Source organism: Gavia stellata, chromosome 10 (assembly GCF_030936135.1).
Source record: "Gavia stellata isolate bGavSte3 chromosome 10, bGavSte3.hap2, whole genome shotgun sequence".
Classification (NCBI taxonomy): domain Eukaryota; kingdom Metazoa; phylum Chordata; class Aves; order Gaviiformes; family Gaviidae; genus Gavia; species Gavia stellata.
Genome location: NC_082603.1, coordinates 14,456,858 through 14,601,036, shown reverse-complemented (window position 1 = coordinate 14,601,036; position 144,179 = coordinate 14,456,858). Strand labels below are relative to the sequence as shown.

General features: G+C 37.2%; 1 protein-coding gene across 5 annotated transcripts; it reads right to left on the bottom strand.

The window, feature by feature from the left end:
• Positions 1-54,988: 54,988 nt before the first annotated feature.
• On the bottom strand, positions 54,989-125,286 carry OLFM3 (olfactomedin 3). Of its 5 annotated transcripts, XM_059821744.1 has the most exons (7): positions 80,121-80,253; positions 75,661-75,670; positions 75,350-75,485; positions 72,275-72,430; positions 68,159-68,378; positions 58,047-58,153; positions 54,989-56,329 (listed from the first exon to the last, which is right to left on the bottom strand). In XM_059821744.1, the coding sequence occupies exons 1-7, from the start codon at positions 80,251-80,253 to the stop codon at positions 55,652-55,654; spliced, it is 1,440 nt and encodes a 479-aa protein (XP_059677727.1). In that variant the 3' UTR covers positions 54,989-55,651. The 5 variants fall into 5 exon arrangements, with proteins under 5 accessions (XP_059677727.1, XP_059677728.1, XP_059677724.1 ...); XM_059821745.1 differs by lacking the exons at positions 75,661-75,670; positions 80,121-80,253 and adding an exon at positions 125,213-125,286 and having other exon boundaries at positions 75,350-75,496; XM_059821741.1 differs by lacking the exon at positions 75,661-75,670 and having other exon boundaries at positions 80,084-80,253.
• Between the last annotated feature and the right edge of the window lie 18,893 nt (positions 125,287-144,179).

Sequence of the window (144,179 nt, the reverse complement as noted above, 5' to 3'; positions counted from 1 at the left end):
TTCCCAATACTTGACTGAGACCTGCTCAGCAAACAGGAAGCAAAATCCCATCTCTTACTAAATTAATTATACTTTTGCAGTAGCGGGAATCGCAGTCAAAACAACATCAGGACTTTCTTGCAGAACAAGTGGGTATAAATAATGTATTCATTAATATGCTTAAGTAGGAAACAGGATGAATGTTTCTAACAATCAGAGAAATTACGTCCTGGAACAACCTTGTAGTCAGAGTAGTATGGGCAGAATCCTTCCTGGCAATGAGGTAAAATTTCTTTGCTTTACGAATGGGACTATGACTTTTGCAAACTGTAGCATGAGACAGAACATAATGCTTCATTTGGCCCTACATGGGAATAGTTTTGGGGCAGGGCATAACACATGTGCAAAGACATGATAATGAATAGTGTTGCTTAAATACTCTAACCGTTGCTTATGTGAAAATTGGGAACAAGCAAAATTCTGTAGTCTCAAGGCTACAGTAGTTGTCACGCAACATTTTTTGCCACTGCTGTATGCTATGTCAGAAGAACGTGATGAAATCTCCTTGGGGGTGCTGAAATCGGTGCTGGGGAGTGCTCCCCATGCAATGGACGACTGAATGTACCTGAAACTCAGTAAACAGCTATTGCTCATTTTACTGACATTTATTCTTTTTTAGGGAGGCATGGAGGGTAAGCAAATGAAAGCCTTTAGTGCAGATAAAAAAAGGAGAGTTTTGAAGGCTCAGCAGTTTTGCTCCAGGATATTATTCTATTAGATTTTATTATTTATTAGTTTACCATCAAGTTCTTCAACTAAAGAGGTTTCTCTGCTTGCAAGGTTGAACATTAATAAAGGGGAATTCAGGGACAGTCACAGGATAATAAAGTAGGCTCTTGAGCATACAGAAATGGGTCAGTGCATGTTCCAGATGTTGGGTCTTATTCTTTTACTTGCATTAGCTTTAAATTAGTGCAATTCTGCTGGCTTTGTTGGCACTGCCTGTGATTTCGATCAGTGTGAATACTAGAGTTGGACCAAATGATGTGTAGTTTCATGTGCAAAATGGAATGCTAATTACTTATCAAACTGTAATGCTTTTCCTCATATTTTTGAGCAAGTTTTTTTCCTCACAGCTACTGGAATAAGTCTGCAGTGCCATAGCTGGACTGTTATTACTATAGACTATAAAAATTACTTGGCTCCAGACCACTGTTCAGTAGTAGACAGTAAATTCTAGAATAAATTTCTGAAATGCAGATTTGTGGAAGCAAAAATCTTATTTGTGCAGATGATGTTTATATGCAGATACATGCTCACTGGAGGCCACATTTATATCTATGAAACAGGCGTGCTGTGAATATTTAAGTGGCTTTTCTGTGAATATGTAAGTGGCTCTCCATTTGTAGTTTCCTTAATGAACTGATAAGACCTTAGTGACCAATTTTTATCATGCATTATCTTTCATAAAGAAAGGTTCATCTCCACACATGGCCATAAAAGAATTAAGTATTTGGAGGAAGGGGGGTAAGGAGTAGAGTGCACCAGATAAAATAGCTTCTGTGGCCTTAGAGAATTTAAGATGAGCAAGCTAACCATGTGTGGAAGTATGGTCCCTTGGTATCTGGATTATGAGGAGGATGTGAAAGTTGAGGGCTTATCTTTTGATAAGAACAACTTAATTGTATCTATAAAATTATGTTTCCTTATCACTTGCCTTTATGTGATGATACTTATGTGATGATATGTGTATGCTAACCATGAAAAAAGGCAAATGAAGTGTTCCATAGTCTCTAGCAGGTGCTTTTTTCCCTTGCTGAAAAGGGAAAGTTGAAAAGCTGCTGTTCAGAAGTCCAGGATAACAAAGTTCTGTATTTTGTCCTGCAAACAAATGTGGTGTCCTGCTATGTGTCCTTCTCAGCACATCAGCCTTCTACTGTTTTAGAAGAAAAGTAATCTCACTGTCAGCCAGGGTAGCAAGAAATGCTGTAGCACTCGCATTTCTTAGGGAGCTCTGAAAAATGGTGCTTTATGTTCATAGGCCCATTCTGTCATGGGCAGCATCTCCATTCTGCTGAGTCGAGCAATGTAACTGCAGATGCCAGATATGGTGCCCTGGCTCTTCTTCCTTTTTTCACTCTTTTCAGAAAATTCATCCTGGTGTGGGAGAAAGGCAGGAGAACCTACTCACACCTGAATGTAGGAGCGAGATTTTGAGTGTGCAAGGCAACTATAAAAAGAAGAGATCTTTTATGTAGGTATGAGAGAGTAGCAGAAAAGCAGGGTACAACCTAGTTGACACTAAATAGTTAGTCAATAAGATCAGTGCTGTGTTGTGAAATGTAGGTAATGAGGAAATGTACAGGAAAAGAATCATCAGATGGTATCCCTTTCCTCTGTCGTAAGTTGTTTTGGTTTTCCTCATTCAATGCATTTTGCCTTTTCAGTATGCTCAGGCACATTTTGTGAAAGTATAGTGGCAAATTCACCACTTTATAGCCATTTACTTTTAATGTAAGGCTGGTTGAATGGTTCGTAAAGAATAATAAATGTATTTCCCCTGAGGAGAGTAGGAATCCAGTGATTTACTGTGCATGAGCTGTTTTTTTTGTGCATGGTCAAGTTTAACACGCCCTGCATTTGCTGAATATGGCTATACTACTGCTCTGTGGTATTTGCTGCATTACTGGTCTGCTCACATGTAGCAGATGTGGCATGTATTGGATGCATTGAGCTTACTGTGCAAAGCTGACAGAGCAGAATTTTTGCATATGCAGTTAGTCTGAGGTCTCTGGGACACTGTGTGTATCAGTTCTTATGCATATGCATGTAACTATTGGGAAGGCACTGCTTGTATTCACTGGCCTTGAAACAGAATTTCTTACAGGTGGCAGAAAGGAAGTAGTGATGCTCTGACAGCTTAACTGATGCATCTTTATGTTAGAAAAAATATTTTTTTTTTTTTGTGTCTGAGGTTGATTATTTGTTCCAAAGTAACTGTAACCTTGACCTTCACTCTGTGGAGGAATGAGTGGTTACTTTAATAGCCAAAACGCAAAGCATGGGCTCAATATTTTGGGGGTGGTGAGGTGGTGTTATCTGTGTTGGATGTTTCTTGTTTTCTGATCAGACCACTGTAATTGTTAGAAACAGGGCTTTTTCAATACAAGGCTTGCTTGCTCTAAGTATTCTCCAACAAGGGCAAAGGCCACTGGGTAATGTCAGCGGCATGCATCTGACCATGAAGCACAGCAAAACCTGTACCAATGGCACAAGCTTTCCTCTGCCTTTTGCCTCCCTGGCTTTGCTATTAGTTTAAAGCAAAACAAGTCATGTGAAATTGGTGTAAGGTCATCTAGAAACAAGAACAATTGTTAACAATTTTTTTCACAGATACTTATTACAGTGCTTTGATCTGTATGCAATCTAATGTAAAGGAATTGCTTTAGAACAGGAATGTCTGCAATTCTGTATGAGGATCCGATGATGATCTAAAGTTCCGTTTGGTTAAAAAAAATCCTGTTAAAGATTGTTTTATTGTGGAATTCTAAGGGAGTTTTTCAAACCTAGCTGCTGTTGAAATCAAAAGGCGTTTTAGTACCAATTTCCATGGGATTGAAAAACAACTTGAATGCTTTTGAAAAATCTCAACTGTAATGCTAAATATGTTAAGCATATTAAATATATTCTGTCTTTCTGTGTATTTTGAAGTTGTATGCTTGACAAATTACTGATTAATATTTTAATTCAATTATCTATAACCACTGAGAAAAAACAGGCTGGCATTACTTTATGCAATTCAGTAAGTGTATCTGCTCATTGCTTATTGTTGTTTACAGTCTCAGAAGGTGTTATGTTTTATTAATAAAAAGCTGCAAGTTAACCCTGAAAATACAGGGCTGTTATATAAATCAGTGGTATCTTGTCACCTTGAATATTGTATACAGGTGGCTCATTCTATCTCAGAAGAGATATTGTAGAATCTGTGAAGGTTTAGATTTACAGCAAGTTCAGTGCTTAGATTGGAGATGTAAACTAAGATGAAATGACAGTAATTTTTACCTGGGGCTGAAAAGTCATCTGAGTATTTCTAATTATTCCAATTCATAAAATACAAGAGAAAAGGCTTGCTAAATGAGATTTAAATGCAACAATCTGAAATGTGGTGGAAATACTTTGTGGCACATATTTAAGTCATATGATAAAGAGCAGGCTCAAAAAGATGTAGATTTTCATAAGGGTTGATATGTTTGTGATTAGATGGGATAGAAGTGCAAGAAACTAAGTTAAGATTCCAGTATGTGGGCATAAAATTGAGGTTGCATTTAATAATTTGTGGTGAGGTACATGATTCCTTGCATAGATTTCAAATGCAGTAATTAGATACCAGAACAGTTGTAAATGCAAGGAATTAAGTTCATAGTGTTTCCTTTGGTTTGTTCTCTTTAATCGAACTTGTATGAGATGAGGCATGTATCTTCTGGTTCAAGTTTAAAGTTGGATGGCAACTATCTGAAATGAATAAGAAACTGAGGTTGTAGAACAGCTGTTACATCGTTATTCTTTGAATATTCAAAGTTCTTCCTTCTCTCCTTTTTTACAACTGTTCTGAGATTGGTTAAAGTCAGAAATGGACTGGACTTAAACAACCTCGGTACAATTTGTATGTTGTCAGGTATTTATTATGTTTGTAGACTTTTTTGAACAGAATTCTCCAGTTTCCTACCAAAAGAGAAGACTTCAAAAATTCTTAAAGGCTATTTAAAGACTTTCTTCAAAGAGACTTTGAAAATGATGTGCCTATTTTCGTCTGTTTTGATATCCTTTCTTAGGCAGACCACACAGATGCTAGTTGTTGCATCTCCATGTGTATTACTCTGAGGAGGAAATATTACACTGGAGCAAAATCTTTCCAACTGGTTAGCGAGTTACTTTTGTAGAGCCATCCTTATATTTGCTTATGGATACTGGCAGAGTGAAGTTGCAGCAGGAGTGTTGTTTACATGTTTGTGTTAACAGCTAACTTCATTATATTTAAACTTAAAAAAACTTAGTTTCTGTTTTCTTGCAGCTAACATTCTTTAAATGATTCCCTAATGTTAATGCAATCAATCAGTAATGGACTTCTTTCTAGGAATTAACTGTCGTCAGGAGATTTGTTTAAGGTGATATCATGTTCATTGGATTAAGCAACTGAATAAGCTTCTAAAGAAAAAGTACTATTGATCAATGTTAGTCTGGGGTTCTGATGGGTAACAAGCTTTAATCCCAGCTTCCTCACATCTGCTTTATACTAGTGTCACTACTGAGGTCAATGGATTAAAAAATAAAAATGTAGGAACTATGAACTCTGCAGACTTTTGTCTCAATGGATTGCTTGTTGCTGGTGTATGAGGCCATATTCATTCTTTAGTCATGTTTATGGAATTTACTGAATTTCATGGGGTAGTACTGGATATATTTCAAACAGGAATTAAAACCATGTCTAACTCTTCTCCCATTTGAGTAGATAGTAAATCTGTTACTGAATTTAATGAGGGTCACTTGGGACAAAACAATGCCTGAAAAAATAATTATTTTAGGCAATTTACAGAATCACAGAATCACTACGGTTGGAAAAGATCTGTAAGATCATCAAGTCCAACCATTAACCCAACACCACCATGTCCACTAAACCATGTCCCACAATGCTATGTCCACATGTTCCTTGAACACCTCCAGGGATGGTCACTCCACCACTTCCCTTGGCAGCTTATTCCAGTGTCTCACCACTCTCTCAGCAAAGAAATTTTTCCTAATAAGAAACTGTAATAACGCATTGAAACAAAGCAATTATTTTGGTGGCCACAAATGGAAGTTACTGCTTATACATGCAGGTTTTAAGAATGGGTTTATCCCACTTAAACCATGTAAAATTAGGCATCTAATATCTGGACCTTCCTTTTGATGCTAAGGAACGTGAACACCCTGAATGGGTCTAGGCTAATTCCCTTCTCTTCACACCAAGAAAATTCCCTTGCAAAAGTGATGACACTCCTCTGTTGAGCTGCAATCCTAATTTGTAAGTATGAAGAACTTACTTGTAGTCAATGCAGTCATGATGTTACAAAGATCTGCAAGAATATTTAGAGTGGGACCAATATTTGTAGCCATTTAGTACTGTAGATTGGGGGGTAATATTTTACAAATAGTATGCGTTGCAGTTTTCTTTTGTAAATCCATTAATTTATTTGCAAATATTTCCATTACTTAATAATCAGTCTAGGCAAAAATAATTGAGGTGTCTGAGAGAGTAAAAAAATGGGCAGTTGAAGATGGTGTTTGTCCTGGTAGTGTCCAGAAATGGTACAGATTTGTGTGATAAGCACAGTAAATTATGCTGAAAAGAAAAAAGGTGATAATCTTATGCAAGTGTCAGGAATAAACTCTTATGTATATATGTGGTTGACTATAGTAGATTACAGTAAGAACGGTAATTTGAGATGTGTGATACATCAAGCCAGGCACTGTTGCAAAGCAGAAGTAGGAAAGGATGATTCACTTTTTCTGACAAGTGAAGTCAATTGGCTATGAATGCCCTAAGCATTGACGATACAATCTGTCTAGTAGGCTGTAAGAAATAATTGTTAGATGAAAATGATGTCACACAACTTTGAAAATGTAATGATTATGTACAGAAAATATTATGATTATGTACAGTCACGCTCAGGATGAAGTGGTTGACAATGACTGTTATACTAGCTGGGAAACTACAGTGGTTAATATTTAAGCTCATGCGGCAAGCTTAGTTATCCTTCCCAATGCTGCTTCTATCTGTGTATTTAAAGGTTCTTTCTTTACTGCTGTTTATTACAGGACCCTATAAACATGAAGAAAGAAAGAACAGTAAGGAAAATACATTGTGTTGTATTTATAATGTCCTTATTTCTTCAACAGTTTTGTATGTTTTTTTATTAGGTCCTTTATCTCTGTTTCCAGGATCCTGTGATAAATGGCAGTGAGGAAATATAAATAAGGGCATTATTAAAAACTACACAATGATTTTTTCTTTAGAATTTCTTTTTCTCCATGTTTAAAAGATCCTGTGATTAAACTCTGTTCAGGGAAACAATACAACGTTATGGATACAGAATATGAGTCATGTCGTCAACTTGTATCAATCCGTATCTGTCCATCTGTCATTCATACTTGTATGTGATTTGTATCATGCTGGGAACTGCAGTGGTAGCTGATTATAAACAGAATGAAAACCAGCCCCTTTTGTAAGGAGTACAGCATTCAACAGCAATGAAATGGCATGTTCAGCCTTTTCTGGAAACAGAAGGATTGTCTGATTCATTGCCATTTCTTGCACACCTGTTTGGATTTACACTGATTACTCCAGTTAGGGCTCTCAGTATGTGGTGTGTGATTTTTCTGGTGTAAAATTTGGTTTTTCTTGTGATTTTTCGTCACACTGAAGAGCTTTCTTTTTTCTTCCCAGTGGCTGTTTTGGAGCTTTGTCATTCTCTGCAGCTTTCTACAATGTTCACATTTATTTTCTTCTGCATCCTTCTCCGACCTTCATGTTCTTAATTTCACTCTCTTGTTTGACAGTTAATTTAATTTCTATTCTTTGACTCACATCTAGACAGATTTTTTCAATTATGCAAATATCTTACCTCAGCTTCAAAAGGTAGTAGAAAAAGTAGGATTTTTTTTTTTCTTTCCTGCTGTTAAATCCCACTGACGTCTTTCACAGAATTGCGGCTGTCTCTTGTTGCCCTAGCAGATTCTTCTTTTTTGGGTCTGTTACACAGGAATTCTTTTAATGATCATCAGTGCCCCTGTGTTGATGTCTTACTGGTTTTCAATAAATATTAATTCAAAATTATTTGGATTCTCTGAATAGGAGTTTAATATGTGACATTGATTTCATTTGCAAAGTGAGTGTCAATAGAAGTTCTTATTAAACCAGTACTACTGGTTACTTTCAAGTAACTCTTTAATCACCTCTGACTTTGAGTACATCTCCTGTGGACTACTTCTCTGAACTATTTGTAGAGTGCCTCGTCAAGATACTGTTTGAATGCAACAATGTATTTGGATTGCAGATATTCCTGGAATTCAGTTCCAGATGTTCCTTTTCTATCCTTCTTAGGAAACACTGATGTTCTCCAATTGATACTGTGGCCACAGCATGGATATTGGGACCACGCTTCCTTAGACATAGTATCTGAAAGAAGGTAGCAAGGAGTTTTCAAAGATGTTTAATTCTAAAGTTTTGCTCTCTGATGCTGGCTCAGCTTAAGCAGAATCTTCAGAAAATGCAGTTTTATTAAACTGAAACAGGTCACAGGATTGCATAAAAAGTCAAAATAGGTGCTGCAAACTTGTTTCATTTTGATATTGTTGAAACATTTAAATATGTTTTTCCATCTTGACCCCTTTTGCTTAGGCTTTTATTCTAAAGTATTTGTTATTAATATACTAGTCATTTCACGTTGTACATGTTTGATATCACAGGTATAGCCTATATATGAAGTTCAGTAGTTTTTTCAGTGTTAGAGGTACAATGCCACAGCATGAGATAAAACTAATTTATTTTAAAATGTGTGTTTTTAAAACTTGAATTCCAATTCTAATTCAAAGTAAAATTAAACCATGCCAGTATTTTCTGGAAAATGTAAATGTCTGCTTATGAGCTTTATTATTGAATGTTATGGTATAAGGCCAGGACTGTATTTCTGACTTATATGTTTATTCTGCTAGTTTGACATTGTGCCTGGTCTTAGTGAGCTTGTGACCAAGGTTTTCAAATGGGGTTATATAATAGTAGAAAGATGACCTATATTTAAGGAGATAAAGCAAAATGTTGAACACATCCCCTTTCTCTCACTATTTTCATAGGCAATTGCTGCTTCTTAGAACTTCAAAGACATGTAACAACATGTTAATGCATGGGTTGCTGCAAATTCTTGGGCAAACTTGAAATATTTGTGTTGGGTTTTACTTCAATTTTGCATATATGCCTCATTTAGTAAAGTATGCCTTTTAGTCCAGCTGTCATGTAATTGGAGAAACAGTCACCATAAATGCTATTTCCATGTAGAATTAGTCTTACATTTAAGAATACCTTGGGAGAAACAAAGAGTATCATCACATTTTTTCAACTGATGCCTACTGTGGTTCAGTTAAGTTTATTTTTATCAAGCAGATAAAGATAGAATTTTTCTTTTCTTTTTTCAATCACAGGCATAGATTGCTGCATACTCAAAAGAAGTCTTGTGTAGTGAGATTCTTCCAGTTCATCCTTTCAAATGAATTTTAGCATTTAATTTTAAGGAGAAATGTGTAGTTGCTCTCTGACTCCTAGTCAAATACAGGTCCCACTGAAGACAATGAACTGACCTTCTGTATTCTGCCCATAGTTTGGGCAGAATTTAATTCTCCTTTTTCAGCACTGTGTTAATCTATAGCAGATCAAGACCTAGTCCCAGTGTTTATCCCGTGTATGTATAAGCTAAATAAATTCTCCAAATCAGCTCAATAGAGCTGTTATTAATCATCAAATATGAAGAATTAAGGCAATAAGGTGTAGGACACACAAAAAGATCAGATTTTTTAGCTTGTTTAGGTGCCCAGTGATGTAAAAAAAGCATCAAAATGGGCTTTTCGAAAACATCTTCAAGTCAAGGGATTCATATGCATGTGTAAATACTTTCTTGACCTTGTTTTAATCCTTGGATATGTAAGCACCTTTGAAAATACAACTTCAAGACCATTAACAAGTCAGAGGTAAAGAAGGGAACAGACATAAAAATACCAAATGACTCCCAAGTGAGGCAGTGATTAAATTTAAACATATCAGTGTTCCACTCTTACACTTATGCCTTAAATACTTGCTTGAATTTTTTTGTTCAAAAATCTGCGCTGGTCCTTCATTATTTGCTATTCAGTGTTCATTGTTTGTTATTCTCTTGTTTAAACCATTTTAGTCATCCAATCAGAGCACTAGAAACATTGTTATATAATTAAATTGTCCAAACGTTCCAGAAATAACAAAGTAGTATGGTACTGAGGTGAAGATTTTACCAGCATCCCAAGGATTGAAATCTGTTGACATAAAGTATTCAGCAAATACTTGCAGGTAATGAATATTTGAATAAAATTATGGTCAATTCCCGAAGAATTTGTGATAAGAGAGGGGACTAAATTCATAAAGATATGGTTCACAATGAATAATTCTGTTGGAGCAGAACTAACGTTTGAAACTTTGGTTTGCTTCATATTTCACAAGTTTCACATCCTATTATTGATTTACCAAGAGTTAACCTCTTTTAATTAGTTTTTTAGAAATCTGAGGACTTACCAATTACACAAACTTAAAAGAAAAATTCCTTTACATGGCCGTTGTTTTTCTTTGAAGTTGGTTCTGTGTTCTCACAGGTATGAAAACATGGTTTAATTGGTCCTAATGAGGTACAAAAAATGGTATTTACACTTCTGCTGAATGAATCTCTGAATATGTTAAACAGTAAATTCTAGAAATTCTGGAACCTAGGTGTCTTGTTAAACTTAGTTTGGTGCCTTTTGACATTTCCTATTTTGTTGAAAACGGACACTTTGTATCTTTTTTAGGAACAGGAGGTTACACTTGGGTTGATGTGAAAATTATATCTTTGGTTTTTGGTGGTCATGAATTATTTGATAACAACTAGAGACACTGGTGTTTTATGGTGAACACAATATATTTTGTGTATTTTTCCTCTTTTTCAGTTTACAAATTACCCATGAACAGGTTAATTAATTTGTATTTTTAATTATTTTCAGAATAGTTCTTGGTCTGCAGAGAGATGAGGATTTATTGTTCTCAGACTTCCTAATAATATGTTTGATTGATACCAGTAACATTTATGGAATGGGAGTTTGCTTCATAAAAGCAGGATTCTGGTACAAATTCTTTCATGACACATTCAAAATTAACTTTCAAAAATAGGTTGCATTAGTTCATTTATAATTCATTGTCAAGGTTGCTTTTGCCTCTTTTCCAATTTACTCAGAAAATCATCACTGAAAGAACATGGACATAGTTGGTGAGAATTCCAGGCTGCGCGGGAAATTTTGATGTAAACTTCAGGTTAGGCTGTTGGACTTAAACTAGCTTTAGATAAAAAGATATGAGTTTATTTTAAGTATGATGCTGGTTTATCAGCAGAAAAACGTTGAACTGCTTTCTGTAACACATATTTAATAAGACTGGTAACGAAAAAATGGAGAAAATGACATTATTGTATTATGAAGCATATAAGCCAGAGGCAGCTTTTAAAAAAGTTTTGCTGTAATTAGTTTAACCATAAATGTTATAAAGCCTTGTCGTCTATGTGCTGTATGACAGTCTGTACAAATAAAATTGTAGAAATAGTGGTTTAGCAGCTATCAGCTACAGCTTCTGTGCAATACCAGATTTTACTTAGTACGAATTATGCAACTGCTTCCCAAAACTGGCAGAATTATATTATTTCTTTGGCTTCTTTTCTATAAACACAGAATTGCTTAAGTTTTTCCCTCCAAACCGACAACTGCAGTGTTGGCAAAATAGGCATGTGGCTCAGAGATACCTTACATTTCTCTAGCATTTGTCAGACATGTAGGACTGCATCTTCACATAAAAAACAAAGTGCTGGTAAGGGCATCAGTTCTGAAGATGCAACAACAGTAATAACAAGGAATATTGTAATTGTGTATTAGAAGAAAGCAGAATGGACTAGAACTTATTAGTTCAACAAAGATGTGAGACTTGCTTCCTGGGAGCTTTTCCAAGTTTGGAAATAGCTATTTTTGCTGCTTTTTCCCCCCTGTCTTTTTCAGCTGAATTTTGTGGGGTTTTTGGAACAGGAGAACACTTGGGCTGATGGGGAGATGGAGCAGCTGAGCAAACACTGATTTCAGGAACACCCAATTTTTCATAGCGGTAACTTTGGCCTAATGCATTGCCGTGTATTATTAGCTCTATTTCTCTTGTATAACCATGCAAAAGTAGGAAACTGGGCAGAAATTGAGTGGCCTTAAATTTAAGGACTAAGGGATAGATTTCAGCTAGAGCTGGTCCTCATTCTCTAATTTGTCCAGTAATGATGAGTCACTGTTACCCAGATAAATCAATACAAAGCATATTATATAGGGGTAAGAAACAATTACTTGCTTCAGAACATTTGTCTGGTAGTAATTTCTACAGCCCTCCTCTGTATGCTTTTTAGGTTTTTTGCCTCTAGTTCTGATCTTTTTCTAATTGCATATCAAGAAAATTCGTCAATTTAGCCAAAGGTCTAAAATAACATTTTGTAGAACCAATTTCAGTTGAACTGACTGAACATCAAAAATCTACTGAGCTGTCCATGAGAGTTCAAGTTGTTCTGCAAGACAGAGTCTGATTTGAAAGCCGGTGATAGTATAGGGAAACTTTCTATTTGCTGCAGCAGGTTTTGGATTAAGCATTTTTTATGTAGACATTTTAATGAAGAAATAGTATTTTTTTTCTGTACCTTGTATGTATCAGTGAGTAGTGGATAATTGAGCCGCACGACGTATTAGAATTCATCACTGTTTGGGTAAATTACTTGTTACATATTAGTAAAGTTTTATTCAAACTTAAGAATTCCCAAGAAATAGTTCAGAAGAAGGTATCAAAGCAATACATGCTTGATAACACAAATTTTAATTTCTCCAGATACATAATATCTAATCATTAAACAATTTCTGTTTTATGAAGCTTTGCTTTTGGAGAAGATAGGGACTAGTGGATATATCAGAATGGTTTCTGAACTTTGAAGTAAAAACTGTAAAATCTGTACTGCCTGATGGTTTAGAAAAAAACAGGGAGCGATATTTTGGAATCTTCATAATTTCTAGCATCCTCAGATAAGGTGAAGTAAATGCCTAGATCCTCAAGGTAGGTAATTACTAATTCTCTATAATCCCCTAAAAGAAGTCTCCTTATTATAATGCTAGATCACATACCAGTTTCCCCCTTTTCTAATGTGACTGGCTAATTATTAAAATACTCTATTTTTCTCCAGCTGTTGTCTTTCTGGGTAAACAAATTGCGAAGTTCAATGGGCTTCCATTTGCACTTCATTGCTTCTTGACAGCAAACATGCTGTAAAAATGAGCTGCCTCAGGGTATTTATAATCTCTAAGGGAAGAAGAAACAAATGTATGCATAATTTCTAATTTTTTAATATTGGTTTCCACAAAACATAGCACTTAGTTTTGAGTGCAAAACTTTTTTCAATAAGCGAATATCAAGGTTACAATACTATCCTTTTTGTAGGCAGGAAGGCAGAAAGAGTCCTTCATCAGTGTTTCAAATCAATTTCTGTTACAGTGAAAATTCTCTTCTGAGAAGTGCAAGGTAATTAAAAGGTGAAAACAAGGGCAAGAAGTACATGGTTTTACTTGCAGTATGACATTTAGAAATGGCTCAAACCAAGTTAAACAGTGAACAAACTCTGAAATGTGTACCAATAAAGTATTTGGTTTCTTTCCTTCATATTAGGGGGCACAAATCCATCAGCACATCTGTATCGATACCCTTCATGCAGGGATTGGTATTGTGGGCGTTCTCAGTCACATTTCTGCTACAAAATACTAATCTGCTACAAGCTTTTCACAGAATCACTACAGTTGGAAAAGACCTGTAAGATCATCAAGTCCAACCATCAACTAACACCACCATGCCCATTAAACCATGTCCCACAATGCCACATCCACGTGTTCCTTAAACACCTCCACTTCCCTGGGCAGCTTATTCCAGTGTCTCGCCACTCTCTCAGTAAAAACATTTTTCCTAATATCCAGCCTAAGCCTCCCCTGGCACAACTTGAGGCCATTTCCTCTTGTCCTGTCACTAGTCACTTGGGAGAAGAGACCAACACCCACCTCTCTGCAACCCCCTTTCAGATATTTGTAGAGAGCGATGAGGTCTCCCCTCAGCCTCCTCTTCTCCAGACTGAACAACCCCAGTTCCCTCAGCTGCTCCTCATAAGACTTGTGCTCCAGACCCCTCACCAGCTTTATTGCCCTTCTCTGGACATGCTCCAGCACCTTAATGTCCTTTTTGTAGCAAGGGGCCCGAGGTGAGCTCATTTTCTTTACATATCAGGTCAGGGGTAGATAATTACTAAGTAATGGGTGTCAAGGAATCAAATTCTTTAAGATAGTTCCAGAAGCTCAGGCAAGAAATAGCTACAGGCTAATAGTTCACTGGAGCAGTTTTTAAAGCTTCCTTAAAAAAAGGCCAAAAAAAAAAACCCCAAACCAAAAGCCTGAATAAGCTTAACTGTTGAATTATTATATATTATTTTGCTCTGTGCTCCTTTTCCCTTTCATGACGCTTTTCATGTGAAAGATTTTGCGAAGTAGCAAGAAGTAACTTAAGAAAACCATGATGCTGGAATTCCACTTTTTCTGTATGTGCAGGCAGCATGAAAATGAGTGGCAATAAGAGAAGCAGTTAATATCCAGGGTGCATGATATTTTGTGCCTTGTGAAATCTACTGAAGTAAAAAGGGTATGCACATGAATTTTATGACTGTATAGTGCCTGTAGGATTGGGGGGGCGGGCGGGTGGCAACAGGTCATCCTCCAGTTTGGATGTACTAACTCTATCCTGCAGGAAGATCAGGGTTGTGCAGATGTTCTGGTTATTATATTCTGCTATGTTCTGTAGCACAAAAATTTTGATGAAATAGAAAATTTTCTTGTTTCAATAAAATGCTTACAGTGGTAAGAATACCTTAGAAATAATGAGTTTGTTTAGTGAATTTTCTTATTTTAATGAAATAATAATCAAAAGCTCTAGAGAAGTACATTTATCTGTATTAAAAAAATGTGAATTAAAGAAAATTCTTTTGCAAAAGCTGTCTTTCCTACTAATAATTTGAAGTTATGATCACAAATATAAGAGATCTTAGTCTCGTATAATACTAATGCTAAAATTAGTACACCCAGAGCTAATGACAAAGCAAATGGCAATTTCCAGAAGCATAATGTTCAATCATACAGGCACTTGTCAGAAATTCATACATGTGTTCTCTTTATTCCTTCTCGGTATAGTGCCTTCATGCTTGGTCTCTCAACCCCCCCCTTCTGATCATAAGCCAAGACTTCCCCCTTATTGACTAGTGTATACTGACTAGTGTATATCTATATACACGTGAGTTCATGTGCATATATTGAAAGATATATGTAAATACATGTGCATATATGGTTCTTCACTCACATACGGGGAATACTTTTGCTGTAAATGAAGTCTGGAGCCAGTGGTGGTGAATTTAATTTTTGGTGGTAGATGTTAGCATCTGTTTTATGACAAGGATGGCACAGGTGTGGCTCTGGATGCATGATTTTGAATTGTTTCACCTGGGTTTTCTGTGCAATCATACCACTTTTTTTGGAAGGAAAGTAGTGTTTCATGAAGATATGCCAGCATATGTTAAAAAAGCTCTATTAGTAAGAATTGATTAATACCATAAAACCACAACACAAATACTTCAGCATCTTCAATACTGGAGTAATGTGGAAGGAGAGAGTAGGAAAATGTCCTCAAATTAAACTTCTCAAAGTGGAAGATAATTCAAAAAAAAACCAACACAACTTGAGCAAGATGGTTATGTGCTACAAGTATAACCCATGTCATTCAAGAAGAAAAGAGTATCTTTTATTGAGGAACCAAATTGGCTGAAGTAGTATGTGAACATCTATAGGTATTTGGCTCAGTCTGTTCTTGTGGTTCCTTCAACACACCAAGCCTCTTCCCAGGTTCTTGGTGTTTTTTTTTTTTCCTTCTGTAAAGCTTATGAATATTATAGTCTGTTGGCAATCTATAAGATAAAGGGAAAAAAGAAGAAAGCAAATAATATTACCAGTCTGATGTATTCTTTTTGCAGAGATCCCTTTTGGCATCTGGCTGTACTCTTTCTGCCATTTGATCACTATATTACTACTAGATTCATAAACAAACACCAAAAAATGACAATGTAGTATAATGTTTTAGACTCAACCTTTTTGCAGTGTCTGAAATTTCTTTTTTGGAACTGGTTTTGATTTACGTGTAAGCTAACTGGAAGACTCTCATTAAGTAAAATATATTCAGATCTAGCTATTGTCCTTGACATTTCTTTCTGAGCAGAACCAAAAACATTTGTGCCAAGGACACAAAAGAGAGAAAGATAGTGATCACAAAATAAATGCTAGCATGAGGGGTAGGGACCTGCCAAAGGGACAGCCATCTCCATGACCTGCCTGGATTCCTGTGGGGAAAGGACCTGGCCTTCTCTCACACCTATGCCAGGTGCCCTAATGAGAGCACAAGGGGCTTTCTGGCTGCCCTGTCTTTAAGACTAGCTCTGCTCTTCTGACTAGGCACTCTATTCTAAACTAGGGAAATCCTTGCATTTAAGTTATTTATAAACAAGGTACAAACAAATGTTGCTTTTTGGCAAATGGTAGAGAAATGGCAGGTTGACCCAACCAGGTCAAATGTATGCATCAACTCAGTTTTAAAAATGCTATCAATACGAAAGGTAGAAGATAAATGTGAGTGTTGATAGGAGAGAAACACTATGCTTTTACCATTCTTGGTTTCATTGACTCACAGAATGGAAGACATGGGGGTTCTCCAGTTTAATTATGTAAGAGGTAGAAAGAAAATTAAAAATTAATCTCTTTGGGGCAGGGGGAATACCAGAGACTAATGAGATTACTGTAGTGTTGAGAAAGGAGGATAGAATAGCTGTGATAGGAACTGGCAACGTGAGAGCAGAAAGAGTTCTTGGGTATTTCAAGGCTGCAGTGGGCACTCCGGGAAAAATACTCAAGAAGCTAATGGAAACAATAATTCATTAATATTTTATTTAAAATATTTATGAAAGTCATGTGTTTTCAAATATTTCCAGGCTAATTCTATGAGGTGGGAATATAATGAAGCAGAAGAGTTAAGGAGAAATAACATAACTAAATGGTATGGCAAGGTTTGCTAATTGTGTTTGATCCAGATTGGCCCCTTCAAGCAATATAAAGTGAATGGATTCTTGGTGTAGTTTACTGTTTCTTGCAATACAGGAAATCTTTGCAAGTTGTATGCAAATGATCCCACAGTTCAGAGGAGGGGAAGAGCTGAGAGATTCTTGTGTCACGCGAGGCATTTCTGTGACATGTATTTTGACTGAAGTTATTGATTCAGAAGCCTGTGCAGATGTTTGTGCTAATTGTCAGTGATAAAAATGGGCAAAACTGGCTACAGCAAACTAAATTGCTGAAGTGCTCTGTGCTTTGTCAGTTGTCTGCATTCTAGATCATAGTAAGCTTAATATTTAGGAATGAACAGTAGACATATGTGGTAGAAACAAGAGCTGTGCACTTTCCCCACTTCTGCTTGTCTCTTTTGTTTTAGAGCAAGCTGTCACAATAATGGCATGGTACATGCTCAGCCTTATGTTAACAACTTTCCAGAGATGATATACTATTCCCTTTGGGCAGCCTGCATGCCGGCATTTGGCATATGCACAAAGGGAGGAACTGAGAAAGGGAGAGTGGATATTTCTGTGTTCAGCAAGTATCTGGGAAAATACAAGACAGCAGACTATATTTCGTATGTTGATAGTCTGATATTTTTTTCACTCTTCTCCTTAAAAAGATAGAGAACTGATTAGACTTCAAATACATTTTTCATACCATTTAAAAAAAAAAGAAACAAAAAACCCAAGCAACCCACAAAACCCACCTGAAACTGTATCCTACCTGCTTTGTTTTGGGATTGTTCTAGCACAATGGAGGTTAGCTGAGGCTTGGAAAAGACCTCTGTGGAGTAAAGACTGATACCCTGAGAATGTTATCAGAGTGCCTAATAGAGAAAGGCAAGGTTGTCTAAACTGCACTGCAGTACATGTGGGAGTGGTGCTGGCCCACTGAGCAGTCTGCAGAACGTGAATTGCTCAGCGGTCTGAGCCAGCCTCCCTGAAAGCTGTAAACACTGGTGAGCTCATGTACACCCTAACCTAGTAATATAATTCAGTATAATTGTTCTTCATTTATGGATATGGGATCTGAAGTATATAGGTCATCACAGATTTAATCTGATTTTTAGCTTTTGGGTAAAGAACAATGGTTTTCCAAGAATCTGCACTTTATACCATAGTTGTCATCCTGCCCTGTTTAGAGATTGTTTTATTTTAAGGGTGTGTGTGTGTTATTGAAGAGGTGGTTCCTAGCATAGCTTTGCATTGTAAATATCTTATACAGATTTGGAAATAGATAGTCTCTGCCTCTCTGACAAGAAAGTGGAGATTACTTGTTCCACATACTCTAGGAATGGCTGACCCTTCAATTCCTTTTAGTCAAAGTTTTCCATTTCTAGATGTAATAGTCAGAGTTCTACTAGCTTGCTGTTGTCCAAAATACTTGGTCTTTTTCCACACAAGTATTTGAATAATAATGAAATGTTCAGTTTTGTACCAAATGTCCTTCTGAAATGTTCTCCTGACAGTGACTCATGCACCACTGACCACACTCACAAACAGTCCATAAACCCAGTTTATTAAAAACATTCCCATTTCTGATGTGTCCTTTTTTCAGTGGGAGCTGTATACCTTTACATACCTTTACAGCTCTGACCCCTGGTTTATTTCAGTGTGTTAAAATACGGGTTTTTAACTCAGTAAGGCAGAAGCTATAGCATTATAGCTATGTTTAAATGCTATTTGTCGGGATGTTAGGTGGATCCTAATATCTTTTTTTAATTTCTTTTTTTTTTCTGTTTGTTTTTGTTGAACAAGATTTCAGCAGTTGCAACTGTTCTTTGGCTCAGGACAAACTATTAGCTCAGGGTTACACTGTCTAACCAAATTTAAGAGATACGGTGGAATTGTGTGAGGATTTATTCTACTCATGCTTAAATTCAGAAGGAAGTGTATTATTTCAGAATAAATTTGGAAAAAAAAAAAAAAGAGCAATCCCAGTGTATTTAGTTCAGGTTTCTTAGGTAATCTGTAATATGCACAGTACAGTTTTTTTTGAGGGCTTAAAATCAAGTATTTTCTTTCCTTTTGGCTCACTCTTTTATTAAGAATTTCTTTTACCAACAGACATCTAGAAACCAGAATAAACTTTTTTCTTTGTTGTCTTTGATTTTGAGGAATTTAACATTTCCAGAATAGTAACTCTTGAAATAATAGGTATGAAAAAAAAAATTCATCCATCACCAGGTAGCAACAGATTATTCTTACAAAAATGGTATGTAAAAAGTTCTATGTATTGCTGTGTTATATGTTTCACTGAGATTTGAACTGCCGTGGTTTTACTGTTTCAGTCTTGATTCATACTGACTTTCAAGATAAAACATAACTCACGACAGAGTACAAAAATAACTTTAAAAGTTCAGAGTATAGTAGCACACTGTAGATCAGAGTTTAAAATGTAGTAAAAGCAATGTCCCAGTAGAGTCTTAAGACTGCCAAACTCTCCATTTGTTATCTTGTAAGAAAAGGCAATAATGCATATGTGAAGGTAGTTATAACTGCAGTTGCTATGGGAACCTACCTTGGGTTAGGAAGTTCCCTGAGATATGTGGATTAAAATTTCTGTCTCAGCAATGCGTCAATATAATATTTTGAATAACATCTCTTTAAATTATCTCCCTGAAGATGTTGACTGCCATAGACAGTATTCAACATAATCTCCTCTGATATAATTCTTATTAACATACAGTTGTATGCATTGTCAGTTGATCTGCCTAAAAGCGAAAAATTCCCCTGAGCCTTTTATATGAATGTTTTTGGTTTTATTTTTTTATAAATTTGTAATGAGTGTTAAATTCTAAGAAAGTCCAGGTTACAAGTCAGCTTCCTGACTTGGTGCTTTTTTGCAGAGCAGCTTAAGCTGTTGTTGTTTTTCAAGACTTCAGACAAGATGAACTATTTTCCCCAAATAAATCAAATCAACTAAAATGTTTTAAAAACAATTCAGAGGAAGTTTTTCCAAGTGCTGGTTCCTAAAAGCAATGATATATTTTTGAAAGCTTTTGGTTTCTGAGATTTTCATTAACATTTGAAGTTCAGATTCTTAAAGTAGCTCCCATTTTTAGGTTCTGCTTACCCACAACTTGGATGAAATATTCAAAACTAAATCTGTGTTTCATGGATGCTTCTTAGTGGTTATCATATAAGAAATAAAATGCCAGCACACAGGAATTCCCATCACAATTCTTACAGGCAGTTTTTTTAAAACAAGCCCTTTTGAAGAGTCACTTGTGATTTCTCTCCTTTTCCCCAAATCTAGTCCTTAGAGGCTTGTGTTGATATGTGGTGAGTCTGTGGTATTGGCAGAAACATGCCGTGCATAGAAATATGACTGTTTGCTAGGTGAGACTTCCATCCAAGAACTGCAGATTTCATTAGCTGTGGTTCCACTCTATATTAACAAGGGGTGGCAGCTGGTCCTGTCATATTCTGTGTTTCTGCATGAACAAAGTGACCTTCACAAAAGCATTCCTAATTTATTATTTTAGAAAGAAGTAATGTAAATATAATCCATTAAAAGTAATTATGTGCATGCTTTCTCCATTACTTTGCATCATGGAAGCTATACATAACATAAAGTAATAGAACAATGTAGATAAAAATGAGTAAGTTATGTAGTGGTTAAGCATCTTGCTTTTTCTGATTGCCACTCTGCATTGCCTTCCCCAAGGCTACTACATTATTTCTTCATTGTTATTGCAAAATGAAGTTAAAAACATCAGGAGATAATCACCAGGGGAAAAAGGTGGAGAAATAAATGTCAAACAGCACGTAGCAGAAAATGTGATCCTGGGGAGCGGGGGGAAGTGAGAGTGTGATGGCAACTCTATTTTCCTGACTAGCACAACATGTGATATTTCACACTATGTACCAGCAGTCCACTGAGTATAGCTCATGCCATTGTTCTGAAGGCAAAGACAACTACTAGGCTTGCTCTCTTCCTTCCTAGTGAAAAATCTGTGGTAAAGATGAGCAGTAGTCTGTATTTTGCCACCAACTGTAGTTTGAAAATAAGCAGCAAGGGTTTTGTGACATCTAGTGCTTATAAATTCAGCAAACTGTCAAAACAATGGCAATAACTTTTGTCCTTTGACATATTTGAAGGATTTAATTTGCTAGCAGGAAATACATACAGACAGTCATATCCAGTAGTAGCAGCTGTAACATAGCCTTTCTTCAACAGTTAGGCTTCTTGTCCAGATATGACATCAAAACCTAATGATATAATAAACTGTATTTATTTTAATGGCAAAAAAGCTTGGCTAAACATATTTTTCATCTGTTCCTAGCAGCGATATATAGCACAGATGCAGTAGCAAGTACATGGGGATAAATGCTACATGTTAAAATACAGCAGACTTTTGTTGAACTGTACAGCTACTTCCATTTCAACATGATCATTTGAGGAACAAGATACTGCTCAACTCGAGTAAATTAATCAGAATGTGGTCCAAAATGAATGTTCGTAAGCCTGTAGCTTGAGTTTTCTGATTGCTGTTATAGACTAGTCTCAGGATGCAGCTTGCCACTTTGTGCTTGGAATTTTGTTTTTTCATTTAGGCTTATGCATCTGAGATGTGGCAAGCAGCACTTGTGCATATTTTACAGCAAGTGCTGTGTGGACACTTCAAAGACTGCATTTTGAAAAGATCAGCATTCTTCTGTAGAAATAATCAAGCTTGCCACAGTTTTCTGAACTCAAACTTTTTCCCCATAGAGCGTGATTAAAAAAGCTACAACGCTAACTTTTCTGGTAGATGTGGTGAAGTGAACTGTTTGTGAAAAAGGATATTTCCCATGTGAATTAAGAAAGAACAACCCTGAGTGATAAGTCTGATACTGCTCTCAGTTCATCCCGTTTGGAGGCTTACCCCTGCCAGCTTCCTTGGGGCTGTATTGGGTCCTATCAGAAACCGAGAAGGGTGAAGCTCCTAGGTCCTTCTTCATAACTTGATAGCTAAATCCCTACTGTGGGAATTCAGCCAGGCAGAATCCCTAGAAGCTGTACTCTATTCATTGCTCAGTTACTACTTTTGTATTCGTGGAGCTGGGACAACCTGGAAGCATAAACTGCAGTCTCTACAAAGGATTATTTAATCCTTTACAAAGGATTATCAAGATAAATCTTCATTTTTGGTGTTGCTATGAAACACTGTAGAAATGGTCCAAACCTGTGTAACCAAATGTTTGTGGCATTCTCTGTGTAGGTGCTTTTCCACCCAGGAATGTTTTTGAAACATTTCTTTTGGCTTATTATAGTGTCTCTTCAGGAGTCTGAAATGAACTATGGACTATTGCACACAGCCACAACTGCTAGGCAGAGTTTTCATAAAGAAGTTAGTGCAGTTGAGACTAGGGTGAAGCGATTCCTTTCCACTGTGATCTGGTATCTTTTAAACAACCTCGGTTCTATAGATCAGTGTAAGAAAACACTCACTATATAGTGTTTTATCATGCTGTTGTTAAAAACCAAATTTGCATGTACAGGACTACTAAATTCCATATTTTCAATGTATTAAAAATGAGAGTCTAGTAATTGCTCTAATTGGGCAGCTAAGGTTGCCTACTGGTAAGATAAATCCCTATGCAGAAAAAAGGCAGCAGGTTAGCTGTCTGCTCTATTCTTCATCCTCAGAGTATATGGTATTGCAGCAGCCTCTGGCAGGCATAATTTCCCTGGCTTTTGCAGACAAAGTGGAATTTAGAGTAGCTTTGAAGCTGCTCTAATTTACATCAGAGAACAAGTATGTTCAATGTGTCCCTTAAAGGCTTTTTGTTAGTGGGTCAAAATAATCTAGTTTTTCTGACCTCTGGGCAAAACCTTTTTAAAAATACAATAATTTGAATCCTTTGGGCTTGGTCATAATGAATATGTCTCAGAAACTGTAAAATTTCTTATAAAAATAAAATATGAAGTAATCCTCAAACATTATTCTTTTGCTTCCATTTTTCAAAACAAAATACTGCAAGGTCTCTGCATGAATAGCCTATGTAGAAGAGTTGGAAAATGGATATATTACCATGGTCATCCTTACTGCAAGATACAGGTGGGACCAACCCAGTTTATGGTTTTACAGTTCAGATTCTGTGCGTGTGTCTTTAATAAGCATCAGAGAGGGAGTGAGACTTTGGCCTGAATTGTTCAGCTTGTGTGCGCACTTAGAAACATCGGAGAGGGGATGAAACTGTCCCCTGAATTATTTTCTTTTGCTATGCAAATGACAGTTCATTTATATTTCTGTTTTTGTCTATATCCTCAAGCTAAGACTTCTTTGATTTTTCAATACACTATGGGTTTTGGAAAGGTCTTTGAATGAACTTTGCCTATCAATATTTCTTTTAAGGTCTCCCACTTTTTGGCAAGATACCTTATCCCTTAGGTATATTTTATCTGTAGTAAAGTACAACTTTAGCTGTGCCTGTGATTTCAGAAGGTGAGATTTCCAAATATACTTTAGTGAGAGAAGATTTAGTAACAGAGGAGAGCCGGCTGAGTCATGATTATAGTCCTATTAATTTTGGATGGGCTATTGCATATAGCACATGGATTGCTGGGTGATTCTCTGTTCCAGCGAGAGAAAGGGTGAAAGGAGAAAAAGGTAACAGACAGGATATCTAATCATATCTGCAATCCCTATTTTAACTTGTTTTTAAAATATTATAGCTAAAAACATCTTGCAGATTTTTATACCAGGTGGTTTCTATTTTTGCCAGCATGACACTTTCTTTAGCACATTTTAAAATTTTCTAATCTGTATATCATTCTGAAGGGTGCTGAATGTCACATTAGAAACCAGTTATTTACATGTTTCTGCTGAGAGTGTGAGAAAGTGTTTTGTCAACTTCTTTAATTTGCTTGTAAACAAGTATTTTTATCAACATTAGAGTGTTGTTATTCATGTCAAGTTGCACCTGCCTTTCATTTTCATGCCTGCAATATTCATGGACAATTAACTATCCAGCAAGCAATTACAGTCTCGGGTGTATTCTGGGTCTCCACTGAAAATTGAGCCATTGAATCTAATGAAGCCAATATTTCAGACTTATCTTTTTAGATACTAAGGGCCAGAATGTGGTCTCTGCTCACTCTTGATTTGTCCCTTCCTCTACTTGTAATGCTCCAAAGAGACATATATTGTGCAACAGTATAGTTGCTAAAAGTATAACTAGAGAAATTGCTGTTTCTATTTAACTTCGTTCCCTCCGCTTGTGCAGGGCATCCAGAGAAACAAAAAAAAGTGCAGAACTTGCAAATTGTTGAGTGTTTAAGAGGTGAGATATGCTCTCTTCTTCCTTTGCCTGGGATGAGACATAAGAATGACCAGAGTCTCCAAGGAAGAATTCTGTACAGGTACAGTGGAAACAATAGGCACAGAACATTATGCCTAAAAACTGAATCCATTTTTCCTTGACATATGCTATTGCAAAGCATAACGTATCATCATCTTTTATGAAATTTTTGTACCATTTAATAGGTAGAACTCAGCATTATTTGGTTAGCTGTATGAATTGTGGTATAAAGGCCCCTAAATAAAGAAATTTGGGGGCAAACTGTAGAGGATTTTAAATCATGTTTTAGTGCCATATTACTACATTCCATTGGGAAGTATTGATAACAGTCAAATTTTGCTGAAGTTAAAGGTAGCTGCAAGCAGTGAGTATCTGGAGAACATACAGAATCTGATTCTTTACACCTGCTTATAGCTCTAGCTGTTATGCTGGGAGGAATCTAAAAGACCAAAGAGGCCCTGCCAATGTTTTAAAATCTATAATTTCTTTTAGCATATCTGTGGTTATGGTGTTGTCTACTTAATTGAGTGCAGAATTAGGAGTTTCTCATCATCCTTATTCTCGGTTTCTTGGCTGAGATCTGCCTTTGTAAAAATCACATAGCAACCTGCTCCTTTACTTTCAGCGTTTGCGCAGTAAGGATGAACTTGGATATACTCTATAGACAGCAATGGAAGTTTTGTGTTTCCTTCATACTTTCCTCCTTTCAGCTTGAACTGTATTAAAATAGAGAGTGGGTAGATTATAGCATCATGCCTTCTCGCTAGTTATCTACCAATTCTTATCCTGCCTGCAAGGGAATATGTAAGTAGTAGCACAGCTGATAACTCCAAGGCATCTCATCTTGGATCCGGCTTCTGCCAACTGCAGCCTCCTAGCTGGTCTGCACACAGGTCTGGTACAGGCCTTTTGCTCTGCTGTCAGGTCACTTCATCACAAAGGGAAAGCATTGTTACCTTAAATAGACAATCTTTCTCTATTATGGGGAACTCTCGGTCCTTGGAGATAAATAAGCAGAACGTGGTGCCAGTATAATACTAACTCACAAAACGTTTTCCTAAGAGAACAAACATAGCTCTGACACCTTGGAATTTATCTGTATTGCTTGGGTGTGCAATACATCCTGGCAGGTACTTCAGTTTATTTGTGGAATCATTTAATTTATGGTTTATCTAAATGCTATTTTAAAGTCCCATGGTCAGGACTACAAGTTAGGGATGTCTTTTCATGGTCTGAAACAATTGCTACATAAACATTTCAGGATGAGAAGCAAGGATATTTTCTGGCCCATTGTTTGACCCTGTGCTTGCGTTACATTCAGTATTACTTTCCTCAGCTATCGTATCAAATATATTTTGATTAAACACCTCATTAGAAATAAATGAATTATGTTCTTAGTAGTCAAACTGACTCTTATTCTTCAGCTAAATTCAGACTAAAACTGTCAGATCATGTAGAGAGATATCCAAAAGCAAACAAAACAAATCCATTAGTGTCAAGTATGTGTGTGTTGCCATAACATTATTGCAGCATTAATTATTTCTAACACACAGTAACAAAATGGCACTTCAGTAAGAAGATAGATAGAATATAGACTACATATAAACTGGATGAGTAATATACAACTATAGAAAATCAAATATCTTTGAATCAAAAGGATCTCAAGTTTAAATAAATTGAATAGATTGGCCACATGTCTTCATAATTTATTGATTAAAGAAGCAGGCAAAATGCATTGAAGACCTAATGAAATGCTTAGTGTTGTAAACAAATTTTTTCTTTATTGCCTAAATTACAGAGAATTATAAAATCATTATTTTAGCAATATTCACCAAAATATTTTTTCAGAGGAGTATCTCCTCTAAATGATAAACTTTGTTATTGTCTTTGCCAAAATATTGTAACAAGTGTAATCAGCATACAGTTGATAGCGTACTGAAATCAATGACAGAGGTGATGCTTCCTGGAGAAATATTGAAGATGCAGTATTTATGTTCTCAAAATGAAGAGGCCTGTCCAGTAAAACTCTGTAAATTCACATCATTTCAGACAGGCAGAAGGAGTTTAAGATTTACAAAAGGGTGGAAACAGAAATTATTCTGTACCCATTTTACAGGTGAAAAGCAGTGGCAGAGGGAACAAAATCCCTAAGAGAATTTTAAAACCTAACTTTCAATTGGTCATGCCAGGGGAGGTTTAAGCTGGATATTAGGAAAAATTTCTTTACTGAGAGAGTGGTGAAACACTGGAACAAGCTGCCCAGGGAAGTGGTGAAATCACCATCACTGGAGGTGTTCAAGGAACGTGTAGATGTGGCATTGCAGGACATGGTTTAATGGGCATGATGGTGTTGAGTTGATGGTTGGACTTGATGATCCTACAGGTCTTTTCCAACCTTAATAATTCTGTGTGATTTTGTAATTGCAAGCAATGGGAAGCAGGTGTGACAATGTACTTATAGAGACTGTGTTATGTATAACCAGACAGAAGCATATGTTAACCTGAAATTTGATAAGGGCTAGTTCTTAGCAGTTAATTAACAAAATATCCAGAAGATCTAAATGAAAACCTGGGAGATGTTTGTAATGCTTATGTAACATCTGCAAGCATCATTCTTTTGTGCTGTTTTAGCATTCAAAAGTGCTCTTTGTAATGCTCATACATAATACAGAATCATCACTTGTTCACCAGTAAAATATCAGTATAGAGCAGCATAACATAAAGGTGGTCTAAGGACATGATAATTGGGGTGGAGAGGCAAGCTTAAAACTGTGACCGCAATGTTGCAGAGGCTTGTATGTGTATTTGTTTGAACTCTAGAATCTGCTAATTGCTTTGAATGTTACACTTTCAGAGTAAGTTCGGTGTACATAAAGTCTATGTAGGGTTATGGCTAGGTGGCCTCAATACAGTGCCAATCCTCAACACAATGTCACTTCTCACAGCAATTGATATAAATGAACACATGTTCTCAGAGAGAGTGAGGAGAGTCAGATAACGTGATCGGTTAGAAAATGTAATGGAAACAATTATCTGTTGCCAGCTGCCTCAGGGCAGTAGACCTGGAGGCAGTCTTGGATATTGTCTCCCTGCAGCCCACCCTTCAGAACAGGTCGATGTGATGTCTCCGCAGCCACCACAATGCCATTGTGTTATGAACTTTAAGGAGGAATGGATGAGTCAGAATCCAATTTTGTCTTGGTTTTACTAGGATGTCTGCTTTGTGAATAGCTACAGCAGATGAAATACAGAAATACAACCTGTTCAACCTAGTTCAAACTAATATAATAAAATAGGTATAAATGGAAAGCATTGCACTCATGAAGGTTCATTATGTAGTCACAAGGTTTCAGGACGTTGCTAATTTATTTTGAGTGTTTGATGAAATATTTATCTGTGAAATATTCTATACTAAATTGCTAATGTTCATATTTACATATCCTTTGTTATTGGTTTTTTGAAAGGCTCCCACCCTAAGGTTAGTCAATTTATTATCTAAAAATTCTTTGTACTTTCTAAATAAAAATAAAATATAATTCAACTTACGGAACTATAGTTGGCAATGTGCCTTTAAATCTGCTCCCAAAATGGAGGTATTTTTTCCCTTTATAAATTCAGAAAGACAAGTAATTGAAAACCTTTTGTTACAAAAATCCCATCAGTTTTGAACTGATAGCCCACGTACAAACTTTCAGCCTGATTTGATCTGAAATTGCCTGATAGTAAATGTACAAAATTGGGGGTAAAATTGTTAAAAGCTCGCAGAGCATGGTTTGAGCTCTTGTCCAAGTAGTGCTGAAAAATACTGGTGGTTTTTCACCCTGTATTTTTTGCCTTTTTCTGTAAAATATTGCTCTTGGTGTAACTGCAAAGTGAAGACAATTATTCTGTAATGCCATGTATTTGCTAGACAAACACAGGGCTAGGATTCATAGCTGATTCACTCAATTACTGTTTTCAACATTGTTCTTACCAGGATATTGCTTTTTGGGCACTTAAGAAAACTGAGCAAGATTGGATTTTATGCAAGATGAACCATAAAGGAAAAAAACCATACCACCAGCACATGGTTATTGGCCTTAAAAAAACAGAAATTGTCAATTTAACACTTCATGTTTCTTGAATGTTCCGATTTTTTTTTTTTTTTTTTTAGTATCAGGAAACAAAGGTGTCTGAAAATGGTAGCACAATCAACATGAAATCTACTAAACAGCATAGTAATTGCCTTTTATGTGTTTCAAAATACAACTGTGGTTCTAATTTTAGGAAAAATTAATCCCATTTGTTCCAAGCACTACAAAATCCCTCTTGATGTACCACTGGCTCAAAAAAAAAAAATCAGTTCTGCAGCTACTGCTGATAAAATTAATTTCTGTTGTGGAGATTATGCACTCAGTAAAATATTTCTTACTCTGTCTCTTTTACATATATTCAACTAGGAAAGAAAATGCAAGTAAAGCCATATCAGCCTTGCATCTTCTTATGAGACAATATCCTCAACCTGCAAAAGATGATGGGATTTTTTGCTGCTGTCTTTAGTGAACTAGGGACCTTTTTCATGTCTGATATTTCTTCCTTTTTTTTGACTCATAAACTTCACAATATGTAAGGGTTGACCACATATTAAACATATTCAACTAACAGAAAAATAGATTAGGCTTGAGACAGTAGTTTGAGCATCTTATCTATTTAGTGAGAATATTTTACATAACTTAAATCTCCTTCTGCAATTTAAGCTTGGTACTTGTCCTGCCCACAATGAACATGAAGTACAGTTTACTTCTGTTTTCTTCACAGGAGTCTCTTATAATCACCTACCACCATGTGAATCCTGAATGTTTTTTCCCCCCATACAGTAAAGACATTTAACTCTTTCAAGCAGAGGTCATATTTTCCAGACTTCAGATGACCTGATGTTCTTCTCTGGGCTTTGTCCAGTTGTTTCTCACCTTTCTTTAATGTGATGCTGTAAATCAGCTACAACATTATAGCATATGTGATGAATTTCCAGAGCTTGTAATATTTAGTTCATGTATTTATGTCCAACATCTCTACTTGTATGTGACATGTACCAACGTGCGTATTAGTACAGTTGATTTTTTTTTTCTGCAGCAGGAGAGTTTTAATTTTGCCTTCAGCTGGAGGTCAAGAATAGCTCGATATTCTTTTTTTTTTTTTCAGAACAACTATCATTGGTATCCTGTATTTTTGTAGTAGACTGAAAATAGCATTTTCTACTCACACTTATTGCACTATATTGCATATATTTCAGACAATTTCTTTGTTTTTTTCCAAGACTTCCCATACTATTTCATCAGAAGAGAGCTTTACAATTCCCAACATTACGCCAACCTTTTTTTGGATCTGCAGTGCTATCAACAATAGTAAAAAATTTAGCAAGTCTTTAGTTTGTGGCTGTAGGCAAAATAAAAGTTGACTTGGCATTGAGAAGATAACATTGATTCCAGCTGAATTTTTCTTTTCAACTGTACAGAAAATCTGCCAAACAAATGGAAGCCCTCAAAATGGAGCATGGAAGAAAACTTTCTTTAATTTTCAAATCCATCCTGGCTAAATAGTAAGACTAGTGGCAGGGAGTTAGTTGTCCAGCGCTTGCTGGGAGACTGTCAAGGAACTGTTAAATTAGATGATGACTACATTAGGTTATCTAGAAAAGCTACTGATTCCCCATGACACTGTGTGCATTCAGTACCTGAGCTGCTAGAGGAAGAAATGGTACAGCTATGCAACTAACACAGATACACAGCTGCTGTGTTTACCAGTTCAGGGACTTTTAACTTTTGGCATCTAAAGAGGCTGTAGATAAGGGAATTAAGTAAATTGATGGCTCCTTCTAGAGGTGCAGTATAAATGCCTGGTACTTAACGGAATAGAACTGAAAGCAGAATAGAAGAAGCATTTCACAATGAAGATAGGGGCTAGAGCCGAGGCATCTAAATGGGCCATCTCTTAATTAGAAATGTTTTGTTCCTCAGGCATAATAGGTGTGGGTGCTGTGTGCCCAGACTGGTGCTGGGACCACATGAATGGAAAGCAGTGGAGGAAAGTTTAGTGGCTCTTAGTAATTGATAGATAATGCCAGGAAACTGTCGAATAGTTCCTGTATATACGTTATTTTGTAGGAATAATACAAATTATATTATGACATATTATATACTTATATCTTCTCCTTAGCCAAATGTTAGGGGTAAATTTTCCCTTTATTCTTTGATAATTGTATTATTTTCATGAGTAGCAAAATATACAGTGTCCCGAGTTGAATGGGAACAGTTCTCACCATCACAGTTTCTTTGTGCTTTAAATAATTCCATAATTCCTTTCAAGGGGGCTAGCCACAAAACATGGACACCAGCAGACACCTTGACTGAATATACATTGTACTGATGCAGATGGGAGATCAGTTAAGCCCACCTATCCCTAGGCAGGTAACTGCAGCAGCAAAGTTAGGATTAGAGCTCCCTGAAGTTGTTGTCCTGAGGGGTTAGATGAGTTGAGATATATATACACACACACACAGAGTTTAGGATCAGCACATTTCTAGATTAATAATTTCGGTTAGGTGCTTAAAGAGGTGGAATGGATCTAGGCAGAACTGGCTAAAATAATTTTGCTTTAATGAGGTGCTATCAGGCTGCATTTGGATTTGGCAATGTTTAGTGGTTTCACATCTTTGAATTAATTTGTATGCATGGAGTCTAGAATCAGGAATATTTTTATATCTATCCGTTATGCTTGACCCAAAGGCAGAAAGTCAGATACAGATGCCATACATATGTAGGAAGATTTCTCAGCAATAATGTTTGATATAAATAAAAAGTGCTATACAAAAGTTATTTTCAGTGCAATGCATGATTTGGTAGTATTAAGAAGAATGGGAAGTACATGTCCAATTCACTTCAGACATTGCTAAGATGTCTTGGTAGTACGGTTTGCTGATACTACTAGTTTCATTCATTTAAAAATTTTCTACAAGGAAATGTCAATTGAGACTGGCTTCTATAGGTATTTGAAAACATTAAGTTCAAAAAATTTTGCTTGTAAATTATTTCCATTGACTCTGTGGGAGATCAGTGGTAGGACAGATTTTAATGGAACATCACACATGATAGCTAATACTCTGTGTATGAACATATAAAACTTTAGAGTTTTTACTTGCTCTAAATATATATTTTTTGTATGTATGTCGTTAACTCAAGTAACAGTATATGCTGCAACATTGATTATATCCCAGTCTTTGATTTGGACCTTTGATTTACTGTTCTAATTATTTTCTCACTCATTGTCAGCCTGTGATTTTTCAGACTTGGAAAACCGAACAGAGTTGTAGAGAAGCACAACTGTGCTTCTGTATGCTCCTGCATTCTGAGGGAGCCTATGCTTGTATGCTTGTGGTCTAGTCAATGGGACTGCCCTTACAAGCTCAGAATCAGTTTGGCCTCTTAAAGGTCAATACCTCTGTGATAAACAAAGAACATGAACAATGAAATATATGATGCCTGCGTACACGGTAAATGAGCAGATTTAAGAAGCAGGGTAGTTTCATGGGCAATACACTGGAGATGAGGTGTCTCTGAAGTACGTTGTTAAAGATTCTCCTTTACTTTGTACTTAAGGCAATGTGTTTGTCCGGAGGTTTGGAACAATTCTTATTATGCATGGAACTAACATTTCACTCAACTATATAAAATGAGAGGAAATGAATAAACATTGACTAAGAACGAGATGGGTATTTTGTGTTATGTCAGGCACACATGAGATGCTGTATGTTGCTGAAATAATTACTGTTGGCATATATGCATATTTGAGGATCAAATGGGAAAAACTGAAAAAGCCCTAACTATAGAGGTTTCAGCTGTTTGCTAACAGTGTGGCTGCAGATGTCACTCACCCTTGAAAATGTTCTTTACATTCTTAATGCTAATGGATTTCTTTCTCCTATGGAAAAGCTAATGAAGTCTTTAAATTACTGAAACCATGAGGCTGTTTTGTTTCTTCAAATAGCTATGTTATTCTTATAAAATACCTTAGCACTTTCCTTGGAGCCTTGTATTCACACTGTTGAATTATTATTTGTTAGATATTCTTGAAGGCTTGTAAGCTACTTTGGCATGGTTCAATTAAGAGAACTGGAATCCTTAATAGTTATTCTGTACAGTCTGAACTGTTGTATAGTTGGTGAACCAGCTGAATACATGAATGTGGTCTTTTCATCTACTGAGGGATGAAGTTGAAAGGATTGCTATAGAAATGTGAATGTTTCTGTCTTAAGTTGAAAAATATTCTAATGAAAAATGAATAGTAGACCAACTTTTGTACTCTCATAAACTTTAGAAAGTCATAGTACATTCAGTGGGCAGTATTTTTGATTAGAATTTGCAATTTGGAAGCAGATATTTAGCAACTTTTTTTTGTGCGTTTGATTACATACTGTGAATTAAAGGCTCAGGAACTTGGGGGGGAGGTAAATTGACACTATCATGATATTGCTCCTTTGACATCTATAGACTTGTGCTAATTCCCACCAATTAAGCATTTGATGTAATGTGCCCCATGGAGTCCAGCCCCCATCATCAAAAATTAGATGTAACACTGGATGCAGTTTCCAGAAGTCAGATTTGAAAGCCTTGTTTGTGCTATTTGAGGTTTAGTTCCTGATGGAGTGCAATTTATTATTTCAACAGTAAGGGAGTCAATACCTCCTAGACAGGTATTAGGATAAATGCTAGATTTAAATAATTAAGTGAATAGTAAAATCCAAAATTTATCACATCTCTGCTTTCATTCTTGTGTTCAGCCATGGGAGGATAGCCAGAGAACATTCAAACTAGTTCCAAAATTGTTATAATGTTGCTTCTCAGTGTCACCCAAAAGTGAGTATTTACATGTGGTACTTTTCCACTACAAAAATTGTTACAACTATTGTAAGAATATTAATGATATTGCTTGGCATGCTCTTGATTTGAACAATTAGAAAAATAGCATGAGTATGCACAGATATGTGCAGCAACAGAGGGTGCTTTTCCAGAGGTACCAAAGCAGTGCTTTTTATATAGCTGTTATGGATCCGATTCTTTTGCAGGGTAACCAGGCCAGCTGTATTGTTTCTCTAAGTATCTGACAATTATTTTACAAAGTAATATGTAACTGACTATTTTCTTTGTGGAAAAAAATTTCCAATATACAGTATTTGAGTTCAAGAAATAAGGTTTGCCAAGTGAAAAAACCCTCCGATACCTATGCAGAGTGAGGGATTTAAGAGATTTCACATGGAATACTTCTCTCCAAGCATCTCTGCTCTTTTGTGTTCTGTAGCTTTTGGCCAGTGTATCTGTTAGCCACTCTTGTAATGCTGTAGCTTGAGCATACATCTGAACATAAAGTTTATGATCTAATAGGAAAAACTCATGGTCTACTGCGGTTGCATAGCAAAAGACATGCTTGTCTTGAAATTATGCAGATATTGCAACATATATGTACAGTGCTGCTAGAAAGGAAAAAGCAGAAGTCCTCAAGGACTTGCTGTTATGCAAGCATATGAAGAAGGATCTTATAGAAAATATCTTGCTTTTGGGTCTGTCAACAGACTTACAGGTATTGTTCTTAATGGCTTTGAATTTTCAAAACACTTCATATGCCTGTGTTGATTGACAGATGGCTGAATATGAGCCAGCAGTGTGGCCAAGAAGGCCGAAGGCATCCTGGCCTGTATCAGAAATAGTGTGGCCAGCAGGAGCAGGGAGGTGATCGTGCCCCTGTACTCGGCGCTGGTGAGGCCACACCTCTAATACTGTGTTCAGTTTTGGGCCCCTCACTACAAGAAGGACATTGAGGTGCTGGAGCATGTCCAGAGAAGGGCAACAAAGCTGGTGAGGGGTCTGGAGCACAAACCTTGTGAGGAGCGGTTGAGAGAGCTGGGGTTGTTTAGTCTGGAGAAGAGGAGGCTGAGGGGAGACCTCATTGCTCTCTACAATTACCTGAGAGGAGGTTGTAGCAAGGTGGGTGCTGGTCTCTTCTCCCAAGTGACAAGTGATAGGACAGGAGGAAATGGCCACAAGTTGCACCACGGGAGGTTCAGGCTGGATATTAGGAAGAACTTCTTCACTGAGAGTTGTCGGACACTGGAACAGGCTGCCCAGGGAGGTGGTTGAGTCACCATCCCTGGAGGTATTTAAAAGACATGTGGATGAGGTGCTTAGGGACCTGGTTTAGTGGTGGACTTGGCAGTGTTATGTTTACGATTGGACTTGATGATCTTAAAGGTCTTTCCCAACCTAAATGATTCTATGATTCTATGAAAACAGACAATAGATATCAGTCAAGACTATCAATCCAAATGTTTCAATCTCTCCCTCTTCTAAATGTTGGTGGGGAAGGAACAGAATTGAAACTTTTGTTAATTTTCTATGGATGACTTTTCTGTTATCTTTCAAATATGAACTGGATGAGTATTGAGCTTCTGTAATAATTAATTACTTTGGAAAACCTGGATATTAATTTCAATTTATATCTTAGTGAGCATATGTATAAACAAAAAAACACATTTGCAATTTACATTTGAAATGTCATCATTTAGTAAGTGAATTTGAAATACAAGTCTATGAAATTTAACAGGTAAATTGCCAGTAAGAATGAAGTCTATTCTCCTTCCTCGGTTAGGAAATCAGAACATCAGATGTTCATTTATTTATTTTATTAGAAAACTATCAGTGGAATGTTTTCCCACAGTCCACTCAGGGGAAGCATTTCCATTGACTTATTATGGGATATAACTTTAATAATTCCCATCTGCTGCAAGAAAACTTCTGTAAGAGTTATATAATTACAGTAAACTGTTACTATTTCCACAGGTCTGTTTCTGTAGACGAAAGATGATCTGTGTAGTACATCCTAAAAGTTAGTAAGTGTACACATGCTGTACAGCCACAGCTATGAAATGTAAATATAATTTCAATTCCCAGAAAACAGGTAGGCATTTTTGAAATTTGCCACATATTTATTTTTAATCCATGCTTAACAACATGTTATGTTTCACAGAGACTTACAACATCTTCATGCTATTTGATGGGGCATAAAAAAATCTTTCACCATCTACAAAAAGTGCCTTTATCAGGTAGAACCAGAGATGTGCACAGAGACTGACAGACCTGCTCTAGTGACTGTAAATCAATGTCTAGCTGTAGGAAAGTAGGGAACAAAGAGTTTTTTAGAGTCTTTATTGATCTACTGAAATATGAGTGAAGAGATAATGATACAAAGCTGCATATCACCCACTGTCTTCACGGGACAGGAGGAGTAAGAGGCAGAGTCTCTGGGAGGAGGTATGGCATGGCACATGTATGCGGATGGCTGCTCTTCATTAATTTATTTGATCTGTTTTGCTTTTTGTATCCCTCAGGTTCTAGGTATAAATGGGAATTAAACTGAAGTGAAGGCAGCATTTATTTTCTCCTCTTATTCCTTTCTTCTCTACAATGACATGGAAATTCCAGGTTGTAATGTTTAGCATACGTGTATACTACTTCTCACTGCATGTAAGGAAACCTGCCCTGGAGAGGCTAACCATGGGTTAGGGAAAAACAGCAGGACTCGGAGTATACTGGAGGTCATGAAGGGAGAGAGAACAGAGGGCAAGCTGCCTGATGTCTTCAGTTTGATGTATGAGGACATGATTGCAAAGCACTCTGTGTTCCATAGCTAAGGCAGATACTCATCCTCCTCTTCGTTATTTTGCAGAAGTGAATTTTAAACTGCCTAAGTCTCTGTCGGGCACTCTATATCAAAGCACAAAAATGCAGGAGAGGCACTATGCAGTTGCAAAAAACCCCAACAAATTAGTGCTGGCAGTCTAGAGTGCAGGAAAATCTGGTTAATTAGAAATGGATTTTGTTAGAGAAAACATTGATTGAGTTTGGATTTATTCTGTCTTTTGTTTGACATACAACACAGTAACTACTAGCTAGGTTAAAAGGAATCAAAGTAAACACTGCTAAATATTCCTCCTTGCAACTTGATCAATACAAAAGCTTTATTGTCTATCACCAGCTATTATATAGTTAAATAACACTTATTTTTCAATCATATTTGGTATTTCATGGAGGGAAAAATAAAGAATACAGCTTGTCTCTCTCTCTACTTACATAGATATTGTAAATTTCCCTTTTGTTTTTCCATATATGAAAAATGATTGTGACACATCCAAAATTGTGACTTGTCAAAATAATTTGCATGTAATCGTCTAAAGAAAGCCAGGTATTTTAAGTACATACAGCTACTGACTGTTCTAGTTCAAAGAAGGGAAGAAGAAAGCAAGAAGGGAAAAGAATAGATACAGTAGGTGGCAGTTTTTTCTGACTACTCTTAATACATTATTTTTTCTTCATGCTGTGACAGTTTAAATTTATGTATGGTTGTACTGTCAATGCGCTGTTTATCCATCATAAATGATGTATAAAGGTCAGAATAGAAAAACGTTATCGCTTTAGGAGGGGAGGATTATAAACATTTATCTGAGCCTAAATACTGGTGAAAAAAATCTAGATTTGCTGTAGTCACAGTCAAAAATACTGTCAATTACAGTTTAACTATATATTTTGATAAAGTAATTTCATTTAACCAGACACCTTGTAGATTAAATTAGCTATGTTAATGGAATAGATAAAGTAATCACAGCTGATGATTTTACAGTGTGCTGAAGTGAATGAACGGACTTCACTATTAGTTAACCTTCACTGGACTTCTTGCTGTTGAATGAGACAGGTGCCATGGTGACAGATGATGCAGAGAAGGCAAAGTTACTGAATGCATTTTTGCTTCAGTCTTTACTGCTCTGGCCAGCCCTCAGGAGTCCCAGACTTTGGAGGTAACAGAGGAAGTCTGGAGGAAGGAAGACTTTCCCTTGGTTGAGGAGGATCAACTTAGAGACCAATTAAGTAAACTGGACATCCACAAGTCCATGGGTCCTGATGGGGTGCACCCACGAGTGCTGAGGGAGGTGGCAGAAGTCATTGCTGGGCCACTCTCCATCATCTTTGAAAGGTCCTGGAGAACAAGGTGAGGTGCCTGAGGACTGGAGGAAAGCCAATGTCACTCCAGTCTTCAGAAAGGGCAACAAGGAAGACCCTGGAAACTACAGGCCAGTCAGCGTCACCTCCATCCTTGGAAAGATGATGGAACAGCTCGTTCTGGGTGTCATCTCAAAGCATCTGGAGGAAGAGAAGGTTATCAGAAGTAGTCAACATGGATTCACCAAGGGGAAGTCAGGTCTGACCAATCTGATAGCCTTCTGTGATGGCATGACTGGATGGATAGATGAGGGGGAGGGCAGTGGATGTTGTCTACCTTGACTTCAGCAACGTGACACCGTTTCCCACATCATCCTCATAGGCAAGCTTAGGAAGTGTGGGTTAGATGAATGGACAGTGGGGTGGATTGAAAACTGGCTGATAGATAGAGCTCAGAGGGTTGTGATTAGTGGCACAGAGTCTAGTTGGAGGTCTGTAACAAGTGGTGTTCCTCAGGGGTCAGTACTGGGTCCAGTCCTGTTCAATATATTCATCAATGACATGGATGAAGGGATAGAGTGTGCCCTCAGCAAGTTTGCCGATGACACAAAACTGGGAGGAGTGGCGGACCTGGGAGTCCTGGGGGACAACAGGATGACCATGAGCCAGCAATGTGCCCTTGTGGCCACGAAGGCCACTGGCATCCTGGGGTGCATCAAGAAGAGTGTGGCTAGCAGCTCGAGGGAGGTTATCCTCCCCCTCTACTCTGCCCTGGTGAGGCCGCATCTGGAGTACTGTGTCCAGTGCTGGGCTCCCCGGTTCAAGAAGGACAGGGAACTGCTGGAGAAGGTACAGCAAAGGGCTACAAAGATGATTAGGGGACTGGAACACCTTTCTTGTGAGGAAAGGCTGAGGGACTTGGGTCTTTTTAGTCTGAAGAGGAGAAAACTGAGGGGGGATTATTTATATATTAATGCTTATTTATTATTAATGATTATTATATATTTATGCTTATAAATACTTAAGGGGTGGGTGCCAGGAGGATGGGGCCAGTCTTTTTGTAGTGGTGCCCAGTGACAGGACGAGAGGTAACGGGCACAAACTTGGTCATAGGAAGTTCCATCTAAACATGAGGAGGAACTTCCTTGATTTGAGGGTGGTAGAGCACTGGAACAGTCTGCCCAGAGAAGTTGTGGAGTCTCCTTCTCTGGAGATATTCAAAACTTGCCTGGATGCATTCCTGTGTGCAACTTGATCTAGGTGAACCTGCTGTGGCGGGGGGGTTGGACTAGATGATCTCCAGAGGTCCCTTCCAACCCTTATCATTCTGTGATTTTGTGATTTTATGAATATAATTGGCATTACAGTGCACATTTAATCTATTTGTCTTATTTATCCCCATGATCAATGCTGTTCAAGGTATGGAACTTCAGGTTCTTATGTTTCTACCTATACTATGATGCATTCTGTAGCTATCAGACATATTTCTCTGCTTCTCCAGTACTTGAAAAAGGCTTGAATAGGTGTTAAGACATATTTATCCTGCATATCCAACATTTATCTTATAGTTGTAAGATTCTGACAGAAACTAGAATAGGTAGAAGGAGGGAGACAATTGTTTTAATTCAGAAAAAGATGGTAGGCATTAAATGTTGGTAGTTTTTAACTTTAATATATCTCTGTGGGTGTTCTGTTCAGGTAGTGATTCCCCCCAACGTTGTATCCTATGTTGTGTTACTTCTGGCTGTTGGGTATGGCAAGAAAACAACTTATCCACAGCCAACATGGGGTCCCTTCAGGTCTAAATCAAACGTGTTTGTGGTGCTATTTTGCAACATGTATGATGCGCAGGAATCGTAAGGTATTAATTCCCTGCAGTTTTCCAGTTGAGGGCAATGTAACTTGTTCCATTACGAACTAGGTACGGGTGTGGGGCTAGGAAGTACAGCTTACATTGGACTTGGCAAAAGCAAATTCTGTTCTTTGCTGCATCCTAGTTTTCACTGATTTGCTCCGAAATAGCCTGTAAACTATATAGTTTGCTGTATCTTATCACTTAATCATCTTATCAGCTGCTGCACTTTTTTTTTAGTAGTATTATGAATTTGGAAACTGTTGAAGGAAATGGTCTAAAAGCAGGTCCATCTAGAACAGTATGAGGTAAACTGAGGAAGGGGGAGGGGGCTGCTCTTGAAATCATACACCCTGGCACATCTCTGTTTCATTTCTCATTTAGTATTTTAGAGACTAAAGCTCCATTTCCTTCAGAGGTTTAGCTCCAACAGTACATATTATTGTATTATATTTTCTAGGCTAAACAAATAATGTAGGTTTAAATTCAGATCTGATACTTTCATGCTGCTTGAATAATCTGATTTATTTCTGTACGTGGTGTTCCTGTGTGGTATGATGTGCTCTCTTTCATTGTAATTTTCAGTCATGTGTAATCTGAATTCCATAAAAGCGCAAAAATACACCATTTCTGTCTTATCAATATGGTCTTAAAAACGAACTAACAATCCCCCAAACATTAATTGAAAATACTTGTTCTGGCAAATGTGAAGAAACTGGGAAAGTTTGTCTGAACCTAAATATAGCCACATAGAAAGACAGAGCATTTGAAATTGCTGTAGTATGTAGGAAAAGACTGTTAAAGTCAGCTATCAAAATGAAATTGCAAAGGCACATTAAAAATATAAAATATGAAACTTTTAACTATGGGAAAGTCAACATAGAAAATGCCATAAGGAAATTCCTCAGAAAGCTGAAGACTTACACTAGAGTTTTTATACGTACATCCACAGAGATTTTTTTAACTGGCAGGCTCTGTGAACAAGAAGTATATTTGGCTCTAAATGTTTGTCTTTATTCATGCAGCAACGGTAGACTGCTTGTGCAGCCACCATCACTGCATTATTGGAAACAAAATGCTCTTTCATTATTGGTACTGAATTGAATATTTTCTAAGACCACTGAGATGAGCAAATATCCTTAGAGAGAAGAAAGAATAGCATGAAACCCAATATTTTCATTCCAGAACCCCCGAAGTCATCAGTGTGTGTAGCATGCAGTTAGCACAAGTTCTGAAGCTTGTATCAGAATGGAAAATGGCTAAATCAGAAAGAAATTGCTCTATGTGAGATGAATTAACTTTCTCAGAATTTTCTGGTGTTCTGATAGGCAATTTCCATGAAAGTATATTAAAGATCTCAAATCTTAGTGAAACAAATGCAATATTTCAATATATATAAAAAAAATAAAAATTTAGTGACATCTGAATATTGAGTCTGCCCCCTCTGATTCTGAGACGTGATGAGTAAATCTTGATCTGTTCTCTTTCTTCTACAGCCAACAGGGAATGTTTTCGTGGTTCAGGATCTATCCTGAGTGAGTACAGGTTTGGATGGCTAAAGACAGAGAAGTGTGCCAGGATTAGGCACACTCTTCCCTTTGGCTTTTGAGGGAAGCTATGGAAATAGTAATTAAGGTTGAAGTATTAAAGTAGAATGTGTAGGCTCAGAGGCAGGACCTATGGGAAGATAATTTTAAGGCACTCGTGCCTTAAAGGCACTCTCAAGGGCTTCTCTTTCTCTTAGTGTGAGCTATCACGAGGTTTGATTGTTGAGGAGCAGGGACAGAGGGTGAGTTAATCAGTGTCTGGTCCCTGAAGTGGCATGCGAGTGACTTGAATAGGCTAAGACCTCCTGGAAGAAAGTGCTGACAAACGGGTTATAAGAATGGACGCCAACAGTTTGTTGCTGGTAGTCCAGAAATGGGCTCTTCCACTTGCCTTGATGGAAGAATCCCCATGGACATTTAAGTCAGTGACTTTTGCAGTTGGAAAGATAGCACACTGCTGCTTGTCAATATGCATCTACCAGTTCCTATGCAATTCCCAATATGGTGTTTGTGTTACATCTAATTTCTGCTAAGCAACGCAGTTGTTGGTTGAATAACATTCTTCATAAGGTTAAGAACTCCCTTTTATTTGTAATGGCAAAACAAATCTCTCTCCCTTATTTACATGAAGTGAAATATGTTAGCTTTGCACTATTAGTTCAGAAGCAAGATATTATTCAGAAGTATTGTATTATCCTACAAATTAAATCTGTGTGCAAGAATATTTGGGGTGAAAATGTCTTTTCATGTTTGACCTGGATTTGTTTTAAAGCTATCGAAATATTTTACATCTTACGTGTGCTTTCTTCTCCTTCAAAAAAGGGTTTCAGGAAAAAAAATCTCTCTCCCTGTTGGATAAGTTCATACAATCTAACAAAAAAAAATACACAAGTTCTTCTCATGCATCTTTCTATATGTTTATTGACATCTTTCATTTTCCACCAATGTTCTGAGTATTTTGGGGCAAATCTGATATAATCCCTCATTCTGTATTCCTGATCATTATGCTACTAACAGAGCAAGTTACAGTAAGAAAAGCGCTCATCTCCAGGAGTTTTTCTCATGGTTTGATCTTGCTAAAGTTCTTAAAGGTACATATGTGATTTGAAATAGTATTGTCAGTAACCTCTTGATTTAGGGAGATTAAAACTAATTTTTTAAGAATCATCATTATTTTGTTGCTAAAGAATGAGCCAAGAATGATAGCTGATAGTTCTTTCACAAACATAATCCTTTATAGCATTCTTTTTATCTATTTATGCACAGAGCTGCTGATGACTGAATGGAAATAGGGATTTAGTGGGTTTTAATAATATTCTCGGTAGAAAGGCTTAATTTAATATGCATGTTCTAGTGGGAATTTTCTTTCCCAAAGACGTTTTTATTAGCATTTAGATACTTTAAAGCGTACAAAATAGAGCTCCAGCTCTCAAGCAGAGGAAGCAAGTCCCATCAAAGTATTTTATTTAAATGTAGACCTTTATAGAATCACAGAATCACTAAGGTTGGAAAAGACCTGTAAGATCATCAAGTCCAACCATCAACCAAAAAACACCACCATGCCCACTAAACCATGTCCCGCAATGCCTTGTCCACACGTGCCTGGAATAAAAGCAAGAAGCTGCATACTAAACTCATGAAGATAAAATGTGGGCTTATTTCTGTTAAGGCTTTGAAGTGTCTGTTTTCTCTCTTGTTATTGGCTGCATTTAATACAGTCTTTGAATTTATGCTTGCCATAGTCCCAGTAAAATAGAATGAGATTATCCATAACTGGTCAATGATAAAGAACGATGAAGTAACAATCAGCTACCGAGCACTCATCCTCATACAGTCTGAGCCTCCTCCATATGATGTGTATTTGTTACCAGCAGTGATCCTGAGAATGTCTTCCACTTCCCATAAGCGACAGATTTGATACTGCTACTGCACCCTGGTGTGAAAATGTGGATAGAAATTTAGCTGTAAAACTGCCTAGTTATACAGGTTTATACTACCACAATGTAGCTGTGAAGCTGGTGCACCATCTTTTCCCCCCCAAAAAGCCTCAATGGTTGTGAACAAGACAACTGATATGATCTGGCAACTTCAGCTTCTGTAATGAATTATTAGCCTGAGAAAACCTATTTAGTACCTTTGGAAATTATACGTGAAGGCTAGGATAGCATCTCTGACAGTATTGTTGTAAGTGATACTGATGGATAGGTTCTGTAAAATTGAAAGAATGGAAGAATTTTTAGAATCTTAATGCAGTAAAAGCTATGCCTGTCAGCTGAGTCAGTGAAACAGCAACAATCGGTTACTTAGTACAGGTTTGGAGATTCTTGAAGATGGTTTACTGAGCCAGAAAATTGTCTATGAAAGTGACTTTTTGTATAGATGTTTTGCGTAAATTCATGGTTATCTGCTAAATTACATTCCATGTAGTTTTGTAAAAGAGTTTGAAAGGTATTTATTTCAGTCTTTTCTGCTGAAGTTAGGTGGATGGGCCTGGATCAATTAATCAAGAAAATACTTCCTGAAGGAATGATAGCTATTTTAGAAAGAAGAGAACTTGGATACCTCAGAAATACTCAGAAAGGTGAGGCTGGTGTCTTCGTATATTCTCTTAGAAATATTTCTGTCCATGGCGTTTTAATATACTGACTTGGAAGCTGAGTAGACAAAGAAAATATTCTCATAGGACTACTATTGCATTTTCAAGGATGAAAAGCAAAAAAGTACAATGACAATAATTGGGCTTCTCTCTCTGATAATAATATTAGATGGAAATATGGAGGCCTCTAACTCTCATACATTTGTAAAATAAAAGGTGGCAGTTAGGAAAGATGGGTGTTATTTACAAGCATCATCTATACATACACCACAGTATTCACTGAAGTGAATAAACCACCAGTTCCTGACTCAAATATGTAGAAGTAAAGGTCGGGTTATCTGGTGGCTAATATCTGTTAAGATTATCTGGCTTGTATTTCTCCAAACTGTTTGGGTTTCTTTAAGCCATACCAAGACAGGCTGAATCCCCTCAGTATGCCTGAGGTTTGTTTTTCCTGTCGAATAGGCATCTTGGCAGGGCAGAGCCAGCCAGGAGTGGTGGAATTCAGACAATCCCTCTAATGCTTCTCTCCTTACCCAAAGATGCGTACTCAGCCAAATCCATCAGTGGCTCACCATGATCTTCTACGTAGCTGTTGTAACATGCTTTTGTTTTAACGAAGGCAATTTTTAAACTTAAACTTCTCCAAAAATAGGAAAGTCTGTTTGCTGCATCTTGCTGTTTGTAGTTGGTGCTTTTGTATTTCTTGCTTTAACATTTATATTCTGTGTACAATGTTAACTTTACTATAGTCAAGATAGAGGTCTGGAAGGGTCTGTATTTTGTTACAATTCAATATCCAATTTTGTAATCATGTTCCAAAATTATAGTGGATACTAAATCTTTCTTTTCTGTTTAACTTAATTTCTAATTCAAATCAATGAGTACTGTATTTTTCTACCTCATGAGACACTTTTGGCAATTTTTCCCAGTCTATGTGGCAATATCTATCTAGTTGTCTGCATCCTTTTTTTTTTTTGACTTCTTAACCCTAGATTATTCCATTTATCAATTTTACAGCATACCCCAAAAACAGTTGTTCTAGCTCAAACAGACTGTGAGTTGCAGCAGAGAGATGGAAACAGAGACAGGGAGAGAAACATGGAAAGCTCTTTAACTGGATTTACTACTACTGAAAATGAAATGTAAAACTATACTCTTTGTAGAAACTCATGATTGCAGTCTTGATTGATGCCAAGTCTCATAACAGTCATTGACAAACCAGAAATCACTCTACAATTTTTCCAAGTAAATTACTTATCCAATAAATCCCCAAAGTTAATGATTTTTGTGTTAAGGCCAAACTGTTAAAAATTGATTAAATGCTAGTATCTTATATATATATTACCGAAAGACAGCACAAAGTAACCATTCTTCAGTATTATCTGCTTTTTGAAAAGCACACAGTCACAAACATAACAACTTTCATAAATACATGTGACTTTCTAGATCAGTAATTCAATAAGCACAGGAAAGTGCAGATCAATGGGACAATGTTTTAATGTTGACCTTTTTGTGTTTCTTGAAGCATTGCTATGTGTATATTCAGTCTTTATAAATCTGAACGGAAGAATGCGCCCAGAAGCGCTGATAAATGTGTTAGCTCTAAATATGTCAGAGATTCATGCAGTCAGAGTTTAAGACTATAATGAATAATGCATCACCTAATCTGACCTTTCCTATTTCACAGACCATTACACTTCTCCAAAATTGACTCTGGTATGGGCTCCTTGTTGAGTCTGATATCTTGGGATTGACTGAAGCAAAGCTGAGGTGTAACTTAATGACAGTTTACACATAGCCAACTTTGCTGGGTATAGAAATCTCCTCAGTCAGTTCTTTTACAACTCTTACTGATACTAAAATGTTTTCTCTTTAGAAGTTGTTCCTTAATGCCCCTTTTAAAATTAATAGACAGTATTGCTTATGTAAGAAAGGAAATAGAAAATAGAGCATTTACTAAACTGCTATCTAATGATATCTAAATACTTGCAATGCTAAAGCCCCTTGGCTGTAACTTAGCAAAACACCTTGTAAAAGGGCTCAGAAACTTTACAGGAGTGGGCCCAGTAGTGTCAGTGAATGATAATTCAGCTTGATAATATTGATACGTGGATTCAGACAAGACCATATCCAAACATGACAGTGGGGTGAATTTGTATGTCAATGTATGTAAATGTATGCTAATTTAAATGGGTTATTTGGCAGGCCAGAGGAACCCCTGTTTAGTAGCAGATGAGTAACGTATCCCAAAAGAATGCAAATTAGAAAAAAGTGGAAAAAAGCCTGATTAGCTTTTCTAGGCCTGCTGTAGCTCTCTGCTCATTTGTCAAAATTTCTGTCATAAATCTCTCCCATCTCCCTCACCTGATTCCTGGGAGGCCAGGTGGCAAACATGAAAAAAAATGCCCTCTTTGTGAGTCTGTGTCACCAAGTGGACTAGCTAGGTGGTGGCATGAAACTTTGGCAAACAGGGCTTATTCTGTCAGATAAAAGCTGTTTACACTAAGATTGTTTTCTTACAAAGCTTGTTACACTGTACAGTTTGCCTTAATTTTATTAAAAAGGTTCCTTTGATTATTCAGGTGAGCAAAGGAAGAGCATAATGATTTGTCAGGACCATCTACTGAGAGCTTTACAATTTCCATAGGATGAATATATTGTTGTTTGCACTGCACAGTGCCTGGGCACTGGGGTCCATAGCTGTCCTGCTATTTCTGGCAGGCAGCAGCCTCTGCATGGCATGACAAACTTTGTTCCAGGTGGAAGAAATACCTCCATTTTAGGGGGTCTGACTAACAAGGGAGTAGTTTTCTTATGTTGCATGTTGTTGAATTTTTTTTTCTGAGTGTTATTGCTTCAGTCAGCGTGTAAGTGATTGCCCAAAGATGCTATATTCTCTCCAGGCATGGTTGTAAATACCATGTAGAATTTGGATATGGTCATGTATCTGTATTTACACCTGCTTCTGTGTCTATATTATCTGTAAAATCAGTTCTGTGCTTTTTCTAAGTGCAACTAGGAAAGGAAAACATAAAACTGAAATTTATGTAGCTCTTTCATCCAGGTGTATTTGATGCACTGTATACACTGATTTCTAATTTATATCTTTAATATAAGTATTCTCTTACACTGTGGTGTAAAATATTTCTATTTCCATGTGTTTTCTTACTCTGTTTTAATATGGCAAATAAGCAGTGTTCCATGCTCATAATCACAGGATTTTCCGGATTTTTTGTGAGCTAGTCGAATGACATAAATATCCATTTTTGTATGGTACATAAATATCCAATTCCATAATTATTGAGGCATATGTCATGCATATTGACATTCAGTAAATACTAATAAAATCAACTGAGTTGGTATTTGTTTATTATATTCGATTGAATAACTATAACTGAATGCTATTAAGCTAGAGGCTGTATTGTGAGGCAGTCCATTGGGATAATTTTATTTATTTTAATATGTTATGCTTTACAGTATTTATTGTCTTTCAGATTAGGGGCTCTGCTGTATATGGTGTCATTTTTCTGTTCTGTATCATGATATTGCTGTACTATTAGAATAACAGCATATTAACATTTGCTGTAAGAGTGCAGTTTAGTCTTTCAGAGTGAAATTCATTCCTGGGCATAGGACCAGGATGAGGCTTGTGAATCTCCCAAGTCCTACTTTGGCTCTCAAATCAGTGTAAAAGCATATAAAAATTGTCATGTTTTCCTCCCTCATTTGGCCTGGTGGACAGAACTGCTTTTGTATATACTTCGATGAGGTTTGTGCTCTGAAGTGAAGAGAGCTAGTCCAGAGATGAAAGAGCCTAAAATATGTTTAGGTAGGTACCCACTGTTCTTTCTGAATGCGTATATGGAGCACTGTGGGTCAGTGCAGAGGTCTGCTAAGGGCTATGTACGAGGTTGTGCCCCATCCCTTACATTGCCCTGCTGTGGGAGTGTCTTGGGTTGGATAAAATGCTCTGCACTGTGGCTAACCCTCTTCACTAGCTTCCCTTGGTCCTGAAGTGTAGCAGTATTGGAGTCACTGTAAGTCAGTCTGTAGGAAAGATAGACCTTTGCAGGTATGCAAAATACGGGCAGCATAAAAGTAGTCCCACACAGCACCCTTTGGATTCCTTCTCCATGAAGGGAAACAAAGTGTAAATCCTTATAGAAGTGACAATTTTTTCCTCAGAAATCATTGGAGGCAGTTATCCATGACAGATATGCCATGATTATGAATTAACCAGCCACCTCTGCAATACATGCCACTGAGACTGAAACTCTTGAATTAAAATTAATACCTTGCTAATGAACAAAGGACTCCTTACTAGGCTGAAAACAAAATAGGAAAAAAATCAGTGTAAGAGTGTGGGAACTGAACTTTTGAGCACAGATACTTGCTTCTGCAGGAGAGCTAATGAATGATACACTACTTGAGATACTGAAAATCTAACATCACCTCCTGGTGAGCCGAAGAAACCCTGTTAGGCTTAAGCTGAGCTGTTCTCTGTCCAAATTGCTCAGCCTGAAGAATGAGATTTGTAAAAATTTCCTTTCTTTCCTGACAGAATGAGAAACTGTGTTATTTAATGTCTGTAAATTGCCTTGCAGTGTTGAGGAGGTGGCTGCTACAGAAGTGTCAGGTGGTATGTGCTCTTTCTCCAGGAACAAGCTACTGTTAGAGCTGTAGTAATGAGTTAAAGCAGCTCTCCCCTGTGCTTTACTCCAAAAGGCACTTGTCTCTTGACATGCTACACTGACAGTGATGGTCCTGAGTAACCATTAATCTGTAATGTCCTTCGAGGTGACCGTAAGCCCAGTTTACCCAGATGAAGGAAGCCTAAATAAATGGCCTGTCTGCATGGTGTGACAGACTTGGAGTTTAACTCAAAAGGCATAAGCACCTTTGATAAGGTGCACACGTGATTACTGTGACGCCTGATTTCCTGGTGATGGAAGTGTTGCTGACTGCCTTGAGGGTGTGATCCAGAAGGGAGAAATGGATGTCTAAACCTGCTCTGGACAGAAATGATTCCAATTTAATTTCTCACCATTGCAGATCTGAAAAAAAATATTTCCTTAAAAATAAATAAAGGGGAGAAAGTTATCTTTAATCTGTTTTAAATTATTTCTGTAGAGCAACCCATGATATACAATCAGTACTGCTTATAGGCAGGTTTGTTGGCACACTAGAGCTAAATTTTACATAACTGGGAAAATAAATTTAGGCCTTCTCCAGATGAAGCTTGCTGTGCTATAAATCTTCTGTGCAGTTTGAATTCTGCCTGAACAGCCCTTCCTTAAAATTCATACTGCAAGATGAGAGGGGTTGGGGCAGGTTTACGTGAAGATCAAGAAGATTAGAACAAACAAAAGAAGAGAAAATGCAAAGAAAAATAATCTGAAGTGGTTTGTACATGTGGCTAATACTGTATGAGGGAAATTGAGGGAATGACTTCAGGAAGCTTAGGAAAAAGGGGTAACTCAATACAATATGGTACATTTCTTTCAGATTACTTTAAAAGAGCAGCTTTACTGTATAGGTATTTTCCTCTCAATGTTTTTCATGTGGTCATCTTTCAAACTGACTTAACGTATAACTTTACATAAAGCACATATAGCAGTTGACACTTGATTGCACAAAAATCCATTTTTCTTATTCTCACTAAAACTCAAAGCAGTGAGACACAAAGCCAACAGGTCTTTGGAGCAGAAGAGTTATTGTCTATGTACACCAGATCACATTGCCTTAGATTGGGAATGAATGGCTGCAGATTTACTGCACCTACTTAAGCAGCCCAGTTTGGACTCAAGCCCATGCATCTGCAGAAGAGAGCAGCATCTGTTGATTACCAACATGCAAGTACTCCATTCCTTCTGGCTGCAGATAGTTGCCCAGTACCCTGTTCTGTGTCCTTGTGTCTCTCTTCCACCTCCTGATGCACTGGCTGGGATAGTAGCACTCACTAGAAACCTCCAATAAGCTATTCTCTCCACAGGGACCAGACAGGACTAGAGAATACTGGGCAAGTACTCTTTACAGAAGTCTGAAATTAGTGGCTTCTTTGATGCTTCAGTGTTTCGTATTAACAGTAAATGTTTTCATCTTAAAGGGCTCCAAACCATTTATGTTTAAAAGAAAAAAAAAGGACATGGAATGAAACCTAGTATGGAGTAAAATATACAGCAATCACTTCAATCAATTTATAAATGCCACTGTAAGTGCAATTTTAGTATTGTGAGTCCTTTTGAATGAAGAACAAAAATAATCCTGAATGATACAAAGCATATAAAGCTACAGATAACTGAACCTGTCAGTAGGACCTTTGAGTGTAACAATGCTTGAAGATACTTGACCTGTCTATATATAAGCAGTTGCAGCAATGTGGAAGCCCTCATGAGCTCATTCAGACTCTCAATGGAGAGCTGTGAGTGTGCGTACCCCAGCATGTTCTGGATGCCAGAGCCAGAAAAGTCTTTGGCTTTCCTTTAGGGGCACCGTGTTAGGTACATAATTTGTGCTGTGAGATGGGTAGGGCTTAAAATACTGAGCTGGGGTAAAGCTCAGAAAACCTGTTGGTGGGAAAGATTTCATTAGCTTCAGAAAGAGGTAACTGGCTGTGGAGAGTTGCTGCTGTCTTCAATGTAGGTTGTCTGAGGGAGGTATTGACTGTGTTTTCTGCCAGGAGCAAATGTTGGAAATATCCTCTCACGGCATGGAGCCCACAGCATGAAGCAATACGAGCACTGCACTATGTCACTGTAGGCTGAAGTAATAAAATTAGTATTTCTGACCCAGTGGATTCTTACTGTTCATGTTCACCATAAGAACTGTGTAAATATGAATTCAAGCTTCTGTATAAAAAGCACAGTAGAATGGATTGTGTTTTGAGATGCCAAATCTGACCTGTTAGCTGTCATTTTCATGTGTCTTCATATACTTTTCTGTGCTGCTATGGTATATCAGTTGCACAGTTTTTGGGGAAAATGGGACCTCTGTACTCAGGTGGGGGCAGAGTGCAGCTGATCTAAATATCTGCATTTATAGAGGGCTGTGTTTAAAATTGCCATTTTTGAAACGAAATCCTGAAGAAGCTTTGTTTCACTCGGACTGCTGAAATGTTTCTACGATGTAATTATTTTAATTGAGTGTTCTGAAGCAGTAGATAGAGGAAAACTCCACAGGCTCTGCTGCTGCTGCTCAGCTGGCAAGCTGCGTATGAGTCTAGCAGAAATTTCTGATTCTAAAGAAAATGTGAATTTTCTTCCCTGCCTCTGTTTTGGATATAGAGACAAATATCCTTAGCCTTTAAGAAGCTGAACACTTTTACAAGAAGCTTATGCAATTCCTGTTGATATAAAATCAATAAACATGATTTGTATTTTAAGAATGAGGATTTCCTCTATGTGGTGGTTTCAGAGGAAATACAGAGTTTTTGATATCTGAGGCCAATCTCTACATTTATGAATAATCTCTGCTGACTTGAATGAGAGCTGCAGAAAGCATGTGTCCCTTGTGTTCATTCACCCTGGCAGCTTGTGTGACACAATGTGTGTTACTTATGTGAGAAGCCTCTGAGGAAAGAGAGATGTGGAAGGCTAGAAGTTGTCTTGGAATGCTTACTAAATGCACTGATTGACAGCAAGTGGAAGTCTACAGGAGTTCACAGATTATAAGAGTGGTAATTAATCATCATACCAGAATAATCAGGTTGGATGATCTGTTTGCAGGAGAAAACCCCTGCACGTCTCAGTTTTGTGAATCTGTGGTCATAGCTGTTGCATCAATGTAGTATTTCTGTTTTCTAGAGCTCAGCAAAAACCATACTGTGCAAAACACTCGTTTTCGTATAGTCTCCACAACTTGGTGCTGGGTAACCCTGTCTCCTCAGTTTCCCAGTAACTAAATGTAGAAACCCCAGTAATAATGATCTTTGCATAACCTAAATGGTCTGTTTTTTGTGGGAGAAATAACCTTATTATTCTATAATTCCAGGATTAGTTTATAGCTAATTTATTTGTTTGCATATTGATGTGCATGTGTACGGATATATGTGGGAGAATTACTGAGGAAAGCTCAGCTTAGAAAATAGGCTTTGCTTTTTGTTTTGGCAATAAGATGGTCTCTATTCTTGGTGGGGAAGTGAATTTCAGGACAGGGCTCTATGCTTGTGGAAGTTAGTCTTTGCACGCTTGAGTCCTTTTGAGTGTAAGCTTCTGGTGAGATGCAGTTGTTACAGAATGTCGTGGAGCAGGAGTTGGTCTCCTGAGGATTAGTGCAGTGGGGAGCTTGTCAACACAATGGGCTGAGATACAGTTCTGTCCCAAAGCTCTGCAGCAGCAGCCCTCATCCACCTCTTGTGGAAAAGATGCCCCAATGCTCAGCATTGCTTCTCAAATGCCAGTGACACAGAGTAAGATTCACAGCAGGGAATGCTTGGATGATTTATAGGAAGATACATGCCCATCCAAATGCTTTCCAAAAACATTTTGACTAGCATAAAAATCAGTATGAATCAAGACTGTTCCCTTGGCAATTTTTGAACTGGAAATTGATACAATTTACCAGATGAATAATTTGCTGTGAATGCTTTGTTCATCTCTACTCTAGTGTTTTCTAAGCAATTGTTTCTTATGACAAATTACCAGGTAACAGATTTAATCAGACTGTGGTTTGAGACAAAGATCCTGTCTTCCTTTGCTGTGGATCCAGCCTCCTGAGCTGAGTGACAGCTAGTGCCCCTGAGCTTGTCTGGAAATGAATATTCTTAGATATAAGCAATCTGTGATTAAAACATTGTATCACTCTGTCACATCCAACTATTTTCTTTCAATTTTTCAAATTGAATACCATCTTTTGCTAGTAGTGACTACAGTGCCGAGTAGGCTCCACAGACTCACTCTGCCAGCGGTCTGCTTAGCACACTGTGACAGATAGGGCAGGCTGAACAGCCTATGTGCATAACAATAGACTTGGTAGTTACTCGCTGCAAAAAAAATTGCCAGGAGGGACTATAAAAGATTCTTACTGTTCAGGAAGCTTTCTCTGGGGAGGTTTGTTCTACCTGTTTTGTTATGGGGAATGGTTAGCCCATTCCAGGGAGAAAGCTGTGGGCTTTGTTGGTGTGCATCATTCACATTCCTTAGGCTCCATCAGGAGAGGCCTGCCTGGTGGATTGACAGACTTGTATTTCTATGCTAGATTTGCGGTTGTGTGCATCCTTCTCTGCCAGCAGCACAGCCTTGTGAAATTTAAGTATTCTATTTTGGGTGCAGGAATGATGTGGTCCTTTTACATGCTTGTCCCTTGAAGCATGTGGTCACTAAGATATTAAGATATGCTCTACAATTAATTATCTCATGTTTAAGGAGAGATTTTTTTTTTCCCTCTATACGGTACTATACTGTCAGTACCATCTCATAACAAATAGCCTATGCTTCAACCATAAGAATAAAACTTTACTTCCCGATATGTGTGTAGGTTGCTGCTGTAGTACAAAGATTTCATGCTTGTGCTGCTCAGTTATGAAGGCAAAGCTTGTAACACAAATTTGCTTATACTGAGACATGGTGTTTTTAGCCTTTTGGGATGACTTTGGAATTTCCGATTTGAAAAAGACAGGTGATCAACACTGATTCACAGAAAAATTAATGCTCCTTACTGGGAAGCAGTGCTACTTACTTGATAATAGCTCACCAAGTTTTGTTGCGTTGATGCTGTTCAAGCTGTTATTTCATGTTTAAAGGTACTGGAATCCAACCCGTTGTTACTAATTTTAGAAGGGCAGGATTTATCTAGGTATGACTTCTATGCTTTAGCACAGTAGCTTCATCAGTAAGACAAATCACCCTTCAAAGGTGCCTTTCCTACACCTCTTATGCACCCATCTCTAGCACCCTGTAGCAGTGTCTCTCTCTTTCTTTCCTTTGACTAATAGGAGTCTGTTACCCTTTAAAATAGCTAACTAAATGGCATTGAAATCGGGCGATATTAATCTTACTCTAAGAACTGTTATCAACTTGTACTAATGTATGCATACTAATTACACGGTATGAAATTCTTACGAAGAAATATGGTAGTAACCATTTTTTCAGATGAAGTGATCCTCATGTCATGACTATTAGTCTAGTTTATGATGATACAGTAGAAAATAGTTTAATTTCTCAATGTAGTAACTAATGTTTTTAAGAATGCTGTATTTGTGAAAAAGTTCTGTTTTGTTGAAGTTACTCTGTGTCGGAAAAAGGTTAGGGTTTGGTTTAGGGTTTTCAATGAAAATCTGAACATACTTTGTTTTCATAAAGCATTTCTATATGACATAAAATACCTTTTGTAATGAGTAGTTGTATACACTTTCATAGGTCACGGAGGAGGTTTCACTGTCAATACAGAAAAGCTGGTTACAGGAGTGAAGTGTTTTAATTTGTCTGTTTAGCTGAACCCAGTGTCTCCAAGTCCTGTGTAACTGATTGTAAGGGATAACAGCTCTCATTTTAGCTAGGCAGGAGTGGGGAAATGGAAGCAGGAGAGTAACTTTTCTCTGGTCACGTTGTAATGTAATTTGTTGGTTTTTTTCCCCTTTATCAGTTCTTGAAACCTAGTTAGTAGTGTTCTGTTTGCAACCAGTATGAAAAATAAGGCAATTTGTTGTTCAGTTTCACGTGGGCTTATATTGTAAAGCAGACTTGTAAATGTATATAGACATATATATTTACAATGAAAACATTCGTTAGACTTTAGGTTGTCTCAGTTGGTATGTTGGAAGAATCAGCAAATCAAATGTCTTCAAAATAGATCTGGCAAAATGTCTGTGCATTTTATTTTTTTCTTAAACAGGAACATTTTTGTAAATGTTCTTGCTTTTCTATGAGCCCAATTTCAAAGAATATAAAAGAGAAGAATCTCAGATTTTGTGAGGAACACAGCTTTCACGCAATTTTTCAGATACTTGTCTTTTTGCATTATGTGATAGCCCAGCTTAATAAAAAGTCTTCTGCTAGTTCTTAATGTTAGTTTCTTTCCATTTATGCCCAAGTAGATAAATAGCACCTCACTCTTTTTCTCCAAATTTCTAGTGAGAGAGTGTAGCAAGCCACATAGCTTTCAGAAATATTTGTTTCTTAAAGGCATCAGTTTTGACTATAGGCAACAATACTACTGCTAGCAAAACCCAAACCTCTTTGCAAGAGGTTGGCCTCAGTGTTGTGGCTGTTTTCTAGCAAGGGCAAGCAATATGGTGGCTACCAGGTGCCACGCCGATCATTTAGGCTTTGAACCTTTTCCTTTGTATTTTCTCTGTGATTACTGTCATCCCAGAGAAGAGCCTTATCAACAGGTAAATGTTCTTCTGTTATTAGTAAGAAGACAGGCAGAATAAGGAAAGCAACTTGACTTCTAACATTGCTCTTCACTGCCCCAGAACAGTGCAAATATGGGATGTACTCTCACACTCGGGCTGGATGCGTGGGCAGCAGCCCGCTCTTAGATTCTCTCTTGTAAAGCCCAGTAAGCACCAAAGGTGAACAAGAAGGGGTTTGCCAAGCAAAGCTGAGAGTAGGGATCATGCACCTGAGAAACTATTGGTCTTTCTCAGAAATAACAGCCTTTTTTCAGATTTTTACCACTTTCAATTGACCCATAGCCAGAACTGCAATTAAGCTTCAATATATTTTATAAAAAATAGTACTTAGTTTACTTTCACATAAGTGAAGAGACACAATTGCACAATGGTGATTACAATGGTAGAAATACATACTATCGATAAAATGTTTGCAAGAGATTTAAAAACATACTGTACAGCACCACATCTGAAATTGGGTGATGGCAAAATGAATCATACTCCATGACCAAGTAAATTAAATTCCTAAATCTTTCTTCTGGAATAAATAAAAAAATGTCAATGTGATGTGTCTGACACTACCAAAATAGTTCCTGAAGTTGAGCAATAGATTAAAAACAAAAATGAGGTAAAAAAAGACATTCATGCATTTAAGCCACCATTAGTCTCTGACTTTAAAATAAGGCAGATCGTAATCTTTTTAAAACTGACTTCAGCCACTTAAATCCTCTTTAGTGCTTTTCAAGACAAGGTCTTGACAGACCTTGTAGAATTATAAGTTAAGATGCTTTTATTTCCAACAGGTAATTTTTGACAGGCTCAGCCGTATTTGAAATGCATTATATCATAGAAAAAGTTGCTTTTCGTTAATGGAAAAAGAAATGTAAATTAAAAAGAACTGAGAGAGGCAGATGCTTTCGGGTTTATCACAAATGACACTGCTTTGAGGGAGGGAAGGGGAAGAGAAAGAAAATTATGTGTCATCTTCAGTTTTAATGACATGGAAAAGGGTGACGTTAAACAGGACTTGATGTCCGTTATTCCAGGCATAGAGAGCTCTATCTCTTGCATTGTAGTCAAGCATGGATATATGAAAATACTGATTATGGAAAGGAATGTCTGTATACTCATAAGTGGAGGTTTTTGTGGAATAAGAGTAGTAGACCTTGGCTCCTGTTAAGTGAGAGTTAGTAACATACAAGGTGCCACAGATCATGAAGGATTCTCCAGCACTTCTCTTTGGGTAGCCTGTGCTCCAGCTCTTCAGCACCTCCAGTGTATCCTGGTTTAGCTGGCTGATGACAATGTTGCCTGCATTCTGGTTGGTGGCATACACAGCCCATAGCCCAATTTCATCTGCCATCAGGTCAATATCAGAAAAGCCACCCCAGGTGTAAGGGTAGACATTGTGAAAGCCAGCATACTCAAGGCTACGCTGTGCAAGCACCCGCCCAGTGTCAAAGCTGTATTTGATGATGATGTTGCTCTGATACTTGTTGAAATAGAGGGAGCCATTGTAGACAACATGGTTGGTTCCTGCCCATTTGAATGGAAGGTTGTATGTCCTTGATTCAGCCCCACTGACAAAGTCTGCAATTGATTTATATTCACGGACAATTTTATTGTTAGTGTAACTATCCATGTACCAGACCTGGAAAGAAAACAAAGATTGGGAGTAAACACCTGGAAAACAACCTGTGGTACATGATCATGATATGGCATGATGGATACATTGCAGAAGGGGGGGGGGGGGGGGGGGGGAAGTTTTAGGTGTGTAGCAGGCTATCAAAGTACAATATTGTTTACATTTCTGTTACAAAAGCATGACGAACTCTTGATTTTTCTGAATCAAAACTTACCTATACAGTTGAACTCTCAAGAAGACTGTTACTAACTACAGTGTCTGCATTTTCAAAGAAATTTATTTTTGGATTATTCAGTGTTTGTGACTCTGCTCTATGGGCCTTGCTTAAAGATATTCCCAGAGACTAATAATCAAAGAGAGAGATGGGAAATGGCATGTGAACTAACCTTGGATTTATGCTTAGGAATAAATTTGGTTGAAGTTTTTTCAGCTGAACCTCTAATCAGTGAAAAACAGTGTATTCTTAGAAAGAAACCAAATACAATAGCAATGAAACCAGTAAAGTTTAGGAACCATTTTTTTCCCTTAAAACGAAATTAATACTTTAATGTTCTGTATGCCATCTTCCATTCCCCCATTTTTTCCTTCATGCATTTTGCCTTTTCTCCTTTTAGTTTGTTAGAAGACAAATCAAATCCTGACTAACAAAAGAACAGAATAATTTCTGGAGACATTTTTTGTGCCTATTTCAAACTGGCATTAACAAAATACTGGTATAAACACCAGTTCAGCTCCCCATCTTCCTATTAGTTGAGATGCTGTGAGGGATATGGGTTGTTCTGATTTGCATGCACACCAGTAGTCTTTGTGTGTCTTTAAGAGGGTGGCAGTGGGGGAAACGTGGAAGCTGTCTGGGGAGGGGGTTGCAGGGTGTGCAGGGAGGGGGCCACAGCTGGAAGCAGGTGCTGGCAGAGGTAAGGGCCCATGGGTATGGGTCTGGAGCAGCCACTGGTGCTCTGAGGTGGCAGAAGAAGCTTCCCCAGGACAAGATGGGGCTGAGCAGAATTTGCTGCTCTCCTAAAGGTAATTGAGATTCCTGGGGTCAGTAGTAAACCTGCATGGACACAGCGGGCAGGGGAGAGCTGCACACAAATCTTTAGTTATTATCATTTGTATGTTGCCTTTTCTATTGCCTTTGCTTTTTCTGTATTCAAAAAATTAACCTTCTGGGTCTCATACAAATGAAACCTGGTGTTTTGACTTCAAAAGCCCTTTGATGGAGGGAGCACCTCCTCAAAGCTGTGGCCAGTTTGAAATCCTATTGCAGATCCAAACAATAACATAACTTGGATCTGGGGCAGCAATGATCTGAATACAGCTTATATGGGGCCCAATCCTGCAAATTTTGACTGTGCTGCATTACGGATTATGCTCCTGGGTAAAAGTGATGATGTTTGTGTTATATACTTGGGTTCTTAAAGACCCAAGCTCAGTTAAATATGGTAGAAAGAAAAAGATAGTGGATTCGGTTCACATAGGTGTATGTCATCCCTGAAACAGTTGAAGGAAATGGCACAAAGGTGCTTAGCTAACTTTTGTCTTTGGATATTTTTGCACAAACACTGTTGCTTTTTCTTTGAAGATGTTTAACAGTGAAAATGACGGAAGTAGAAGAAACATGCTTGTGAGTGTAACCTCCTAGGGGGAAAATATCTTTTTAAAGATTAAAATACAGCAAGTAAAACTCCAGAAGGACAGAAAGATATTCAGTGCCTTAACATACTCGGTTATTTTTCTCTGATGCTAATGGATCTGTCATCCAGGCTCCAAATCGAGTTCCGGATATCTTGACTGTAATGGGGCCTGTAATTTTCATCAGTTTGCCACATGCTGAAATTAGAAAAACAAATGCATTAATGCCAATAATTACACAACTCTCCTTGACATCAGTCAGAGCACAAGACCAATTGCTCTAAACTAAATAGTGGTTCCAAGGGATTCAGGCTTATGTTGAAGATGGATTGTCATCTTCACTGTATGAACTTTTCCTTATTGCGCAATAATATAAATATGTAAAAATATACAAATAAAAACTTATTTGAATATTTTTGGGTTTATATATTTTAAAGCATAGTTACATTTTCTGGGCATAAAGAAAAATACAACCTAGTAAAATATCTTCTGAGCTGAAGTGAATAACATTTAATAGTAAATGAAAAGACAACATAAACTCCCCTCACTTTTGCTTTCAGAAAGTTCAGTGCAAGGCTAGGATTGATGGATGTTCAGTTTTCCATGGACAAGGGTAACAAGGAGATTAAGGGCAGACAGGAAAAAATGAACTTGTACGCATAACGTATAGCTGTACACAAATGCTTGTGTCTGTCTGCCCTGCAGTTATGCACACACATAGCTGTTCCAGTACTAGGGGCCTGTCTGAAGTTAAGAAAGCGAATGTGAGAATTATTCAGCAACCTTGGCTGTATCGGTTGGCTTCTAATCCATTAGGCTGTCTCATATTAGACTGTCTGGGAGGAAATAATGAGAGTCGATATGATCTTGGATGATGACCTTCCTAACAATCCAAAAATCTATATGTTAGTGGACATTAATAACATACCTATTAGCAACAAGCCCCTGGTGGAATTCATATGTTTACTAAGAGGCTTAATATCACACAGTGGTGTGTAGGTGATTAGATGAAGTAGCATGTTTTTGAAGAAAAGATGTTCCATAAGAATGTAAACAGAGGCAACACATTTAATTCCTTTCTTTAAAATAAAAATAAGTGCTTGTTCATGGTTGTGCTTTATTGTATAATCCTATCTATCTAGGAAATGCGGAAAACAAACTGTATCTGGTGTTGGGAGTGAATTTATTCAATTCAAAAGAGAAGGTCACATCAAGCCTGGATTTTCTATTTTATGTAACTGGCAAGGAATGTATTGTGCAAGCCTGTTTCAGTCAATTAGAAGGAGGTTAATGCTGTGGTGACAACTCATGGGCTGCTCACGGGGATTTCGGTCACGGCGAGGGATGTGGAGTGTAACGGAAATGAAGATAACTAAGTACATGCTTGAGACCTCAATGAAAGGGGTAGACTGTGTCTATTTTCTGGGTCAATTCAAAGGTATTGTTATTTACATATCTCAATCTAGGTATCTTACAATTTTTTGAAGATATTTTGGAATTTCCCATTTTAAAGAATCTTAATAGGTTTTCTACAGTTAGTTCTCATAGTACATAATTTTTCATTCTGAGATTTTTTTGTAGTTAGGCTTCTAGTATTGTGTGCTGAGTGCTGTTTTTCTACAGCAATGAACTCTTAGCTTGGAAAGTAGAGGACTATATCCTATCAAGGTGAAGGCTTTTATTTTTAGGTGGTGTGTTAGTAAAGAGTATCAGAAATAGGCATGAGGTAAACTCAAACCTTCAGAAGGGTTTAATGTGGAATTTGGAATAAAATTATCAGAAAGCTAATAATGAATAGAAAGAAATCGGGGAAATTTTTGTAGTTTTAAAGATAATTAAAATACAATTAATGTATGAGTTAGAGTATGTTAATTGGTGCCTTTAAAACACGTTATTGAAATTAGCAGGAAAACAGAAGCAGAGAATTTAGAATTCTGAAACACGTTTCTTGTATTTAAAAAAGTATCTAGGAAGCTAAATGTGGAATCAAAAAATGACCTATGAAATTTTGCTTCTGAACAGACAAAACTTAAAGAAGAGCAGAGGGGTGCTGACAGAGATCGCCTTTGGCCCACGGCCTGGGTAACGCCGTGTGTTGGGGTAGGCATGGAAGTATGCACGGTGTGAGCTGAATTTGCAAACCTGCCTCCTGGCACAATGACTTTTGCCGAGGGCAGGCAGAGCAGCCACCCCACCAGGTACCGTGAGCAGCCAGTGCTCAGCGAGTGGAGGCAGAGTTTGGGGCAGTGAGCCGAGGCCCACAGCCAGGGCAGGTACGTGTGAGCTCCCAGGCTTTCTCACCAGCCTGTCTGTCAGCAGGTTGTGGGGACCAGCACGGGCACACATCCAGCTGGAGGCCTCACATCTCCAGCAGGAGAGCTGTGGAAGTAGGGCGTGTGCTTGTAGCCCATGCTGGCCGTGTGGGGGGGGTGTGCGCATGAGTCCGTGGGTGTTTGTGCACGTGGTGCAACTTTTTGATACTAGCTAGAGAAGGGTGTTCAGAAATTTGTAGGTTTATTAATGTTTCTGAAGTGTTTAGTACTGTGGTTTGTCTGTTGTATTACTTGTATTGATCCTGAATGTATAGTTCACTGTTTGCCACTTAATTACATGTCGTTAATAATTAATAAACCTCTTCAGTCTTGATTTGGTTTAAACTATATGAACCAAGCAGCTTTCCCCTGTGACGGGAGTCAGATGCTTTTAGAGAATGATCTTTCAAAATGTAGTGAGATACTGTTCAATGTGAAAAAAGAGATGACATTGTACTTCAGCCACTAAATGATCGGCAGTTTGAGTGAGGGTATATTTATGTGATTAAATTTTTATTCCCAGCTAGCATGGAGTGATCAAGAAAGGAACACTGTTAGGAGAGGAGAGTTGCTATATAACTGAGGGGCAGCTGACTGAAAAGTGACAAAGCTTCTCTTTTCAGCATAACAAAACAGAGCATCTTGTAAGAGGCATGAGGATTTTTTTTTTCTCCTGCCCTATAGTATGTCCCATCTTTTCTTTTCCTTGTTCATGAAATAGAAACCCTTACATCTGCCTATTTGTGATATAACTTGATGGAACTGGTTTTTAAAACTAAGGAGTAATACTGCAAGTATTTTTTCCACATATGGTAAGCCTTTCCTATTGTAGTGATCATTCATTTCCCATCAGCAGGTTTCTGTTGTAAACCTCAGCAGCACCTGAGGTCTGTTGGCCTACTTGCTGACAGCATGGGCAGTAAGAAGGACGCAGCAGAGCTGTCAGTGCCCACCTCTGTCTTGTCACCACAGCCTCCTTATAGCTGGGAGATCCTTAGGCACAGAAGCTTAATATGTGAAGTCTCTGCCAGAATTCTAGTCATGTAAGTCTGGTACCCTGCTATTGCAGACAGCCTTTTTATAAAATTATCAACATGATTTTAAAAATGGGGAAACACTGTTTGCACTTGCCTACCCTCACCCTTACTCCAGCTGAAGATTGTTTCAGAATCTCACTCTTCCATTAATTTAAAAAACATTCAGGGCCAAGTACATGGCTGTAATCTTTCTTTTCTTTTGGGTGCTCAAACCATTCCTTCCAGACACATGTGGACTGGAACCCCTTATCAGTAAGTCCTCTGAGTTCAAAATGAACTGCTTGAAAGAACAGGACAAATCCTCAAAACATGTCTTGGCTGAATGGTCAACTTGATAAATCAGCTCATGCTGTTTTGAACTGTTTAAGGCTGCGCAAGTAACTTTTGTAGAAGTAAATTGTCCTAAGTATTCCACAAATAAACTGACTTGCTAAATACTGGTCTTGTGAATACAGTGAGCCTATTGCTGACTGATGATGTAGGGAAGTGTGAGACTAGGAAAAAGTAATGGAGGCCAAATTGTCCTCCCCTTCTCATTGAAATCCCTCTGAAATTCAGTTCACACTCTATTCAGTCAAACCTTCAGACAGTCTTCTAATGCAGAATTGCTTCCAATATTTGCTTGGAAGTTAAGAGAATCAAGTGAATGCCATTAAGAAAACAGTAAAATGAATTTCTCATTCTTCAAGAGAAAGGTATCGTTGTTCTCTCCAGTTCTGTCTTTTGGAGCCCTACCTTCAAATGTGTTTACGCGTTCGTTACAGCAGACATATAAAAATTGGCAGAATTGGGGTAATTTGTTTTGTTCATTATAAAGTAGCAAGTGTGCTGTCTGTGCTGAAGTTTTATCAACTTACTAATACAATTAAATAATTTATTCCAGATGAACATCACAGGATTTTGATGACATGTTACTACAATATGAAGTTTATCAATCTGTTTAATATTGAAATAATTAGCGATACTGACTTTATAAAGATAAGTCCCTTATAGCTTGCCCAAGCCTGATCTTGCATTTGATACAAAAGTTAAATGAATGACAACTCTTTCAAGAGTAAAGCTCAATATAATGTTTTAACAGCTCACTGACAAAGCAAGGTGAGTTTCTATGTGGTTGTAAGCACTTCCAACTTTGCATTCAGTGCAAGAGATTTTCCCCACTCCACCAGAATTAAACAGCTGCTTCTTGTCTACTTAAGTGTTAAATGTGTTGATCTAATCCCAACCTATATTCTTAGCTGCAGAATGAACCTTATAATTGTTCATATGGCTGTATTAAAATTGATCTTGCATGCTGAGATTTCTTGCTAGGGAATGGTGATACTAATATACTGAAGAGCAGGATCATTTACTTAACACCTTTGTGGCATGGCAAGTCTGGGAGTCTGAAACTTAAAACATTCCAATTAGTTCCCAGCTGAGACTTTCCTTTAGCTCATTTTGTGTGTAGGGAAATAGAACATAGGCAAATGTCATGTGAGATGGGAAACACTTCTGGGCTATGACTTTTCCATACCAGTGAGGTGGCTGAGGATTAAAACTGGCCTATGCATTTTTTTTTTTAACATGACCAAAACCACTTTTTTCTTTTTTTTTTTTCCCCTTTTCTTCTTTCATTTTCTGGCAGAAGGGAACATATGAGGATGTGGAAATAACTCTTGTGATGGTGGGAAAGCTTTTTTTTTAATGGTTGAAAAGTTTTTGTTTATAGCAAACCTCTGCTCTTTAATTCCCTGACAGGAGAAGGTAGGTCAAATATATATTCATACTAGCAAATGTCAGCAAGTTCAGGAATGCTAAGAAAAAGAAAAAAAAAAAAAGATATTTCTAGGGGTTCAGATGGGGTTACACAGAAAAAGAGTGGGATTTTTAGAAGCACTCAGTATTAGTCTTTTTCCCTTGACTTTGAAAGAAGCCGCTGCCTACATTAGACAGGCTTAGACAGGTACACTCTTCGCTGGGTTAAAAACTGGCTGGATGGCCGAGCCCAGGGAGTTGTGGTAAATGGGGCGAAATCCATTTGGTGGCTGGTCACAAGCAGAGTCCCACAGGGCTCAGTTTTGGGGCCGGTCTTGTTTAATATATTTATCAATGATCTGGATGAGGGGATGGAGTGCACCCTCAGCAAGTTTGCAGACGACACCAAGTTGGGCGGCAGTGTTGATCTGCTTGAGGGTAGGAAGGCTCTGCAGAGGGATCTGGACAGGCTGGGATGGGCCCAGGCCAACTGGATGAAGTTCAACAAGGCCAAGTGCCGGGTCCCGCACTTTGGCCACAACAACCCCATGCAACACTACAGACTTGGGGACGAGTGGCTGGAAAGCTGCCCCGCAGAAAAGGACCTGGGGCTGTTGATTGACAGCCAGCTGAAGATGAGCCAGCAGTGTGCCCAGGTGGCCAAGAAAGCCAACAGCATCCTGGCCTGTATCAGAAATAGTGTGGCCAGCAGGACTAGGGAGGTGATCATGCCCCCATACTTGGCACTGGTGAGGCCGCACCTCGAATCCTGTGTTCAGTTTTGGGCCCCTCACTACAAGAAGGACATTGAGGTGCTGGAGCGTGTCCAGAGAAGGGCGACGAAGCTGGGGAGGTGTCTGGAGCACAAGTCTTATGAGGAGCAGCTGAGGGAACTGGGGTTGTTCAGTCTGGAGAAGAGGAGGCTGAGGGGAGACCTCATTGCTCTCTACAACTATCTGAAAGGGGGTTGCAGAGAGGTGGGTGTTGGTCTCTTCTCCCAAGTGACTAGTGACAGGACAAGAGGAAATGGCCTCAAGTTGCACCAGGGGAGATTCAGACTGGATATTAGGAAAAAGTTCTTTACTGAGAGAGTGGTAACACAGTGGAATAGACTGCCCAGGGAGGTGGTGGAGTCACCGTCCCTGGAGGTATTCAAGGAGCGTGTGGATGTGGCATTGTGGGATGTGGCTTGATGGGCATGGTGCTGTGTGGTGGGGTTTTTTGTTGTGTGATGGTTTTCGTGTGTGGGTGGGGTGGTTTTTGTGTGGTGGTGTTTTTGCTTTTGTGGGGTGTTTTTTTTTGTAATGGTTGGACTTGATGATTTTACAGGTCTTTTCCAACCTTAGTGATTCTGTGATTAGAAAATACCAACCATAACTGATTGCAGTAATTGGAAAATCAAACCTCCGAGTGTTTATCCATCCTAAATTGAACTGTAGAAGGAACATAATATCATGCACAATATGGGTGTTTATGGCTTGATTAATCTCTTGTAATAGTTTTGTACCGTGGACTTCAGTAAGTCTGTTTGTGATTTCCTGTATTTATTTATATTAAGGAAGAACTTGAGCACAAAGTGACCATTAAAAGAGAAAGTAGATATACTACTCCTGTAGGCTGGGAAAGTCTGTGTGGCAGAATGCATCCGGAAAGCTGCTCCAAACTGAGCAAATACCAGGAGAAGATTGTGATAGATGAATTGGACAGGAGATGTTTTGAAGATAGCTAGGAAATAGGTAGTTGATAGTCTCAGTCTCTGTGATGCAAATGAATATTGGTAGCTGCTAGTGTGTGTATGATTTATACAAGGACTTGCAAGGGAAATAAAATCAAAATGTTCTCTTGAAGTGTTCATAAGCATCATTATTCTATTTACTGTAGGTAATAAACAGGGGAAAATGAAGTGAGTATTTTTTTCAGGGGTTGCACAAATGACTTCCGAGTGTTTTAATATTTGCACTTTCCTGCTTATGTCAAATTTGTCATAACATTACTTTATAATGTGAGGGAATTAAGAATCAGTTCTTACTTAATGGGTGCATGTCTGTTGTCCTACATAATACAAATCCAGGAAGCACTATAGTCTAGTTATTAGAGCTTGCTGAGAGGAAGCCTCTGGATTCTTTTGCATGTGTGCAATGACTTGCTGTGTAATCTTTGGGAAAGTCATTTATCCTCCTGGGTTGCTTGTTCTTTCATCTACAAAATGGGTATAATAACGTATATCTCTATTGCACAGTTTTGTAATAAATGATATTTGTAAAGTTCTTCAAATCCCAAAGGGAAGGATGATTTGGAAGTACAAGTACCACTGCTATCAATAAAGTACTCTCGTGCCTGCACTAATGCCTCTTCTGCCACTGATAGAATATTCTACTTTTGAATTTATAACCAAAAATGTTACTGTAAAATATTGTTTAGATTCTACGTTACAATCAGATGTAGCTACAAATGAATCCAATGTGTATCTACTCTAATTATTTGTTCATATTTCATAAGCAACATTTGGCAGAGTATGGGCTTCCATGGATGCTACCCATATAATTTTTTCCAATTTCATAAACACATTATGACAAGAATATGAGGGTCCCAAGCATACTGTGCAACCTGCATTCTTTTATAAATGCACATGCCTTACATGACTGCCAGCAGAGGACCCATATGTGCATAAGTGTATGTGAATTTGTGGTGTATGGAATCATATGCACTCTATTCCTATGTGTTTAATTGCATGCACCCTTTTAAAGTTTTCTGGACAAATTTCTCAGCAGCTTCAGCCTGAATTTTCTCTTATTCTAGAGCTTCAGTCATTACGACTGCTGTGGTAATCAGCGAAAGCAAGACAACTGCTTACTTTATGTTAATGAGTGTTGAAAGTGATGCCAGTGCAGATGGAAGATCCCTTTTAAGTGGCCAGGATAATATAAATAATACATTATACTGCTGAAAAACACCTGCTAGGGAGAAGAATGGAAAATAGCTATTACACATGTTGGTTAGATAATTATATTGTGAAATGCAACAGAATCTGTGAAGATTCAAGCCAGATCCTGTGGCACAGTGGGGCTAGTCTGCCTTCTGCTGCCATAGGCTTCTGGCCATCAGATTGGCATGGACAGTCACAGCTGGATCATCTCCAGCGTGGTGAATGTGGCTGAGGGGACAGTGTAGGCACAAAAGCTGGTTTTCCTTTATGCTTGCTAATCTGAGCACACAGTACCAGCTTTGAGGAGTTAATCACAGTAAGCCTAACTGAAGCTGGTTTTACTTTGAAAGACACACAGGGGTAGGCCAGCAATACAGCCAGTCCATTAGTAGGCGAGCATCAAAGTCATTTAAGCATCTAAGACCAGGGAATAATGCCAATAAGGATAAATAAGTCTGTATTAGAGCTTGAGAAGGCCAAACCCATTTTAATAATGGATGTGCTTAATAATCTATTTCATACAAATTTTTTTCTCCCTATTGTTAATATACATAATTTTAATAGGTTTTATTTCTACATTAGTATATCAAGAGAAATAGAATGTGTTGCAGGAATTCAGGATAGATAGGAGGGGAAATGTGAATGAAAAATAGGGCAATAACCCCTGTGAATACACCTACTCATTCTGATGTACAAAATGTATCTTATACTCTAGTCACTTCACTAATGAATGTTACAAGAATATGCCGTAAAAGCAAAGAAAAACAAGATACTCATTAAAGATAAGTTGATGATCTTTTGGTGTCTAATAAACTTACTGGAACATTCACTATCAGAAAATACTGTCTATTTATATGAATTTTCTTTCTTGCTGCGGTATTGCAATGCAGCCATTTTCTCCTGACTGCCTCCTGTCAATGCAGTAATGTGCTATTATGTGTGCGTACGGAGGGGAAAATAGGATCATAAGAAATTTCTGTCTGAAGAAGTCTTTCATGTATTTTAGCCCATCATCACTGTGTTACTTCTACTGTAAAATAAAGAAATTGAAAATAAATAATTTAAGAGGCTAACCTAACCTAGATTTTTCTCAGTCCATTTCCTCACAAAAAGAGGCAATGCTTATCAAGTTAATAACATATTTCATGTCATACATAGCATTTAAAAGTAAACACCCCACACTTTGTAACTGAGATACCAATCAGAGGACTGAACCCTGGAATTTCTAGTTTATTCATGTTCAGTGTTAACTTACGAAGTGTTTATTTCTCATAGAGGGGCTGGATTGTTGGCTGTAGCAATCCAGATTGCAATAGTGATCCATTCAGGAATCTTAGAATGCATGGATAGGTTGGGTGGGGGGGTGGAGACTTTGCATTGTGATTGTAAAGCAGGTAGGTACTAATTATCCCTCTTTGGGTAGTGGAAGTTAAGGTTGACACTTGATAATGATGCTTCACGCTTTTAGTTTTGGTAGCTGATACTGAGCTAGCACGGACTTTCAGAGATGCTGAACATTTGACTTTTTCTAACTAAAGCCGGCATGTGAGCAAACAAGATGGAGGCTGCCTGATGTGAATCTAGTGCAGTGCTCACAATGGATTGTTGCTGTGCTTCCTACAAAAATCGTGCTTTGTTCCCTTAAATTAGGTGTAACACTTAATTACGTTATATTGCAAGTTGGAGAATGGTACATCTCTCCTAATGCTAATATTACGGATCTAAAGATGGTACAGTCAGAGTGGCCTCTCAGGTGTCATAGCAAGATGACAGGGTTATGATGCGGACAACTCAAAACTGATTCCAGTCTACTTCCCGCTAAATTTTTTTTCACACTGACATCCCAAAGATGGCCTAAGTAGCAATGCCTGTCTGAGCTTTTTTGAAAGAACATTTGTAGCTCTCCAACTAGTTGTAAATCTCTTAGATTTTAAAGTTGCTGTCTGTTATAATTTTCTATCTTCCCTCTCTATACAGCAGGACAGATCATTATATAAGATAAACTGGTGCAAACTTAGAATGACATGACTGACCTTAGATTGAGTTGCTTTTGACTTTTATTAGGGTAGCACAGATCAGAATGTAATGCAGTCTTTCATCAAACAAGAAAAAAGAAAGCTTCATCTTTCTATAGAGACAACTAAAAATACACAGCTGAGGGACCAAATTTGCCATGAAATGGTTAACTTACTGAGCTTTTTCATGCAGTCTCGAAGCCTGGTTTCTAAACTGAGCACGCGCTGGTGTAGTTCCTCATAGTCATAAGCACCAATTTCTTCCTGAATCCCAGTGAGGACAGTAGACAGATTCCTAATTTCCTCCTTGAACTGGGTGATTAATTTGGCATCGGTTTTGTATTGTTCCAGAACTGGGATCAGTGGCAGGAGCTCATCCATCTTTTCTTTCAACTCCTGTTAAAGGCAATCAAATGTGCGTTAAAGCAGTTTAAAGAAGTTCAATCCCCTAATTTCCTTTAATGTAATATTTATGCCTGATTATTAAAATGACTTGAGAATTATTATTGATTTTAGTTACAGATCTATTATCAGTATATTGTGAAACTCTTAGAAACCTCAGGCCTAATGGTAGTAAGCAGTAGATAAAACACAGTTTTTTCCACTGGAAGTACACAATCACCTTCAAGTGATCTGAACCAAATCTTTTGAAGGTCTGACTTTCCATCCAGAGGATATAAATCCTCGCTAAGTGTATCTTTCTTGAGAGAAGGTGATTAGGCCTGAACACACAGTGTGACGTTCAAGGAGATCATACCTGTTTTACAGTGCTGTCATAGTGGTGAGCTGTTATTTTCTATTTCACTCCTTAGAAATACTGAATTCATTTTTTTCTCGATGGCTGTTGAACACTGTTTAGTTCTGTTCCAGCCACAATGATATATACCTCTTTCTTCTGAAGTAAAAAAATCCATGGTCCTTAACTGCGCTTTGTATTTGTCATCCAGCTACGTCACTAGATGCCTTTGACCTTCCTTAGTTGATCTCTTCTGGACTACCACAAATCATTTTTTTGCCATGTGCAGTTGTTGTTGCATTGCCAATCCTATTCTTAAACATTGATTAAATAAAATAAGGCTCCACTTTGGAACCTTGGGTTGCCCCTTTCTTAGGCTTTGGCTGGGTCATATACTTTGAGAATTTGTTTCAGTTTGTAACCTATATTGGCTGCTCATCTTCATGTCTTAATTATTCTTTTAAATGCACTAATCATAGTGGCTTTATTAAATTTAAACTAATTGTTTGAGGTAATTTTTTGTTTGGTTATTATTCTGTAGAAAACCTTAAAGAATCCTTGCAGTCAAAAGGTTTTGCTTTATTGAAAAGCGGACAGGTTTGTCCCTGATGTATCATGTGTATATAGAGATTTGCATATCTTTTTATGATTTGAGGAAACAGCAGGACTTCCATGAGCAAATGCCAGAGAGACAGGAGGAGATGCAAGCCTGGACAAAACAAGGCAGAGGATGGAAATAAAGGTTTGTTAAGTACTAGCATTAGGTGGTATTAGAGATTGGGAACAGATGACACAGAGGGAGAAGCTATTGAAGGGGTTAAAAAAATCAAGTCCTGAAGAATAGCTGGAGTAGTCAGCAGGTTAAAAGGGAAAGCAGAAGAGAACTAAATGGAAGCCCAAGCACAAGAAAGAAGTGCAGAAACAAATGTGGTTAGAGGTTAGTGTAGTCACTGAGGTGTGTGAAGACACGTGTACAGTTTGTTACATCACTTATGTTAAAAGATGCAATAAATAGGGTAGGACATTTCTGAAGGTAAATAATGTGTTAATGCCAAATGTATTTTTGCTAAGGAGGTGTGAAAGAAGATGATAGGCAGGGTCAGCATTTGAGTTACTTGAAGATCTACCTCTGAATTTTTGCCTCGCCACATGTTGTAAGACAGCTTGAGAGTTCTGCAGTATCTCTTCATCACCTGGCTAATATACCCACATTGTTTTAACTATTGCTTTCATATTGGAATTATTATTTACTCAAAATAAAGACTTATATATGTTGTTAGGAAGCATATTTTGCACACAGGTCATCTTAATAGCTAGAAAATTGCATTTTAAATTATAAGTAAATATGCCATTATAAATGGATTTGAGAGTATTAGGAGTTCTATTGGTTCTATTCTTAAGTGGTTTTCCAGTTACATTGTAGTAGCAGAATTACTGAAATGGACAGAAAGAAGTCGAGAGTCTTTTTGTCTACGGTTAAGACTATTTTTATTTGACTGTTTTTATTAAAAACTTAACTCAAGCCTACTTTATGCCTGTTAAAATGAACAGTTATTTTTTCCTTAATGACAAGGAGAGTAGGCTTTGTGACATAGACAGCAGAGCTCCAGAAGACAAAATTTTTGTTGCTTCATTTTGAAATGATGAACTTAGGCTTTGGTTCTGTGGGGCAGTGAACTGCTAAAAATCATGGGTAAACCATGATGGGTAAAAAATGCAAAGCTTGTAAAAGGTCAGGAAGATAAAACATGTTTAAGAGAATTAGTGAAGGTAACTTATTCCTGATAGGACTTATGCCAGATGAGGTATCATTTGAGCAAACTGCTGTAATTTTTTGTGGAGATGAGGTATCTCCTGTCTGGCATAAATGCTGATTTGACTGAAATATAACTATATGCTTAAGTGTGATCTGGATCAAATTTGTACTCTTTGGGTTTTCATCAACATGGAACCACAGCATTAGAATATCTCACTTCAGTAAATGATATAAACATGGTTTGGGTATTTTCATGATAAAGAAAATAATTTTACTGGTTTCTGCTGACACTCCTACCTTGTTGCTATGATGAGTGGTACAAGAACTCATTTGTATTGCAACACGGATAAGTGGTAGACATATTCTGTCATTTCATGCCTGATGATATCAGGGGTTATGCTATACCCACAATGAGTTTCTTTGTCTCAGGAAAGATAAAGCACTGGAATTTTATAGATCAAATTTCAGAAAGCCAGCAGCATATTGTATTATGTTGACCTTTTAAATTACTCTGTAATTTGATTGGTTGGAAATCTATTTTATACTCCTGGCAAACTCTCAAACTGAACTTACATGACTGGCCAATACAAATATGGAATATTTAAAAGGTTAGAGTACTGCAGAAATCTGCTACCTTTGACATCATGTATCAGACATTTAAATTTTGATATTTTGTTCCCAAGAAAAACTATAATGAGAATACAGAATGTATAATGGCATTTTACAAATGTGTTGTTATTGTAGTAGTGAGTGATGAAGGGAAAAAAAGTGGAGACATTTCTTACTACCTGAAAATAACTGGAAGTATGTGCTCAAACTCTAATCTAAACTAAGAATGATGACATAAGTAATAAAGTTCAGTAGTCAGATCATTAGTGTACTTAATTCTTGATATTATTAAGACCCAGTGGATATGCAGTGTCTCTGAAAAATAAATTAGACCCCTTAGCTATGTAATTGTTTAGGTTTCTAACTTTAGCACCAATTAGAAAATTAAATCCATTTTATGTGAACTTTCATAAATACTTTAAAAATATGTATTTGGTTAGCATAGTGTAATCCTCAGAATGTATTTTCTAGATCCTGTCTTGAAATATCAATTTATCAGACTTGATATTTACAAAATTTAAATATGCTTTTGTAACATTTTTTCCTTAAGAGTACTTCAGATAGCTTTTTCAGAATACATAATGCTATTTTGTAAACTCTGCAACACTCCTTCCTCACAAAAAGATTGGCTTGTGGTTTTTGTTGTCATTAAAATTCCTTGGAAGTCTTTTTTTAATCACACAAATGTGACTGGGAATGATTGCCCTCCTCCCCTATCCCAAATTCAAAATAGCAAACCTTCAGACATGAAATTAGACCTTAATTGTACTGGATAAAAATTACAATAACCTGATTTATTATAGGTTTTCTTCCCTTCAACTGCTGTAAATGTCAGACAACAGTAAAAGTGCAGAACTCTCTAGTTGTTTGCTATTAATTCTATTGGATCTCCTCATTTATCACTGGAGCTTGAATGAATATAAATTTCTTATTACGACATGCACATTGATACAGAAAAAACAAGAATCTGTTTATAATGACGTTTCTCTAATGACTTAATAATTAATGGTTACTCCCTATTACAATTAAATTGTAATTAAATTATTATCATAAAGGAAGATTTATTATCATTTTTTAAAAAATGTTGCTCTTATATGGGGATTTCAAACTGAGATCTTAGCAGTCCATGCATTGCTGTTTAGTACATTACTTCCAGCAGGCTTTCAAAGTTAGTGTTAAAATAAAACGTACTTGAAAATGCTTTGTCATTAATGTCTTCCGATCATCTTCAATTTGCCGAAACTTGGCCTTCAGCCCTTTCATTTGTGTTTCCATTTTTAAAACATACTGGAAATCCCTCTGTGTCCGTAGATTTAAAACTTCAATAGACTGGGACATATTCTGAACCTGTTAAAGAAGAACACTCTCTAAATGCACTTTTTGTTGCGTTATTTTTTTCCTGGTTAGGTAGTTAAATGTAAGGCAATAAAATGTGCTTATGTCAATGCTATAGTTGTGAGTCATTTATACCACAGTATAGTTTTAAATTCCATAACTGCATGACCGTACAAAAATTGTGGAACAGGGCTAACAGAGGACTATCAGGAGCAATGATGTGGACTAGCTTCTTTGAGGTAAAGAGAGAGAGATCCTTTCAGCACCATTATCAATGGTCTCAAAAAAGGCTGTTAGGCAGTGGAGTCTCCTTTGTCACCTGCTGTAGATGCTGACTGTTCTTCAGGATGTGTAACATAGCACGTGTTTTCTCCCAAGTACTTCAGGTGGGACAGGACTGAGATTCGCTCTCTACAACTACCTGAAAGGGGGTTGCAGAGAGGTGGGTGTTGGTCTCTTCTCCCAAGTGACTAGTGACAGGACTAGAGGAAATGGCCTCAAGTTGCGCCAGGGGAGGTTCAGGCTGGATATTAGGAAAAAGTTCTTTACTGAGAGAGTAGTGAAACATTGGAATAGGCTGCCCAGGGAGGTGGTAGAGTCACCCTCCCTGGAGATATTCAAGGAGCGTGTGGATGTGGCATTGTGGCATGTAGCTTGATGGACATGGTGCTGTGTGGTGTTGGGTGGGTTGTGGCTTGTTGTTGTTGTGTGGTGGGTTTTGGTTGCTTTTTTTTTTTTTTCTTCCAGGTTGGACTTGATGATCTTACAGGTCTTTTCCAACCATAGTGATTCTGTGATTCTGAGATATGGAGATTTTGCTTAGTAGAAGAGCATGATTTTGTATTGCTAGTGGGTATTTGTATAATAATTCAGTATAAGGAATTTATGAGACTATCCAGAGATAAGCTGGGGTGTGCCCATCATTGAATAGGTGTTTGCTCATGATTTTGTAAGTAGATATAAAATTAGAAATTGTATCCAATTGCCTCATTGGTAGAAAATCACATTTTTTTTACAGATGAGAAGTAGTGAATGTTCAGGTAATCTTTGTAGAGCAAGCAACTTTGGTAGCTATAGCGAGCACTTTTACCACAATGAGGCAAGAATAACTGTCATCTAGAGTAAATGATACATTTTTTTTTTTAACAGTAGCTGTTACAAAAGCAATGCTTTTGCTAGTCATAAAAATGACACATTTTGCAAGTGCAGTTATTCTATTTCAATAAGTGTTTTGTTTTCCCAAAACACAAAAAAAGTAAACTGCTGTAAATGTATTAGGCATCACATTGAAGTTTTGGCTCAAGCAAAAAAAAAAAAAAAATCTGCCTTCCTAATAAAAGACAGACCCAGCAGTATTCCTGTTGTTCGCAAGAGTATGTGTATGCAATGTTTGAACTGATATTCATGTTTGAAACTAAATATATTGTGACCTATAGAATGTGTGGATTCAGGAAATACTCTTAAAAACTCTTAAAAATAGTACACATTAGTTATTGCATAGTTGCCATTAGCAGTTCCTAGAAAATATTTTTAATGAAAAAATCTAATGTTTCTTTTTCCTTTGCTTTCTAATTGTTGAAAGCAGGCAAATAAAGTCCTTCACATCTTGGAAGAACTGTGAGTGTTTCCATTTGGCAGAAGTTGCATTCATATAGAGGCTCTACTTCAATGAGTGTGCATGGACTTAGTGAAGTAATAATATGACTTTAAAACCCCATAATTACCACAGTACTAAGAAAATCATAAGAAAATAACTTTTAAAGACTGATGATTTAGGTTCTTTTCTGTGGCAGCTCAGAGAATAGCTGTTGAGATGTTAACACCTCTCCAGCACCCACCCCAAATGAAAGGAAGATTCCCCCCCCGCCCCTTAATATTTTAATGTTTGGGAAATACGCTAAAGCCAGAAGCTCTGGGAACTGAAGTCGTCTTCTGTAAGTAAACAGGCAGCATGAGGGGAGGTAGCTCCTCCTCTGTGTGTTGGTTCATCAATGGTCCTCTCCCTGCATCTCACGCTATGGGCTCTGTCACAACCTGAAACTAAGTCCACGCTGAAGTTCATGGAGACTTAAGGAGGGAAAAATCTGTGGGGATCTGGCACTATATTAGCACTGGAGTGATTTTTCTATAGCTAGAAAATTGTATGCTAGAAAATGTATTTTATGTTGCTTTCTGCTGCTCTTCAAACACTCTCCCAGGCCTCAGGTTCTGTACCACTAGCTGTGATACAGTAACTTTAACCTTGGTTACTTATACAGGGAATGCAGAACAATAGTTCGCTTTCATTGTTGCAGCATTTTTTCAGTTGTTGATGCAAAGTAACACTTCATTGGTTTTACTACATATACAATAGTGGATAATACTGGAAATAAGAATTGGGTTGTTTGGGGAAAATTTGCACCATTAGAGAATGAATAAATAGTAGTATTTGAGGAAAGAACAAATGAAAGAAAATTACAACTGTTTCTCTTCAGTACAGTCAGCTTTGCAGGTGCTGTCCTGTCTATATCTCAGTGTTTGTTGATAAGAGACAAAGAATGACCTTCAAGAGTCTCATATGATTGAAGCAGAAGCTGTAGTTTAAATCCCACAGTTACTAGCTAGTTTGAGGTGGGATTTGTAACTGGTTTTACACAGAAAAATCAGTCTTGTCTGCGTGTAAGGTAAGGAAGCATTTTGGAAGGAGTGAACAAGAGAGAAGATGCAACTTCACTTTGCTAGATAAGTGGCTTGGGTTGGGAAAGGTGTGATACAAGGAAAATAGACAAACAATGATCAGTGGTGAGAACACAGGTAGGGGATATACCCTGAAGAAATATTTTCATTAAATAACTCTTCAGTACTCCATTATGTATTAAACTTAGAGGGAAAGGAGTGGATTTCCATGGGAAGTTTGGTGATCAAAAGGCAGAATTTGTTGGGAAGACTTACCTTTTCTAGCAGTTGTCTGAGTTGCCTGCTTTTGGCATCTCTTGAACATAGGTTTTGTTCAGGTGCGACAACAGTGCAAATGCAACGGCCATCGGGATCCTGGGCTGAGCTATAAACTTGCCACCCCTCCTTGGGGCTAATCTGAGTCTGTAAGAGAATAATCAAAATAAAAGGAATGGAACTGATTTTTTTGTTGTTTGAAAAACCACTCAGAATATGTTTGTTTGCAGTGAGGTTTCTCCTAGTCAACACTCATTACTCTCTTAACTAATTAGTTTGGTGGTTTAGCACAGTTTTGTCCTATCTCACACTTTTGTAATACTTCTCTAGAAGTGTCCAGCATGCGTTATTTCCTGAGTGGATGAGAACAGTTTTCTGCTTGTGATTCAGCTCAAGCTAGTTGATTTAATTCTTTGCAAAGGGCTGTTGCAGTTTTTCATCAGCAGAGAACAAACGTGTCCTTTCAGCCTGAATGACTTTTACTTTAGACTAATGGAAACAACAAAGACAGAAAAGAACAAACATAAAACCCCAAAGAGAGAGCACAGTGTATGTGACTCACGCGCTGGGAATTGGCTCAGAAGTGGTTCGGGTTGTGGGTTAGCAAGTTTGCTCTTAAAGATGCAGCACGCAGAAAACTGTTCTCCATTAACTTCTACTGCACATACACCAAAGGGAAGACAAGCTTGCTACAGGGTAGTACTGAAAAGCGTCTGGTTAGTTTAGGTGAATGGGGGTCATGGCAAGCATGGCACAGTGCAATTAAGACATTGCAAATCCTGGACAGAATAATTTCTGTTCTTTTTTACAGCAACCACCACCACCAAGAAAGAAAAGCAAAAAATCATGTTTGCTTGCAGAGCAGGCTAACGCTGCACTGCATTTAAAGTTTGTGTGATGCCTTGTGAGACTAGGTATCTATTTAATGGGATGTATAGAAATACACAGCATAAGAATGAGAGAAAGTAATATAATTAGATGATTGAAAAGATTCAGGTGTTGGAATTAACATTAATGGACACAAGAAGTAATTATTTTACTTTTTAATCTGTAATTTAAAGTTAATATTATGCATTATTCTTTTCTAATAATACAGTATTGAGTACTGAATTTTATAGTACAGATGCTATTGAAGTAATTTTGGTCTGGGCGCAGTTGGAATCAATTACTAGTTATAATATAAAATTGTACTCAGTGTCAGCACAGAGAGTTATTTTTGAAACTGGCAAGCTTTGATATTGATGCTTTACTGGCAGCTTAGTGGAGAGTAAGTTGCAGAGTTCCTCACCTCAGAAGAGGTGCAATATCTCTCTAGACTGAGGTCTCAGAAGAGCACAGACTTTTCACAACAATGACTCTTCTGAAGAAGTCATTGAAGATAGCAGTGACCTCCTCTACTGCAGAGTTAATTGAAAAATCAAAATTGTATTGTTGCCCTGTTTTGCAAGGAAAAATAAAGTGTGATAATGTAGATGACTGTAAAAAGAGGACAGCTGAACTTGCCTTAGGGTTTGCTGGAAAGGCATATCCAGAGTTCAGTGCTAAACTGTACTGTGTTCTCATTGCCTTAATTTTTAGGGCAAAGGGAATCTAATTTAAGACATTGAGAACAATAAAAATGAAGCAAAATTACATTTGCAGAGACAATTTAAATTGGTTTTGGGCAGCTATTAAAATTGCGAGCTTGAACAAGTGAAGCCCATCAAGGCTGGTAACTCTTGTGAAGTGTGAGCTGTTTTCACTCCAGTAGTTTCCATGATTCTCCGTAGAACTTATGCCCAGACAGTGTTGTCATGTGAGAGCAAGGAAACTGAATTTTTGTTGAAGTTCAGAAACATGTTCAGGAACCTAGAGTTTGTGATTATAATTCCTTTAGGACAGGATTACTTAATATGATTTTATGAAAAAATTGTGGTATTTGAGCCTTATACCTGCTACATTTAGATTAGTAGCAACTGGCTTTACTGCATGCAAGGAAGTTTTCTACACTGAAGAATGTACGAGATACCAGGATCACGCAGTCTGTAGTAAAGCCATTATAATCCAGCTGTGTTATCAAAGGTACTTATATATTCTAGCGATGTCATAAGTGTGTCTCTTGGCTTTATCTAAGGATAAAAAACTTTATTGATTAACTTAGCAAATATTTTCTTACGGCGTCTAACATATGGCTTGATTTAAAAAAGTAACTGCTATTTGGGAAAATACTTCTCACAGTGAAAGACTATCAGGCCCAATATGAGCGCATCATTATTGACTGCCTGTGCATAAATAAGTGCTCAAATAGTAATCCTACAATTTAGGCTACAGTTCTTTGCGGTATTCTGTGGTTCCCTGTATTTGGGCCATTAGGGTTCCTTCATTAATTAGGATGGGTAATACGAGCGATCATAGAGAAAACCAAGCATGTGTGTCTAGGCACGCTTTGCTTTTTTTTTTTTTACTCTTATTTTTTTAGTTTGATATTTAATCCCTGCCTCAAGCAGAAACTGCTGTGCTGTGGCAGGGAAGGAGCTAGAAGGCATCAAAACCTTACAGAAGCTACTGAATCGACTCTTCAAATGTAGGCTTACTGCTGACAGGCCTTAGTAAACAAACAAGAAAAGAAATAACGAGTAGAGAACAGCAACAATAATAAATCATGATAGTTCTTGAAAAACTGGGGAAAACAGAGGAATCCCTACAAAGACAATGTTAATCATTGCCCTGGCAGGCTGCTGTGCTACAGACTCACTTCGCTTACCTGCAAAAGATTTATTTTTTCACTTGCATTTTTATATATTCTGATAAAACTGTGATAGTTACCTCTATTGTTACTAGTGACAGGGCAAATGGCAGTGCATATACTTAATATGGTTACTTAAATATAAACAGTATTTTTCAGTTTGTCTTGCAATTTCAATCCTGGGACTGTAACAGAGCTTGAAAAGAGGAGGCCCTTTCCCCGACCCCACCTCCTTGTACAGTTCTTCCAGCTGAAGGGAGGAAATGGAGAGGGTTTTTTTTTCCTGTTACAATATACACAATTTATAAGCTGTGTTATGTGCTAAGAGAGAGCTTCTGGAGAAGTGCATGTGCTGCACTGTTCACTGGAATAGCTGCCAGTGGATAACTCTTGATGGCAGTTAAAAACCAGCCAGTGATGACCTCGGTATTACTGAGCACCAGGGACATAAAGGCTCTTGGCCAACATCTAAAGTTTAGAAAAAGGTAGCAGATTTGGGGTGCTTGGTTTTGTGCAAAAAGAACCCCACATGACTGAAGTTCATATTTTTTTACTTGGCAGTTGTTGCCAAGCTCAGATAATCAGGTTTTTATGATTGTGTCCCCACCTCTACAGGCACTCCTGCTACCCCTCTTGAAACACAAAATGTGCATGTAACTCCAACTCAGTGAGTGCAAAAAGCATTATTGAAATAATACTTAGGAGGCATTTGTATCAGCGGTGCTCTGTTGTAGCCAAGGGAAGTATGACAATTTACAGTACTTGGAATCTGAGCATGTTTATATATATAAATGTGTGTGTGTGTATAAATAGATGTATATATATGTGTTACAATAACCAGTGTACATCTCATAGTTTCTCAGTTGCAACTTTAAACATGGATTTAAATGTGATAAGGAACTTTATTACTTGTAATATCATATTGCCACAAGAACTAGCAATATATATTGTAGTTCAATGAGCACGAGTTACATTTAAGGAAAATAAAATACTTTTCCTTGTCTTCTCACTTTCTTGCTGCTCTAAAACACAACAGAATTCTTTCTTACATCATTTAATTAATTTTAAAGTAGTAATATTAATAATAGAGTCTAAATGCAGTTATTTTCTGAGGTAATGTTTTTCCTGTATGCGTATATTCAATTAATTAAATGTTGATTAGTAAATGCATCATTTTTAGTTACAACTAAAAAACTAAGTTCCAAGCATAGTGAACTACTGTACAAATAGTTAAATTTACATTTTACATAACAGACTATTATGTAAACATCTGATTGCAGTTACACAAAAAGATACAGAGAAGAGTGGTTTTACTAAACATTTAGGAAAATGGTGTTCTAGTTTAATTTATGAATACCAGTATAGTGTTCCCAATTGTCCAATTAAAGTATTACTTTAATTTTTAGGCTTCTCATGAGTAGTTAATCACAGCTTTTCTGTAGGTCTTCGTTAACAGAGGCTGCTGTATATGAGCATCAATTATACAAAGTGATATTTGTGTCATTTGTATTATTCCCATATCAGCCTTTCTAAAATTCTGGTACCAAACCTCCTAGTACCAATTTTATTTTGTTTCTAATAGCTATTTATTTGCTTAACTGTACTCCGATAAAGAAAAATAGGAAAGAATCAGACCCCTTGCATATTATAGTGAATAGCTAATATAGAACATTAATCAGACAAAAAGAAACCTATTGCCAGATATTTTTTCTTAACAATGCAATACATTTTTTCCGATGTTTACTGCTCCAGAAAAAAGTCTAGACAAATGACATGACATTGCTGTACTATTTTTAGCATTTCACACTCAAGATGAAGACATTTGTTCTTAAATATTTAAGGATGCTGTTTTAAATTTTTTCCTTTCATAGTAAGACCACAACATGCTCACCAATGTGCAATTTTATGATGCCCAAAGAGAAGCATGCATTGATGATAGGAAGATTAGTAGCTTAAGAGTTTTACAAAGAGGCAACAAACTAAAGCTTTTGCTGGCACTTAAATTCTACTTCAGCATTAAGATGGCTTGCAATACATCACAGCTACTTACTAGAGTATCTGAAGTGGTTATTCTGGTGGTATTTAGTCCTACCAGAGATGGGAGAGTTTGGGACATCCAGTTAGAGATCATTGCCATGGTACTAAGAACAGCACCAAGCTTCAGCAGTGGAGGACTCATTGCTGTGGAGCTAATGAGTTTTCATAGTGACTGATTATCATCCCAGTGCAGGCTGGCAGTGAGAGGCGTGACTGCAGCACACAGCAGCTACAGCATGAAAGGAGATCCAGCTACCCAGATTTAATCATCCATTAAAAACACTCACATCCTTATTTGCCCTCGGTCCTTCTGCTCTTACTAACAAATACTTATGACTATCTTATGCTGACCACTAAATAAGCAGTCCTTTCTATGCTAATAATCCTTGCAGCTTCCAGGGGGAGATGGCATGGGTGAATTACCTCTTTATAGGTGCTAGCGAGTCAATTAGCACTTAATTAGTTCAGTCCTAGCAGAATGGTATGTGTTCCTGTCTGTAATGCAAAAGCCCAATCACAAACACGAATAATGCCCCACTTCCCATCACTGCTTTGGTAGAAATATGCTCAGGTCTATTTCTAAACATGATACTAGTCTAAGCAGATGGGGAAGGAGGACAACTGTCAGCCTGCCCATGGAAAGACAAAAACTGTTATTCTCAAACCATTCTGAACCTTCCTTGATTTGTTGATCTCACATAAATTACAAACATCGGTGACTTTATAATTTGCACAGCTTGTTATTAAGATATTTATTGTCCATAAAAGAACATTGAAGCCATAAAGATTCACGTTTCTCAGAGTTCTTATTAGTTTACAAGGTTTTATACCGAGAGTTACTGCGTTACATCCAGGGCTGGCAGACTCAGAATGTCTTCATAGCTGTTTGGATGGGAACAGAAGACAAATTGTGGGTTGCTCATGTAGCATTTTGAGGCTTCTTTTGGCTCTAATCTGCTGCGAAATCTATTGTTCTTTAGTGCTGTAGAATGATCTCCAGGTTCAGTAGCAATTTATCTTTTTCATAAATTTAGCAAGCATAGGAAAAAAGAGTGTAGAAATCATTATGCTGTTGAGGTAGTTTTACTTACTTTTTTAGAATTATTTTAAAGAGAAGAAATGCTGAGCAAGGATTTCTAACAGCAGTTATTTTAGAAAGAACTTGCTTAAAAGTTTGCAGAGAGATAGACTACTGTCTTTTTCCCAGAGGCAGCTATGGACTTTGTTTTTGAATTTGCTTCCAAAAGACTGTATTTTTCTTAAGGAATTTTGGTGTTTTGTGTGAAGAAAACCTGTAGTGAAACTGAAGGTATGCATTTTTATAGGAGTGTGTGATCATGAAAACATTTATTGAAGTTACTAAAACCCTGCAAACAGTTTTTCAGATTCTCAGAGCTCATACACCAAATTCAGGCTAGACTCTTCCAGCATTCATTTAGCATTATTTCAATAAATCTCTGAAGTTTAATGAAGACACATGGAGAATTAATTTTTTAAAAAGAAATACACATTGAGAGCTGTTATATAATCTGATAAGGAGTCTTCCAGCAATAGAATACAGAAAGAAATTCTGTACATCTAAGTATTAAATGTTTTCTGGGAGTTACACAGTAAGGAGAGCTGTGAAATATTTCAAATACTCAAAAAAACTAATTCACTGAAGAGATGCACTTGAAAACAGTGAAAGAATATGAGTTGTTTGCTTATATACAGATTCTGCACAGAAAAATAAGCTTTTAGCTAGTTTCTCTGTATATATAGACATTGCAGTAAAGACCTAAATATGAAAACGATAATCAATTAAATACTAAACATGTTGTAGTTTTATTTACCTGTAGTGTGTTGAATGCACACACTTGTTTGCATGCATTTTGGTTTATGTCACATACTTTATCTAACTGGTATCACAGCTCCTGGGACAAAATAACAGGCAAGGGCTATTTTCTCCAGAGAACTTGGATTGCTTTCAAAATATGAACTGATAGTTGATGATGCTAACGTCTGAATAAGAAAACACAATTTTTTTGCTCAGTTCCAAAAAAAGTATCCCAGTAAAAAAAATGTTGCACTGGATCAGTTTCCTTGATCATTTAGCTCTTTTCTCTAGCAATGGCCAGTAGTGGATGCTTAAAAGGGTGTAAGAAGAGAACAAACATATAGTAATACTTTTCTTGGTGTAACCTGCCAGCAAGCTGTGGTACTTACTGGGCCAGAGGTTATAGCTTTGTGTTCAACAGTCTGTCATGATGGTTTCTTCCACGAATTTCTCAAGTGACTTTTTAACTCATCTGTACTTTCAGGAGGCACAACATCCACTGGCATGAAGTTCACAGTTTGTTTATGTCTTGTGTGAAAAACATACTAGTAGTAAGTCATTATTAGACTGCAAATTTGAGAAATGCTGTGTTCAATCCAAATCTGCAATTTTCCATTGAAAACCTTTTTTTTTTTTAATTTATAACCTTCACCTACTTCCAACAACCAGAATTACTTTCAGCTACTTAATAGAAAAAAACCCCTTCATCGATGCATTTGGATACTGCAAATATGGGAATCAAGCCCATGAAACAACTCAGTTTTGTTAAATCTCATAACACTATTGATACCTTTTGAGAGCTAGTGGGGACTCTACTTTCTGTTGTTCTATTGACTCCTAAGGAGTCAATAGCAGCATTAGGTTTCATAGGTCAGCTTTTGTAGTGGTGTCTGTGCTTACCCTCTGGGGTCTGTTCTAGGGCCTTGGCCTCCTGCTTCTCTGGTGTAAGCAACTGCTGCAATACACTGGTTTCAGCCAGGCATCTGGGTTTCCTTACCGTGAAACCCAGAGTGCAAAGATGGCTGGTATGTGTCGTATTTCAGGCTAGTATGGGCTTGTGGTGGTATGGGAATGTGCTGCTGGATCCAGAGCTTCAGAAGCACTCCTGCATTTCACAGTTCTATAATGTCAGCTATTTTACTCAGCATATTTTCTGTATTTCAGAAGATAAATTTCATAATAGCTTGGATTGTGTGATGGTGGCCATTATGTATATTTCTCTGAAGACAGAGACCCTGTGGTGAGACACTCTTGATATGGTGTCTTGAGACTGAGGTCAGTCAGGAATTACCTCACCATGATGAAAGACATAGAGAGTGGAGGTGTTTGAGTCTTTGAAACAGAGTTTGTGTTTCTGTGGAGATAGGCTCAAAATTGTCCACTGAACAGATGTGCATATTGAACTGGCCAGAATGGCATCAAGAGTCAGGCTGTTTGCTGAACTGTTGCACTTCATTGGCAATTAATTGCTTTCCTGAGTAACTCCATTGATTACTTCCAGTATGGATTAGGTAACATTTAGCGGTGTTGCATAATTTCCTAGTTTTATTGGCTTCTTCTGAAGTACCTCAGCATCCTCTGTAGACCTAACACAAAAAAGATTGTCATTCACCAGTTTTATCACCTTTTTTGTTCCTGTCTTTCAAAAGTTTAATAAGCACATTAATTCCCCCAGTTCCAACACATTTCCTTGAAGTCATGATAGATTTTTTTTTTTATACCACATGGAGATGCAGCTGTTAATATTTTTGGTTTTCTTCCCTTAAACATTTTCTGTTCCACAAAAGAACATAATCTGTCCCCTCCTGACTCCTTTAACACTGGACAAAATACATTCAAAAGACAATAAAAGGCTTTTCTGAAGTCCAGATGAATAATTACTGCTGATTATCCTTAAACCAGTGTATTGTAAACTCCTGCAAAGAACATTGTTTGGTTTTTATGATTATTTCTAGCAGATAACATGCTGCTTGGATCCTGTTATAGATAATTCATTAATGTAGTTTAGAACTTTATTTTCTTCCAACTAGTTTACCTGCTAAAGAGAAAACCTGCTGAAGTGTGATCTGTGGTATCACTGCCAGATACATCTTTAAAGAGCATAGCAGGAGATAATCCTCTAGTACTCTTGGCTTGTTATGTAATTTAAAATTACCATATAGTTGGTATCTGGATTCCCCATGGTGCTGAAGTTAGATCCCCTATAACTGCATAACGGCTTTAGAGCATATTTGCACTGCAGTGCAGGGATGATGGCAGGTTGTAGACGTATATGCGAGTCTTCTAATGCAGCCCTGGCCCAGGGACTGACAGTAGTGTAGCTTACGCCAGAAAGCTGCAAAACTGTTCTTCTAGGACTGTAAGTATGTATGTGGCAGCTGTGTTCTATACTGCTGCAAATTTAATGCTAAACTTGGGTTTGTTTACATAGGCTATACCTTCCCCCTACACAGGGACATTACTTGTTCAGTGTAATAGTTAATATTCTAAGTGTCTAATATTCCTCATTTCATGCACCCATTTGTCAAATAGTTGCTTCAGAGTAGTATTGTGAGAGAAGACATATGTGGGAACAGAGGCATAGTCTCTGAAAAGGTTTCTTTCCTGAACAGTGGAAGTACTCAGTGGAACTATATTTTGTTTGTGTTCTTATCAGAACTGTAGAAATGTCCAAAAAACCTCTCTGTTAAGGAACTAAAACTTTAAAATAATTTTAGGTGTATTTTGCCATAAATACCTGGGTAAATTAAAAAATGACAAGCAAATAGTAGAAGATTTTTGTGAGAAACATTTCTGAAATCACATATACAAAGACCTTACCAGAAACCACAGAATAACCAAAGAGTTACTCTCATCTCGTTAAGAAGTAGAAACAAAAGCTTATGATTTGTGTTTTATTTCCACTCTGTGTTTTTTTTTTTAAAAAGGTGCAATTTCACATTTCTAGTGTATAATAAACTGCTATGAAGTAGTTTTCTGAACAACAAGAGCTAGAAAACAACAACAGTTCTAAAATCTGAACATGATTCTTTATTACCCTGAAATTTCTCCTGGTATGATAGCTGCTTCTTTTTATAGCTAATTTGTCTTAAAGTCAGTAAAAGCTAAAATATTTATACAGAATGACTACTGATGCCATATTTTGATCTTACTTAAAAGTATGTGAATCTGTAACAATTTCAGTGTTGTTAGCAGAGTTACTGTATACCCATTCTGTAATATTCAATTAATTTATTATAAATTATTAAGGGTGTTAAAGGTATTATTAAGGTATTCTATGAATGGTCTTATTTATTTTTAGTACATAAGAAGTTGGAGGCTCTTCTAGTTTCTGATATTTACTTTCACTTGGAGATCCTGTTACATTTTGATATGGGTTGAATAAAGTCTGATGTAAATGAGAATACAGCCCAACGTTACGTTATCACAACTGAGGTATGATAATATCTCTACTATAAAAAGTAATTAATGTCAGTATTGGGAATATCAACACAGCAAACGTCCTGAGAGTCAGCAACATGTGAACACACATACACACAAATGAATGAAAAATGTCTAATTACCTCCTAAGAGGAAAACAAACAGTGATTGTAAGAAAGAGGAAATGGTGAAGTTCAGCAGCAGTCACTTAACCCTGATGTTAGCTTATTTAATGTATGTAAAAAAAAAATAAAATCAAAGTTACCTCATTCCTAAATATTTCTTACGATTCATGGTGGACATGGGTAAATGCTGTAAAGGCTTTGCCTAAAACCTTGCATTTTATGCAGATACAGATCAAAGTGATTGCATACTTGTTGCTCAGCTGTCTTAAATAGCTTCCTTTGAAGCAGAGCAATGTCAGGAATCTTAAATCTCAGTAAGTTTGTACTTTGATAGGTTAGGTTTAGAAAGTAAGCTCATGCATAAAAGTCAAAGCTTCCCTTATAGTGTTGTTCTATAGTGTATAGAGTTCTTTTTCTTCATGTGATATATTCTAGTGGTGACACAATAGTACATTGATTTAAAAAATGTATGTCAGTACGTTAGTCATGTTCCTGAGCATTATTATTTATTCACATAAGGTTAATGCATGTATAAAGCAAAGTTCTCAGAATTTGATAGCAATTAAAATTCATAGAGCTCAGGTGGACTGAGCAAGTACATCTTTGCCCTTTCAGTTCAGTTCCAATTATTTGAATTTAAAAACACTGAGAAAACATTAGCTTCTTCATCTAACTCTATGTTTTTGTTCAACAAAAACCTCTGACTTTGCAGTGTTACCTGTGAGTAGTAATATCTGGGTACTTTGTAAAAGCAGATTGAGAGGTATGTGCCCTTTAGAGAATATTCTTTCACCAGCTCATCTGTGCATACACAGTGACATTCTTCAGTCAGGCATCTCCACTGATAATAAAAATATTGAGCAAGGGATTTTTAAAGTCTGTCGTCCATTACATGCTTCTATACTAATGCTGTTGAGGTGACTTTCTTTCTGAAGTGCTCTTAGCTATCTGCTTGTTCATTTTGCAGGCTCCAGGGAGCTTCATTTGAGTGAAGGAAGACATTCTTCTTAGCATTTTCATGTTTTTTTCCTACCTGTTCTCTTGTGTTCTGGTGGTAGCAGTTCCCAAGTGTACAGAGTAACAAAGTAGTGTGTCTACAGTAGGCTTAGTTCATGACAAGAATTGCCTGAAACTAGAAGGAGGCTGGGCAGGGTGCTTTGCAGTTAATTGAAACAGCCAGGAAGAAAAATGGTGTGCTGGTTTTGGCTGGGATAGAGTTACTTTTCTTCATAGTCACTAGTACGGGGCTGTGTTTTGGATTTGTGCTGGAAACAGTGTTGATAACACAGGGATGTTTTTGTTATTGCTGAGCAGTGCTTACACAGAGTCAAGGCCTTTTCTGCTTCTCACCCCACCCCACCAGTGAGTAGGCTGGGGGGCACAAGGAGTTGGGAGGGAAATCACCCTTTTCTGTTCTGTCCTCTTTATTTCTCTGGGTGATCAAGGTTATTTGTGCTTACTCAAAAAGCTTCTGTTCTAAAATATAAAGAAATATCTATTTAGCAGGGAATGACTAATGATTGTGCAGAGTGTCCTTTTCCCTTCAACAGAAGCTGGGAATCTGCATGCTTTTGGAGGATCCTGGGATCCCTCCTCTTGCTATGAACATCCACAGAATGGCAGCGTGCAATGTTGGATGGTTCTGCATCTGGAATTGTTTGGGCATTGCACAGTACTGCAGTTTCAATGTTCTTTTGAGAACTTGTAGGGACCGGATATAAGGATTTATGCATAATTCCTCCTGGAGTAATCCTCGTGCTTAAAGTTTTTAACCGTGTGTAATTTTGTCTTTTTTTCCATCCTCAAAATACATACTATTCTGTTGAGTGCAGGTGAGTTGGCTTTCACTGAGGATAAATTTAAAAAGAAACTTGGTTCTTCTAAGATGTCTAGATGCTGAAATTCACTATGAAGTTAGATCATATATAATCCCAGAGTAGAGCTTGAGCCATGAAAATCAGTGAATTATGTTGTAATTTAATAAAATAAGTGGTTTCAGCTGGCTCTGACTGCAACTAGGTGTCAGAAAACAGAGACATAAGATACTTAGAACAAAAGTCCATTCAGACTCTGTGAAAATGGCCAGTATAATGGAACCTTACTCTGGTTCATGCATGCTTACAGCTTTTGGCAGTCAGTGGTTACAGACCCCTAAACTGGAGGTTGCCTGTGGACTGTCATTTTTAATAGCCACAGGTAAATTTCTTCAGTCCCTTTTTAAAATCTCCTTGAATCTTTGTGAGTGTTAAAAAGACAGAAATGAAGAAATCAGAAAAGGTTTGTAAAATAAAATTCCCTGTAAAATGGGGAATTTTGGCTTTGGGAAAAGACTAATGGGCTATGTCTGTACTTACAAATACAACAGGGTTGGGGCATGGGATTGGACACTGGCCCATAGCAAACAATACTGTTGTTAACACACTCCCTGATTACCTTTTCCTTTTATGCCTGAGCGTGATTCAGAGTTAGATGGTTTGGACATGGATGCAGCATTTCAGGAGGGGAAGAGAGTAGTTTTGGTGTGTGGAAAGGAGCTGTGCCTCTTGGTCAAGAGAGCAGCTCATCTCCTTTTTATTTAGTAGGATGATTGTATTCACATTTGTCTAAATGCCGTCTTTGGAACTGAGAGCAAAGGATCCATCTACTGTTACTTGAATTCTGCTGTATTCTGACAAACAGGTCTTTGTAAGTTCTTCGTAAATTAACAGTTTTGCATTACAGAAGCACTTGGCTTTATCCTCCTTTTATTTCCTGATGCAGATAGTTGTCAAGACTCAGTAAACTGACTTAATGAAAAAGTGAAATGGGGAGGGTTATCCTATTGACTTGCCCATCATCCCACCATGTGTCATACATTCTTTTGGCAAGTCTCTTCTCAAACTGTCATGTCATACTGATTCCCTCTGCTAACATAACCCTGTCATATCCTCTATAAGGTTGGAATAGGGAAAATTCCTCAGAAGTCTAAACTAGTGCTTACTTCCAGTAGTCTGGCACCCCAAAGGCTGCAGTACATTTAGACACTAGCCAAAAATTTATAGGTTTAACAAGCATGGCATTGCATAATGGTATTTAAAGGCTGTAGCATCTTCCTGTTAGGATTTTCTAACAGTCGTAGTAACAACATTTCCCTTCTGAGATATGAAGATCTCTTTTAGTAGGCAGAAAGAGCGAGAAAGAAAATTCTGTGGCTGTTCAGAAAGCACTGCATGTGTTTCCTGCAAAATCCTCAAAAAAAAAAAAAAGATTTTGTGAATGTGTTTCATTGCGAGCAAATCTAATTTTAGTGTATACTGTTTCTCAGCGTCATTCTGGAAGGACTAGTTTACTTTTAAACAGGGATGAATGCATACAAGGAGTATAAGTGAATATTGAGAAAATTCCCCAGGTGATCTTTCCTGCAAGATAGAAGTGTTAACCTGAATGCTGTGGCCAAATTCCAGTAGTTAGCTATGTTCTGTCTAGCAAAATGCTTCCTGCAGTTTCCATTGGATACTGTAATCTGTTCTAAATGCTGTATAGTGCTTGGAATACAGTTAAACAGGTGCTGTGTTTCACCTTAGAGATGGCTGCATTTCAGTAGTGGGTAAAATAGTCCATGTATGTGCCACAAAGCATGCTCTGAGATCGAAGATGCTATAGAATATTTTTATATTTAAGTAAGGGTCTAGAAAGCAAACACTTGTTATTTTGTAAGGCTGTAACAACCCTGAAAGTTTCTGATTCGAATAATGCTGAGAAGATATTTATTTAGAAATGTATCAGAATTGTATTACTTGCAGAAAAATAATGCCTGGTATCTTATAGACCTCATTGAAATGATAATGTATTATTTTTCTAGCTGCCTTTTTTATTTCCTATTTATATTTTATAGCACAGAAATAGAAGTTTTAAAACATATTTCACTTTGAAGGATTCACTTGCTCATTTTTATGAAGCTTGTCCTTTACCCTGGGGATTTTTTTGGGTTTTTTTCTTACTGAGATTATCAATACAGGTGGAAAGGCTCTGGGTGCTGGGTCCATCCTCGTGAGGGATGGGTGCTGCCCTCTGCAAGGCTGCTGAGGGCTGGAATGCTAATAAGAACCGAAGCTTTTCATGGGTGAGGAATTTGTGTGTCATGTTTGAAGGTCCAAGGTTCTGTTCCTGGCCCCTAGTGAGCGAAAAGAGAAATTTATTAAATTGGTGCTGTTGTCTGAAGATATTACTTAGAAATGCACTTCTGTAAGGCACAGCAGCGAACAAAACCAAATGTGAGTATTAAAAAACACGGATCTGTCCCAGATGTTGTGAAGATCAGTGTTCTTACCTCTCATGTGGTAACACTGGCTTGTACAAATAAATAAACAAACCACTAAATGTGGTTTAATCTTGGCTACCATTTTCCTGAAATGACAAAACACCAGTTTTTAAAGTTTTGATATGGATGATTGATATTTCTGCATATGGGTGAGAAGCAAGATTGTAAAAGCTCGTTTGAACACGAAAAGTTTGAAGTAACTTTGTAAAAGTAATAGAAGAAAGGAAGAGAAAGCTGCAGGGAGGAAGATAGAGGGGAAAAAAATGGAGATGTTAAGTACTGAGACATACTTAGTGGTGAGGTATTAGGGATTGCTGCCTCTTTGCTCCTAAATTGGCACTTGTATAGAACAAAAGACACCTAGAAGACAGACAATCCAAAACACCTTTTTATAAATTCAGTATTTATGCATGGGACAGTGGCAGTCATGCTATTGTCCCCATCCTCAGCATGGTCATTCTGTCACTTCAGGAATACCGCTTGCTGTGTGAGGGTTGATAGACTTCCTTGAGAATTAACAAAATCCCGAACTGGTTAATATTCTTCGTATTGGAAGTTGCCTCTATTTTGGGACAAAAATGGTTGCTGTAGTTCATACAGCTTACGATTTTCCAGGATCCCAGGCTCAGCAAAAGTGTTGGACAACCACAGATATCTGCATTGTTTTGAAAGAAGTAATTTGTATTCCAACTTTTTCCTCCGTTTCTACCAGCAGTTTGCTTTAGGTGTGATTGACATACCACTTTCCAGAGTTTCAGTATTCTTAATGTTAGTGTAATGATCAGAAAAATCCATATATGCAATAGTTAGCAACTCAGGAGAGGCTGTGTTCTTTTGATTAGAAAGGAGTGATATATATTGGAAGTCCTCGTAAAATTAGGCACAGAAAATTGTGAGCCAATGTAAACACTGAGATAGATGCAGAATATTTCTTCAAACTTGTAGAAAATAAAAACTGGAGAGATAGTCTAAACAACTATGTTCATAATGTAACTGTGGCTTGTATGGTCATACTTGTAGGTTAATAATGTCAATGCTTGTGATTCTTCACCCTGTAATATGTTATCTCCCCCTCCTCCCCTACCATGTGTCTCTAAAACAGGCATTGAATCCTATTCTCTGAGTTAGAAAGCTGTGGTCTCGGACTGAGTGATTTTTCAGTTATTACAGAACGTTATTGCAGCACTTAAGGAGATGGTAGAAAATGGCTGGGCTTTGTGTTGCTTTGCAGTCATGCAGTGGAATGTCTGATACTACAGGCTATGGCAGTGAAAGAGAACAAAGCTTTTGCAGCACAGTAAGCAGTTCTGATATCGAACTGATCAATGACCTATCTCACACAAAAGGCTCACATCTGAGCTCCCAAATGCAAAGCATTCTAAAAAAATAACTGGGGACACATCATGTTACATTACACTCATTCTTTTAGAGTCACATTTTATGACCAAAGGAAACAAGGTCATTCCCGACTTAGATGACTGGAATTTTGCAGTTTTGTGGGGCTCAGTGAGCTGACAACTGAGGAGTATAAATGATGAAGACTCAGTTGATACCACATCTGAAGCTGTCTGTTTACTGACACTCTCCATACAGTCTGTAACCTATATTTTTAAAATGTGTTTTCAGCAGTTTAAGGCTATTTCTTTATCATCTCCAGCACTTAATCCTTGTGTGCAGTCATAATCCTCTGTTTACAATATTAAAATTAAAAACTGTAGAGATGGCTGTTATCTCACAGGAGAAAAATATGAAATGTGTGAGGAGTGGACATCGATGAATAGCTTAGAAGCCAAGATTTCATTTCCAGAGAAAAAGGTTTCTGTCCACAAACAGTTCAGTGCAGACATTTCTCTAGCTTGAACTAGGGAGAATTCACCAATTAAGAATCACAAAGGCAGTGAGTCTTTAAAGGACTGCTTAGCAACGTGATTGTGAAGAATAAAATTCACAGGCAAGGCTGGTGAAGTTTTACATAAGCTTTTGGATCTAATTAATACAAAAGGGCCAAGATTTTGGTTAATGAAGACATTTACATAACTTTCAAGATTTGATATTAATTTTACAGGGAGATTTAACTAACTCATTAGCAAATGACAGAGAAATTTAATAAAAGATTTCTACTAAATTGTGTCATTTGTTTCTGCAGCTTGGCTAACAGCGATGCAGAAAGTGCAGAACTATATGCACAAGGGCAAAAAAATAACTTTGGACACAAAATTTGTGCTGGAGCTCCTGAAAGATCCAAAACCCCAGAAAGATAATTTAAAAAACATGCACAAACTCATCTCAAGGATCACAAAACAAGAAAAGGAAATTTCAGTTCAAACTACTGTAAAGATTGTGAGGGTAAGACCCCCTAATATCAAACAATACACAGCATTTTGAAGGCAAAATCACTATATTCTTCAGGTCTGTTGAAACCTGAATGTCTGCAGAGGAAAAGTTTTAATTATTTTCTGCGATATACCATATCTGGCAGCCAAAAGGGCCAACTGTGTCCTGGGGTGCATCAAGCACAGTATAGCTAGCTGGTGAGGGAGGTGATTGTCCCACGCTACACTGCATTGGTGCAGCCCCACCTCGAGTACTTTGTGCAGTTCTGGGCTCCTCAGTATAAGAAGGGCATCAAACTATTAGAGTGTGTCCAGAGGAGGATGACCAAGATGGTGAAAGGCCTCGAGGGCAAGACTTACAAGGAGCAGCTGAGGTCACTTGGCTCGTTCAGCTTGGAGAAGAGAAGGTTGAGGGGTGCCCTCATCGCAGTCTACAACTTCCTCAAGGGGGGCAGCGGAGGGGGAGGTGCGGATCTCCTCTCTCCGGTGACCAGGGATAGGGCATGAGGAAATGGAATGAAGCTGCGTCAGGGGAAGTTCAGACTGGACATGAGGAAAAGGTTCTTCACTGTGAGGGTGGTCGGTCACTGGAACAGGCTCCCCAGGGAAGTCGTCGTGGCACCAAGTCTGCCAAGAGTTCAAGGAGCATCTGGATGATGCCCTTGTCATATGGTTTAGTTTTAGGTAGTCCTGCGAGGAGCAGGGAGTTGGACTCGATCCTTATAGGTCCCTTCCAACTTGAGATATTCTATGATCTTAAAATGGAGATGACTAAACTACAGCCAATTACACAGTTCACCTGAGATGCTTATTTGGACTTCATGAAAGCTAAAGTTCTGGACTATCTGCTATGCCCTTTTCTGTAATTTAAAAGGAAAAAAAAAAAAACCAGTCGTATAACAGTATAGAATATAGTATTCAAGATCCAGGCACATAAATACCATTCATATATCCGTCCTTCATACACTGAAAGTAACTGAGAATATTGATACTTTAGTAGTCAACAGAGAAAAACTGTGAAATTGTGTTGTCATTATCGCTGGAGCTAAAGGTGAACTTCTTTAATCACGGGAAAGTATTTTGCTGTATGATTTCTGAGAACCATCATTTAGTATCATGAGTCACAATAATGTATTTCATAAACAAACAAAGCGTCATAATTTTGGTCTTCATAGTGAGTAGAAACACTTTCATTTTCACCTGGAAACCCAGTATGCCTTTGTTAATAAAACCATCAGAGACGCGATGTGTGCTCTATGTGACATATTGCTTAAAGGGGTGAAACTATTTTTCAGGATCTTGATAGCAAGAGAGAGGTAGGAAATGCTGTAAAAAAGTAGAGCTTACATTTTCAAACATATCTTGGGAGGAGAAATTTATGAAGTATTTAATATTTCCAACAAACTCCATGTGAAAAAAATCTGGCTGCTTTTCTCTCCTTTCAAAATCTTAATCCAGCTTGAGAACACTGGAGGTAGTGCCTCAGAAATGAACTATCTTTTTCAACTTTTATCCTGAGCTGAGGGGTTATATTTTTTGAATCATATTTGAATCACTCATTCCTGTCAAAATGTCCCATAGAGAAATTATTCAAGAACACAATGAAATACATATTCTTTTCAGGCACTTCTAAATATAAGGAGGTTGATGATTGCTGGTAGACTTAAAATATTTAGTATTTGAAATTTAATAAAATTATCATGCGTTTCCTTTCATTATTTGAAACCTAATAAAATTACCTGCAAGTTGCAGGCAAGGTGCTCTTCCTGTTAAGGGGTATGACTTGCCATTCTGCTGATTAAGAGGTGTAATGCAGAAATAATTATGACTATACCATTCTTTTCTGTATTTTACAGCCATCTGTCCCAACCAAGTGAAAATTATGTTCTGAGGTTTTCTGTCTTGCATTAGTGTGTTCCTAGCCAAGGTTCAGATCTCCTGGCATTGAATATATTACCAACTACACATCGACTTTTTAAAAGCACCAAGAGGTTAAACCATAAAAGTAAAAACTATTAACATGAAACTGGAACAAAATGGATACATCTTAGTCAATTTGTCAAAGCATTGGTAGTCTTAAGGCAATTAAATAGCAATAAGAAAGCACTAAGGTCCATCACTGTTAGCCTTGGAAATCAGTTTAAAATTTATAACTAGAATAGAATGATTTAATATCTGTGTAAAAAGAGACGGTTTGACAGAAATAGGAAGATACTGAAGAAAATATCACAGAGTTAAAAAATGGAAAGCTGAAGAAACAGCATTTCACATATACTACTTTTTTATTGACTTTTCCCTTTTGATGGACTAACAAATTATTGTTTATTTGTTTTCTTATAAATATAACACATAGTTAATCTGTCACAAATAAGGAGGAAAGTGATTCCAGATGGAACCCACCTCAGCCAGTGCTTAGGGAAAATATTTGTCTTTTTTTGGGCCAGATGGGATGCCATAGGGCTATTTGCAAGAATTAGGTGGGTTTTTTTCTTTAATGTAACGTATAATGCCGGGGAAAAAAAAAAAGGTGAAAATACATTCTCTAGCTTGAAAACATGGTTGCTGAAGGGAAATGCTTGCTGCCTGTGTTCTTGTTTCTCATAAGCTTTCTTGCAGTCAAAGAGGAAGGAAAGGGTCAAAGGAGCAAGGAAAATAGAAATATTAATGCATGACTTCAGCAGTGTGCGTTCAGTAATAACTAGAAAACTTGCCTAATGGATAGACAGTAACAGATAATTTTAAAGACATTGGCTTTGTCAATAGCAACAAAACCGATAAACCAATAATTAGCTTGTTGCTGCTTTTTTCCTATTTTAGACTGTTTAGGAAACAGACTTCTGCAGATTTTAACTCTGATGCAAAGGATGACCACTTGAGGCTGAAGACTGTTAATAATACTTTTCTAAATTATCTCCGTTGGGAGCTCTTTTTCTTTTGCTACCACATGCACGTTTTACAGATAATACAAGCCATTTCCTGAAGGGCACTTCAACAGAACCCAGCTTGAATTTATACCATGTTTTCCTGGAAGAATTTAAGTGAAGTCTTAAAGTGCTAAATTTTAGTGCTGGAGTAACTTAATTGAATGACAGTCAGTTTGCAAATGGTTTTTGCACATTATAGTCAAATAATCAAAATCAGTTTAAAGGCAAATCTTGACTCGCATGATGTGCACAAGAGGTGTATCACAATTCTTTTGGTTTGGATAGATTACCTTTGCTCACGTTGTTAAGCTCTCCTCTGGACTGTGAGATTTTTGTTTCATTGTTCAGTGTATTAGGGATGCAAATGAATTATTTCATGAGTTAAAGGAAAACTCAGTAGATAAAGTTAGTGACACGCACATTTTTTCATCTGTAGTATGATGAATTAATATTCTGATGAATTTAAAATACTGAACTTATCAGTGGAGATTTTGTTAAATGACTTTGATGCAAAAAGAAACTTTTTGGAATGCTTCCTTTTAATCAATTGTTAATATGTTAAAGAGACAAGTCCCTAGGTTGCAAATGACTTTTTGATCCACAAGAAGCTAGTCAATCAAGTCACTTTACATAAATTCAATGGCTTATTAGTAACATGAATGGATATTTTGGGCTGAACAACAAATTCTCATTTCAAAGGGTTTAGAATAAATAGTAGCTTAGACACTTTAATTCTTTTGAAAAAATTGATAGAGACTTGAGAAAATACTTACTTTGTTGTTTAACAGGGTACTGGATATAGCTATACTCTAAGAGCAAAACAGCCTATGGCAATGATCTAGACCCTGGAAAAGCAGACTACAAAAACACACTTAACTGGGGACATTCAAGCAATCTTGGTTTATCCTGAAATCTAACAGAATGTTTTGCTGCTGGCGGTCTTTCATGTTTATTTATTGTTAAGATACATGCCTGAGCTGTACAGAAGAAGCTGTTTGCAGTTCTTGTGTGTTTTTGATTCTTCGGAACTCATGTTTATGGTTTCTTAAGCAATATAAATTGCCAAATTTTTCCCTTAGCAAACCATTTTCTCTAACTGTATCATTTGGTTTAATGAATGATATGACCTCTTCCTAAAAATCTTGCACGGCTTATGTGTATACGAATGTAGAACACTCCCTTAACATGCATTAGTTTTCTGTGCTACAGTTTGCTTTCTGGGTTTAGAACAATTGATGTCAGAATCAGATTCCCAGATCTGCATCTCTTTTCAGAAGAACTCTGTAATCTGGCTCCAGATTTTCCATCTTTCCTTGTAGGGTCAAATACTTTCCTAGAAGTTGTAGCTTGAGGGTACCTGTATTAAGAAATTGAGGTATCAGACTGTAGGCTTAGATTTACTAAAGTCCAGGCCTTCCTAGTATGGACTTTCCTAGTAGTTCCTTGAGGGTGTGATTAATTGCCTATAAATAAATTTTGGACTGTGCAGTATGTTTAGAACAGATAGCAAAACACAAAGCAGTATCCCAAGCAGTGTTCCTTGATGACTTTCATTCCTGCTATGAATTCCCAGATGTATGGGAAATGTCATGTCTATAAATCCCTTGAGCTGATTAGCAGCCCCAGAGACAAACAGCATATATTAGATTTGTAAATATTTCTTTCAAAATGTAAAAAGATATCATATATAAATGAGCTGTGAGTGTGATGCTATCCTTTCTCAATGCATATCGTTAACTTTAAACACACAGGAAATTAAATGGACGTAAAGGTAAGGCCCAGGCAAACTGCTTCAAGTGGTTTAAAGTAACAATGGCTTGATCATAAGTACAGAAGAAAGGATGACGGACTCCTGGAGCCTTGAATTGGAGTACTTCTCTCAAGCCTGAAATGTGGGATCATAGACAGTTCTACCCTGAACACATCAGAGCAAGGAGGCAGAGTGGAGGAGATAGGAAAAGACTGTTTTTCATAGAAGATGAGAAATGTCAGCTTTTACCTCATTTGCACTGTGCTCTAGAAATAAAGCTGGAAAGCTGAGGTTGAATGTATAAAGGTTACAAATACCATCTAGATATAAACACCATTTATTGCTTTTACTTTTCCTCTTTGCACTTTGGCCCTTGGAGGAATTTGTGTTTAATTCAGAAGATATTATTCTTGTGTTGCTGCAAGTTTATGTTGTCCTGGACTTGGCAGGGGTGCTAGAATCTCATGAAACCGGTATGGGAATGAAGGTTGGGAATCAGGAGGTGCAAGAGATTCATGACAAGAATGGTAAAATCTCTTGCTTTGACTCAAAAGTGAGGTATTAGAAGTCAGATACATTAAGGAGGGAGCAAATGGAGTCTCTAGTGCAGCTTGCTTGGCAGTCAAAAGAATGTCATTATAATAGCTTTTTAGTGGGGTGGAAATATCCAATTTCCCCAAAGACCAATCTGGCTTAGCAATGCAGACTTTCTGACTTCATATTCTAATGCTTACTTCACAAGATGCCTCATTTCTCCTTATGTAATGAATTGGAAACAGCATTGTTTCAGAGCACAAAATGCAAGTACTGCTCCATTAGACAAAACAATTCTCCATGAAATTACCAAATAGAAAAAGAGAGAAAAGTCACCCTACAGTCTATATGTGAAAAAATTCAAATTTTAAATATTAGATACCAGTAGAGAAGATAATCAAACATATTACCATCTGGAGAAAGTAGTGTGGCTGAGATGACCGCACAGACCCTTTAAAAATGAAATAGAAACTTGAAGGGCTGACAGTTGGGAATATCAGTATCTTGGTAAAGAAAAGCACCCCTGAAGGAGAATACGGTTTATCAGATGTTGAAGGACAGATGATAAATTCCATGGTACTTAAAGACGTTACTTATGCCAAAGGCATATGAACTGCAATGTAGCTATAACATAGTATACTGTTTTATGTGTTATGAATATAACCATTAGGATAAAAGCCTTCCAGCATTCTATACAGACCATTATGTTACTGCACAAAGTCAGTCTTTAGTAATTATGAAGAATGTAAGGCAATTCACAGTCTATATTCATCCTGTAATTTAAGCCTTCTGGGTTGGGAAACAGTTGTCTGCAATCTATTGTAAAAGAGGAAAAAAGCAAAAATACTACATAGGCTAATTCTTACAAGATTAAATGAGAAAGTGGGGAAGAAGAAGGAAAATAGAATTATACAAATAAAAATAACAGATTAAAATAGAAGGAAATGTATGCAGTAACAGAATAACCTGAGATTTAATGGATAATTCTGTCTCTATTAGACCTAGGGGCAATCAAAGTAAAGAAACAAGAGAGGCAGTGGGTGTTCGGGCTTACAACAATCAGTCTGGAACATTATTATAGAAAGCTGAATGAGGTAATATTATTTATTCCTTATTCTATAGTGACCGTTTTTAATAAGATTTTTTCCTCAGTCTAGTATGGTGTTCCTACTAGCTAATATGCTAACAATCTACCAAAAGAAAACTACTGCAGCTGGAAATTGAGCTCTTCCACAGGGAGAATGAAACAAAAGGCTGACTTAATTCAGGAAATTTCTGGTTTCTGTTAGGATGCTTTGGGACTCTCTAGCTGTCCTGCGCTGGCTGAGAAAAGATGTCTCAGCATGAAGAGATCTCTGGGTTATATGACTCTCTTGCTCACTGTCTTCCTGGACCTCTGAGACAATCACTTGTTGGCATCATAGGCTTCAGTCAGCTCTGATTTATGTTATGATGAGCTGGTTCTCCTGGCAACACCACGACTGCAGTACTGCAAGTGATTTATGATCAGGTTAGCCCTTCTCCTCTTGTCTTTTACTGGATACGTGTCAGCAGTTCCTGAAAAATGAACCTGTAATCTTTAGGAAATTGCAGCAGAAATGCCAGGCTCTAGTACTGAGATACACTTTTAAAGGAAAAGGACTGGTGTCTTACTGTTTTTTCTGGGTTGTTTATCAACAGTAAAGGAGTGTGCACGTATCACTAAAAAATCTTGTATACAGTGGTGCTTTTTGATGGCTTTTATTCCATGCATGAATTAATCACACTATCCAAGTCTGATTTAGTTTTACTGAAACACAAGGGAGTGTACATATGAATAAAAATTCCTATGACTAGTAGCCAGTGAAATGTCTTTCATTCCAATATACAACTGGAGAGAATTTCCTGCTACAAGTTGACTATTTAATCAATGAAATTATGAAAGAAAACCTCTTATTTCACCTTATGGAACCACTGATTGTTTTTTCAGCACTTATTTTTTCCTGCTTATGATACAGATTCATGGATATCCTGTAATTAAAGGAATATGCATAAGAATGCAAACATGGGTTCTGCCACTGCTCTTGAAGTATTATATAAATTACTGGTTACTCACAGGAATTGAAAACAACACTTGGAATTCAGGAAACTGTACTGCACCTTTTTAAAGAGTTTTGTAAAATATAATATGAATTTCTGAAATGTGTCATCATTTCTATCAATTAGTATGTTGGTATTTGTAACGTTACATGATCAAATATCATCGACTTCAAAGATATTTAATTGTGTTTTAGTGGGTTTCTGAAATTGGAGCATTGAGGTAAACCTTTCCAGGCAAATGTGTCCTGTCCTGAGCAAAAGAGAAGAGCCACTTGTAGAGGACAGTGACACCCACACTTTCTGACCAAGACCTTGCACAGTGCTGTAGGAGGGAGGATGCATCAGTGAGAATGGCTGAGGTTGTTTTAATACAAGTAACATTTGATCAGTTGAAATATAAATACTCTAAGAAACTTTTCTGGGAAACAGAGGGAAAGTCACTGCTTTGTACTATGTATTTTAAAACTACTTTTATAATTGAGGCAACAGTAACAAAGAAATTAATGAACTGGAAGTGACTTAAAGCCTAAAGGGAATGTAAGGCATGCCAGTTATGTTCAGAATAACATTCTTGAACTTCAGGCCACACATAATTTATGACACTTTTCACAGCACTGACTTGATCACTTTTTTCCTTTTTTTTTTCCATAGCACAGTATTTTAGATCTGCTCAATGCCACCTGCACATTCCATCAGATAGCCCAATGCATAGTTACAAGTTATGAGTGACAATTCTGTAATGCTTAGATGATAAATTCAATAAGTGATTTTGAAGACTTCAGAGCAAAAGGGAAGAACTGCATGGCCTGAAGTCTTTGTTAGTTTGAGACAAATTTGTTCACTTCCCATTTAAGAAAGAGGTCTTTTGACATCCTTTGTCAGCATAAAGCACTCAAAGGTAATTAATTTCAACTGCATTTCTAGGATGATGCAGGGCTGAAAGTTTATGATGCAAGTATGGTAAATCATTCAGTTCTGGAGGAATAGATTAAATGTCTTTTTGAGCTTCTGTCCATAGTTTATTTTCTGTGATAGTTCTGATGAAGGTAGGGAGTGCAAAATTTGTTTCTGGGTGGACGAATTGAACTGGGAAGGAGAAGAGTTTTTGAAGTACCCGAGAGACTTTTCCTCTTTTCATATGAGATTAAAGGGGGAAAAATCCCACAAAATACTATTAAAATGAGCTATGTTCTTAGAGGGCAGCAGAATGAGAGAAAGCAAGCTCTTCTGATACAGCTGACAAGAAACCAAGACACAAAAGTCAGAAACTATAGACTAGGCTCTGGCCTACTAAAACCAGTCAAACAGAACAACTGTGCTGTCTTAGTATAGATAAGCTAGCTGTGCCTCTTAGCTTCTCCTTAAATCGGTAGTTTGTTTATTAAATTTTTCCATCTTTTTTAAGACATTGGTTTGTGTATATCTTTTCTTTGTGTTTGTATGTGAGGTCAGGCTATGAACTGCAGAGATGGCATAATGAAGGTTAATGGAGCTCTCAGGTTCATATAACTCATCTGAATTAGAAATAACTTACTAAAACAGAGGAGGCTCAACAAAATCAAATCTAAAAATATTTCCTGCAGAGTTCATAACAGACTAAGTAACACTTCCAGACAGCTGCAATGTAATTTTGCCAAACTGAGATAAAATAAATGCCAAGGAAATGTCAGAGTGAACAAAGGAAGGGTCCCTCCTGTGTCCCTTTACAAATATTTTTTTCTACATTATTCCTTTACTAAACAGGGATGGAACAAGAATGGAAAGAGCAAGAAACATTAAAAACCAAACTGAGCTCTGGACCACTCCCTCCCTCCTCCAGTTGATACAGGAGTATGCATTCCTGAAATCTCTCATAATTTGAAGTCAAACACACTAACAACATTCTCTCCCTTATTTTGGTAAACACTGGAGGTATTATGAACTCAGCATTATATTGTGAAATCATCTGTGTGACTGCTGAGGAAACTAAGGAAGAATGAGTCCTGTTCTTTTGTTCTTCCCATAGAGAGTTATACAGAATTTCAGGGCAGGGAGGAATACAAAAACGGATATAGGCTTGCCTCTTCTGTTCCCAAGATATCTGCCACTGTAAATGAGCCAGTGTGACAAGAATAGTAAATACTTTCTTGTATTAATAGCAGTAATTAATGTCTTTGGGAGGAAAGAGGGAAAAAATTCTTTCTTTGTGCTGTTCATGTAATAGTAAAACAATCTAATGCTCATTAAGAATTGTATCCCCAGGGCATAATTTGGAGGTGGATGACCTATATAGTTTCCAAAGGCTTAGTCTTATAAAGAGACGAGGGGATGGTCTTAGATCATCTGAAAATGAATTGTACTCTACACACTAGAAAAACTTGAAGGGTTTGGAACACAGTTTTCATTAAGGACAAGGGATCAATTTCTGTCACTTGGCAAATAATTCTACTGCGCTTTCATCTTTTCAGGTTCAGTCAGTAAAGAGTAGACTAATTTTACAGTGAGGGTTTCCTGATAGGCATGCTGTGGAAACTCCATGGAGGTGGAAGCTGTCCCAGCAGCGTAGTTAATCATCCATCTCCCAAGTGCTATAGGAGCTCCTCAGAGGGACTCCGCAAAGCTACTTCATATGGGTTAATTGTAGGTTATCCAAGCTCAGGTTCTTTGTTCAACCAAATTTTAATTCACAGAAAGACATTAAGTATTTAAGTCTGGAACAAGTCTGACTGAACACTCTTCCATTTCATTGTCTTTCAAATTGCTCCTTAATTTCTTTTTGGTAATAATAATGATTTTAATTTAGACAGAGACTTTAATCTAAGGATGTCATAGCATTTTAACATGGTCAGCCCAGCCCAGCAAAAAAGAGGAGTTCTAAAATCCTGTTACCTCCCATACAATATGAACAGTGTGCGTTCCTGTCATGGATATGAAACTGCAGTTAAATTCCTAAAACCCTGGGGTGACTGCAGCAGAGGTAGAACTGAATGTAATGTCTGTTGATTGTAGTTGAATACTCCTGTGATGAAATCTAGCCTCTGAGCTGTAGGTTTGGTATAAAAAGAATATCCTGTATATGATATAAATATACCTTCTGTATGACTTTCAGTAGCATGTATATATGCTACTTCACAATGTAGGGAGAACATGTGTGCATGTGTGAGACAACATCACATAAATGCACTTTGTTTCTAGATTATGTACAATAAATACTAAACACTAGGTGACAACATTATCTCACCATTAAACATGGTAAAATTAATCATTTATTAATAATGTGAAGCAATAGTTATGTATAGCTAAATCCCTAAGTTCTTAATCCTTAACCTAACTGAATAAGGATTTTGCTCCGTATTGTCTGTTCACCAAACGTAATTACTTAGTTGCAAGTGTGCATGGTGTAACAGAAATTGTGTTGTCTGTCACTGTGTACAGAACCAAAAGATACCATTCTGTTTTTCACACTCTGCTATTGCACTGTTCTCAAAATAGTCTCTGAAAATTGAGCTGAAAAAAAAAAGACATGAATTCAAAACCAACATATTTGTGTTTTATAGATTTCCAGTCCTGGTGTTAGCAAATAATGAAACAGTGTCTGCATGATAACTAATAGAAAATGATGAGCAAAATCCTTACCAAGTATAAATGATGTTTAGCTCCATAGGCCCTTCTGTGTATGAAATATGTAACTCTTGAGCTTACCTTAAGGTGTTTGCGAGCAGTGACTCTGAGTATTAAATGTCAGTGTATGATGCAAATTTAGCTGTCTTCTTGAAAAGTACTGAGCCCCATTGTGTCTTTTGATCTCTAGGAGTAAACCTGAAGTGACTGTCTTCAGAACTTGTTTACACCAGTTTAAGAGATGTCAGAATTTTGTTCTCTGGACATTGCTTTTGCTCATTGGTTCACCAGATAAATAGAATTAAAACACTCAGGGTGATCTATCCTTTCTAAAGCATAATAATTCTGTTTATTTTCTGGGGCAAAAAAAGTCGTTATATATGCCTGGTCAACTCAGAGCAACCAGTAATAAGGGACATGTTTGTCGGACTATGTTGATTTATTTGACTATTAAGGTCTTACCAGAATAAAATATTCAGCTAATGATGAAAAGGGAGTGAATAGCAGTATGACTTTCTTTGTAAAAAATCTTTCAAGCAGAGGATAAAAGGCAATGGAGAATTCCACTGCACATAAGGCACTTAGACTTTCCTTTAGCACTAGAATGGGTCCAGTTCCTGACTCACCCTGACCTCTCTGAGAATCTCTGGTGACAGAAATGACTCTAAAAAAATGTTTTGTTATTTCAGCTTAGGATTCCTTTAGTGAGGAGGAGGGAAGGAAGAAAACGGAGGCAACATGTTAAATAATGGTGGCCAGATTCTGTCTTATGTCCCTAGCTTTTTAGTGCTGTGTGGGTGTCAGTCCCAGGCATAGCCAGTAATTACTGGCTTGAGGATGGCAGGATCCCTCTAAGACTCAGCAATACCACAAAATTATGACAAAGAATTTAGTTAGGGTCAGATCCTCAACTGGTATAACTCTGCCTGTCTGACTTCTGACAGTGCTCAGGGGCTGCAGCATCTCTCAGTTAGAAGTAGAGACCAGAGGTAAAGTAATTTTGTGTTGTCCTTGTGCACCATATACAACATGAGTGGCCAAAGCAAAAGGGCTTATTAGAAGGGTTACAAGTTCTGGCATCCTCAGTATAATTCTGTTTTGTTCTTCCAAAATAGCTGGACTCCACAGAATCATCCAAGCAATATGCTGCCTGCATTGATCTGCTGTGGATGGCTCCTCCCCTTAAAGTACAACCACTTTGTCTGGTATTAATGAAGAAATTAACTTTAATTCCCATTCTCACTTTCCGGCAGCTCATATATTAGCTTTTACAGTTCTCAGCTTCAGAAGTTTCTTTTTCCCTTTCATGAATCTTTGGAAATGGCAGAGCAAAAATATCTAAGAAATCCAAACTTGGAGAAACTTTCAAAAAGGGATTTGTTTTTTTTCAGGCAGTAAAAGAAAGAGAGTACTGAAATAGGAAAATAAAACCATTCTTTTCCCCAAGGACTTGATTTGGAGTGTAGTGTGAATGTATTTTTTCTGATAAAATGTCTTTATAACTCTGCAGCATGAATAAATAAAAACTGTAAACCAGTTCTGTAAGACAGAACTTTCAGGATCAGACGCCTCTCTGATGCTCTTTGGTCATAAGTCAATCCTCTGTCTTTGCCTCTGTTCCCCTGCTGCAGTGCAGATACTGTTTGCAACTACATTGATCCTTGAGCAGAAACATTGGCCTAGGTTTCCTAACACTTTTTAATTGTGCCTCAGACTAACTTAACTCCAACACATTACTTTTGTAGCTAAGGAACAACGAAATTTATTGCCTTGAGATTGTGCTATACAAATCCCTTGTGAACCACATAATAACAGTCATCTTGTTTACTCTGTTTACTGTTTCTCATACGGAAGTTATCTGTTGTTTCTTCTACTTACTGTATGGTTTCCTCAAAAGAAAAAAATCTGGACAGAAACAGAAGAAGATGGCTTAGCAGTTCCCAGGAACACAATGAAAGATTTACTTGAATAGCAGAGTTCAAAGCAAATCCATTCAATGGATCCATTCATAACTATATATTCACAGTAGGCCTACAGCACAGTATTTGTCTCCTGGAGAGACAAGAAAACATGGACGTTACCTTGAGAAGTGTTAGTAACATTTTTTATATTACTAAAAGGCTATTAGGTCTCATGAAGTTCTGGAAAGCACCTTCTGGTCTCATTGTATATTGTGTCTGTTACCTGTCAGAAAGACAACTTTTGGAGCGGGATGTTTGCAGCAATCATGTCGTCTTGTTGTCTAACCACAAAGTAACTGATACCAGACCGAAGTCCTCAAGTGTCTTTGGCAAAAGCTGTGGTATTGACACACCTGAAACCTTGTCTTGAAGTTTTGTTACAAATCTGTCTCTGAAAGCATCCGGCATTCCAGTTTATATGGTTAATTTTGACAGGTCAGATTAGTCATATGTGCTTATTTTTGAATCCTGACAGGACAAGTATTTCTAGTGTAAATACTTGTCTGAATTTAAGAACATGAATTTCTGAAAATACTCAAGCTTGCAACTTTAAAATTGTATGCATATCTACACTATTGAAAATCTAATACCAAAGATGGTCTTGAAAATGAACAAAGTGAAAGTATGAGTATGGATGATATTAGGTTGGGGTCTTTTTTAAAATCTTAGTGGAATATCCCGATAATATTTGCTTAAGTTACAATGTAAGAAAATACCAAGAGTTAGAAATGCTATTTCCTCTTTTGGTAGCAGCATAGAAAATGCAATCTCACCTTAGAATAGTATTGATATTTTCATTTACGATGACAACTAATAAGATGACTTCTATCCTTGTGCATCCATCTATGCTATCTATATAGACCCCTCTTGCAAAGATCTATGAGTTTATAGTAGGAAAAATAAACAAATAAAACTGAAAAATTATTTTAAAATCTAAGCATGTCATTTCTCCCTTATCCTTTCAAATGCATTTATGTAATTGTGCTCATTATTTAAAGATATGAAAAAATTACTTCAAAATCCAGTAAATGATGTTGCAAGAAACTATAAAACTAGTAGGAAAGAGCTTTTTTCTTTGTTGCAAACTACTTGAAGACTGATGGCTAGCTAAAGAGTGATAAAACCTGGGAACAGCTGTAAATCACATTGTGTAGGATTCTGTTTCAAATATATAGTAGCTTATTCCTTGCTTAGTTTGCTTTCTGACACGTTTCTTATACATATGTTGAAGGAAAATCAATCATCTCTGCTATCGAATAGTACTTAATATTCTCCTGTAAGGCTTCAGTGACTGATCTCTTCCTTTCCCTTTTTATCCTTGGATCTATACAATGACTCAGAGATCCCTTGCCTATTTTCTCTAATTTTTCATAATTGTATGGAATTACTTTCTAAAAAGTGTCACAGGTGCATTTATTTCTCCTCCCCAGTGATCAATAAAACAGATACTGCTTTGTAAGCATTACTTAAATCTGAGTGGTTTTGTTATAAACAGCAGTGAGGACTGAATCTGAGTATGAAGAACTGGGGAAAAAAAAAAAAAACCTGCAGCAGTGGAATGTGTTAGGCTGTATCATACTCTTCTGGGAAGTGCTGAGAAGCCCCCTCACGTAGTTAAAAATAGGCTGCAGTGTATACTCAATAATAAGGCTAAACAGATAATTTGTTCTAAACAATTTAACAAAATTAGCTTCCTCTTTTACTAGCATCAGTCTACAGAAAGACTACTATTTTCAGCAATGTTTCTATAAATAGTCCCTAGTGTGTAGCTATTTTATGAATAGTTCACAAACCTGAATGCTAAAATTTCAGCTACTTTGGATTGATAAGCCATGAAATATATTGGTATTTCTTAAATGACTAGGCAAAATTTGTTATCCTGTACAAATGCAAGTACAAATTATAAACTCATATTCAAAGATATATTACCATAATTACCTAACATTCTCTGTCATCAATTTTGCTTGCTAGAAAAGGAGTACAAACAATTTTTAACCTATGTTTGCTTAAAAATTAGAATTACTATTTGTGGAAGATTTTATTTCTATTTTCTTTCCTAACTACTGAGGACGGTGCATTAGGAAAGGAAAATATTGAATAATTTAATCTTTTTCATGCTCATTTTCTTCGTAGGCATCTTGCACTGATGTGCTTGTCCAGTAAGAGATAATACTTGATGGGCATAAGCCTGCTGACCTAGTCACAGGTATGGTAACATTCTAACTCACAACTGATTGATATTGCAAGTGCGAAATGAACCTAGCTTTGCTGCTGTGGCCATTACCTTTTCTTTGGAGAGATCTCTTGGTTTTGTCCTTGGTGGAAGGCAGAGGGAGGTATAGCCATAGGGCTTTCTTTAGGCAAACAGCAGTGTATTTTTTAATGAAATATATCCCAGTCACAATCTACTTTGGTACTGTTAGCCTTATTTTTAATGTGCTCTTCCATTAATAGGTCAGTACCTTTATGAAAAACAAAATATTCCTTAGGATATTATAATGGTTTTTTTAGATATTTCTGTTTTCAGTATTTCCAGGGTGTTCCCAGTAGAATTATTTATTTTAATCTCGCATCATATTATTTGGGTTTCCTGTTATCTTCCCTTCCTAAGCCTGTTCTTTCCACTTTTCAGAGTACCTAGTACATTTTCCAAAATGTGCTCACTATTTAGCATATTCTGCTAAGTCCTTATTACTGCCATCCTCCTTCCCATCACAAGCTATCACTATATCACAGTCTGTTCATTTGAGATTTATGTTGGATTTTGTATTTTATCCTATAAGCATGATATCTCATGCATTCAGCATTTATAATGTATGCACTGTTCCAAACAACACAATTCAGAAGAAACAATTTTTGTGCCATATGACAACTGTAGTAGCAAAAAAAAGTATTTGGATGCATTTATCTGCTCCATTTTGATTTTCTAAGTTTGGACTCTTGAGAGTGCTTGCAAGCTGTTAGCTCTGCGTACAGGCTTTGACTATAAGCTCACATAAGGCTAGTTATGGGCGTCTAACCAGGTTCCCCTGTACCTTGGTTTCAGTGGGAGACAAACCCAAGAAGGAGAGCTGCAAAGAAGTCCCAGTGCCCACTGACCCTGACTGGACAATGAACAAATCAAGCCTCCAGATGTACTATAGCATGTATCTACTGCTCAGTCTAGAGGCAGTCTTTGTCACCAAGAGATGTTTCACTTGTAGAAGAGAGATTTTGTAAGGGAAATGTACCAGAAACTATACCTATCATGCTGGTTCTTGCTTCAGAATCAGTGGTGCAAAAAAATTGAGAAGAAAGGCACAGTGAAAATGATGATGTGCTTGCCTCAACAACAAAAGAGTAAAGGCCAGCAATACATATATATATATATATGCAGTTGTTAAGCCTGTATGGCTCCCTCTGTGCTATGCCTAAGCTGCCTAGTTATGGGAACGTCCATACTGCAACTGGGTTACATGACTGTACAGTGGTTTGCTGGAAAGGTTTTCCTCTGGCATGCCTCAAGGTAAACAGTGCAGGTGGTCTAGAATGTAGCTTTGAATTGGATTGAGAGGTCGCTTTTAGAAGTCAGCAGCGGCATAGCCGGTGTCCACAGGTAGTCATTTAAGGGATTATTCTGAAGTTCCCATTACTTGCAGTGTTATCTTTGGTCTTTCAGCCAGTTACTCTTCAAGGATGTTAATCTTCAAGTAGAGTTTTGTAATGAATAGACACCATGGCACTCACTTATACTGTGGAATCAGCCTTGTCATTTTGTCAGGCAAGAATTCCCTCAGCATCAATGATTGTAGGTCTGAGCACACTGGTCCTAATGAAAACAGAAATGCAAAGCCTTATTGACTGGAAATGGGGAGGATGCGCTCTGTTTAGCGTAAAGATGTCTCTAACAGGACATTGCCAATTTTAAAATGCTCTGAATTCAAATGAGAGTCAGCAGAAAAAGAGAGACTCTGAAGTAATAGGCCTGATCTCCAAATGTGAATTGTCTGACTAGGTAATTTTTTTTTAAATTTAAAATAACCAAGTAGATTATTTAAGGTATTAAGCTTGTGTTTAAATTGATGGTGGTAGGTATGGTGATCATTAGTTCCTCCTACTACAGTCAATGCTTTGTTCAAGCAGGCTTGTGTTAACAAATGGCCTCCACAAAATAACCAATATATAAAAACAGGGCACCTTTAGGGGTTTTTTTGTTGTTGGTTTTTTTTTCCCCAATGCCTGTCATGAAGCATTTTTAGTTAAACTGATGCTGATTGGAGTAACTGTTGCAGAATTTGAATATATGCCCTTGGAAGGATAGCTGAAAGTCTTTCCAGTCTAATGAACAGGTTAGTAGATCTGTCTGTTAGGGACTTTTAAGTAAAATCAAACATATATTGTGCATGAACTACAATCATGTGAATTCTTGTAATCTTGTGATGTTTTCCTTAGGTTAACAGTGCATTTGGCTTGAAATGCACTTATTTGTATCTCAGAGGATTTGGTTTCAATTATTATTAAAAATAATAATCGAAATAACAAAATTCAGCATATGAAGTGATATGGAAGGGACTGGAGGAATCTTAGCAAAACGCTTAAGAATCTCTCAAAACTGAAAAATACCTAAAAGGTTCCTGGAAAAAGAAGCCGTCCTCTAAAGACAACTGAATATGACAAAAGCAAATGCCTAGCAGTTAAGGGGATCTGTAAGGAACATGACTAGTCAGAAAGCATTGCAAGATTGCAAACAAGGAGTGTGTGGGTACAGAATACAAATTAGCATTTTGGAGGGAGAAGAAAGAAGCCGAAGGACTTTGGTATGAAATTAGCTAATAATAGCATATTTTCTGCAGAGGAAGCAAAAATATTAGAAAAGATAGATATCACATTTACTAGTTTCTTAAAACCTGCAAATGTTCGGAAAACTAATGATGACATGATACAGTAAGTCTTTAGAACTGTAATTGAAATTTATGACAATGGATAAGAAAAGAGTGGTATTTTAACGTGAAAAAAATTTGCCTAAGAGATTAGTTTCTGGAGGTACAGTCCAGAATAATTAGAAAGTGAAACAAGAGCATCAGTCATTCTTAAGTGTTAGAGGCTATTAAAACAAGAAAATCACAAAATACATATAGCAGATGTCCAAGAAAAGAGTACTAATGAGAAGGGGAAAGTAAGTGTTAGACCAATATCTAATTGCACGTGGTTCGGGAAAATTCTGAAGGAGAAAAAATTGCAACCTTGTTTCTATTTAACAGAAGATCTAGGCAGTTAGGGCCTCTCAGGATTTTTTTTTTTTTTTTTTTTCAATAACTACCATCACTATTACTATCCATTTAGAAAGTGATTTGTGGAACCATCTGAGAAAACAAGAACTGGTCATGTCCCTTGTATGGAGATGTACTCAATGACCTAACCAGTCTTAACCTTATTTAATTTCTGTGGCGTTTATAAATGGGAGAGCTATAAGCAAGAGCAATTTATTCTATTCCTGACAGTCACCGGTGAACGTAATGTGAATGCCAGTAGCATCTGGGTAAATTTTTCTTCTGTATGAACAACAGCGGTGAACCTTAGCCATTAGTGTAGCTTTCTCACTTGACAAAGCTAGAACTGGGCAAATTTGAATACTACAGCTACTGCCAGTATTGCATCAAAATCCCTTTTCTTTCATTTTCTCAAAAAATTTAAAATTCAAGGCTCTCAGTATTGCCTGGTGGTTTTTTGTACAGTTGCCTTATCAAAGACATCAGGGAAGCCATGTCATTCTGTCTTCAGAGAGTGTTTTGAAATCTCCAAAGGAAGGAGAGTGCCTCTTCACTTCTCGTTCAGTCCAGAGTAAACACAAATTAAGCCAACACATACCTTCCCTCTCCTTGTGTATCATATCCATCAGGGATAATTTCATTGTCTAGTCCGACAAGTAGAGGAATAGATCTTCCTGTACATCCCTCCACACACAGACGATGTTGAAGGAGTTGGAAGAGTAGATGGGTAGCATTGGTGTTCTTCCTCATGTGCTGCTCTCTGGAGCTGGTAGCTCAGAGCGGGAGGAGGAAAAGAGGGAAACTACTGCTGGCTGCAGTATAAATACAGCAAATTTTGGAGGAGGAATTGTACTTCTCTGCCCACTCCAAAATTCCATGATCTAGTCCCTGGTGGCACTCACAAAAGCAAAGTTATCGCTTCATGAAATACTTTTTAATGATGATTATGTGTTTCAGCCAATACAATTTTTCCCTCTTGAGTCCTTGAGGTGAGAAAGACCACCTTAGAGAAGGGAGTGCTTAGTATTTAAAAAGGATAATCAACACGGTCTAAATAAATGGCACGTTCTGAGAACAGCAATTCAGTCAATATTTCCATTCAAAATTTTCTTCAAATGCGTCCTCTTTTTCATTGAGAAAGAGGAGGAGAACAAGCATATATGTCCTCAGGCTAAAGTTGTATTTTGATGCTTGAAACAAAGGACAGAACATTGCTGCTATTGCGAGTATGATTTGTTGTCCAGCAGTGTTTTACACCAAAGTAAACAGAGTGGACATAATGGAGGATGCTGCATTTTTGAAATAAATGTTTCCCATAGTGGAATTCTGACTGAAAGGACTGATACAAATGCTCAAGGTTTAATTTATAGAAAGGTTATAAACCCAAAATAAACCAGCCACTTCCTCCACCCTTAGTCCTTAATCTTTCACACCCCCCAATAGAAATAATTTTATAAGAAATTAATATTTTAAAGAGAAGCTATTCCTTTAAATCAATAAAAATAGATATAGTAAATTAAACATGTTTCATAGATGAGCAGGAAATAAACATTAGAAATAATAACGATACCTTGAACCTGGAAATGAGAGATTATGAAAAACGTTGATTGGTGGCATAGAGTGGATAATGTAAAATGAGATAGAGACCTTATTTTCCTTAAGTAAACATTTAGCCTTTTCTAGAGAAAGGGTCAGCATTTTTGTCGTTGCATTTTTTGGTAATAAAAATCACAATCTTATAAAGAACCACAATCTATAGGCTAATAGTTAGCTTTTCTAGACAGAATTTGTGATGTTATTCTTTCATGAGCATTTCTCTGTAAAAAGCCTCTTGTCTCTCCAAAACAATTTTCTGTCTCAGATCATCACAATTAATAATACATTTACAACATTTCAGCGAAAGTTGGATCTAGGAAAATAGTCATGGGGAGCATAAACTACTGTCTATCTAGTTTTAATTTTTTTTCTGGATGCTGAAATTTGCTTTAAGAGTAGATTTTCTAAAACTTTGAAGAGTTCATGATGAAAACAATGTGGTAAGGGTCTTTGTATTTCATAATTTCTAGTACTTCTCCTAGTTCAAATCCATTGGACCAGCACGAACCACAATGATTTACATATAAAATTATTTTGTAAGAGACACTGAATGAATGTTCCAGCTGTGGCGCTGAGAAATGTTTAAAAGCTGTTTAAATTGAAAGAAACTCTAAAGCTCTCAGAGAATTGCAGTAGCAACATTCACTCTAGATAAGGACAACAGCAATTGTTTAAAGCTACTAGGGTACCAAAGGTAAATGCAAGGCCAGTAATTGGAACTTTGGATACACTGATTTTACTCTCACTGCAGTGAAGATATTCACATTGGCTGACTTGAACTTTAAAAGAGTATGTACATGGTTTTATGAGAAAGCGAGTTCAGAGGGCAAAGAAAGATCAGCAAAAGACAACTGCTGCATAGATTGCTGATCACAGCAGGAAGTATGGAAGGGAAACAAGGTAGACATGTATTGCTATACCATCTGCTAAGACGGAAGTATTTATTTTAGCAGTGTCTGCAGGACTAGTATAGCAGAAGGTCATTAAAATTATTTTTATAAACTTCTTATTAAAAAGGATTATAAGGCAAATCAGCTATTTAACTTTGTGACAGCCACAACTGACAGATTTTTGGGTGTCATAAGTGAACCTATAATGTCACAGAATGTAGACATATGTGGTGCATGTGTAACTCCAGATATTTTATGTGCAAATTCAGTAGAGGGGTAAAGAAATAGCCAATCTCACTATTTATATGCCTTCCTACCTTAGAGGAACTTCTCTTATTCTTTGCTTCTGGTTTCAGTATAGTTTTCTGGGCCAGGAGGGACTTCTGTAAGACTGGAAACTTTAATTTTGTGTGACATAGTATGGAACATAGCTTCCAGTTTACTCATAGCTGCAGTTTTGCATATCTATTGCATGTGTTACTAAAATACATACTGTTGAGCTTGTTAAACGGTAATGTCCATATCATTTTTATATCAACGTATTAATCACAAAGAGAAAGAAAAGCAAGAGTACTTGCAAAATCTGTGTTGGGGATCAAGGAGGTGTTTGGGAGTCAGTATCCTCCTGCCTGTTATGTGGCAGGCAGAGGTGGAAGTAGGATTATCCTTTAGGTTAAAGAGTTAGGGGGGAACTTGAGGCTTTCAAGACAAAAAGGCAGGGGACCGTATTCTTTGCTTGTGGCTAAAGCTGATCCTCATGGGAGATTGTTAACACATATGTTTATAATGTTTTGATAATTGTGCATCTATTCAGAGACAGGATGGAAAACAGGTCAGTGGCATTCTTTGTATCTTGAGCTGTTTTTAGGATACATTCAAACAGGACTGACTATTGCTGCAAGTCAGAAAACAAGCCTGTCCATGAACCAGATGTCCTCCATGTGGACCAAGAATACACATGGGACAAAGATATGACTAATTCTCCCTACGTGATGTAATGTGTGTATCTCAAAAAATCTAATGAGTTTCTCAGAATACCTCAAAAAGGAGTAAACAGAGTAAGCGGTGGGGACTAAAGAGTTGCTGAAAAATGTATTAGAGCACTGGGAGACTAGTAGTACTAGAATAAATTTAATTTGAAAGGGGACAGGCTGAGAAGTATAAGAATAACAAATTATTTACAGAAAAAAATTTCTTTATTCTACTGAATTTACTTGTAGTACCAGTGGGCAAGGATATGATAGTCTGTGTCTAAAAAAGGAGAGATTTTTACCAATAAATAATTATTTCTCAAATATAAAACATAATACAAAAACACTGTCATTAGGTAGAATTCAGTGTAACTAAGAGTCGTGGCTGTCGGTTAACTAAGAGCTGTTGTGGACAAAGTGATAAAGAAGATGGATCACAGTATATTGTACAACAATTCTACATCTCCCATAGGAAAAAAAATGCCCAGGAGATACCTCAGTATCTCACTAGCAAAATAATTAAATTTTCCAATCATTCTGAATTGACCAATCCAAGAACTTCACCGAAGTCTATGCTTGTGGCCCTCAGTTTGGTGCTGAAAAATTTGAGAAATATAAATTCAGTCTTAATGGCTTTAAGATAAGAACTGTGATGTGGAAAAATCAGTATCTCCTCTTCCGATAAAAAAAGATAAGAAAACAAATAATAAGATTCTGTTATCACAGTCTCTCAATTGAAAACTGTCATTCTTGATAACATTGCACTGGGAAGATATATAGAAAATGACTTAGATGTAAATCATCACTGTATAAAAATACCAGTGTTTCTTTTTGACGTAAAGTTTTATAAAGTTCAGTATTCACTGATTTTTTTTGTTTAGGACCTGATGAAAGCAAACTCCAACACAAAATTTTTTGAGCTCACAATTACTCTTTGTATACACTGGATAAATTTATTTTGCCTCTAGGAATGGACTTTAACCATACCCAACAGAGCCTGTTTGAAAAATAGGAACAGAAACAAAGAAACCACTAGATAGCTCATTACCTGAGCCATAAGCAGAGGATGTCACATACTGAGCCTTTTGACATGGTATCCTACAGCATCCTTGTTGTAGTCAAACTGGGGGAGTTATGAGCTGGATGGGTGGATTACAAGGCAGGCAGAAAAATGTTTGGACTGGTTAAAGGGTAATGGTTTGAAGTCTAACTTGCAGCTAGTAGTGGGAGGCATTGCTGAAGGGTTAATGCTGTTTAACATCTTCAGGATGATGGAGCAGAATGATACCAAATTACTGGAAATCGCCAAAGGTCAGAGGGGCTCTGAAATGCTGGAGATATGGACTAGAAGACCTCCAAAGGTCTCTGATTGCACTGATGATAAAGTTTCATGACCTGTTTTGTATTAAACAGCTTCAGACTATTCAGGAGTTCATGAAAATCATCTATCTAAGGATGTATTTGCCATGAATGAGCAACTACCAAGTATTATTTTAATCTGGTATTGACTGACTGAAGGGTTAATATAATTCCCTGCGTTTGTCCTCAGGAAAACAAGTTTTATTACACTATGTTTCAGTATAATTTTTTTTTTTTGAGTTGCACTGAATTTATTTTTTTTTTTATATTTAATTTCTGTATATGCATGTCTTGAAATAATTACCAGGAGGGGTAACCTACAAAAGGGTTATTCAGGGTTCTGATTTTGGCAGATGTTACTGTAGTGTTGTCATGAATACATGCTGACTGGGGAGCCAGAGCTATAGAACAGATCCTGGGAATGCACTGAGACCGATAGTGGGGGAAGTCTGCTCAGCCCTTTCCTCCTCTTAGTAAACTCATGCCTGAACGTTATGTTACGCAAGTGCTGTTCAGGGTAAATCAGTTATCAGAATAGAAATTTCATCCAGGTTGAATAAGGTGAATATATTGTTGTAACTGACACCTTGAACAAGGCTTTTTGTGTATCTGAAAAATAACTACTGGTTTAAAAAGTAAATCACTGAGTGTATTAGAAAGGCTAACTCAAAAGATGATAATCTGTTGAATGATGCTGATCCTATGGGAAATGTAATTTTATCTTGAAGCAAACAACCACAATTTTGAACATTCTTTGAAACATGTATTTTAAAATAATTCCTTGGCTAAGTTGAGGTGACAGAAGTAACTTTGAGGCTTAAATTTGGTTTGCAGAAACCTTTTCTCTGAATAAGGTATTTCCAAAAAGCTTTCAATTCATTGTCAGTCTGAGTAAAATACTTGCAGGGCATATTATAAATAATTTAGGATGTCACAGTTCTCCGAGAAAACTTAAGAACTTGGCAAATCTGATTTTGTTAACTGGTATTTTGTTGGTCATTTCTACAATTATTTTATTGATGGAATAATTTGAGTATTACTTAATATCTGTGTTTTTCTTATTTAATATAGTTGTGGACTTTTATGATGTCTGAGGTTATCTGACTTTTTTGTAATAAGACACCAGGTATAACTGGTAGTTGATTTCTGCAAATATGAATTAGTTACTAAACATTCAAAGTTCCCTACTTTATGCTTCAGAAAAAGCATATTTGTTGTAACTGCTCATTTGCTACTCTGCCTGACATGCACCTCTGTATTCTTTATGCAAGTGCCCAGAAAAACCTGTGATGACAGTAGATAATATTGATCTGAGATCTCATTATAAATTCAAACCTGTCACACACTTGCTTTGAGAACTGAGAGTGAATACATCTAAGCTGTATCTAAATTTTTCATACCATCATCTATTCTATGTACTTTTTGTTACTCAGTACAGTAGCTCAGTACTACAACTACACTGTTTTCTATGTATTTTCTTGGAAAAGTCTCAATACCATATATTGAAAATGAACAGAATCTTATTGTAAGAAGGTAGATTTTTTAGAATAATATGTAAGAGATTATACAAAATGAATAGGAAAAAAATAATTGAAGTAGGGAGGCTGAGACTGGACAACCCCATTTAATGAGTAAGCAAGTGTGTGACAGGTTTGCATTTAGAATGAGATCTCAGATCAATAATATTTGCTGTCACCACAGGTATTAATGTTTTCTAAATGTACTGAAGTTCCTATTTCTGTAAATCCAATTTTAAAACTGAAGTCCAAACTCAAATATCATCTGCAATTTCATATATGGAAAATTACTTAAGTGCTTAGTTATCTCCTTGAAATTGATATCCTGAAACACATTTTAAAGTATTTTCCCAAAGCAGTAGTTCTAAAAAAGGAGGTCCGTGAAAATCTCTGTTTTTTAATAACATGCACCAAGAATTTAAGAATAGTACTTCTCACAGTGTTATGAATAACTTAGAGAGTTCATGAAGCTGCAGTCCTCTGAACTGACTAAGTCTTTTCCAATTGTTCTGGCTCCTCCCTTGTAGATTACTTCACGGCTTCTGGAGGATGTAAACACTATTTCCCAAAACCATAGGAGTGAAGAGGGCTACTTGCTTTCAGAATTTGCTTAAGCTGCTGTTATGCTGACTGCTACGTGCTTTTCAGTGAAATAAGTAAACAGGAATATTAAATCTGCATTCACAGTTACAAGGATTTGTTTGGTTTAGAAGGCAGTGCAGCAGACATATGACTGTTCTTGAGGGGAATGCAGGATGAAAAAGATACATTTGTGTTATCTGGGGATGCTTTAGGTTAGTTAACTAAGTGATTTAAAAGTCTGAGAAAAGTGCAGAAGGGGTCAGAATATTAAAAAAACTTTAATTTCTCTTGAGGAAAAAAGTTTTAAATTAATAGGAGTGCATATTTTGTGAATAATTACATGTTGTTATTTTTTTTTCTTGTGAAAAGACATAGATACAGAAGCAGCTGGGTAAGAGTTTACAAAATTCCATATCCATAGGCCTGGTATTTCCTATTCAACCTACTTTTGGCTATAACTCAAGTTCCAATTTATGGTTGTTTACTGACTTATGAAAAATACGCCTGGTTGTTTCTTGTGCTTTTCTGATTAATAAACGTCTGTCATGAAGTTGAAGAGGGCGTAGAATAGTATGAAAAAAAGTATATGCTATGTGTGATACCACCATGAAACTTGAATTAAGCAAATTATTGTGTATACTCCTGTATCCATTAATACAGTTACCTCCTCAATGTTAACTGCTTGTATCACCAATATTTTGTGCTCTGTGTTTCCTTCCTTAAGCATGCACATTTTGTGGTGTATTTAGTTCCTTAGTATGAATCAGTCATATTGTCAAAAAGGTAGTTATTAGGAAACTATTTCTAGAAGCTGGCCAGTAAAGATGAAGACTAGAGATCATTTAGTTTTGGTCAACACAGAGCTAGCTAGACAAATGGTACTAACTTTCTTTGTCTGATACATAGGTTATTTCCCTATTTATTAAAAAATCTTCTGGTACTATTCCCAATGAGATGGTCTTGAGAATGGGGATAAGATAATCCATATACGTGGCCTTGTTATTTTGCGTTCTGGTGTCTTGGTGTCTCTTTCAGACAGAAATATGAATTCTCCAATTCCAAACAAAACCAAGTCTAGACTTTAAAAACCTTTAGTGACAAGAATAAAACAATGACAATAAAAATAGTAATGTTTTTGAAATAGTTTCAAGTGTTCTGACAAATTATGCTGCTGATAGATGTTCAGTTGCCTTTAAGATTGTAGTCACTAATGAAAAAATCTGAAGCCGCAGTCCATGCTTACAGTGAAGTGTCACTGATTCTTGGAAGTAATGCTGTGACATAAGATATTATGTCCAAGATCAGTCTCCTTTTTTTTCAGATACATTTCTTGACACTGTGCTGTGCACAACATTAAGAAATAATCTCAGAATTGTCTTTGCTTGGGCTTCACCATCACCCAAACATTGTAATATGAATCTTAAATTCATGAACAGAGACAAAAGCTCCCTTAACTGAACTACTCACGTTCCATTCCTGCATCTTGAAATGAGGGTAACTCCTTTATTTCAGACAGTGAAAGGTATCAAGTGGCCATCAGCGATGGATGGGTGTCCTTCAGATAGCTAGATAATAGTGTGCCATAATCAGAATTGTTACAAGTTGCAACTTTTTGTCCATTTCTAAACTAGAGTTCTATGCAGCTTTCATTACAAACAAGCCACCTTTACACTTCTGTTTCACTTATATTCTTACTTCTTGGATAACATGCGCTGTCCTTTCTGGTTAATATTCAATGTGTTCCAGTGCAAATATGATAAACAAAAGAATCAGTTTTCTGAATTGGTGGTAAAAATAACTTAGTACCTGAAGTAAGAGGAATTGTGTCCTCTAGAAAATTAATTTCTTTCTAGTGTTAGGAAAATATCCCAGCTGACTGAATAAAGGAATGATTTAAGATATTTATTGCCTGTTTTTTCTTTTTCTCAAACTCAACAAAAACATCATTAATGTCAGGATGAAGTACATGAAGATTGATGCTGTGTAGTTTGAGAGTTCTTAAGATATCGCTCTGTGAATGCATTAAGATAATTTTCTCTTAGAAAAAAAAGTGAGTAAAAATACTGAAGGGGGACAGATTTGGAACTTTTTTTCTTTTGGGAAGGAACTCCTTTTTGAAAAATGAGGTCAGATCAGGTGAACAGTAAATTGTTCTGTTCTGCAGGTGCACCAAGTGCACGCTTACTAGCTGACCATGTGAGAGGTAGTGCACGCTGTATCCTTATATTAAACAAGTACAATTTAAGCTCTTTGATCTTCTTTCAGAATTCTTGAAATACATAAAAATGTTTAACTCCCAAATGTTTTTCATGCTTCAAAGTATTTTTAAAAGTAAAATGACCTGCTACTGTATTTCTGTTTTTTACTGACTTGGAGAGGACTAAGAATTCTGCTGGCTAGGTTCTTAGGTGGAATGATTAACATGTATAGAAACATGTGCTTGTGTCGCACATCTTGGTTTAAAAACATGTGAATAATAGATCTGGTCTGGAGTTCTGAGGTATGTTCTTTCTTTCTGTTTTTATCCCACTTAGACTCAGATGCGAGAATTTCTGAAATTTTCAGTTCTTTTGTATAAGTAAGAGAAGTTTTCCACTTGTTCCTGAATGCTCCCACATGAAAAGAATTCTGTATTCAAACCCAGGCACACAAAGTCCTCACTTTCCCTACGTTTCACCTTAGACAAGAAATCTACTGCCTTGTGGAGTTCAGCAGTAGAATAGATTGCTGTTCTTGTGAAAGATGGTCTTTGAGAGGATTCCTCCCAGACTACTGCTGCAAAAATTTACACAAGGCTTTTGAGTTTTACCTGGTTTTCAGTGAAGATCCAGTAAGAATGCCTAATTGATGCCCTTAAGCATTTTTGTCATACTAGAGTATTGAAAAAGGAGATTTCGATGCCCGAAATAGACTGGACCCTCTCTGAGGACTCTCTGTTCATTTCTTAATAGGCCCCTTATGAACTTCATGAATGTGAACTTGAAATTTATAACTGTGTTAAATCTGTAGCCAACTAGAAACACCATTTTTAGAGCTATAGCTGGATGTTGTTTTAATAGCTGTTATACTGCATTTCCTGTTCCTGATAGTTACCTTGTCTGCTTCAGCTTTTTTTTCTTTGCATATTTTGTGAATTGTTCCTCCTTTATTTGCTTATGACTTGACCAAATATAGAAGAAAGGTGGAAGCCCGGTCACCTGGAGGCAATATGCATCTAATGGGAAAATAATTGTTTCCTGTGAGAAAATCATTACTCAGTATATGTATACACATGTCTATGTATACAGATATACTTTTTTTTGAGATTATATTTAATGTATATAATCAGCGTATGAGTGCATTCAAAGAAGTAGCAGTCATATTAGTAGTGAGCAACAGAGGAATCTGTTTTTAGCTAGACGAAAGAAAAGGTCTCTTCACATAGCATCAACAGTTCTAAAAAGCCCTTAAAGACCATGTGATGTCTGATAGCACCAGAAGAGTCAGCAGTCACACAGTTGTCACTCACATAGTCTCTTCTAATGTCTTCATATATGTTACTTAAAATGATGCAGTGAATACCTTTCTGTGATTTTATATAACATATAATGGATGTGTGTCATTGAGTGTAGATGAATAGGAAATATATGAAGCATCTTTTTTTCTGGGACTGAAAGGTTAGAAGGCATTGTATTGACCATTCTGGGAAGACCCAGTAGTGTTAACAACAGTCTTTGGTCTTTACCCATTGACTGAAGTTACTAGAGTGAGAGTAACGTAACTGGAATGACATATGGGGAGGGCCCAGGATATATTGGTAGCAGTAGGATGTTCTTCAATGGCTGTTGAATCACGTTGCTCAGAAATGGGAGAGCAGACAACAAGCGAGAGTTGACCACATTCAGCAATTGATGATTTAGAGCATTCTTAAATCATGCAGGCTAAATAATTATATATGATTTTCATATTGACTAACTGTAGGAAACAGGGTAATTTAATTTCCAAGTAGCTAATGAGATTTCCTTTTAATTTTTCAGTGTATTGAAGTACTACCAGTCGTATTTCCAACAGAAATAGTGTATTGTGATAACCCTTGTTTGTACATAGTATTCTTGTTATAAAATCTCACAGTAGGGATGAATGAATTTCTATTGCAAAGCAGCATTAAAGCAGCGTACTCTTCCTACAGACAAGTTCTTGAAATCTGGGAAAAAGAAGGATTTCAGTGGCTAGTTGTGTGGTCTGATTATGTGCAAAATTTGCAGGTTTTTAAAATCTAGAAGCACAGCCATTCCGAAGATCAAAATGCAAAGTTTAATTAAGCATTCAAAAATAGATGACTGGTTTCAAATTTGCGTTTATTTTTTAATGTTAATATTCCCAAACATCCTATTGTCCCAAGCAATGAATACAGGTAACAGTTGCTTTTTGTAACTGTCCTTAATGATACTATACTTAGCTTCTGTTTGGGATTGTACTTGGCAGTCATCTTCTGAAACATTTTTTTTCAAAATTCAAATAATTGAAACTCAACAGATGTAGGACATACAGCCATTATAAAAGTTAAAGGCATAAAGTTAATTAACTGCATTGAAAAATTAACATATTTTTTCATATCTACTTAAAGTTTTCAAAATTAAACCTAAAAAATGCCATCTAGACTTTGAAACCTGCTGAGATTGATTTCTATGTGGAGCAACATTACATCACTCTGAAATGCTTACTTGGTTATGCTACTGTGATTAGCAAATGATGGCCAGCAAAAGCAACACTCACAAAAGAGGTCCTCTTTACATACTATGAAGGTCATTATAGAAAACTCCAGGCTTGTAGAAAAGCAGCACAGAGATGCCACCTAGCAGTAACTCTTAGAAATTTCCTGATATTTAATAATTCCTTCTTTCAAGATATTGCACTTAAGTGTAGGAGAAAGGAAAGATTTTATACTCGGAGTCCTTTCCCTATAGCTGGCTTCCTTCTGAATATCTAGCGACCCTGCTGGAAATAAAACTTTACTGAAATATATTACCATGAATAATTATATTTTCTTGTATTTTTCTATGTAAATACAGAGGAAAATTAGAATCAAATTAACAGATATAACATTTAATAAGTCTCTTAAAATTGATAGTCTGTATTTAGCACTAAGAGTGTTTAAAATTAATCAGTAGTGTGCTGTTTTCCATTTGTTAAAGAAAATTTCCAGAGCTGGTCAATATTCTATATCATGTTTAGCAGGAAAAAGAAGAAATACAAAAGCATGGGCAATAAATTACAATGGTTGAAATAAAATCTTAACATTCCAGAGATTTATGAATAAACTATATATATATTTTTTGTTACATATTTTACCATAAGATGGCGATACTTAAACACTACACCATCAGTAAATAACCTAGTCAGTTTAGCATAAAAGCCCTGTCATAATAAGAGTGCCTGTGGACAGCAGTCTTGAGTCAGTGATGGCCTGGTGCTAAATCAAAGCTTTTTTTCCCCAGGCATTATTTTAAAGTAGTTGATCAGTAAAAAAAGTTATTACTTGAATATTAATTATGTAGGACATGATCAGGAATGTATTGTGCATACTTGGAAATGTCTGATGTGATTTATTTTCATAAGCTGAATAGTTTGCGACTGTCAAGGGCATGTAAAAAGTTGTCTGTCTAGTCAGGAGCATGTTGCACAATTCTTTTCGGAAAAGAAAGAATTAGTATCCCTTGTTTCCCACAATTAATTTCATATGATGTATTTGCTTCCCAACCTGCAGGGCAGAAAATTATTATTCTATTTCAATTTAGTATAAAGCAAGATAAATAACTGAGCATCGCTTCAATTTCTAATGTGAGATTTCAATCACAACTTGTACTTTTTTTGCTAAAAAACCCTGTAAACATTTTACATGTATAATTTTCCACAGAAATATGAAATCTGTTGTTCATAGTCAACAAAATTAAATTATTATCTGCCATTTGGCATCTTTTTTGTGTTTAATGTGGTGTAGCATCTTAACCAAGGATCTGAGTAACTATTTGATCTCGTGTTTTTATTTCTGAAAACCCAATTTAGCTCTGATAAACATCAGACTTTGATTAAGGGCTCTTATTTTTATATAATCTTAAGGGCTTTGTGAATGGGTCATGAGCCAGAAAGCTCCAAAGGTAAAAGGGCCTGCAATGAACATTTTAATAACCCAGAAAATGTCACACAGAGTGATGAACAAAAGGCCATTTTTATGCCCTCTGCACAGTTTGCCACAGCCAAAAGGGCTAGAAGCAAAGTTTCAAAAGTTAATTTGTGCCATTTTATTACAGTGGCTCATCCTGCTTTTCAGTGCTGGATGTAACAGACACATAAGATGGAGCATTTCTTCCCACTGTTATTTTGGGGCATATCTCTGACACCTGAACTAAAAGAATAATTCTGCCAGCTGAAGCTCATTTGCTTCTTTAGTGGTTTTACTCTTCTGTGGGTAGACAGTGATACAATTTTTTCTTTTCCTGCTTTTTCTTAAAGAGGCACAGTCTCTTTAAGTCTCTTAACTTTCATAGAACTCACTAAGTGTAAGAGAAGATAGAAAAATAAAGAAAAATGAGTGTGTGGAAACCTCTAATTACAACATGACCATGTGCTGCTATTCACACAAATGTGTGAATTCACACTCCTGTGCGTTGCCTGATGAGTCTCTTTACAGACATAGCACTAGCTGATACTTTCAAATAGCTCCTATTTAATAACATTGATATAATTAATTATTTAGCTAATATTATTAATCCTATATCACCTCCTGCTTTTTTAAGTTGTCACTGTATCTTACTGATTAAAAAGCGGTCAGAATGCTGTAGCCGTAAATCAGATTTCCACTGAATTGCTTTTTAAGTTCTATCTTTATATTTTTGAAGAGGAACATCCCTTCCACATTGTTGGAAATTCAGTACATATTTTTGTATATGATTAATTCCTTTAAAATAAAGGAAAAAACCTGCCAGAAGAGCTGAACGTTGCCTCATGTGGTTGTCTGGTACCTAAAGGGTATTAAAATAACATTCACCAACATACAACATAAATTGTGGCAACACGGTATGGACTACTTCTGGTAATGGACTGCAACATACTGTAAGAATGTTTTCTTTCTGTTACTTTTTTATAGTGTTCCCAGTTACATGATTGCGTGTCACAAAAAGACAGATGAGACAAGTTCTACATCTACAAGATGCAGCACTACGGACATCTCCAGGCCTAGGGGTTTTCAGTCATCTATTGCTCTTAAGTGGTATAGTGCAGTTCTGATTTTTTAATGATTTAATCTCAAATCACCTTCACAAGCCAGGTTGCATGGCTAAAACATATTGCTTACTTTTATCATTATTTCAATATCAGCTCTTTTGGCGACCTGAACACCTTTGAAAATAGCGAAACTCTGCAGCGCCCAGAGCATGGCTGTAGTACTAAAACCAGTGTCTTCACGTGACGCCTCCGGTTCCACTCTAAACAAATATCTTTCCAGTCGGCGGCTGTCGCTCCCTGCTTCCAGTGCTAGCTGCTTCCCCAGAACTGGTGCAGGCACCGAGCACTATAAATACCGCTTTCCCTTGAGTCGGATAAAACCGCTGCTCATTTCAGCTGGACAGCTACCGGCCTTGAGCAGCGGGTGAGCCCCGTCCTGCTCTGCCCCGACGCTCCCGCTGCCCACCTCTTTTACATGCAGCTGAGATAACGTGTGCGTGGGGTGCTGCCGGGGGGTCGTGGGGAGATGGGGGGTGCGGGCGTGCGCGGGCTCTGCGCGCCGGTGCCGTGGGCCCCGCTGCAGCGTGCCCGCGCCCATAGACCCTCTGACCGCTTGCACCCGCGCTTCCCCGCCTCGCACCGTGAAGCCGGTAATCCCGGGGCCGGGGACAGCCGTTTCCGCCACCAACTCTCCCGCCTGGCCGGTCGGACAGCCAAGGACACGCACCCGCCTCTCCCCGGAGCCATCCAGCCGCCCGGCAGAGCCGCATCGCCCGCTACCGCATACGCCGCGTGCGGCCCGGCACCGCCGGCCTCGCTCTGCCGCTGCGGGGCCAGGGCGAACTTGCCGTCCGCGGGGGTGCCCGGGGCGCGGCGCCCGGCCGGCTCCTACCTTGGACGGGTCGAGGCCGGCCAGCAAGGACAGCAGCAGGAGGTTGAGGATGTTGGCAGGCGCCCGCATCCTGATCCCGGGGCTGCCTCTCCGCGCCGCTTCTCTCGGTCATTCACTCCGCTCCCGCTGCAGCGACCGCGCCAGCAGCCGCACTTTCTGCCCGCCCGCCGGAGCCCGAGTGGAGGCGGCAGCGGCAGCCGCCCGGGGAACGCTCATTCCGCAGGCAGCCTCGGCGCGGGGAGGGCGGGCGAGGACGGCGCTGCCCGTGCTGCCGGAGCGGCTCCGCTGCCCCGTCCCACCCCCGCCCCTCCCCCCCGCCCCCGGCCAGCCCACCGCAAAAGTTTGGGCCCGGGAGACGGCGGCGGTAGCGCGGCTGGACGGGCTCGGGGAGCGGGCGGCGGATGTGACATCACCGCCGCCGTGAGGGAGCCGAGGGCCGTTAGCGGGGAGCGGCCGGGGATGCGGTGGCGGGCTGGGCTGGGCTGGGCTGCTGAGGGGCGCCGGCAGCCGCAGGCTGAGGAGGGGCGCCGCCCGGGCTGCTAAAGCGCGCCGTGACCCGTCTCACGGGGCGGCTCTGCGTCCCCCTTCGCCCAAACTTTGCGTTATTCCCCCTCTGCAGTGGCTGGCGGAGGCTCTTTCCTCCGTGGAGGGCAGCGTGCAGCCGGGCACCGCTCCCCCGCTGGCTGCAGGCGGGTAGGTGCGGCTCTCCTGAAAGGAGCACCTGGCACCACGGCACTGGGAGAGGGGCAAGGGCGGGCTGCTGTGGGGAGCTGCGGGTGCCGCGGTAGGGAGAGAGTGGTCAGAGGAGAAGGGGTTTCGTCTGGGGGATGCCGCTCTTTCACTCCCCCACCGAGAAAGTTAAGTCAGGGCTCGGCTGAGCCCTGATGAGGGGAAGGCCACCACTCTGCTTTCCAGCTGGACCATGGGCCAGCAAGGGACTGTCCTGTCGTCTTCCTTTGGCTGGAGCTGTGGCGGGAAGGCCTGTATAGGTGCAGGTTGGTGGAGGTCATTGGTTGAGGAGTCCTTTGGGAACCCTCTCAAGGACATGTTGTAGCATGCAATCAGCAGTTTCCGTTTCTCTACTTCAACCAGCGTGTTTGTAGTCAGACAACACTGGTTTGCCAGCCAAGGCTCTGGGTGGGCTCCTGTCTGCCTATGCAGCAGCTCATGGTCACTCTTCTACAGCTACCGATGAGGAAGTACAGACAGGGATGTGGTTTGGCTTCCTCAGGGTTGCACGTTCGGCACAGCTGAGTATGGCCTAAATGTAAATCACACTTCAAAAACACCATCCTGCTAGCATGGGCAAAGTATGTTAAAGTTTCAATTATTTTCCCTTACGAGAGTCAAGCTCATGATCTATGGTCAGGGTAACCTTTTTTATAAGATTATAACTAGGATGGTTGTAAATGAGTTTTTTAGCTTTGAATGGTAAAAATGTTTTAGCTTTACAGTTGGCAATTTTTTTGTCTTCATTAGATTCTCTGGAGTCTACATTGTGTACTTTTTAGCAGCTGGTACAGAAAGGCCAACGCTGTTGTGGATTTTTAGGTGCTATGTAATCTTAACAAAGAGAAAAATAGGACAAAAATATTCTTAAAGAAGAAAAACTTCAGTGTAAAAAAAAGAAACAAAAATCCAAGCTTGGAAGGGTGTTTTGGTTGAGCGTCTGTTAGGATGAGTAGGGACAGGGCATGGTTTTCTAACTTTACTCTCTTCAAGTCAACAAGATTGGTGTCTTTTGTCTTCAAGAGTTAAGACCACTGCTGAAAGACAAATAGAGTTGAAACTGTTCTGCCCTCATGCTGTCTGAAAAGATTGCATATTCTTGGCATAATGATCCCAGATAGGATTAAAATAACCAGATTTTCTTTTGTGAGTGAATCAAAATTTATGTTTTATGGCAAGATGACTTAGAGAAGTCCCCTTCCGGTCAGCAGTAACTTTTGCAAAGATACAGTCTTTCATTTCTGTGGAAGGTAGATCTACAAAGTGTAGTTCCTTATGACAAGAAAAGGAAATTATAGAAATTATGAATGTGCTTCCGTTGATATTCCAGGGTCTACAATGGAAAGAGAATCTCCCCTGATACAGACTCTTGAATTTCTTTCTAGAAAGAAAATACAAAAAGATACAGAAAAGAGACTAGTTTAGGGTTTTTTTTTCTGTAGAAAAGGTGTAAAAGGTCTATTCTCTACGAAATAATGATAAAAAATATAAAAAGGGATGGCTGCATATATTAATATGGATTCAATAATAAGTAAAGTAACAGTACCAAACTACTGAAAATCTGAGGTTCTCCAAAGGACAAAGTGAATGGTATTTTCAAAAGAAAAAATTGCTTATGAAAAAAGATTCTAAAGCCGCAAAGACAGGTATGAAGGTATTTAGATCTTTTCTAGAGTACCTCAGTAACTAGTTTTCTTATTTTCCCTACCTTTATTTCCCCCACACTTTTCTCCCCTTGCTTTTTTCAGTCTATCATAGATAAAATTGGTAAAAATGTATGAACTATTACATTAATGATAGAATACAAACTTTTTGAAGAGCTTCAGTGATGCGGTATGTTTGTCCACTTCCTGATGCTGCTTGGAACATCTGTCTTTGAAATCAGTAAAATATTGAAGAGTGCAAGTTAAAAATAAAACAAATGTTCTCCAGGCCCCTGAAAAAAGTGAGACTTCCTATCTCCTGAACTCTTCAGATACTTTTATGTGTTACAAACGAATAATTTGTTTGATATATGAAAAGGTACCAAAATGTGTTTCGAAAGGATGACATAAAGTGACCTAATTCTGTTGTGCTTAATTTTAACAATCTATTAAGAAAAAAAAGAAAATATGTAATAGATTTACTCCTCCACCCTCTAGCAACCTGACAAGTCATTTTTTGTCAGAAAAGACTTTCTGAAGAGTGGTGAAAATCACTAGCAATTAGTACCTGAAATAATTGGGTTTGTTAAAATGTATCTGAAAAATTAAACAAAATTAAAGTCCATATGAGATGGTTTTATTTCTGCTGTATGCCCCAAAGTGGCAAAGGAATACCTGATTCTGAAGACCTCTCTAACAAAGCTTTTAATCATCCTTAAAACCTATGACATCCTGCATGAATTAAATTTCTTCTTGAATTCTTTGTATGGAGATGGCTGCAGTCAGGGTAAAATACTCAGTCATGAGAGAGAAGAAAAAAGATATCAAAAGCTTTCCTGCAGGCATCAGTGACAGAGTATTAGCAAAATGGAGGCACGCTGAATACAGCTTGTCTAGATAGTGAAGGATATTCTCAGTGCGTGGCTAAAGTTATAACAACTTATTTTTCGTGCCATGTTGCAAGACATATTGCTAGCAGTTGGAATAAGACAGATACTTGTTCGCTTGGGTACACTGTAAACTGAAGTTGATAAATTGGATGTAGGTACTGAATTATATATAAATAAGTTTCAGGTTCTGCAATCTGAGTTTGACAGTTCGAAATTACAGATAGGAGTTATGATAAAAGACAAAGTACATATGCATCTGTAGAAAGAAAAATCTTTAAATTGTTTATAGCAGGTCACATCTGAAAACTCTATTTTTAATTGCAGTGCTATCAAATATTTTTTCTAGACAAGAAAATTTTTAATGAAATCAGTGTTATACATACGCTGAATATTTCATGGGTGTTGAATTTTCTCCCAAGTTAGGAAGGTGGTCCAGATTTGGAATTTTAGGCATTCTCCATATTTACTATAAGAATGAAAAGTTTAGGGAATTGGGAAAAGAGGGGTTGAATACTGACCCTTGTTGACTTTAATGGAGCTGAAATGTCCCTGAAGAGTACAAATGTGTCTTTCATTACAGAAGAGATTTTGATATTTCAATGTGACTAAAGAGAGAAAAAGATATAAACAAAATTAAGCTAACAATGATATAGAAGCTAAACTTTTATGATAGATGTTATCTTTGATTACATTTGTAAGGAACGTGAGAGAAACAGAATGCTTGAAGTGTTGTTAAATCAGGTGAGTAGAAAAATCAGTAAAATACTAATTCGTTTAATTTAGCCAGTGAAGAGTATGTAGATGTTAAATAAAATACAGAGATTTGCTGATATGGGACAAAATTCAGGACTACTGTAAATTATTAAATTTGCTTATATTTAGATATATTTTGCTATCAGATTGAAATATATAGTTATAGGTCATATAAGGAGAGTAATCTTTTTTGGAATCTATCAATACTATAATCTCACTTCTTAATCGACATTGCTATATTAGTTAGTTACAGTATTGAAATGAGGTTTTAGAAGCATGTTTTATCAGTGTAACTGTCCTAGTGAAGATTACTAAAGAGAATTGTACAATTAGCTCAACACTGAGTATTTTTTGAAATCCTACTAATACCTGAAAAACGTATTTTGTTTTTCTGTACATTATCAAAATTGAAAGGTGACTAAATAATTCTTGAAAATACATCCAGCAGTTGATGTTTTCCCTCCTCCCTGCTCTCTTAAAGTGATTCTTTTAAATACTTTTTTGTTACTCGGAGTTTTTTTAGGAACTTTTCCGTGAAAATTATCTTCCTTTGTTTATATCTTTATAAGACTAGACTGAAAATAGTTAAAACTCAAGTTTCTGAAGAACTGCAATACTATTGTTATTTCGAAATGAGCTTACTGTCAATGCCAGTGTGAAGTGTACTGTAGATGCAAGTAGCTATGAATCAGCATAATTGTTACTGGCTTCTATGAAGTATACAAAGTTGCACGTGACATGTACGGAAATAATTAGGTGCTGGATGAAGTGGGCAGGTTTAATAGAGAACCAGTGAGTTAGGCACCTCTTTCAGATCTCCAACTTTTTCTCTAAAACTGATATGTATTTAGAATTTACTTTTGTTGAAGTTTGACCTTAATTTTAATTGGTGAAGAAACTGCCTTAGTAAAGTATTCCCATGTATTTAGAGTTCATATGAAATACAACCAAGACTTAACTCTGTGGAAATGTAAGTTGTATATAAAGCTAACATGAATATAAATATTTGTAAATATTTCTATAAAGTGACTCAGTTTACTCTGATTTTCTTTCAGATATCATTTATGCTTTTTTTTTTTTAATTCAGGACTACAATTATGTATCAAAACCATTAGTAAAATAAATCCTCTTTCTCTTTCTGGCCTTTTAGGAGTTAATATAATCTTTACTTTAGAGCACCATACGACTATAGTCTTTTCAGATATACAACTCTGTTGTAATTAAATGTAGATTACTGTATAAATATAAATGCAAACACATAATGGTATTCTTCGTGAAAGTGACAGTGTGTATGAAGAATGCTTATCTACCAAAAATGCTTTTCCTAGATTATGGAACTCTGCTCACAAGCTTTCTGATGCTTTCCCCTTCCAATATGGACAAGTACAATACAACATATCCCATCAGAGTGGCCTTTAAGTGTATTATTGGTTATGTGTGACTTTTATAATTTTAAATATAAAACTTAAGCATTAAGATTCTCTTTAAAAGGATCATAAGGACAGTAAATGTATTTTTGATGAATTCTCTGTTGTTCTTAAAATTGCATGATCACATAGAATAAGTGAAACTTGAAGAACTAAGGTTCAAATACGTTTTATTTCAGAACTCTAGCGCAGATAGTAAAATCTAGTCTGTTGTTTAATAGAAATCTGGTTTGGCTGACAGATTTTGAAAATAGAGAAGGTACGATTACTCAGTGTGAATAGGAAAAATAAAGTTTTAAACTGAAATATTCAGTTGGCATAATTTAAAATTTAATATTACCTCTGAAAATACATAATTTGCAGCCTGTCAAGTCACAGTTAAAGTTGATCTAAGTAGCTGATGATCAGAAAATTAATTCCCCAGCTAAGTCTTAGAAATCTGTAGAATGTTTTAATATTAAATATTTCTTCTAATTTAGAAATTTACTCTTTACTGCAAGCGTAACAAAGAGCAGTATGCTGTATGATGAAACATTTATGAATTTATTTTGATAGTAATTTTAATTCTCTAAACATTTATATGCAAGCAGAACTAGTTTGTGTCTCATAGCATATATATAGATATTTATTGACCAGAGAGTCATAGTAAAGAGGCTGCTTGCAATATTCCTGTGTAACAACATGACATTTGTGGGAATTGAAAGGACCCAAGTACTCTGAACTACTGATTATTGGGGAGTTTGTGGGGTTTAGCATCCCACAGGTCTGGCTCTCAAAATAATAAAAATAGTAACAAGGAATCACTCTAAAAGTTCAATTGCAGTATCAGTCTTTGTCATAATCACTTCAGGACACAAGTACTTAGAAGAAAGATTCGGTCATGATTATAAATTATGATGCAAACATTCTGATGGATTTTATGTTTGCTTCTATTTTAAGGTTGTGAATGTTACCTTCATACCTGATATTTTTCTCTGATGAAGAATCAGTGTATGTAGTATCTCACATCTGACTTCTGTGCAGAAATTTCTGCTGGAATGGAGAAAGAAAAGCTTGCATAAGAACTTGTCACAAAGACAAATGAGCTTAAGAGGAGGTAGGTGATTTCTGTAATGCAGTAGTTCATTGCTCTGATTGTTAATCAGTTTCAGTTTTTAAAAGAACCTAGTAGTATGGTGCTATTTGTGGTTCTGTCGCAATATTCGTGGTTCTGTCCCATATAGCCCAGAAGGATGCTTGTTATAGCGGGTGACGTAAACTCAGGCACTGTTGTGATAATTTTTTGTTAGTTGGCATGTATTTGGTATTTTAATTCCAGCTGGATGCTAGAATATAACTAATTTGAAAAAAGTAATTGTCTAAGCTGATGCTTACTGGCATTCCTCTGGTGCTTCTGTAGGATTAGATTTTGGATACTGATGTAGGATCGTGGCTGTGAAAGGTATGTGTCAGTATTCTCTCTGAGATCAATTTAAGTAGAGAGACAGCTTTTTAGAAGGTAAATATTAGGAAGATAAATACTTAAAAAAGGTATTTTGGTTTACTTCATACAACATTTGTTAGGTTCTAAAGTAAGTCTTTCTAAAAAGTTAGTTGGTGTGTCTTTTTGCAATTATCAAATGGTATCTGCTCTTCTTAATCTATGAGAAGGTTATCCAGGTTATACACTAATTTTCATGAGTGAAGAGACCTCCAAACTAGTTCCATCCAAGTCTTCAAGCAGTATAGGTGTGCTGACTAAGAGTTGCACTGGGTAGACTTAACAGCTCAGCAAATTCTGCGTACCACAATGTACATGTGTCATTTGTTTTCTATTTTGTCATTACAGTATAAAATTTAGGAGACTATAACTTGCATGTGGGACATATTATCCCTTTTTTATCACATTCCATTTGCCTAGTGTTACCCCAAATGCTTGAGAGTTGGCTCTAGTTTTGTTTTGATTTTACTCCTGTCCTGTTGCACAGCAGCAACAGAGGGACAGATGAAATGATTCCATTCGTTCCAATTCTACTCATTTATAGCTTTGGCTATGACACTCGGTCAAAGTAAACACAGTATCTCTTCTTTAGAGAAGAAGATTTATAAAGATTTTCTTCAATTTTCTGTGGGATATCAGCCTATTTGTAAATTCTAGAGGGAATAACTGGATTATATCATCCATAGTAAATGATCGTAATAAAACTATGCTTTGAAGCAAAAAGTCTTGTTTTCCCTCATACTGTGGTTTACATTCCAGTGAATTTGTTGGTCTTTTGGACGGCTATCTCTCCTTTACAACTAGTGTATCTGAAAAGTGAATCATACCTACAATATCTGATATTCAAGAAGCGTAAAAGCTATAAATACCACATGTTTCAAGACATAAGGAAACCCTTTTTCAGTATGAGGACAGTCAAGTAGCAGAACAGGTTGCCCGGCAAGGTAGTACAGTCTGTATCCTTGGAGGTTTTCTAGACCAGATTGAATAAAACTCTCAGTAACCAAGTCTGACTTCACAGCTGACCCTGCTTTGAGTAGCAGTTTGGACTGAAGACCTCCTGAGGTCTCTTCCAGCCTGAATTATCCTATGATTCTGTGTCAATGTGAACAGTGGTGATCTGCACAACTGGCTTGCCTCTTCTGCTGCGTGCGGGACTTGGAGTCACCTATCTTATCACTCAACATATCTGAGAAAAAAATAAGTACTGTATTTCCCATCAGTATATATTTTTGGACCAATATGATGTATATTATATAGTTTTATGTGTATATATAGTTTTAGACCAGTTTGTATGTTTTTATTAACAGGAACAGTAGTGTACTAATTACTCAGTTTTCTAATTTGATGCGGTTTTATTGAAAATCAGAAAGAAAAAAATGTATGGAGTTTTGGTACACCTCTGCTTTTTTTCAGAAGATAGCTGTAGTCTTTGTAAGAATGGTATCAAGCTTTCTCATAATAATTTTTTTTTAAAAACGTCACTCCTCTATGCTGGCTGCTGACCACTCTTTTGCAGGAACTTCAGTTTATTCATCATTGCTGCTTTTTTATCTCAAGCCAGAGGAGAGCTCTTTAAATCAGGGTAACACTGAGGCTTGACAGTGAGGTGCATAAACTATGAACTCCCTTGCTCACATCTGCACTGCATGAGTGTTCATATAAATCTCATGATCTTTTTGAATGTAACCTGGCTCCAGCTGTTAAGCAGTGGGCTCAAAAACCAAAGCTTTAATGAATTCTCTGAGATAGTCTCCTTTTTCATTTTCAACCTGTGGGTCAAAGAAACATGAGATACTACCAATTCTCTTACAGAATCTGAACAGTCTTTGTTTGACTTGTGGAATAAGCTATGAATGGGGGTTTTGGTAACATATTTCTTGGAAGGCTCTGCACAGCTTTTCTTTCAGAGAGAGTAGTACAAATCCCTTGCTGTCATATTCGGCAGATGGCAGCATGCATGTTAACTGGCTGGGTATCTGCTCAAATCTTTAAGCTGCCATACCATATTGACTAGCAAAGTAATTAATTTGTCAGTGTCTTTAAGGTCAATCACAGTGGAAGCTTTCAGTGTGTTAATGTAAAAAGTCATCCTTACCCTGAGGGGGCACTGTCACAGCAGGTAGGAATTAATTGTGGAATTACATCGCTTTCTTCCTAGAATACAACCGTGTTGGAAGAAGGAAAACATATAAAACCAGTAGAGTGCAGTTCAGGACCCCAGTGTTTCAAACATTAAATCATAGATTTAACATTTCTGCACATGCATATCTGAGTGCTACCAGTATCAGGGCCTGGGGATTAGGTCGTGAAAGGTTATGTGCAAAAAAAAAAAAAAGCTATGACCAAGCAAATGTTTATGTGTGACTTTTTAATAGTAATACTCACATCCTTTGAATATGGCCAGTTTTTTGTATAATATCAAGTGTGGTGTAGATGCCATATTATCAAACCCCTGAACCATGAGCAATGACGACATATGATAATTGTGTAAGGCAAATTGCCGTATCAAGTAGAAAAAACCCTGTTTTCCGATCTACACAGGAGATTGCAAGGATGGCATTTTCCATTGTAGTGTTCTTATCAGACTTGCAGAAGTGGCAATAATGGGGTTCTGAAGACAAAATCTAGAATGCTATCTGAAATTTTCAGCTAATGCTGCATTTTGGCCAGGGCTGTTAAGGTGAACATTGGTGAAAAATGTGATAGACTTTTGATTGTTGCTGAATATTGGAAATTTGCACTTTATCTAGAGCTGAACATATTGTAGGAATGGAATTCACCATTATTTTCTATGTCCAATTTTATCTTACCTGTGTTTCTTTTTATTCCTTTCTAACTATTCAAGCAGCATTTCTTCTGTTTGTGTGAGTTTGTAGAAACTGAATTTTAAGGCCTATTGATGATAGTTGTGTAAATATGAAGATAAATTGGTATCTTAATATCTTACATACATTTAAGAAAGGTTAATGAAATATTGCATCATCTACCAAAAAAGTATCATTATCATGTGATCTAAAAACCAATCGCACAGGCTATTATTATTTTCTTAGTGTATATTACTAAGTAATATAAAATACTGCGTACCTCACAAGAAATCTTAAAGGTAAAATTTGTTCAGAAAACTGTGTGAAAGCTTCCCAATGAGTAGATCTTATTATCTAGTTAGAGATAATTTGCAATACAGGAAAATGCTAATTTTGCTCAGTAATCTCCTGAAAAAAACGTTCATTGCAATTCAAGCACTTTCTGCAGCAGCCTAAGTTCCTGATCCTGGAGAGATTTATATGCACAGTTATAAACATGGATAAAGTCCACTGAAGTTGGTAGGAATGTGGTCTGTCTGTATTTCCATCAGTGTGAAGTGGTGGTATTTATTATGTATCAAATGAAATGTGTTTGTAGATCTTTGGAAAAATAGGCTTTTCATTTAATTAATTTTTTTTCCAATTATTTGACACACTTAATTCTGTGTGTGTGGAACCTTACGAAAAAATAGTCCACATAAACTTCAATTTCTCAATTTCACAATACTATATTTTCTTTAAACATACAAGCAAGTTTCAGTTATCTTTTTTCCGACCACTTTTAAATGATTTTCTGGTCTCACACAAAAAGGTATTTGTCTGCATCTTGATTTATATTAGCCCTAGACTCTTCTACGCTTTTATAAAGTCATGCCTGTCTCATACTAAGTTCCTACTTATGTTTAGCTTGCTTTGTCTTTACATTCACAATTGGCTTTTTCCAGATTAAGGAGCTACTACTGTAAGGGTCTCTCTCAAAATGTAGGAGGAACTGTGTAAGGTAATAGACTATAAGATTCCCATTCTAAACGTTAAATATCTGTAGAGAGTAACATGTCCCTTAAGTCCAATTTAGCATGTTAAACAAGAAAGGTGGCAGGTGAATGGTTTACTGATACTGAATGATTTTACTTACATTACATTTTGAATTTCACACCTACTTTGTGTTCGGTTGCTCTTCATCCCTAAATTTTTTTTCTGTAGTATGGAAATAGAAGATTGATGTTGTAGGAGAAAATATGGCCCCAAACTGACTCTTTTATTCTTGTTTTGAGGCATGGTTACTTCTTGCAATATTGTGTTGCATTTGCATGGAAAGGTTTTGGTAGCCTGGGGTTGCAGGGGTGGCTTCTGTGAGAACCTGCTAGCAGCTTCTCGCATGTCTGATAGAGCCAATGCCAGCTGGCTCCAAGACGGACCCACCACTGGCCAAGGCTGAGCCCATGAGTGATGGTGGTAGCACCTCTGGGCTAACATATTTAAGAAGGGGGAAAAAAACCCAAACCTGCGCAACTTCAATCGGAAGAAAGGAGTGAGAATGTGTGAGAGAAACAACCCTGCAGACACCAAGGTCAGTGAAGAAGGAGGGGGAGGAGGTGCTCCAGGCACCAGAGCAGAGATTCCCCTGCAGCCCGTGGTGAAGACCATGGTGAGGCAGGCTGTCCCCATGCAGCCCATGGAGGTCCACGGTGGAGCAGATATCCGCCTGCAGCCTGTGGAGGACCCCGCGCAGTGACTCAAGTAATTTGCTCACCGATTCACATCTCTCCTTATCCAGCAGACAATCTAGTGCTTAAGTCGGCTCTAGCAGATGTACAGGCTATTTAAATAAACAGCAGGAGAATTTCTTCAGCCATATTTTTGTGAACACTGCTGTCAATCAATACAAATATTGCAAGGTTTTATTTTATTATTATTATTATTTTTTTCTGAAGGTTTATTTGTTGTCTTATTAAAATATTTGCCAGTCTGGTAGAGTCAGTATAACATGGAACTGTTTTGGACCTTACACTTTTGTAATGGAGAAAAGACTAGAACTTCTCAAAGGGATGCGTATAACCTTCAGCTAGATTTTGAAATCAATGATGATACCTTGTGAGTGTATCTTATTACAGTTAAGGCTCTTGGGATGTCCTACAGAACTGGTGATGTCCATTTGTGTGCACATTGAATATACATGCATTAAATACTATTTTTTTACTGGTTAATATCTAGAGCTAAGCCTAGCATTAGGTATTGCTCTTGGCTAGTGCTTTTAGTGTGATCCTTTGTTCAGCTTCAAACCTGTTGGAAATTACTTATATTCTAATTTCCTGGAGAAGACACCCAAGCCAGAGTGTGTAATGTTCCTGAAGTTATGTTAAACAGCTGAAGTCTGATCAAAATTTTTCAAAGTGACTATTTAAAGATTAATAATTAATAACATGGATAATGACAAATTTTTAGTGACATATTTGTTTACAAGAGGAATGTGGGAGTGGAAAGGTCATTGAATGCTGGCCCCAGTATTGCATGTGACCCTTTTGCAAGATAATTAAGCTCCATCCTGAAACTAGCTGGAGGATTTGTAAAGGTACATGTCCTAGAGCTTCATAGCTGATCTATGAAGCAATCTTTGATCTGACCTGAACAGACATTTGAAACATTCTAGGCAAATGACCAGGAGGGTGCATGTGAAGGTGGAAAGCATTTCTCACAGCAGAAAGAGTACTGTAACTCACAGTGGCTAAGTAGGTCAGATAGAATGGTGTGATAGATGAGCACTTAAGCTAGTAGTCTGAAAATTTTACAAGGGCTAACTCTGCTTCTGGTGTTTGTTTTGTAGCCCTAGAATGTAATTTCTGATAACTTCATATTCCCCACACTGTTAAGGAAGCATTGCTAATTATTTATTAAACAATTTGGAAATAGAAATACAGAATTTCAAATCTATTAGTCCCAAGAGGAGAAAAAAACCAAACAAACCCACATGTGATGAACCGCACGTCAGGAATGGGAGCATTCTACAATCCACCTTTTAAGCCTAGCTGATAGACACATTCAAAAGCTCAGTGGCAAGGCTTCTGGCATCCTCTTTTTTAATACCTTGCTGGATGTGCTAGTTATAATTGAAGTCTTCAGCCTGAATCCAAAGAGAGCTTGATGTCGCTGCTAGACTCTTACAATAGGGCCTCTGCTCTCTTGCCATTTTCCTGTAAAACCAGCACAGTCATAAAGGAATCACACTGTTTTCATTCTGTGTTTCATATTGTGGAGGCTTCCCTTCTACACCTGTCCTTTGAGAACTTAACTCCTGTAATATAGGATATAATGTTTTTTTTTTCCCAACTAATTGATTTCTGCTGTTAATATGGAGTGTGAGTTCAGGTGGATCTTCTGTAAAAGTCAGAAACAAACTATTATGATATATTTGACAGGATTTAGGTAATGCAATGCACAAATCGGTGTTCCTGGCTTTCTACAAGTGTATTAGTTTCTTAACTGATTAAAGAATGCTGGAGAGAAAGGAAAGCTTTATTTACATAATAACTTCTATTTTTCTTTTATTTGTGTTTAAAGGCAAACATTTGCTTTCTCATGTTTGAGCTTGTTGCAAAATAAATGCTAATGTAAAACTACAGCTCAGAATATGAATGTAACATTAGAAGAATAATTTGAAGAAAGAAAAAACATTATCTGTAGACTAAGAATTCTTCAAGTCTTTTCACAGACAGACTTTAAACATTAGTTTTGGCCAAGAAAACCAACAGTTTGGACCAAAGTAAGCTTGTAATTTGATTCCGTTATAGCTGTCACTCAGGTGTGCTGAGATGCTTACAATGAAATTATAGGTTATTGGCACTGTCTAGGGCAATAGTACTGAATATTTTGCATATAAATCCATTGCAGTGGAAATTCTGTTTACCTTATAGAAATGGTCAAAACTGTCCGAATTATTATAGTCAGTTTTTGTGCCTAGACATTTCATATTTAAATGCAGTTAGGCATAGTATGAAAAAGAAGGAAAATTTCTGACTGGACAGAACTGCGAGATTAACCAGGAAGAGAATGATAAAAGCTTACAAATCTATAATGGCTTACAAATTCTGTATGTGAATTAGTTATTTGGAAAGTTACTGAAGTCCTTTCTGTGTTAATAAAATAATTGATGTGGGCATCTATTGGTTTAACTTAATAACTGGGTACTAGAAATCACAGAGAAGGCATACAATGGCTCCAGACAAACTTCTGACAGGGGTTAAGATAAAACCCTGAATCACTAGTTGAGAAGATGCTGTTTCTATCTGCCAAGGAACATGTATAGGACTTTATTGTCAAGGTACGAGGCTTAAGTTCAACAGAACATTAAATTCTTGAAAATAATTGTCCAAAAAAAAAAAAAAAGTGATGCTTTTTGGAGAACTGCTTCGATGGTAACAGGCAAGAGATGAACTATGCTGGAAAGTCTTTGGGTTGACTAGCTTGTTGTTTGTTTTGATCCTGTTTCCTATAGGGGGGAAAAAAAGGAATTGCATTGTTTGTTTGCTCCCTCCTTCATCTTCCCATTATTTTTTTGAAATTAGATATTGGCTAATTTCATCCAAATTTAAAAGAGGGATAGATGTGTCAAAGAAATTAATTTCATATACTGGCTTTGGGGAAAAAAGTATTACTGGTGGTACAGAAGACAGACCTACACTAGTACTGCCCTTAGAGAAAAGGTCTTATATTTTACTGTTCCGTTTGACTTGCTAGCTAGGTGATCAGCATTATCTTTACTTCAGAACCAGTCATGGGCCAAAGGAATCTCTTACACATCTGATATTGAGAAGTCCTTGGACAAGGTGAACATACTTTGAAAGAGAACGGTTCTTAATCTTTTATGCTGTCTCCAGATAGGAAAATCTTCGGTTGTAGTTGATGACATAATTCTGATGGTTCCTTGTTAAAGAATCCAGTTTCTGTGTACAAATGCTTGGAAAAAGAATATCAGGAATCTATCAGTTTTCAAATAGATAGATGCATGTATATATACTATGTAGGTCTGTGTCAAAATATATTAGAACATAGTACTAAATTTTATTACCTTAATAGACCTGTAGCTATAATTTGTGTTCAAACACTTTTGAGTTATGCTTCAGATAAAAGAGTAAGATTACCTTTGAAACAGCAGCCTGACTGGGCTAGCGTATGGACGTTGTTCCCTTACTCCATTAGATTCTATAGGAATGTGATCAGCTACATTCTAAAATGTAATTTCACAATGAGTTGTCTTCACCTAAATGAAATTAACAGGTATTTTGCATATTTTGATTGTTTGAAAACACTGAACTAGAAGCTCTTGATTTTATTATTCAGCCTTCTAAACTGAGAAAATGTTTTGCCTAAATAGATTTAGAAAATTAGTTCTTTGAAATACATTGACATTACTCTAAAAATTAAAAACTACTACTTTCAATCAAAGCGCTACAGAAATCTTGCTAAAATTTTTTAACAGCCTCGCTTTTTCCAAAGTATTAAATGATAGCTTTTTAAAAACATGGTAAGGATTTTAATGTAACTTGAGTCTCTCATTCTGTGAGACTGACTGAAACAAGAAGATGAAAGCAGGATCAAAGGCACTCGTATAAGACAATCAGATATAAGCAGTAGGTGCTTTCTCAAGAAGCTTTGCATAAGACAACAAAGGTTTGTAAAGATGGCACAGCTACCCAGGCTAGTGAAAGAAGATATTATAAGTACTTACGTAAAATTTTGCTATTTGTGTTTCAGAGCTTCAAACTAGAGTCTTCAAAATAATATACAGTTAGGTTGGTTGAAAAGTTGCATATGAAACTGTTTATATTAATTTATTTTTGTATGCATAGAACTTCTTTACACACAGAGAAGACCAAATGGAACACTTTTCATGGTTTTGGTAAACAGTTTTCAATCTTTCTGAGGAGAAATGGTGTTTGTTTGTTAATTAAGAGAACATCACTTAGAAGGAAACCTTTCCTGTTGGTCCTGATATTTTCTGACCTGGTCAGTTACAGATTTTTTGAAAAGTTTGGAGTGGTAGCTTAGAAAACGTTTACACTGCAGATATTTATTAATTATACATGTAGCAGTGGAAGGGGAATGAAGGTAAGAGTAGAGGAGGGACTGTGAACAGAGGTATAAAAAGGGGGAAAGTGACTAAACCAAAAATGTTGATTGACAGAACAATACAGAAAGCAAAACAATTATTTAAAATTTTCTTAGCTTCTCATTACCTGCTTAGGCTGAAAAGCCCCAACCTTAAGCACATCCTAAAAACACATGCTTTACTAAATTTTTATTATTTTAAATTACGTTATACATTTTGAGTTTCAACTAACTAAAACTGAAAATGCAAAAATACTCCCATAGCGTTGTATTTATAGTATTTCTAATCAACTCTTAATCAGCAAGGACTTGCTGTATTGTGGTATAACCCTGTTGCATAGATATAGTTCTTTTTTACAGATAAGGCATTTAATAATTACAGATGATGACCTGACTTGAAAATTAGGAACCGTTTTATAGTAGTATGCTGTTCCCAAGTGTCTTGGTTTGCTTGTATGCATACACCTACTGCTGACATTTAAGTCGCTGTCATTCAGTGTAAATGACATATATAACATGCATAAATGGCTAAGAGACCTCCGTCTATTGTGTAGGTAACACAGAGCCTTAGAAATGTTTAATGTCACTCAACTTTCAGGCAGAAGAAAACAAGCCCCTAGGATATGGTTGTTGCTTTTTTTTTTTTTTGCTTGCATAATCTACAATTATCTTAGAAGTTATTTTAATTGCTCAGGTGATGATTAAGTATCCCTTACACTGGAAAATATTCCAGTGTTGATGTTTTTGTTGTTCCTGTTATGTCTCAGCATTTGAGTCACAGTCAGAATTGAACAAAGACTGTCTCTTAGGATTTGAGAAGATGTCTTGAAGAAGCAGTTGCTCTGCATGCAAGCAAACCCACTGTATTGCTATCATAAAGTAGCATCAGAAAATATGTATGAGCTAAACTGTCAAAGATGGAATCTCAGGTGTAGCAAAGAATAAGGACAACTAGCTGGAATTTACCCATATCTACTTAGGCAATGCGAAGTTTACTTAATTCTTACTTTTTAGCTGCGGTGACAAGCTGATGATTTTATCTCTTCATTTTTAATTGTGTATATAAGAGCTAGTGCAGTTTTGTCTTCTGGTTTCTCTCCTAGGCTCAGACTAACAGCTATTAAGCTAATATTTTGGAAACATTGAGACTGAGTCTAACTGTTTATAAGAACTTGGGGATAGTTTTTGCCGGTTAAAAAGAGTGGGGTGCACAGATCCTGGGTATCATTTTGTTTCTTCTATTCATTTCAGAGGACTAATTGCTGGAAAAATGTTAATTTCCTAAGAGCCCTTGATAAGCTGCCCATATCGCATCCAGTCACAATTTATATATGGGTGAGGTCAGGCACAATCTAATTGATGTAGCAGGTGTGCTCTCTGCACTCTTTTTCTGATTTTATGTGTGGGTATGGTACTCCTTCAGATCACAGTGGTCTAGATCACTGCAAATTAAATAAGAGATTAAATGAAAGCTCCTTATTTGTATTTGCTCTGCTCTTCAAGTGTGACATATGGTCTTGGGCAGACTAGGAGTAATTTCTGTGACAGATTAAATACCCTAAATATCATCACAAGCAAAATGGAAAGTTAAGCACAAAAGGTATCCATAAGCTTAAGCGTATAGCATTAGGATCTTTGCTTTTGCAGACGTGTGAAAATCCATATAATTTTTCACTCTCTTGTAGATGTTTAATGGCCCTAGGGGAGCCAAGCTTTAGCTCATGAATCACTGGCAACTCTGAAGCAGTTCCTATCTCTTGCCTGCTCCAACTGTGTTGTATATGAATCACTGCAGGGCTATGCTAGTATGGGATCTGCTAAGTAATATGAATTCCTACGGGAAAAAATGGGTCAGGGAAAGTGGTGAATCCGGTGTCACTGCACTGTATTAGACCCAGCTGTAGACCCTGCCTATTCTTGCTCTGTGTATTCTTGTGGGAGGATGCCAGGGTCCTTTGGAAGACATGTCACGTCTTGCTTGGGAACCAGTCCCAGGGGCTCTTACACTTTCAGACATGAAGATTTTAGCATGCACCTGTAGGAAGAATAATATAAAGGTCATTGATGTAAGGGGTAGACAAGGAACATTTTCTCTGTCTTTTTTTCTCTGAGTTGGCAGGATTTGGGTAGTGTGGGGAAGCAGAATAACATTGATGATATAGGCAGCAAGTTTCTGCGCACAAGACGAAGTGTGTATGAAACCTGTACTCACTCTAGCTTGAGATCTATCTCACACTAAGAGTGTAGCTTCCACCCTTCTTCCTTTTGATTTAGTGTGTGTCTGGGATTTTTTTGTCAGCTGCAAGTGTATTAACCTCTCTGGGGAGTGGGAAGCTTTTCCCCTCATGCCCAGTTTAGTGCAGGTTGGCAACTTCACACCAACCAAAGCAATGTCTTGTCTGGTGAGAAGATAGTTCAGAATGTCACAGTTCATCAGGTAACAGATGGCTGACAATGTTTGATCAGAAGGGATCTGGAGCTTTAATAAGCCAGAGCACAATGGCATTAAAGAAGACGATAAGTAGAGTCAGTACACTGATGAAGGTATTGGGTAAAAAGTTGCAATGGGAGGGCTGTGCAGTCTCAGCAGTGGGAAAAGGGCCTGATGACAGTTCTTTATCCAAGGGAGACAATCAAATAATAAACCATGATCTGTACTATATGAGGCAATGCTGAGCTGTTCCCTGATGAATTAATAATGTTTCTGCTTAGCTAAACCATCTCCTTTACATGTTGTCCTTCTTTCCTCGTGTCTGGTTGACAATTTAACTCCAACTACCCTTTCTTTAAATTAGTGCTCATTGAAGATTAAAAGAGCTCAGCTATGGAAATAGCCATGGAATTAATTTTGATATTATTGGAAGTTCGGAAGAACACTTCAGAAGCTCCATCAAACATTTCAGACACAAAAGTACCACAGCCAAAACATATACCAAAATGCAATAGAAATTGTGTCTTCATAATTTAACAAGAACACAGTTTTATCTTTATTGTTATTTATATCTAGGCTTGAGCGTATATGAAAGCAGGAGTACAGGAATGTCCAGGAATTTATTTCTCCTAAACTTAAATATTAGAAGCAATTATTTAGTACTCTAAGTGGACATGGTAGTATAGTAAGTCCATACATAGA

Excerpts from the sequence above, each read along its gene's own strand:
- OLFM3 (XM_059821741.1), bottom strand. The coding sequence starts at position 80,253 with ATGAGTCCTCCACTGCTGAAGCTTGGTGCTGTTCTTAGTACCATGGCA. Across the intron at positions 68,379-72,274 it reads TAATGACAAAGCATTTTCAA|GAGTTGAAAGAAAAGATGGA; the intron begins GTACGTTTTATT and ends TGCCTTTAACAG. Across the intron at positions 58,154-68,158 it reads AGACTGCATGAAAAAGCTCA|CATGTGGCAAACTGATGAAA; the intron begins GTAAGTTAACCA and ends TTCTAATTTCAG.